General features: G+C 35.1%; 4 protein-coding genes across 7 annotated transcripts; 2 read left to right on the top strand and 2 right to left on the bottom strand.

The window, feature by feature from the left end:
- Positions 1-4731: 4731 nt before the first annotated feature.
- On the bottom strand, positions 4732-48884 carry mapk1 (mitogen-activated protein kinase 1). 2 transcript variants are annotated; one of them, XM_059338159.1, is made up of 9 exons: positions 48490-48884; positions 20155-20337; positions 18488-18677; positions 16829-16945; positions 15804-15918; positions 13962-14093; positions 12104-12213; positions 11124-11252; positions 4732-8508 (listed from the first exon to the last, which is right to left on the bottom strand). In XM_059338159.1, the coding sequence occupies exons 1-8, from the start codon at positions 48630-48632 to the stop codon at positions 11136-11138; spliced, it is 1107 nt and encodes a 368-aa protein (XP_059194142.1). In that variant the 5' UTR covers positions 48633-48884; the 3' UTR covers positions 4732-8508; positions 11124-11135. The 2 variants fall into 2 exon arrangements, with proteins under 2 accessions (XP_059194142.1, XP_059194143.1); XM_059338160.1 differs by lacking the exon at positions 4732-8508 and adding an exon at positions 9321-9587.
- Positions 48885-55945: 7061 nt separating this feature from the next.
- LOC131975457 (inner centromere protein-like) lies at positions 55946-61703 on the top strand. Its single transcript, XM_059338158.1, has 4 exons — positions 55946-56019; positions 58280-58680; positions 59557-60069; positions 61425-61703. Exons 1-4 carry the CDS (start codon positions 55961-55963, stop codon positions 61637-61639), a joined length of 1188 nt encoding a protein of 395 aa, XP_059194141.1. The 5' UTR covers positions 55946-55960; the 3' UTR covers positions 61640-61703.
- A 3068-nt stretch (positions 61704-64771) lies between these two features.
- Positions 64772-78728, top strand: LOC131974358 (G-rich sequence factor 1-like). Its single transcript, XM_059336633.1, has 10 exons — positions 64772-65207; positions 67289-67433; positions 68655-68810; positions 70133-70267; positions 71434-71572; positions 74243-74343; positions 75987-76492; positions 78025-78157; positions 78255-78301; positions 78617-78728. The coding sequence occupies exons 1-9, from the start codon at positions 64986-64988 to the stop codon at positions 78293-78295; spliced, it is 1578 nt and encodes a 525-aa protein (XP_059192616.1). The 5' UTR covers positions 64772-64985; the 3' UTR covers positions 78296-78301; positions 78617-78728.
- A 5233-nt stretch (positions 78729-83961) lies between these two features.
- rufy3 (RUN and FYVE domain containing 3) lies at positions 83962-115962 on the bottom strand. 3 transcript variants are annotated; one of them, XM_059338153.1, is made up of 18 exons: positions 115252-115962; positions 104164-104337; positions 102801-102918; positions 101801-101902; positions 99103-99226; positions 96859-96923; positions 95922-95987; positions 94248-94317; positions 94063-94152; positions 93296-93379; positions 92193-92360; positions 90345-90442; positions 88257-88376; positions 86444-86573; positions 86268-86353; positions 86140-86170; positions 85448-85528; positions 83962-84443 (listed from the first exon to the last, which is right to left on the bottom strand). In XM_059338153.1, the coding sequence occupies exons 1-18, from the start codon at positions 115496-115498 to the stop codon at positions 84300-84302; spliced, it is 1998 nt and encodes a 665-aa protein (XP_059194136.1). In that variant the 5' UTR covers positions 115499-115962; the 3' UTR covers positions 83962-84299. The 3 variants fall into 3 exon arrangements, with proteins under 3 accessions (XP_059194136.1, XP_059194137.1, XP_059194139.1); XM_059338154.1 differs by lacking the exons at positions 83962-84443; positions 85448-85528; positions 86140-86170; ... (1 more) ...; positions 86444-86573; positions 88257-88376 and adding an exon at positions 88562-89204; XM_059338156.1 differs by lacking the exons at positions 83962-84443; positions 85448-85528; positions 86140-86170; ... (2 more) ...; positions 88257-88376; positions 115252-115962 and adding exons at positions 88562-89204; positions 108245-108844.
- Positions 115963-116296: the final 334 nt, after the last annotated feature.

The raw sequence follows: 116296 nt of genomic DNA, 5'->3' as shown, positions 1-116296 counted from the left end.
TTGTTGTATTAGTTTGTCAAATCGTCAGTGTTTCGTGTATTTTAGGCTCTAAAATGAGTGTGGGGTCTGAAAACACACGCTGTCATGACGTGATTTACGTAAATATTTAATTATTTAATTTTGTTCTCCGGCGATAAAGGCAGAAATCATGGACGCCATGCCAACTGCTGCCAAAAACAGTTTATAAAGTAAATAATTACCGTTTTTTAATGTTCTTACTTTCACTTTTCAGCTCCTATTTGTTACTAAGCTTTTACAGCCTCCAAAAAGTTAAACTGGTTTCAATTTAGCTTCTATTTTCAGATCAAAACAACTGAAATCACATGTATTATCTTTAAAAAACTCTTAAATTTGATCATTGTTCGGGTACCTGAAGGCAGCAGTAGCCTAGCTACACAGCCGGTTCTACAAATAGCGTCCAATCAGCGAAAAGAAGGATCGGAGTCTGACCAATCGGCTGCTAGGGAGGGCGGGGCTTCGTGGAAACAGCCAATCAGGCGGAGGCTAGACGCTGGACAGCGCGCTCCCGTGGCTGAGGGTTGTTTTTGGCTGTGCGCGCCACCGACACAAGACGCGTGCCAAAAAAGCCGATGCCCCGCAGTGCGCATGCGTGGCCGCATTGCAAGCACGTGGTTAAGAAGAGCAAGTAAACAAACCACCAAAAATCAATACAGCTGATCGATGTTTAATGCTGGTTTTACTAAAATCTTATTATATATATTTATGTTAGGGTTGAATTAATTATTTGTTTACAGTAAATTTTATAAAATAATTTTAGATTTTTTTTATTTTTACATTATTTGTATTTTGTCTCCTTGATATGCACTTTGATTGTATTTATTTTGTCTTTTAAATATAGTGTTTGTCTAGCAAACAGCGTTGAATTTATATAAATATTTGTAGATTTAGCAGGTTAATAAATGTGCATTTCTCTTCTTTTAAAAAGAAAATGTATTAGGTTCGTTATTATGTCAAATTAAAAAAAAATATATATATATAAAACTAATTTAATTTTTACCTTCACTGTAAAGAATTTACTGTAATTTTTACAGTAAATTATTGGCAGCAATTAACAAGTAATTTACTGTAATTATTATTTACAGTAGAAGTACTGTATTTTTATTTACAGTACTGTTTTTTATACTGTAAAATAAAAAAACAATTAAACATTGATTTCAGCTTCATTTACAGTACTTGTTTCTTAACTGTAAAATTAAAAAGAACAGATTTTTTTAAATTAATACATTGAATTAATACATTATCTGTTTTACAATTGATTTCCATACTGTGTTTTGTATGAAAAACTTTAAGTTAATTATTTAAACAGCATTTGTAGAGGAACGATTCTGATAAAAAATGATGATAAAAATACAGTAGTCTACTTTACTTTTTATACTGTCTACTATGTTTTTTCTACAATAATGCTTTAACTACTGTAATTTTGTCACAAGGACTGATTTTTATTCTAAATTATACAGCACTATACTGTAAAAATCAAACAGTGATGAACTGTGAATAATACAGTAAATAACTGTAGATTTCACAGGAATTATTTACAGTGTTTTTATGGCTCGTAGGCTGCAAAAAGTGAATGACATTAATTTATGAATCATACTGCTGAGTGGACAAAGGACACACTGCAGTAAATGTTATTAGCCAATACAACAGCGCCACCTGAAGGACACAGAGGCACAAAGTGTCTATAATACAGTGAGTGAGTCATTAAATCTGTGGAACAGGACATGCTGTCCTCTCCTTTTTTTATTTATTTTTTATATTTGCAACAATTTTTTCTTTATTTTTATTATCACATGTATTATATACGATTTTGTTTTGTTGTATTTTTGTTGTTTTGGGGAAGACAGATATTCTCCTGTGGTGTTTTTTTGTTGCTTTTTAAGTAAATATGTGCAATAATATTCCAAACTTTGAAAAAAAAAAATACAATTTATATGTGGATATACACATTCATTTTTAAATTGTTTTGTAAATTGCTTGTTTTGTTTGAACGGTGCTATACAAATAAAATTTATTGTTATTCTTCTTATTCTTGTAACAGCAAACACAACTTTTGGATTTGTAAACAAGTTTTCAATCAGTAATAATACAGTTTTAATCCCTTTTACCTGCAATAAACCTTTTTTATTGCAGTGTCAATAGTTTTGCTTTAGAATGTTGTGGGGTTTTTAACTCTCAAACCCATTGATTGATTGAATTAATAAAGATACAAAAGTTACTCTGTAAAAGAGGTATTTTAGTGAAGAATACATTTGGGAAATGATAAGTGGCAGAAAGAACAGCCACACTTCATGTTTTTTGGAGTAATACACCAGGTTTTTTTTTCAGATTTTCCCTCTTCTCTTATAATTAAAGCATAAGATAAACATACATAATTAAATTGTAGACTTCATTGCTCCAAGAAACAATTATTTTGGGTAACAATTTATATTAGGGAACACATATTCAGCATTAATTAGTTGCTTCTTAGCATGCAAATAAGTAACATATTGGCTCTTAATTAGTCGTTTCCATGGTTTCGTTCCCTGCTATGTAGAAACTTATAAAGTCCATACAAAGTAAAGCATATTAACTCATATACAACAACTTCCTAACTTACTATTAATAAGCATTAATTCTGAGGTTATTGAGGAAAACTCTTAGTTAATGTCTTACTGGTTGTATAATAAGGACATACAGAATAAGGCATTAATAACTACTTAATAATGACTCATTAAGAGCCAATATGTTACTAATTTGCATGCTAATAAGCAACTAATTAATGTTAAATATGTGTTCCCTAATAGAAAGTGTTACCATATTTGGATAGAAACTGTCTGTTGCCAGTTGAAATCTTACAAAGAGACTTCACAGAGCTGTTAATGACGGTACAGTGTTTTTAATATTTTTAATGAACGTCTATTTAAATGTCATGGCAGAGTTGCAAAAAACCAAACATTAAAAAAAACCACAACAGGTTTTTCAAAGTGGCAGTCAGTCTTTAATAATAGCAAAGAAATGCTTCGTTCAAGTCAAATCCTTCACACGACAGCAAAATAAAACCGACCGATCAATTCAAACAATGTCTATGGCAGGTCAAACAGGAACCTTTAAAATACAACCAAGGATCTTAATTTTTTTTTTTCTCTTTCAGAAATGTTAACTACACAATTAAAGGTTTATACTGATCAAAACATACAGAGTGAAGTAGTTCCACTGGAGACAACTCAAACGAGATTAGTGTCTGATAGAAACAGAACATTCATTTTACAATAAAAATATCTGCACAAAACACCCCCCCCCCCCCAAAAAAAGAAAAAAGAAAAAAAAGGGCAAAAAATATAAATGTTTGCTTTTCATCTTTTTCAATACAGTCACAAATCACACAGCTGTGGCAACAAATCTCTTTAAAATTTACAGAACTGAAAGATAAGGATACCCCCCCCCCCTCAGACTTGATTGTGTTCATTTTTAAGAGCGTATACTGCGATTACAAACGGATTCCCGACTGAACAAAAGCTGCACATCAAATCTTGGATATCAAGACTATCAAAAAAGGCACAAACAGACAGGTTGCACAAAGAACTCAGCAGAAGCTTTTTTTTTTTATACAACTAATCCCAGTAAGGTTTCCAGTGCCCTTAATGTTCTGACTAACCCCCCCCCCCCCCCAAAAACAAAAAGACTATCTACAGGCAAGTCGAGTCCCGGCAGGCACCTCGGAGTACAAGTCCCCCCCTCCCAACTAGTGTAGAAGCAAGTGCATTAATAATCGAGTGACAGGCGGCTGTGAGTGTGTGTGTGTGTGTGAGGAGCACGAGTCCTTACGTCACCTTTAACGTCTGCGCAGGGGAAATTTATTTCAGAGTGCAAAAAACGACATTTCTGCAAGGGAGTTTTGGTCATTTTTCAAATTTTTCAGATTAGTTAATTGTCAAATGGAACCAAAAAAACCCCAATAACTTTTAGGAAAGAGGGAACTCTGATCAAAAATCAGAGTTTTGAAAAAAAAAAATACATTTTGTATGATAGTTGCTGGTAACTGGTCTGTTATTTTCTAGAAAGTTTCCTGGAAAGAACTGGGTAAATTTTCATTAATTGGAAGGAAAATAGAGATTTTTAAGTCGAGTTAAATGTGTTAAGATTAAAAGTGGTTGTTGATTTCTCAGAGGGATTTTCTGCACCATTTAAACTCAAGTTTATACCTAAATGTATTATTTAATTATTGGAAACTTTATCCATTACTTATTTATTTTACCAAAATTGCACTTTCATGTTCATCTGCACTGCTGTTCGCGGTCTAAAATACTCTCTTATTTTAGCAATTAATGAGAATTAATTCATTGAAAGTGCACAACAGCCAAAAATTCTGATAAATGATTAATTTTATAACTCATTTATTAAAAAGATAAAACACTTAACATTTACTGGTTACAGTGTACTGTTATCTTTGTTTTTTCATGTAACTGTTAACTTGAGGATCTCCAGGTTTTGGACTATTTGTGCGATTAAAAAAAAGTTCATCTGGGAATTTGTGACGGGCATTTTCATCATTGTCTGACTTTTCTTTTAGACTAAATTGACAGATTAAACAATGACGACAACAACTGTTTATTGGAGTTCTCTTGAATCTGTAATTTTATTAAAAGTTTGGATAATTTGATTCAACTTCTGATTTAAACATGTTTTCTTAACTGATGAAGATGAAAGGATTGTTGGTTTAATGGCCAGTCAACAACAAAGAAAGGCTCCATGGTATTAAGTGAGACCATATATTTATTCTTGTACTGTACCACACTAAAGTTAAATAATCGCAGGTAATTGCTGATTATGTTTATTAATTTTGATAACTGAAATTTGCCTTCAGTCAGAGTTCTTTCCAGAAAACTTTCCCAGAAATATACATTTACATGCCTGTTAAATAAAGCATTGTTTTCTAGCTTTTTCTTGCTTTGCAGATTAATCTGAATTAGTTTTACGTCTGAATAACGTGAGATTTTGCAGTTAAACTTCCCGCCTGGCTGCAGTGATGACATCACTGGTGGGTGTGGTCAGAGTTGCAGCACAATGACCGATTATGGCTTGAGTGTGTTTCTGCAGAGCGTTAACCTCTCGTACACCGCGTCCTAAAAGGAGGCATCTTAAACATCTCTGAACCTCATTTGTATGTAAACAAACCATCAGCTGATCAGCCTGGAGACAGAACCACTGAAGAGATGGGTGATTAGCCTACAAATTGTACTTTTTTAAGAGAAAATAAAAGCTTTTATATTGTGATTTTTACTAGAAATGACACAGAAAGTACATTATTCAGGTCTCTGGTGTTCCCCCTCAGACAGTTGACACCTTATTTATGTTATTGTCGTGAAATAAAGAGGAATCTTAGAGACAACTCTTAATTTCCGCTTTCTAAATTAGCATTTAGCATCCATTTAGGACATTTCAAAAGTGCAATCAAGCTGATTTTGATGCTGACGCTGGCTCCGTTAGGACTCGGTGTTTGACTCTACTCAGTTTCAGTCTGACGTTATTTATCCAGAACAAAAGAAATAAACAAAGTGTGTTTCTTTGGCTCGGCCTGCTGTGATTTAACTCGACCAGAGCAGCTCTTCCCCTGAAGAAAAACGTTTGTCTTTGTGACATGAACGCAGATGTAGAATAGGAAAAGTTTGTTCACTAATCTTCCGTCAGAAACCTAAAAAAAATAAATCAGGAGCTCGCCCAATACTTCTGTCACAGGCCACATATGTCGTCGTCGTCGTTTAGAAAAGAATGAAAAGTCACCTGAAGCAGCGCAATCGTTCTGTCGTACTTTATATTTAAATCTCTAATTCCTTACTTTAAGTGCCAGCAGAGAAAGATTCTTGAAGAATCCTTTTCAGGTAGATTTTTTTGACTTCTTTAAGATGCTTTAGTGTCGTAAATAATACTTCTTTGTTTCATTCGTTAGGTCGCTCACACGTCACCAAAATGAGCTTTTCTTTTTGTCGTTTTGAAGCTGCAGAACTGCCAGCGAACAACCATGAAAGTGAATATATTTGAGGCCCGACTTGTAAACAAACGCTGCAGTGCTACTCGAGTGAAATGAGGCGGAGGGTTGATGACGCCTCGCTGCTTCTAGGCTTGTTGGTTTTGTTTCCCCCGCCTAAAAGTTTCCACATATATATATAATCGTTAACCCTCTATGGTACACATTATGATCCCAGTTGGTAAGAAAATGTTTTGGGTGTTTTTTTGTCTTAAAATAGACCAAGTAAACATAATCAAGAGATATTTTCAAAAAATATTATTTATTTAGTCGTTTTTAGGGTTCGTTGCCATACGACAACACTATACGATAGTAGAAAGTAATGAAAACAAGAGTTTTGTTTAAAATTGTATTAACATTTATTTTAAAACTCATGTTATAGTCTGAACAATCCCCAGTAGCCTGAATGCATGCATGAGATGCATCTCATCTGAAAGTAAAAACAATTTAAAAATACAATTTTCATTATTTAATTCAAATTTTTGTGCCATATCATGAGTAATTGGTTGACTATTGGTATAATTAGAATCCCACCTCTCTTTTAATTCATTGCATCATAGCTGGGGATGTATTGTCTTTATGTAGAAGGCTTAAAATGGGTTTGTTGCCATATGGCAACGTCATACCATAGAGGGTTAAAGTCTTAATTCCTTTCGCTTGAAATAAAATCTTCAAATTCAACAGTCTTTAATCAGCAGTCACTGACAAGAACTGAAAACGTGGTCTTGACTTCTGCTGCTTTTTTTTTTTCTTCTTTTTAAAGTTGCACTGACAACTTATCGGCGTGAAAATGTGCAATTTAAAGCATTTTTTTTTTCAATTTTATTTTACAACGGACGAAATGGAAAAACCTGATTTGTTAAGTTTGAGTTGTTTCAACTGCCTGGATCCCATTTCTCAGTTTGAGGGAACAACAATGTGTTGCCGTTTCTGTGTAATTAATATAAATACAGATATATGGTTATTCTCCTATTTTGCAACCACAACAAGACGTCTCAGCATGCAAGATGGGAGTTTGGCTAAAAAATGAAATAAAATAAAAAAATGAGGAGACTGACATAAGAAAAAAAAAAAAAAAAAAAACAGACAAAGAAAATGCTGAAGCAAAAGAAAGAAAGAGGACAAAAAGCACCATGTGATTGGGAAGTGTGATATACCACAAAAGGTAGAAGAGAAAGAGCCGGGGCGCTCTCTCTGCAGATCTGCCCGGCTGGTGTGGCACTTAACATCGTCGTCTTTGTATACAGAGCTTATAACAGTCATGCAAAGGGCACAGTATTATTCTAACAAGGCGAGAGAGAGATTAACAGACACTGAAGAAGAAGAAGAAGAAGAAGAAAACACAAACACAAACAAAAAGAAAAAGGAGGCACGACAACGTTTCCTCCAGACGAAAACAAGTTCTGTGTGATGAACTGATTTCTTGTCCTGACGCAGTAAATTTTACCCCCCGATGTGAAAAATATCATACTGTACATACAGACTTGTATGAAATAAACAGACTTTTCCTTTAGGTTTCTCACGGCTAAGGCAGAAATTGATGGTGAAATCCCTCCATGCACAACCCTTTTTACATTTTACTGAAGCCGATGAGAAAAATGAGACATTTTTTAGGTTGAAATAAAAAGGAAAAAAAAAAAAAAAAGGTTATAAACTCATTTGATTCACCTTCAATCATCACTCTTTCCATTAACATATCTTAAGACTCTTTGGGCTATATATATATATATATATATATTTATATGTATATATTTGCATTCGGGCCGTCTGTGTGTGTGTGTGTGTTAAGGATTAAAATAGGTCTTTGTTAAAATATAGATCCTCATCAACACCAAGTGATGGCTTTAGGCCCGCAAAGTCTGTGGCTGATTATGTGATTTCATTGCATAAATCAGTTGATTTAATTCAGGTTTTTCTTCCTTCGATAAGAGAAAAAAGATCAAGGTATCCCTAGTAACAGTGCGACAAAGGTTAGAAAATTCAAAAGACCCTTTTTTTTCATGATGGATGATTCTTATAAGTAATCTACCGTTGTTTGTTTGTTTGTTTGCAGGCAGAGTTATAACCACGACAGACGTCTGCACCAGAAAACACAACAGCTAGTCTATCACGGTCATTCAGCTGGACAGAAAAGGTCTTGAGTAGGAATAGCCAGAGCCAAAAACGCCTTTGAGACACACAAAAAAATTGTTTATCTTGGCTTAAAACACAAAATCACCCCCCCAAACTGTAAGCTGTGATGTTGAAGAGAGAGAGAGAGAGAGAGAGAAAGAAAGAGACAAGAGAATGATTGATTGATTGATTGATTGATTGATTCCTGACGCCATTCCTGAGCAAAGTGGACTTGACGAGTGAGACCCAAGGAATCCAGGTGATGTGGAGAACAGGAGAGGAAAATAAAAACCCAAAAAAACCAAAATCACAGCAACAGTGTGGAGGCGAGGAGGAGCAGTGGCAACGCAGGAGCCAGTCCACACAATCATCTGGAGGGAGAAGAGACAGGACCGTGTGATGAGCTGCAGCTTTTATCTCTTTGGTTCAAGTCAGAATTAGCTGCACAGAGTGGAAATCAATGTGTGTGATGGTGATTTGACTCCAAGCTAATTGTTCAAATAGTCAGTTGCAGATTTAAACCATTTAACTCTATGAAGTTTTGGGCTATTTAGTCCATTTTTTAATCCTTTCCATCGTGCCTGTATACAACACTTGTTTAAACAACATGTTTAAATGCCATGTTGGTATATTTTTTTCACCTAGATGACCTGATAATAATTGATTTTTTATTCTGACTTACTGGATCAACATTTTGAACCAAAAAGAAACAAAGAAAAACCAACATAAATGTGATCTTGTAATTGTGTGTGATACAGCCAACTCTGGTTTTTATTCTAGTGGGACTCTATTTTATTTGTGTCTTGTGTGTTTAGCTTAACAATTTTGGTCATTTTGTGTCTTTTGTTGTGTCTTTTTTAGTTATTTTGTGTCTTTGTAAGTCATTTTGTGTCTTTTTTTAGTATTTTGTGTCTTTTTTTGTGTCTTTTTTTAGCATTTTGTGTCTTTTTTTAAGTCATTTTGTTTCTTTTTTTAAGTCATTTTGTTTCTTTCTGTGTCTTTTTTTGGTAATTTTGGGTCTTTTATTTTTTTTAGTAATTTTGTGTCTTTTCTGCTTTGTTTTTACGACTCCAGAGGGTTAAAGTGAGCAAATAATTGTCAGATCATATGTGAAGAAAAAACAGATACCAAATATGGGTAAAGTAAACATTTTCTATGTGGTACATGAAAATCAAAAGTTTTCAAAAACGCCCAAAAATAGGCTCAGACTCCAGAGGGTTAATGGGGGGAGAAATGCATTATGACAGCACTAGGATTACATCAATTACTCCAGCTGCAAACTGTAAAAGATTAGGTTAAAGATGCATTAAGAGCAGTAACAGATAGTGAGAGAGGAGAGTTGAGATGTGATGTCAGTGCAGAGAGCAGCTTTGTGCTTTCTGCTGCTCTAATTTAGGAGTTTGTCACACTCCTGTTCCTGCTCACTGGACTCATGTTACGCAGCGAAATGCTGCAGAGAGGAAACACACTAATTACATACGCTGACACAAAGCGGGTAATGGGCTATAATATGTTGCACTGATAGTTATTATCAGGACAAGAGGGCTGTCAGGGAGCAGCTGGTGGTTCACAGAGATCACTTCTCTCTTATTTCTCTTTTATATTCCACCTTTTTCAGTAGTACATTTTGTTTAATTGATTGTTAAATGTCTTTATTCTCACATTAAAAAGGATGAAAAGTTCACATTCAACATTAACAATGTGTTGTGCACACCAAGGTTATACCAGTTTTGGATTTTTCATTAGTTTTAGTTTTAATTTCGTTGTGATTTTTATTTTTTTCCAAATTCAGTTAGTTTTAATTAGTTTTTAGAGTTAGTTTGCTAGTTTTAGTTTAGTTTTTATTTTTTGAAAATGCTTAGTTTTACAAAGGAATTCAACCTGAAATAAAATCTTACCTTCTTGGGCAATTCTCCTTATCATGGATGTTATTTACATTATTACAACAGATCATTATATCCATTTTCCTTTCATACTTTATGAAGAAAAATAGTTGTGTTATTACATCAAGTTTACACACATGTAGTGATACAAAAAGTGATTCACTAAATTAACAATTTGAGTACATGTGTAACTATGTTTGTCTTATTTTTAAGGTTCTTTAAGGTACTTTAAAAGAGTTGTTAGAACCACCAGATTACATTGGAAAATCACATATTTTAACATCCGAGACTAATTAGAGAGTGGAAAAACACCAATTTAACAAAAAAAAGATAGTTAATATACTGTGTCTTTTTGTCAGATTTTAAATTGGTGACAACATATAAACACCTTCTAATGAACAACATGGGTCAAAAATGTCCGTGTGCATTAGAAGTGTAGTGATTAAAAAAAGGGGTTTTATTCAAAAAGTAAGAAATTAAAACAAAAAATTAGGATGTATGATGATCAAAAACAAGTTATTTGAGGAAAACCTGGAATACTGAATGATGAAATTAATTTATTGCAAAGATATAGAATATAAAAACTTAGTCGGGTCACTTTAGACCATGTTGTGCATCAAAGGGTTAAAAACACAGGACTGTTCTGAGTTTTGCTTTGGCTGCAAACAGAAAGCAATGAAGCTGAATTATAGTTGATGTGGTGGTGAAGTTCCCGTTTAGATGGATGGTTTTTATCCTCGTGAAGAACCTCTTCTTCAAACTCTCAAACTCTCAAAATTGAAATCTATATTAAAGTGTTCTGTGAGAGGACTTTGTTCAGCTCTTAAGTGTCGAGTTGTTAAATTTAACACAAATGAATCAGTACTTTTTGGAGCTGTAAAGCCATTCACTCCCACTTTTAGAGTTTGAAGTAGTTTTCCTGATGGACTCTCAACTCGACTGCGTTTTAAAAGCAGAGGCGGAGACGAGGATCACCCTCGAAAAAGTTGCTTGTTTCAAGACTTATGAGGTAATATTGATGTGTGCCTGAACTTCTCATTGCTCTCATGAGTTTTAGTTGGTGTTCAGGGTATAAACCAGGCTGCAGGTTAGTGTGGACTCACCTGTGTGTGATGTTAGGACCTAAAGGCCGTCTGGAAACGTGCAGTTTCTTCAAAGATGAGCTCCTTCAGTGTCTCTTTGGGTAGGTCATCCAGCTCCATGTCGAACTTGAATGGAGCCTCTGCAACAGGCTGCACAGAGAAGAAATTTGGATTTTATGATTTTTTTTAATGATTTTGTGTGTAAACATGCATAGTTTATTTTGTGTGGGCAGTGCATTATATTTATTTTTATTTTATTCAATTTTTTTTCTATTTTATCCTATTGTATTTTATCGTTTAATTGGCCCACGGGCCAATTGTGGCCCTCGTGACGATATTTTGTGGCCCTCACCTTGATATGAAAGTTTAATGTGGGTTTTATATGAATGGCACTTTACTGTGTTGTGTGTGGAAGGTCCCTTTAATTACTTTTTAAATTACTAATTTTGTGTCTTTTTTTAAATAATTGTATGTGTTTTTTAATAATTTTGTGTCTTTTTTGGTAATTATATGTCTTTTTTTGGTCATTTTGTTTCTTTTTTAAATAATTTTGTGTCTTTTTTGGTAATTCGGTGCATTTTTTGGTCATTTTGTGTCTTCTTTTGCAATTTGTGCCTTTTTGGACATTTTGTGTCTTTTTTTTAAGTAATTTTGTGTTTTTTCAGTCATTTTGTGTCTTTTTTTTGGTAATTCTGTGTCTTTTTTTGGTCATTTTGAAACTGCCTCCAGGTAAGTCATTTGAGTTTGACACCCCTGATCTATTGTGTTTATCTTTTTGTGCAGCACTATGAAAACCCTGTGTTTGCTATAAACGTGCTAAATAAATTGAAAAAAGGGGATTGGAATGGAAATGTTGGTGTAAATGTACAGAGGAGACTTCAGGTTTTAATCCTACTGAGCAACTGATTGAAGAATAGAGGAACATAACAGATGCACATACTTATCCAGATAGGCAGAGATAGCACAAACTGAAATCTAACATCCCAAGATGAGCGTCTCACCTCATCTGTGGGGTCGTAATACTGCTCCAGGTAAGGGTGCGCCAGGGCCTCCTCCACCTCGATCCTCTTGTGAGGGTTAAAGGTCAACATCTTGTCCAACAGGTCGAGAGCTGCAGCACAGAAAAGGACGACATGATTCAACAGGATTCTGATCAACAATGAGCGTCCCTGACCACTAGAGGGCACCATCACACCCTACAAACTGATTCATTTAAAACTATGAGAAACACTTTTATTTCTACTTTTACACATTTTATTAGGCATTCCTGAGCTGTCTGGGAGTGATTTGTTGATCTGCTGCAGTTAATCAAGACAGTTTTGTTCCCTGAAATCACAATGGAAGCATGCAAACAAATCTTAAAACAGAAAATAATCGGTTCTCTTCTGATGTCCAGCAACCGTTAAAAGTTAAAACCTCTTAATCCAGACAGCCCCCACAGGTAGAGGCTACGCATGAGGTACTTATAAAAGAAAATTCCATATTAAATAATCAATTAAACTCACTCACACACAGAGCTGCAATGGAAACAATGCGCTGCAAACTGTGTCTTTCGGTTTAATTCAAGGAATTCGTTTTTAAGGATTCTAGAAAAGGAAAATCAATGTCCAAAAAAACCCAAACAAATACGTGAATAGTTAAATATTCGGGTCTTTTCATGTCGTTTTTTTGATTGAAGGATTGTGCAGCAGGCTGTTTTTGATTGTCAAAAGCTCTTAATCTTTCATCAGTATATGAAAAAAAACACCCTAAAAAATTCTAACAAAAGGTTTCTCAGCTGTTTCTTGTAGTATTAGATGTCCTTAATAACATACTAAAAGTTTACCAAAATCTGAACTCTAGAAAGGTTTTTCATTTTCAAGATGACAGGAAGCACCAACACTAGACAAAGACATATGAGAAAGGAGAAATGTGTAATTAGTGAAGGGAAACTGTAAAGTGTCTGTGGTGAAGGTGCTCATACAGGAAGTCTCACTGGAACTGATCACATCTTTGAGGTTGTAAATGTAATAAATAATATGAGTGAAGCTAATAAAGTTCAATTAAATTTATGCATGTTATTCATTTTTGCAAAATATATGTACCGTATATGACCTTTATTAATGAGTTGGAAATTATGTAAATAGATGGTCAAAATGAACACATCTATTAGATCGAATAATCATCTAGTGATATTCTCAATAGCTTTAAATGATTCTTTGACCCAGAAAATGTAGATTTTGACACCAACATTGACCTTCTGAGTGGCTTGGAAGATATAATGGTTCTCATAGATTTTATATGGCTGCCATCTCCGATCCACCATCTTGATGAAGTGGCTCCCATCAAAAATTGAAACTTCTGGTGATGGAGAGCATGTGGAAAAAATGTGGCGATTTTGTCCGGCGTGTCCCCTTTATTTAGCTCCGCCTCCTGACTAAAAGGAGTAATGGTCATTTTAAAGACCAGGAGGTTTTGAAAATGGGGCTTTTCTTGGAGTCAAAAATGGGTAAACTTTTAGTATATTTGTAAGTACATCTGATACTACTGTAAACCACTGAGAAACCTTTTGTTCAGTAGTATCTTACCTCGCAAATGAGGAACACCATTTTGGACAGATTACCACAGATTTTACCACACATCCCACCCCAGAAATGACCACTTTAGTTTCTCTTCACTGCTGTGGCGGTGGGTAAGTGTCTTGTCCCTTTGCCACCTTTACCTTTTGTGTGCCTTATAAAATGATATTCTGTTCATGAATTATCTCAGGAAATTGTTTGATGGTGGCAACTCTCCATTCTCTGCAGTACAACCTCTCAAAGATGAACAATAATCAAAGAAATTCAGCGGTAAACACAAAGAGTTTGTGCTGGTTCTCACCTTTGGGATCAGCGTTGGGGAAGAGGCGGTTCCACGGCACTTTGCAGCGCAGAGGCAGCGACAAAAGATAGTTCCTGGCCTTAATGTTGATGATGCAGTTGAGATCCTCCTGAGAGGGAGAACCCAGGATCCCTGCAGGACAAAGAGGAGATTATAGAGAATAATTACACAAGTGCACCACTCTAAATTTAACACACAGTCTACTTTTTTTCCCAGTAAGTTTTTTAAGTAAGTAACAGTCTGAGGGCACAACAAAGTGACAGATGGGAGAAGCAATATGTGGTCTAGCAGCAACACACAAGAAGTACAACTTTATAAATGAATATTAACAGCTACAGCCTCTGTGGACTGGCACCAGGAAGCTGTTGCTACTGACGGAAAGTGTGAAAGTTTATTTCAAGTCCAAAGTTGTCAAATCCTTTCTGCATTTTGTAACAAAAGGACATTTGTCTCAACTTAAAAGGGAAAAATTAGTTACTGACATTTGCTACAACCACCATGATATATTTATTGTAAATATACATATAATCAAGATAAATATATGCACAATATGCAGTATATGGGTCAGTGACAAATAAGGGTTGGCAAGATGTCAAATGGTGTAACCACAAATTAAACATAAATATATATATTTATATAAACTTTTTCCACCTACAGTGTATTTAAGCGGACTTATACGTTTAATTACTTCATTTTAAAAAACATATTTCTGAGTATTCCTACATTTCGTCAATATTGAGCATAACATATTCTTAAAACAACCATTTTTTTCTAAAGTTCAGACAAAATATGTAAAATGTGTTATATACCATAATGTTGCAATGTAAACATGGATTGTATTTTTTTTTCTCATTTAAGTTCACATTTATTTTCCTGTAAATAATCAGATCTTTATGAAAAAAAAGACTGGTTACACCAACTGACACTGCGTTAGATCACGTCACTGACCCATATACTCTTCATTTTACATATGAAATTTGTTGTGTTTAACCACATAAGAGGTAAATATCTTAACCGCTTCCACTGCAGCAAACATGGTTCTAATGTTAGTGATTCAGAATATAATAATTCTAATAAAATATTGTGTCTGCTGTTTATAAAGGGTTTGTGCAGCTTTTTAAGAGTACATTTTTTCAAGCAATTTCAAGGCAACTAAACCAAAGATTTCCATACTCAGAGCTCTTTATCATCACAATTAAATTGTTACTATAAATGGATCTTTGAATTTAAATGCATGTTTTGTCTGTTGCGAGACGTCAGTAGGCAACAAACAAATGTGCCAAGGAGATAGTTTCATTTTATATATATATATATATATATATATATACACAAGATTTTTGGTTTACATGAATGACTGTGTCCATGAAACACCAGAATATGTTAAAAGTCAAGCATTTCTTAAGGATTATATTCCAATTTAAGCATATTCCTAAACTTAAAAAACTTTAACATTACTACCTTAAGACCTTGTGGGAACCATGTTTATACAATAATTGGTTTCAAAGTGTACTGAAATCGACCTCCAGCTTTTCCAAATCTTTCCTACAAAAACATATTCACTTGAGAACACAAGTTTATGCAAATAATAGCAAGTTTTATAATTCGACCGTTTAAGTGTCTTTAAACTTTTTTAAGATTCATGTTATCCTGCTAAGAAATGTGTCCCCCCTGCTGCTCCTCCTCCACTTTTTCAGAGAGGAAGAGGTCAAATAAGCACAGAATTTTCTTTTTTAATTTGCCATAAACAAAGAAAAAGACATTGGGCAGTTGTTGATTGGTTAAATGACAATATTACAAGACCACATTGATCCTAAAAACATTGTAAATAAAAAGAATAATTACCCAAAATGTGGTTAAGCTGATCCAAGTAGTGCTTCCCGGGAAAGATTGGCCTGTTGGACAACATCTCAGCCAGGATGCAGCCCACTGACCAGATGTCTATGGACTTGGTATAGCCCTGAGATTTAAAGAGAACAAACAGACAGTCATGACTACAGCACATTTAAAATCAAGATAATATCACCTGGTGGACTATTTCATGCACAGTATTAACCCTGTGGAGTCTCCAAAAGCTCCAAATAATCCAGACTTGTTGACTCCATCCAGACTAGAAAACAAAGCAGCGTGGAGCCCTACTGTAAATTTACCTCTAAAGTTCTGGCTGTAAACTCCATGAGGCCAGTTTCAGTTTGATGATGATATACCAAGTAAAACTGGAGACAAGCTCAAATAGATTTAGCATAAAATGATAGAACTGGATGGAACCCTCTTATATGTTAGATTTGACACCTTTGTTCACATTTGCAACATTTACATTATTTATTGAGCATGATAGTGTTTTGAAAGTAAAAAAAAGATGCAAAATCACATTTTATGTTGGACTAAAGGACTAAAAAAGACACAAAATGACCAAAAGACACAAAATGACAAAAAAAAAAGACACAAAATGACCAAAAAGAAAGACACAAAATGACTAATAAAAGATACAAAATGGCTAAAATAGACACAAAATGACCAAAAAACACAAAAAAGACACAAAATGACTTACAAAAATGGACAAAATAGCCCCAGACTCCATAGAGTTAACACAGCATAAATGTGTATTGTAATAAGTCTGGAGGATTAAAGGCCAATTCTCCAACCTCTGCATGTTTCACAAGCTAAATTAAAGGTTTGAAAAAACAACACAGATCATTTAAGGTAAAAAATAAATAAATAAAAATTAAAACTGCATGACTGAGGTTTTAACCACAAACAGAGAACACATTTCCACATGTCCTAGCAAAACAAACAAAGAAATGAAAGAAACCCTGCTAACAAATTTCGCTAATCCATTGAATAATTTACCTGTCAGCGTGGACACTCACCTTGGAGTTGAGCATGATCTCAGGTGCTCGGTACCAACGAGTGGCTACATACTCTGTTAGGAAACCGGTGTGATCGTGGTCGGGGTCGGCCACGCGGGCCAAACCAAAATCACAGATCTGCAGAAAGACAATGAAAGACATGCAAGATCTAAATAAACTGGATGTCATTTTACTGAAGGGTTAAAACATCAACAGGTTGGATAACATGTTCTGAGCCTTTAGAGCAATCGTTTGCATGGCTGCTTTGTACTCTTCAGGGGGACATATTGTCTTTATCGAGGTATCAGTGCTCAGTGTTTCTCTGCCAGCATTTTAGACTCTAAAATTAGAACCTAAAAATAATAAAACGTAGGCCCAAAAAGCAGATTCTGTTATGTTTGGCATGTAAATCATCCACCAATATTAAATAAGAAACAAAAGATTAAGAAGGATTATCAGTGACTGAACATAAGCCTCTAAATCACCCCAATGTAATTTCTACTAACACCAGCCCCCTTCAGACTGCTGTTTAAAGCTGTGATATTCACGCCTCTCACTTGAGTCTGACAGTAATCGAATCATGTTCAGCCAAAAGCAGAACAACTTTGCTTAAGTCTGTAGAATCTCTACGGCGACGACGGCAGGTCTTCAACCATTATTGTTTTGAATGCACTCGCTGCTGCCGTCGCTTATTCTACATCTACTGCTGCTGCTCTGTTACACGCCACGACAGTCTCCTCCCACTTCGTTCCATAATGCTGGACTGCAATTTGAATGGACATCAATATTACGCCATTGCAGAATCAGAATGAATATGGGTGTTTCCATTACAGTCCCAATACCCGGAATGAGGCGGGTCTCACTCACCGAAACGCCCCTAATTTGAATATGAGCCATTCTTTGTTCTTTGTTGCTATATTTAGCGACTTTTCAGACCCCCTTAGCGACAATTTTTTTTTTTTTTTTTTTTAAAAAGAGACTGGCGACAAATCCAGCAACTTTTTCTGGTATTACAGGAGACTCGTTCTCTTAACGAGCCGTGGGGGCCGGCAGCTCGTTAAGAGGACTAAGAACGAGTCAAAGCGGCACAGTCCTCCTGCAGCAGTCTTTCCCAGCTGCAGTCACAGAGCCGGAGGGGATGTTAACCCCTTAGTGTCCAGTCTGCTAACAGGCCAACAGTTAGCTCTGTATCAGTTCAGTGTGTATGTGCTGCTGCTGCAGGAGGTGATCTCTGTACAAGCACCGGACACTCTGTGCACAGTTAGCGATGCCGGTTAATTCATGATCACGATTTATGTTTAGCGGAGATGCTGTGCATAATTAGCCATGCTGCTTTGTTCATAAACAGCTGCTGCTGTTGTGCACAGTTAGCGACGGCGGCCACAGTTGCATCTCTCGTGTTTAATCCGTCGCATATGTGATCACGGTCGAAACTGTTGCTAAGCGATTAAGCTACGATCAAAAACCATACGTCACCTCCAGAGTCTCTTAATCCCTCTGGGGCCTTTATTTGTAATGGAGACACACTGAGTGAGCGGACATTAGAGAGGGCGTGGCCTGAGACTCTCCCAGCGGTCACTCTTCCCCCTAAAGGAAATCCGGCTAATGTCTTTAGGTGAAATGACGCCAGGCTTTTAATGGAACTTTTGCAGGAAATGCAATATGAAAAGGGGCTTCTACCTTGAGATCACAGGTGGTGTTGAGCAGAAGGTTGGAGGGCTTCAGGTCGCGGTGCAGGACGTTGGCAGAGTGGATGTACTTGAGCCCTCGAAGGATCTGGTAGAGGAAGTAGCAGATGTGGTCGTTGCTCAGGTGTTGAGTCTTCAGGAGCTTGTACAGGTCTGTCTCCATGAGATCCTGGACAATATATCTGCACAGGGTCCAGGTTAAAGAACTTCTACTTTTATATCGTGACGACACAATCTGTGTAAAGGCAGTTTAATATATCAAATAAATAACTTCTTGCCGTTTATATAAGTGAGTGTTTTATTCCCACCTGGACCACATTAAATCCGTCAGACCTCTAGGTAGCACATAAAGGCTGGGAAATCAACTGAAAAAGCAGCCGAAACAGACATTATGACTCTCTAACCGGACTCATTTCAAGCAGATCAATATGTTTGTATAGCAGCCTGTATGAAGGAATGAATTTATCAAAGTCCTAATCCATGATTTTCTGTTTCTTTTTTACTGCCAAGCCAAAGTCTCCAAACTACATTTAGGGTTTTACTGCCACACTCAAATTGGATTTTGAGAGCATTGCAAAGAAAATGAAAAACATTGCATCACTTAGCTCAGACAGTTATCCTCATTTTGTTGTTCCTGCAGGTCGACACCATGAAAAACAGTCAAACTGCTGACTTGATTTGGGCAACCACACAAAAAGGTGTCACTGTGGTTAAATGAGCTGCTGATCTTGTAGCTAAAATGCACTGAGCCGTATCAATATGACGATATATACCCTGCAACAGTGGAAAGTTTCCATCTGGAGAACTTTTTCTTGATTCTTGCAAACCCAGCTGCATGGCAAAGTAACGTGGTTTTGGCACACATGGAGCTGGAGAGTGAGGTCGTAAAATACACAGCAGGAAAAGGCTTAACCTTAAAACCTACAACACTTGAGATTATTGTTCTCAGGAACCTTAAAACTTGTGTTGAGTGATATGAAGCAGTTGTTTTTGTTTGTATGGAAGTTCCAAATAAAATTAATATTATGGTATACTTCTTTTAAACAATTTTAATGTGATATATACCATTGCTGTGATATAAATTTATATGCATCATTATAGTATATTTTGGTCATATTGCCCAACCCTAATAACTAGGAGACAATAAGCTAATTATTGTGGAGGATATATGTTTTATGAAGGCTTTAATGTTTTTATTTGGGTGAATCCTCATCTGATCCGGCACAGCCGTTTCTTTTAAGTGAGACAAAGTGTAGAAATACACACACTGTGTTATGAAACTAACTATTCACTCCACCAGTTTGTTGCTGTTGCTGCTGAGCTACAGTGAAGAGCATCTCTGCCAAATATATGGTGACAGGTGGCTATTATGTAATAAATACAACTGAAAAGCTCTACAAATGCTGTAGTGTAAGACTGACTCCAACAGTAACACAAAGAAATCATTTTAAATGTTTGAAGTATATTAGAATAAAAGCACAAACATATTTGAAAAAATACAAATATTTTAACAGCAAGCAACAACAGCAACTTCAAATGTAAGGAAATGATCAATAATGACATAAAGAATCAAACTGAAGCCCATCAATTAAACTGCAGTCACATTAAATACATTAGAACTGAGATCTAAAATCATGAGAAGTGTCAGTAAAAAGATACACGTCCTTCATCTGGTCGATGGTCGGTGTGCGGATGATGTCGTTGATGCCGATGATGTTCTCATGTTTGAAGCGCAGAAGGATTTTGATCTCTCTCAGGGTGCGTTGGCAGTACGTCTGGTGCTCAAAAGGGCTGATCTTCTTAATGGCCACACGGATCTTGTTGTCCCGGTCATAGGCAGAGCTGCATTAATGCAAAACAAACACCAACAATTAGACACCATGTTTGGGCACAAAAAGTTAAACAAGACACAGTCAGTAGAGCATCATAAAAACACACCCATTTCCCCATTTAATCTTGCATCTCCAACTTTTAACTGGAAATGCGTGCGAGTTGCAACTGGCAATATTGTGGTTAGCAAAAATTAACCCATACTCTCACACAGACACACACACACAGACACAGACACACACAGACACAGACAGAGACACAGACACAGATACACAGACACAGACACACATACACAGCTGGTAGACTGTGAGCTGAAACTACGGAGCATGCTGCAGAAAAATGTTGCAGAAGCAGAATTGAGCATTTTAGTCCCAAAGTAGAGATGGGCTAGTCTGGCTATGTAAACATCAGTCGTTGTCTTGCTCGATGCTTCCTCGAATTTCTGTCACTCTACATATGTCATCTGGTATAACTGATACGATTGGCTAAGAGCTACGTACAGACATTCGTAGCGCCCAATAAACGGCTCTGGGCGATTGTAAACCACGCCTCCAAAACGGAAAAATGAATAGGTGGTCTCCAGACTATATCTCATTTGTGATATAGTCTGGCGTTAGCCAGGCTACCAAATCAAATCAAATCAAATCAAAATGACTTTATATATATATATATATATATATATATATATATATATATATTGTATGATAAGTGGATATTGTTAAAATCATGACAAGCCTACTACGTCCAGTTGTATTTTGCAGTATGCAAGCGAGGATGCTTTTCAGGCTATTCTGACCCACAATCCTTTGTGCAGCATGAAATAGCATATACATAATCAAGAGGGTGAGGGTTAAAGGCATTATATATATGCATACTTCATACACCAGTACATAGTTTGTAAGAACAGCTGAAGTACATACGAAAAGTGAAAAGAAAAAATATGCTATTGAGTTCCAACATCCTGTTCTTTACATTTTCTACAGACTCTGTGCAGCTGAAGCCCATCTTACTCATACTCACAATCCTTGCTATAGGAAAAGCAATGGCACTGGTATCGCTTTAATGTGTGCCAATAATACCGCTTTCCATACGGTTGGGATACCACATGGAGCTGTGCCTTAAGAAATGCTTTAAGCGTGCAGCAGTAACAGCCCAAGTCAGTAAAAAAAAAAAAGATACAGCAAAACTTACTAAGCAACATTACTTGGAGGTTTGCTGATTTGTACAAACTGCAGTAAACACCATTATAGAAGATTTTGGTTATATTGCCTAACACTAATAAACAGGAGACAAAAAGCTAATTATTGTGGAGGATATATACTGTCTCATGAAGGCTTTATTGTTTTTATTTGGGTGAATGCTCATCTGATCCGGCACAGCCGTTTCTTTTAGGTAAGACAAAGTGTAGAAGTACACACACTGTTATGAAACAGACATTAACTATTCACTCCACCAGTTTGCTATTGTTGCTGCTTGGTTACAGTGAAGAGACGATTATAGAAGTTTTTGGTCATATTGCCTAACCCGTATGGAAAGTGGTATTAGGCCCAAGTCCATAAAAAAAAAAGAGATACAGCAAAAGTTACTAAGCTGGATTACTTGTTGGAGGTTTGCTGATTCGTTGAAACTGCAGTAAACTCCTGTAGCTCTTTTTAAATGCTCCACTGACATAAAGAAACAGAAAAATAAAATCATATCTTGCTGTGCAGGCCAAGTTTTAATTAACAGCAGCCGTCAGAAGCCAACGTCGGTGACAAATGCTGCTTCCTTCCTGTGGTTTGCAAGTGGAAAGCCTTTAAGAAGAAGTAGTAAAAAGGAGGAAATGTTTGCTTTAGCGATATCTTAATACAGCAAGTACACCTCTGATACAGTGTGGAGCAGAAAACAATGAGGCTGCTGCAGTATCTGTTAGATAAAAGTAAGAACAGGAATGTAGGAGTGGAACAGAACTCCCCACCACAGAACATTTTACTCCACACAAGAGCTACTTAAAGTACTGATGCCTGGAAATTCAGCATGATGACACACATCTGAGTCGAGATAAAAGACCATCCCGGCTTTGTGAAGCTACCAAGCGGGTTCATAACACAACATCATGACACAGAGGATGCAGGGAAATTGCATTTTGATCAGGCCATGCTGCTGCTTGACACACCACAGTGTGTGCACCTAAAACTGTGCAACACCAGGCCGGAGGGAAGGAGGCAAAAGCTCACCACACTCTGGGTTCCCACGCCTTTTATGACTCTACCATCACACAACAGAGTGTGATGCAACACAAACTTTTAGATAAGACGATAATATGTGTCATACTTTGGACTGGAGCTTCAATAGCAATGTCTGTTTAAATGCAGCGGACACATGTAATGCTTTAAAGAGGTAAAAATAATTACAAATAACCAACAACTGTATATTGTTTTAAAGTTGTTAATTCAAATAAAAAATATACTTCACAGAGCTATAATCTGAATTCAGCACGAAATAACATCCAGTAGTGTTTTACTGGTCAATTAATCAATTAATCAAGTAAAAACTATGTAGAAAATGCAGTATTTATCTATAATCTTTAGCCTAAGAATTTAAATGAAATACTACTACAAATATCTGATTTGTCAGATTATGTCAATGTATTAAATTCTCAATACAAAAATAAAAGCATATAGTAGTCTGTTAGATTTATAGATATACATAAAGAATTGGGATAAGAGTTGGAGACAGCCAGTCAATAAAACCTTCTTATATTAACGGCTAGAATTTTATATCCTGAATAATGAATAATAATATACATTTCCCATTATCCGCTCCATATATATCATGCATCCCTACTTAATAGCATTTACATTTCACCAATATCACTCTCAATAATGCATGAGACAATTCATCTCATAGAGTGGGAATAAATGTAAGCAGGCAGCTCAGCTCAATTTTGCAATACGGCATTTAAAATTCACTAAAAACAAATTATGATATATCCAGGAAATGACAAAGCATGTTTGCATGCAAGCCAGATCCAGATAAGGGGGCAATAAGTTAATGCACACAGCTTAGAAGGTATGCGCTTTTGACATCACGCATACGTCACAACAGAGATGATTTATGAGAGTCAAAGGAAAGGTTTTTGTCATCATGCCAACATCAAACAAATCCTATATGTTGAGACTAAAAGAATATCTAGAACAAAAGGAGTCTACAGCAGTTAAATGCAGACAAAACTCAAACAGCAAACAGGAAAGAGGAGAAAACACATTGATGTAAATAAAACGATCCTTTTGCCTGCAGGCCTTGTTCATCATTTATGATTTAGGTTGCACCAACAAGTTAAAGCACGCTCAATTATGCCTTCTGTGTTTTGGGAGCATTTGATTTTTGTTTACTTTGCTTCCTTTTAATTTTTTTTCTGTTGTACTTCTGCGCTGAAACAGCTTTCTTGCAGCTGGTAGGTTCAGGTAGAGGTAGGGGTAGAGGTGTGTGTGTGTGTGTGTGTGTGTGTGTGTGCTTGTACTTCCCATATAGTGAGGACCAGAACACGTTTTTAACCAACATAGTGAGGGCATTTTTGCAAAGTGAGGACATTTCGGCCGGTCCTTACTTCTTTAAAGGCTTTTTTGAGATTTCAGACTTTGTTTTAAGGGTTCAGGTTACAATTAGGTTTATGTTTTAAAAACTATTATTAATTAACTAACTGAAACTGTAACGTGTCATTACAAAACTAACTAAAATGATAGTGAAAATGTCCTTCGTTTTTGTCTTTGTCATCTTTTTCATACATACTGAAGATGGATCAGACAAAGGAAATAAAGGCAAAATTTACTGTGACCTCTTTTAATCTCCCTACCAACAAATACCCCATTACAAAAAACTAAAAATAACATTAAACTAATAAAAACTGAAACTAAAACTAATGAAAAATTCAAAACTATCATAACCTTGGGAACTCACCTAGGGAATTCACTATTCCAATGAGGGCCCTCACAAAGATAGAAGTACAAGAATGAATGTATGTATATGTGTGTGTGTGTGTGTGTGTGTGTGTGTGTGTGTGTGTGTGTGTGTGTGTGTGTGTGTGTGTGTGTGTGTGTGTGTGTTTGGAGTTTGACAGTGATTATGAAGTTTTTGTAGAACAAAACCCTGTTGTCCAAACTAATGATTCCAAGCAAAAAGTGATGTAAAACTCAACAAAAGGAGTTAGTGTGTGAGTGGCTACACCCTGTAGAATAATTGTTCAATTCCAGTATCAAACCTCGGCCGTGCCTGTGGTGAGACACCTCCTCCACACCATTCCAGGTACAGACATGTCCACTGTTGTTGAATTTCTAGCTCTTTTCATTCGCTTAATTAGCTGTTTTAACTTCCCCCACACACACTCAGCCTGAGATATTTTGAATTCCCACACTGGGGTCTAAACCTGCGTCTTGTATGCCAACTTTAACTCTCAAAAGTATTATTCGAAATTGTTTGAAATAGAGCCAGATATTATCGGCTGATATTGGCCTATCAAAGGCATATCAGTTTTATTGTTTAATTTGTTTTGTTGTTTTATTTGGATCCCCTTTAGTTGCAGCACAACTGCAGCTAATCTTCCTGGGGTCCGACATATAATATACAGTACATAACACTTAAATTAAAACAACCTTAAAGAGTTAACAATGGGAATAGTGAAGCAAAAAGACAAAAATAAAATCAAGAATATAAAAGATAGCAAAGCTTAAAAAATCAGGATCTTTTATACATTCTAAATCGTTCTATTTTAGAATTTAATTCTACATCTTTATGTTTAATATCCATTTACTTAAGATAGATTTCCTACAGAGTTTAATACTTTACAGCTATATTCATTACGTAGTAGTTAATATACCTTACTAACATATTATTCTATATTTTTAATAGTAAATTAATAGTAATAATTTCCATATATATCCATTCAAGAGATGTTATTTCATCTTTACATTTAATATCCATTACTTAAAGCTAAATGTTCTATATAATTTAATACTATATAGCTGTATCGGTGTATACACTATCCAATATTTGTTGTTATCAAACCTTTTTTTACACAGTATCTAATGCAGAAAATGTTGCTTGGCGTGATTAGAAATGGTGTTCGCCATTACTTTTTTATTATTTTTTTCAAATAGTCAGTAATTGACTGAAACTTAACAGTAATGATGAAGTAGCTATTTATTTTATTCCTATTTATTCTTTATTTTTTTGTTATCATTTATAGAATTGGCTCACAATGTAATGCATTGTATACTGTACTGTATAACAATGTTAAACATTATTTAATTGTTTTTATGTCTTAGAGAGTATTTCTCTGGGTACATTTGCAGAGTGGTGAAAATCTGTGCACTATAAAAAAATAAAAAAAAGTCCATTGGCATCAGTCTCAAAAATCCCATATGGGTTGGGTTTTCGTTACTGGGAATAAAAAGATTAATTCTGAAAACAGTTGATGGATTAATTGAGAATAAAACTATTTGTTAGTTGGAGCTCTAGTTTAATTATGTACCAAGGTGAACAAAAATAAATCTCTGGTTCTCATAAATCATAAATCTCATATTGGTCAGGCTTTAGTCCTAAAATACTGGGAATAAAAAGTTGTCTGAATGTTGCATTCAAGTACCGTGACCAATCAACGCAACAGGATTTTAGTGTATTGGCAGAAATTCAGGCCACGTAATTTGAAGTCTGTCACAAAGAATGGCAATTTATATAATAGTCTGGTGTTGGTTACGAGAACTGGCTAGACATCTTCGCAGGAACTGACACACCAAAATCAAGTCCAAACTCATCACCTACTGCCAAGAAATGAAAATTACTGCTTCCAGCTTCCAAGATTTCCTGGGTTTCTAAGTCAAACTGTTACAAGCTTCGGCCAATTTGGAAAAACCGAGGTACAAACCAAAATTGCCCCATACAGCTGCAGCTTTGGGATAGCGAACGGAGAAAGCCATAAGTTCTTGAGCTTCATCATTTACATCAACAGCCAAGAGTGATTTTTATTTCTGCACATTACAAACAACAGAGATGACTGAAAAACACCCACATAGTACGACAAAATAAGAAAATGAGTTGCTATAGTGATGGGGGTGTAGGGACTGAAATGTAAACACAAGTGTGCCAGCCTTCTGCGAGGGAAATATGAGTGACCTTCCTTTCCACTTGTGTGAGAGGAATGTGTGTGTGTGTGTGTGTGTGTGTGTGTGTGTGTGTGTGTGGGAGGAAATAGCTCTCCATGTAACTGTTCTCCACCAGCAGATACTCTTGTGTTCAGAGAAGCAGGGAGCTTACAAGACGTATTCATCACAGCTTAAATACGAACCAGGACAGCGCCAGTTTGGCACAGATTTATCGTCAGATTGTTTTTAGAATAGTCAGTGGTATGCAGTGGCCCCGACCAATTTTTGACACACAATATTTTCTCACGCGTGATGTAAACTCACATGCAGAATGTCCTCACAGTACCATGTCCTCTCATAATGCATGACATCTAAATGAATTTAAAAAAATCCTGGATAATTTGGGAAGGTTAAAGATAAAATTTGTGTCTAATTAGACTTGAATATACAGGTTTGTGCAACAGTTGCATAAATGTTGATATTTAATTGCTGTAATTTAGTAACTAGCACCATGGAATGAATTCCCAATGGTGGCAGGTGGCACCGTTTAGGGGAGCCTCTGCCACCAGTATGAATGTGTATGTGACTAGAAAAGCGCTATATAAGTGCAGGTCCATTTACCATTTACCATGTTTATCACTTTTACCCTGTGAACCCCAATAGGCAGGTTTGATTCACATGTTTTGCCAAATTATACCATTTATCATAGCCGGAAACTGTAAAAACATATACATTGTCGGCTTTCCAACGGTACTTGAACGAATCATGTGTGACGAACGCTTCGGTCAGGAAAAGTAACCAAATCAAAGCCTAAAATAGTAATATTTCACCAATGTCTCATTTAAAATTTAGCCAAAAATAAAGCTTTTGTATTAACCTGGTGAAAGTGTTATAATGTGGGTCTACATTTATGTGAAAAACATTAATTTCTGCACTCTCAAAGCAACTGGGAGGCCATGCATGACTCGGCTGAGTCACGTAACAAAAATTCAGAGCATTAGACATATAAAAATTACAAAAATAAATCTCTGGTTCCTACTCCTTAAATGCAAAAGTTTGCTCCTTTTTCTGTTTTATATCACAGATAATAAAAACTAACTTTGGGCTTTATATGTGTTGGTAGACTTTAATTCTGTGTCTGGGGGAAATTGTGTCTTCGTTGCACTATTTAAAAATATTTTACAGATTAAACAAATAATCTTGAATCACAAACAATTGACAGGTTAAAAGATAATTTACTCGCTAGATGGGGCCCTATTTATAACGTACTTAACTTTAACAAAGGATGGTGTTGCCTCCTGTCTTATATAAATGAGTATTCCACTTTCTGATGTGCTGCAAAATCATAACACTTAAGTTAAGTGTCTGCATGTTAGAAGTGTCTGTGTTCAGTGAGAGAAGGAAGATCAGTCTTTGTTCACACTACATTTCACCATGTTTACTGAGGCCAGCCCATCAGATCCTTGTCAGTTTGTCCAGGCGTGTAACAGAAGAAACTTTTGAGGAAGTACAAAGTACACTAAGTAGAGTGTGTAGTATTAACATGTTGCCTCCGTGTACTCCGAGTCCTGACCTGCTGAGCCTTATCACTGAATGCTTCACTTTCATTTCTGAGAACAGCACAATCAGGGACGTCACTTCATGTACGGTCTTGATTATTACAGATATGATTTAGTCTGATTGGAGGACACCAAGCCTGATTCACTGTTCACAGCAAAGCTCTTGGGACATTTTGTGGCTTGATCCAAATAGAAACTGCACCTTTTTTTGGATCGTCAACTAATTTTTCAAGCCATTTTTAAGCAAAAAATTCTCCATAATTCACTGGTTTCAGCTTTACAAAGTGAATATTTTTCTTAGTTCTCTCTGACAGAAACAGATATTAACAGAAAAATATTTGCCAACTATTTTAATAATCGAGTAAATTCAACTTTTTTGTAATATAATGGCAGAAAATCTGATGATTTCAGCCTCTAAAATAAGGAGATAAAAGCCTCTTTTTCTCAGTTGTACATAATATTAAGCTGAATATCTTTTGAATAATCAGTAAATTAACAAAATTAAAATAATCATTTGTTGCAGCCCTAGTATGGGTTAACTTGAGATTTTGGAACTTGTGATGTACATTTTATTGACCAAACAATTCATCAATTAATTGAGTAAGTAATCTGAAGATTAAGTGATAATGAAAACTATTATTAGTTGCAGCCCAAGCTGTCAGCTACAGTGCCTGATGCAGCAAAAGCAACACTTCTGCTTTCTTCTCACCCCCAACTTTGGATAAATACAGCTAAAATAACTTTCTCTCACATCTTTGTTTATGCATACAGGTTTGTCATGAAATGACATTGCGTCTTTGTCTCAATAAAAGATGCTCTGGTGGCAATAAAGCTGCAGGCTTCTCTATGCAGCAGTGAAAAGAATCTGCTCTGAGCTGCCTTTCCTGTTTCCTCTGCTTCTGTATTGTTTTCTGAGCATGCTCAGTGCCCAGGAAGGCGCACAGAGAGAGGTGGGGAGGAGGTTAAGAGAGAGAGAGAGGAGGGGGTGGGGGGGCTCTGTTTCCAAGGAGATGGGAATACAAGGCTTTACACTGCAGCCGCTGTGTTATGCAATAGGGCTGTTACCATGACAGTGTTCAAGGGGCTGGGTTGAAGGAAGAAGGGGAAAAAGCTCTCACACTTAAGGGTGACGCGTACTGAGATATACCAACGTCTGTCCATGCACGAACTACACAGATGCTGCAGAGTCCAGCGATTTTGCAAAAGGTTTTCAAGGCAGCGTGAGCTGAAGCAGCAGGTTGCACAGTCGAGCTTCAAACAAAAACACTCGCAGGCTGACGGTGCATTAAGACCTGGTGCTGCAGGATTACAGGGTCCTTGCATTATGTTATTTACAGTACATTAACACATATAGTGTGAAATAAGTCAGTGGGTTATCCATCATAACAGGGATTATTTAATGTGTTACAATGATGTCAACAGTGTTCAGTATCATCCTCTCAGATCTTTATTAGGGCCAGACCAATGTGGGATTTTTACCAATAATATTAATACCATTTTAGACGGGAAATTCAGCAATTATCCATATGGCAGCCGGTATATAGTGAGTTTTTCAGCTGGAATGGAATTAGACCTTTTCTATGCAGATTGTGCATCTATTTTGCATTGTGCATGCCATTACTTTCAATAAATATCTTTCTTAAAGCACATTTAAGACTTTTATACATTGCATGTGATTATGACACCATGCTTAAATTACATCTTCACATCTGCTTGAATGAAACGAGACCATGCAGTAATTCGCTCTCTGCTCTGCTATTGTGAACAGCTTGTCTCAGCTGCAGGCTCTGAAGTGTGCAATTCACTTATAAATGTAAATGAATACCTGTATCTACGTTTTGGCTGACAAAGTTTGTATGTACGATGGCTCAGAGTTGAAAAAACACACTTTAGGCTTTTGATGGATGCAAAAAAACCAATGTGAGGTTGTATTATTCTTTTTTTTTTTTTTTAAACATGCAACAATTTCTGAAGAAAAATATGAAATCAGTGTTCAAGGGCTTTAGTTTAACAATATAAGACATTTTAAAATATCACCATATACTCTGAAAAGCTGTTATGGCTGTTTTTAACTGTACATTTCATACACCAATTATCTATCTATTAGTAAAAAAAATCAATCAGCAGATTCAACAATAATTTAGCCATATTTTCTATTCAAAAAATATGAAAACTCAAGGAAGCTGCTACCAAAATCTTCCAAGTTACACGTGTACTCCTTTGATTTGTGTACCTGTATTCTCAATTTTAAAGTCCACATTAGATTACATTTTTACACAGAGATCAATTAAGTTTAAAGCATTTCTAAGAACTGTTATGCATAATTTTCTGTCTGAGAGGTTTCAGTTGTAAAGCCTCAGGCTTCAGTGACTCGCGCCTACAAGAGTTCACACAATATGGTGCTCTTAGCTGCGTGTAGAAAAAATAACTTTTTTTTTTTATAATCATGGAGGTCTTTAGCCAAGTAAAATCAAAAGGACACACACAAATCAATTATGCTTTGCACATTTTAGGGATTTATCCGTGAACTATTTCTGAACTATTATAGATTCAGCTGCATCTTCCTTTTTGCTTATCAAAATATACTTCCCGTTTCTGTGTCTAACCACAATAACCCATTTTAAGCAAAGTGACTGTGAGGTGTTTACAAGAGCTTGCATTGATGTATGATAAAATGAGCTCTCTATGATAAACTAGAACTGTGATGGACTAGAAACCTAGAATGTTTCCCTGCCTTTGTATGCTTTGACAAGCTCCACCATCATCCTGTTGCATACAATGGAAAAAAGTAAAATATTGAAGCACCTACAGGTACAAATTTACATATAAATTAGGGCTGGGCGATATGCCTCTAAAAGAATATCACAATATTTCAGGCTATTTTTGCGATAACGATATTCTAGACGATATTAGGAAATACTTAAAAAGATATAGAAAATATGATTTTTTTTAGTCTGTATAAATAAATAAAAATCTAAAATGTAGTTTGAAGTGCAAATCTCAACAGTTGGCAAATACAAAAAAATTACTCTAGACTCTTAATAATAATAATATAATTTTATATTTATAATAAAAATAACCATTTAGGGGTTCCGGGGGCATATTTTAATGACATTTTGTAAATGAGAATAAAGGTTCTTGTATGTTTTATATAAGGCATCTTATTTTGACAGTCTTCTTGTAAATTCTGTGGTGGATTCTCTTATTTTGAAAGCTTGACTGACTGGTGACAGACACTCAACCTTACGCCACTACATCAAGAAGTAGAAATGTTGCCAATATCATGATATGCATTTTTTTTAACCATAAAAAAAATATACCGATATTATCGTGAACGATACAATATGGCACACCCCTAATATAAATGTTGTTTTTATGGTGAAACTGGAACGTAAAGAGCTACCGGTAAGGCACATTGCTTGGGGTCTGTTTTATGTTTTCATTTTCTGCCTTAACAAGAAAAATACACCAGTGCAAAAATCCTGGAATACACTGTACATTACTTTTCTACAGCATGCAACAGGCAAATGTTATAAGTGACCATCAGAATATCTCATTGTCGCAACACGTGTCTTTAATTCCTTCTCAGACTGTGAGGAAACTTTAGAGGAAGTGACTATGAGGAAGCCTCTTTTCCCTCCTTGCACTCTGCACACAGTACCCTCGCCACTGATGTTAATCTATAAAGATCTTTACTGTGGTGTGTAGTATATTGTCACAGCCTTTACATTAAAGTCTCCTGCAGCGTTTTATAGCTAAGGTGGGCCACCTTGCCTAAAAACAAACACCACCTCTGCCAACATCGTAAAACATTTTATATGCTTTTGTGAAATAAAACATTAACCGTAAGCAATAAAGAGCAAAGGGGTTATTTCACACCGCATATAACATAATTCTCTGAGGACTTTTGAGTGATGTTTTCACATTTTGTTTTTCTTGTGAACGCGTGTGATACATATATTTCTGCCAATGGTTTCACACTATTCCACTTAGCTACAGATGACAATAACATGCCAAGAAACAAAACAAAAACTTTACAAGTATTGTAAAAAAAAAAAAAAAATGCATTTGCATGCTGCCCACCAAACTTTTAAACTTTACCTGACAGCACAAGCATTGATGACAGAGCTGCCATGAAAACAGTAGCTTCAAGCAAGTAATCATTTGTAACTTGACAGATGCTTGTTAGAGGCGATCAGTCAGCCATTAAAAGTAAAAGTACACTGTAAAAAGTGTTTGTAGAAATTACAGTAAAATGCTGTCGAATTGCATGAGAAATACGGCCTAAAATAAAAAATTACATATCACCATAATAGACACTTTTAATTACTGTAAATCACAGAATAGAACAAAACTTTTGAAAAACACACAGTTTTACTGTAAAAATATTTTTAAAAATCATGTAAAATGAATGGAGAAATACCATATTGTCTCAAGGACACAATTACCTTTAAATAAAGGGACTACTCAGTCTAAATTACAGTTTTTGCTGATATTTACATTTAAATTTACAGTAGAAAACCCACTCACTGTAATTTTTACGGTGAAATTCTGGCAACCACAGCTGCCGGTATTTTACCGTAAATTTAACAGATTATTTTTTACAGTGTACTTGAATTGGACAGCAGAAAATTAAGATATAATGCATGCATTTCATGTCTTGTTTTCACAGATGCATGAAATGTTTCCTGAGGGACGTAAACATTCGGACCTCTGTTTGAGCTGCAAAGTCGTAGATTCAACCACCAGTCCAGTCTCCACATTCAAACTGTCTCTGATGGAGTAACTTTGCATACATCAAAATTCTGCCACTTAAATGAAGCACCCTCTTGTATCCCTCAATGAGGAAAACCAATTAATACGAGAGCTAATAGACCAGCATTAAAGTAGGATTGTGCAAATAGCAATTTCCAATCTTTCTTCATAATGGATTTGATGTTGACCACTGCCTGTATGCAACACAACCGTGTCAAAGCGACCCAATTTTCAAGTTTAGTTACACCATATACAGCTAAAACACTTGATCAACAAAATAACCAGCTACAGTTGTGACAATCAATTAATCGTTTGTCATTTTTTTCATGCATATATGACTGCTACCAGCTTCTACATTTTTGCTGCTTGTATTAGTCTCATGTCTCACTGCTGATTGGACAAAACAAGACAGTTTAAGATGTCACGTTGGGTTTCAGGAAACTTTAAAAACGCAATTTATAGACCAGTCTACTAAGAAAAAAAAGGTGTCAAGATTATTTGGTGAATCACATTTTGCAGACCTACTCAAGTTGTTTAAAAAATGCAAATATTCACTAGTCCAAGCTTCAAAAATGTGAAGATTTCCTACTTTTCTGAGGGTTAAATTTAAGCATTTTTTGTGTTGCACCACAGTCAAGGTGCACCCAAGTGATGTGAATTTAATTCTTGCTTTGTGCAAGTACAGCTGCACGACTTCACTCTAAAGATGAGTCTGCTGTGCTTTGCTTATGTGTCATGTGCTGATTTCAATGCAACTTCAATATCTGTAAGCAAACTTTGATGTAAAAAATGAGGTCAAGAGATACCATCAACATGTCTGACCACTTCTGCAAATTTTAATCCGCAGAAAATAACAGTCATTGTTTTTCCCCTCTCATGTCACAGTCATATCTCTAACAGTAACATAAGCAAAGCAAGACTGTGCTCATTTGAATTAAAAGGATTACTGAGAAATATGTTGATGCAACAGCAGTGCAGTGATAAAATGCAGCTGTCAGTTCCTCATGGTGAACACCGATATCAGCTTCAGTGCGACAAGCTGCAGAATGCATTGAATGTTTTACGTGTTTGTTGAACCAAGCCGTCATGCTCGTCTTGGCAGGCGTAATCACCCAAATTACATCTCCTTCTGAATTGCACAACAGGATCTCAGAGTGTCAAGGCTCTCATTCTCTCTCGCTCTCTCCCATTGGCTGTGGAGTGGTGGTACTGATGTCAGAGGCAGAGGGGTTGCCATAGAGACGGGCGCCACGGTGGCATTTCAAGAGGACGGCTCATGGCAGAATGAAGCAGAGCATCAGCAACGGTTGAGAACCAGGCGGGTCAAGGCGTTGAGATCAAGACTAGGAGGAGTCACCGACAGACGTTTCATTTATAGATGATAAATGTGTTAACGGTTCAAAACCGTCATGAGCATCAACATCTACCTAAGTGTCTTTAGGTTTAGCAACAACACCAGTCTGCACGAAATGTAATGAAATTAAGCAGTTTTTATTCATGCATTTTATTTATGTAACCCTTGTTAACCACTTTATCCAAAACAAAAGCCCAAACACATCTGCAGAACATCTTACATCTGAGAATATTCAAATTAGGACTAAACTAGGGTCGATCTGCACCGATTTCCTTTATTTTGCGGGATCAGCGATCGGCCGATTCTTTTTTTACGTCAAAATGATTTTGGGGCGTTCCCGGTGGCACACCTGGTAGAGCGCGTACCACAGAGGCCCAGTCCTCGTAAGCGGGCGGCCCGGGTTCGAATCCGGTTCAGAGCCCTTTCCCGCATGTCTTCCCCTGTCTCCCCCTTTCACTCTCAATATCTCTACAAAATGCCCAAAAAATATCTTTAAAAAAAACCCCCAAAAAACCAAAACTGATTTCATCTAGCGATCTAATCTACCTCCGCAAAGGTCTGAAAGTGCGTCTGCACGTACGCGTTCTTCTGCCTTCTGCCTACTTCAATATGACTGAGCGTGCACACAGTCGGATTAGCCTCTATTACGTGACAACAGTCACCCAGAGCACGCTCAACCAATCATGTCGTCAGTGTAAGTATTTATGGTTGCAGTTCTTTTGTTAGTTTGTCCTGTAAATTGTTGCTATTTCCTTTAAGTTCAATATGTTATTAACTACCTCAGACAATGTGATTTCCTTTATTTGTTAAAGAAAAATACTGCTGTGTTATTGTTTTTCAATAAGATAAGATTCAAACATTGAAGGTGGATGCTGTGAGTTATAAAAAAATCGGTATCGGCCAAAATCGGAATCGGCAGGTCAGGCTTTTTAAAAATCGGTGATCGGCCAGAAAATTGCAATCGGTGCACCCCTAGACTAAACTAATCAAAATAAAAAGAATTGACTGTTAAGATGCACTCATCTAATTTCTTCTTTCCCAAACATTAAATTAACAACCAAAAATAGGTAGATGCCGTTTCCTTCCAATTTGCCATGAACATGAACCAACTACCACCACTTAGACAATATTTTTTATTAACAGGAGCCATTTCTGCAGCATCCCCCCATGATCTAACAGTTCATATGGGCGTGCTAAAAAAGGCAGAGTACGCTAAGCTCCTGAATATCATCACAGAGGGTGATACAGTATCTTGTGATTGTGTAAGCCTGACGGTGTGCATGAACTGAGGCTTGTGTTAAGAGGCTCAGTGTACAGTCGATCTGCAGCCCTCAGCCGCTGGAAAGCTCTGACATGCAACAGCCTTACAGTCAATAAGAGGCTATTGAAAACAAAAATAGGCTGCTACTCTGAAAAAGACACAGACATGCCTCACAGTCGACCGCCCTCCTACCGTACAGTCACACCAACCACATTTCATAACACGGCATACATCCTGGAACAAACTCTAAACTTTGTAGAATAAAGTGCTGATCTACCAGACCTTTAACAACTTGTAGTAACTGAACTGTAATGTAATGTAACATTCAGACTAATTTTAATCCTCTCACCCCACATTTTCTAGTAATTATAACTTATTAGTCAGTTAATTGGTTAATTGATAATGATTAATTGTTCATTTTTCATGCAAAATGGCAGAAAATGCTGTTTTCCTACTTTTATCGGTTTTATATCAGTTTTAGATGAATATCTTTGTGTTATGGACTGGCAAAACAAGACATTCAAAGGATGTCCCTTTGGGAAATGAAAAACTGGGATGGAAATTGTTTAATATTTTTGTTTTCGAGGTTCGTTTCTGCAGGGCAACAATGCAGGAAACAGAACACAATAAATATTGTAGCTTCTACAAGTCTTACAGTGAGTTTATGGAACCATGTATATGTCATAAACAGTAAATCTTGACATCCCTGTCATGTCAGACATATGTTTTCAATAGCCATATAGAAGCCTATGACGCAGAAAGACAAAGCGGTGATTCTTGACATGCTGGGAACAGAGCTGAACAATCTGCACTACAGCGTCTGTATCTTAGAAGCAGCGGTATCTGACAAGGAACAGGTTGTTGTGAGTGTGTATGTGCTTCAGCTCCTTATCAGTCTCCTCTGGCCGGTCAGTGTGTTGATATTGGTGTGTCAATGCAGCACATGCAGCGACAGGATGCTCGTAGTCACACGGCCATGCAAAGTCTGTGTCTCTTTATATGTACATTTACATTTTATCAGTGGCGGGCGGTGCATTTCACACTTAGGCCTTCAGTGATGTCCAACTTAGTCAATAAATACCTTTCATTATGCAGCATTTATAACACCAGGACTGGAGAGTAGTTAGAAACACACTGAAGCACTACTAGGCATTGCATCACCTCAGTTGTGTACAAAATGGGCTATTATCCGGCGCATCAGCAATTAAAACATATCTGGTATGCTACTGTCAAAACTTAAAAATAAAAGGCTCTTTAAAATTATCTTTCCAAAAAGTTTTATTAAATGATTCCACAAAGAATATGCAAGCTTTAACAAGATTGTACAATACTTGCAAAATCGCAGTTTAATATCAGAAAGACACTAACAAGACGGCCATACTTTGGCAACAGCGACACAATAAACAAGTCTCTTTGTGAAAAAACTTTTCATGTCAAAACGTGACGTATCACGACTTTCTGTCACCTGTTGCTTTGAGTACAACCACACAGCTGCGCCAATGCGCCAGATTATTTACATACCGTTAACAGTCCCGGGTGTGACTCTGTTGATCTGCACAGCACTGACGTGCTCAAACTAGTAAGTATCCATATTATTATATATATATATTATATCCAATCACAGGACGCGTAAATGTCACATTCAACGTGAGGCCAGAGGGCTAGGCTTACTGACACAACTCGTGATCTGATTGGCTATCGCAACTATCTATCAACTGTATTTGCCCGTTCACTCACAGTGCACAGACGCCCGCATTGTTGATTCTGAAGGCCCGGGCAGATTTCATACAGCCTGGCAACATAAGATAGCTGAATTCTGATTGGATAAAAACTCTAACCTAAAAACAACAGCACTGGAAGGAGCATAATATGACATGAAGAGAATATGAATACTTTTAGATATTTAGGGAAAGAAAATTAAAAAATTAAATTCACTTTTATCATAATTATGATCATGATTTCTGGTTATGTTAGGCCAGCAGAGAAGGCCTTGCTGGCCCTGACGGCTCACCACTGCATTTTATGGATGCATTTATTTGCCGTATATTCCTGACTAACATCTTTGCCGTTGATGACTTTTATTACTTAATGCGAGAGGCAAAAACCTGCCGTTTGGCAGCTAACATTAACCCTGAAACTCTGTGCATCTCGCTCATCAGCTATATTTTGGAGGATAATATCGTATATCGTGGTTTTTCTTAAAGCAATATCATCAGTAGGGCAATTTCATTATCGCCTAACCCAGTTCTGTAAACCTTGGGTGCTCTTCTGATTTGGTGTTTGCCGTTTCCTTTTGTTCAAACTTTGGTACAAGCAGTCTCCTATATGGAAGATGGATCAACAAATCAGCTTGTTTGATCGACAGGGTTGCATGCAATTTTGTTGATCTTTGAAAGGTGTGCATGTCTGCAAGTATCAGCAACCTAGTAATACCATAATCTCTCTCTAGATAGGATCTAGCACATTTTTGCAGAAGCACGATTACTTTTGGACTAAACAGCTTTATTTTTAGATCATTCGTTAAACCTTCAAACCTTCTCATTATGCATGTGATTTTTTTCTAATTCTGTTAAAACCTCGGTGTATGAAATGTGTTTACGCGTAAAATGTACATAATAAAATAAAAATGTGAACATAAAACGACTCAAATGCAGCCCATGGGGAGCCATTTGCACAAACAGCGGTGCACTGCTACCACAAAAAGCCTGAAAAAGAACAACTTCCTGATTCAAAAATACTTCAGATGCAAACCAGAGGGATGTCTCTACATGCTGCACCACTTTCTTTGGCTGCTGCACATCAAAGCAGCATGACCAACTGACTCAAAACTACAGGTCTCAAAGACAAACGCAGCAAGACAGCAAGTGCAAGGAGGCTGAGGCTGACACATCACCCACTCCAACGGCAAAAATATAGAAACAACATCAAAGCAAAGAACTGGGCTTTTACATGAACATGAGAGCAGAATACTGGACTTTCTATATAGATTTTGCTGCTGGTATGAAGGTGGAGATACAGTCATCTAAGAGCAGCAAGATGAAAATAGTCAGTACAAAGACAGGATGGAACTGCACTAAAAAATAACCTTAGAGAATTTGAATTTCTCCTTGAAACCCTCAGTACACAAATCACAATGCTGTCTCAACACACTTGCAAGTAGGAAAGATATGTAAAAGAAATAAAATGTCACATTTAATGGACAAAAAAAAATGTTCGGGAGTAAAAGAAGAATACAGTCCCTGTAACCTTAGAGAAGCCTGATGGATCCGTCTGTACCTGTTGCTCTTACTTATGATAATAATAGGAGGTATCAACATTTTAGTGTCATCTTCATACTCATAAATCATTGTGTTTATGAGTAAGTAATAAAGCATCATTTCCTTGGAAGACAAGATTTATGATTTAAAGCATGCCAAGTTTTTTTTTGTGTGCCCTAAATGCCCTATTCCAATTTCACCCATTATTGTTTATTTATTATCATACTGTTCTATTTTACTTATCTGTTCTTGTATGTAATCTGCTGATCTGGCTTACTTGAATTGCCCCTCTGGGACAAATAAAGTGTCTCTGATTCTGATTCAAATCATCACTTATCTTGTGTTTTGCTGCAGACAGAATCACCCAACCATTATTTGGTCAACAGTTGCATGAGAAGATGTCTGATCTTGAAGCAAACTGTCACAGCAAAAGATCTAATTATTATATATATGGGTGGTTGACGTGAACTCAAATTCAAAGTGAAAAAAATAATAATTCAAAAATATATGTCAAATGATATATAATTATATTCCCTTATATGTGAATAATTCAAAACTGAATGTGTCCATTTCTAATTCTTTACATATTATTCACTTTTTGGTGTGGTAGTCCTAAAATGTGTCCACCGGTGCAACACAATAAAGAATGTCATTATTTAATTCAGAGAATGTTGGACAGATAAGATTGATAAGCCAAAGGCATATTAGTTTGTCCCAATTATATTTCCACATCAAACATACCCCCAAAAAATTCAGAATTATGTTATTTATATACTATAAGATGTACACATAGAGACTTCACCCAAATGCCTGGGTTACGTTCATTATAATTGGTATAAAACCCAAGGAATCTTCATTTCATCCTTATAGCTGCATAGTGATGATAACATTTTTGTACTATCCCACACTTTTTACATACATTTTTCATTAAAATACCTTTTCCACTCACAATTCAATTTGTTGCACCACAGGACATTCCGTTGCACCATTGGACAACAGAGTACTAGTATGCCCATGTCGTGTACAAAGTCAAATTAATTATCAAACATTGTCAAATTTACTTTCTGCGTCTCTCTCTCAGGAAGTTCTCTTTCCTCTCAGGATCTTCATTCAGCCTCTCCCTAAACTTCCTAGACCTTTCTTTGGTGGTCATTTCAGCCTCTCACTTTCAACATGGAAATCAAACTAGCTTTAACAAAACAGGGAAGGAGATGTTATGTTTGACTAGGATGTCCCCTAGGGGTAAAATATATAATAGGAAGAGGATGGGACCTAGTATAGAGCCCTGAGGGACCCCACAGGTGAGGGGGGCAACAGAGGAGAAGAAATCCCCAAGCAGGACAGAGAAGCTCCCGTCAGCCAGGTAGGACGGGCCATCCAAATGCGGCCGTCCATTAACCTCCATTCATTTTTTAGACTAGGATTATATCTCTTTTGCATATTAAAACTAATTTTTCAATAAAACTTGTAATACAAAAAATGTTTGTTTACATGTTTGCTTTCACTATGTTAATTTTCATTATGATAGGAGTAAAGGAAAAAAATAAGTGAAACTGACTTCATGTTGTACTATAGGACAGTGCGTTTCACCAGTGGACATTTTCGAAATCAATGCTAGTTTGCGGACTAGCTATATGAGAGACATTCTTCATCCTGAGTAACAGTGTTAAGGTTTACATTATTTTCAATTATCAATCAATGTAAATTGATAAAAATATTCAGATCAATACTTAAACTGCGTTGTACCAAAGGACTACCTTAAGACGACCAGTTCCAACACTGCACGGAAATAGTAATATTATGAAAATATTTGAGACAGAACTGATCTTGTGTGCAGTCCACCTGCTCCAGAGATGTCTTCTGTCCTTCCTGATTCTGGAAGGACCCCTCTCAGTAATGGGGTGGTCACATTAATGCCTGTTTTATATCTACATAATGCCGTTGCTCCAGGAGGACACCAGTTTTGCGGACAAAATGTAATGTGTCATAATAACTCTACATAGGGACCTTAACACTTATATCCTCTAGATTCATTAAGTAAACACTCGTATGACATGCATTCAAGTATTTTAATGTATTTAGATTAATTTTTCATTAAATTACAGTTGTTTTAAGATAAGTAATGCTACCTAGTACAGTTGCACCGGTGGACAAATGTCATGTTCAAAACAGAATATTTGCATAGTTGAAGAACGATACTCATTGTTTGCAGATGAATTAGATGTAGAAGAATGAACTGCATATTAAAACATTCATTTTAATGAAATATTATCAAATTTGAGTAATATTTGTCACTGGGAACACAAAAATTGAGCGTCACGTCAACCACCCATATATATTCAAGGATAAAAAGTTTTCTGGTTTGTGGAATTACTTGCAATAACCAGAAGAAGAAAACACTGATTCCCAGCGTGGGTTAACAGAAAATGGCAGCGCTTACAGAAACTGAAACTTTTAAACTTTCATTAAAATACAGTTCAAGGAATAAAACGTCACAGTTGAGACCCACGCAGTTTGTATAGACAAACCACAGCTATGAGAACCCTACCAGTTAATACTTGTTTAATAACTGCATTAATTGTTGGCTAAGAGGACGACATGCCCGGATTTAACAAAAAAAAACAAGTCTTTGTTTCCTTTGTGTGAGCAGATTTTTGGGTAGGGCATGTCAGGAGAATATCTTCGCCTGATTTTCATTATTTTTTTATGCAAACTTTCCTTATTTGTCCACTAAAATCAACCTTTACAAGTGGTCAGTTTGCATTTCTCTTTCAAGGATGGTTTGGGTCCAAGTAAGCGTTCCAAAACTTACCCTATGACCAAAATAAGAGGCAATCGGGAGGTAAATTAACTCCTTGTGATCAAAACCATATAGCTCAGGGATGGGCAACTGGAGGCCCGGGGGCAACTACATGCATTTGAGCATGAAATCTTAAAAGTGCAGTGTAAAAATGCACAAAATTACTTCTTGCAATTAATGTTGGTCTGCTGTTCTTGCACTGAAAAAAGAAATCACAGTAAGTGGTTATTTTTTATTTGCTTCAAACCTTTTGTATTCCTATTTATACTGTTATACATGCATTTGAGCATGAAATATGTTAAGTTACTGCACTGTAAACATTTTTAAAATTGCAGTTTCATCATATCTGGTTAAATGCACGCTCCTATATGTGGCCCTGTGATAGTGAACATGAAAAATTGTGGCCCTCTGCAGCATTTAAGTTGCCCATCCATGATATAGCTCATCAGTTCAACTATACTTTTAATGTTTATTTATAGTTTATGTGTCCAATATTTATCCACTTTAATCTTGTTTTAGCATTCGTCTTTTTATCAGGGGGCACTGCACATAAATCAACATCAATGTAAATATGGCGGGTTTAGCAAAACAAGAACACAAGCATCTCCTCATCTCCATTTGTGAAAGAAAAATGAAAAATGTCTTCATATCTAGTACAAAAAAAGCATGATTAGACCAAGCATCAAGTCAGCTGTCTTAATGAGAGACAAATTATCTGATTTAGCTGGAGATTATTTTGTTTATTTATTTATAAGAATAATAGCAAATAAATGTGTGCTGAAACTGACAAAATCCCTAAAGCTACTAGAATAACAGGGATATGAAGCAAAAACAAAGCAGCAAATCCTCATATTTAAGAATCTCCAAAAATACATAAACTTATTTACCGTTATTGTCACTGTCACTGTAGATATTTCAACACTTATTCTGTACAATTTAACATCTTTCCAGCCAGAGTCTAAAATTAACTTTTTCCTCCATCTTGCAATGGACGGTTAACTGAAAAAAATTCCCTGGCCTATATATATTTTTAACTGGCTGTAAAACTACATAACATGTATTAAAAAACGACCATAAACAAAGAGCAGGTCCTATTTGTCGAGCAAACACGGCTTATTGTACTCCTGTTGCTTGTAAAAAAAGGAAAATTTCTTCTAAACTCCTTATCTTTAAAGTGCCACTTCTCAGTAAATTTCCTCTTACACATACTTTTATTATGCTCTTCATTTCTCCTTTTTTTTTTAAGGTTAATCTACCGTACTCTGGCAATATGCCACTGCATAGTTTTACGCTCTATTTACAGTTAAAGCTAAATTCTCCTCTGTGGCACAGGTTATCAATCCGGGTATTTAGCTAGATAAGATGAGTAATCGTAGCAACATTGGACAGTAAGGGTTAATCAAAGAGTTGCGGTACAATTACTGAGGGTTACATGTTGCATGCTGCCATCAGTATGCAGAGTTGATGCAAAGCAAAACTACTCCTGTAGTGAAAAAAGGTAGTAGTGAAGAAGGCTTATTTTGGACGCTGCTCCAACACTGCAGGGCTTCAATCATGAACTGTGTTTTATCTGCTCGCCTTGAGATTCAGTGTGTGTACGAGTGCTTTGTTGATCATACGAGTAACAACCGTGGCTGTGCTTTTGGTGGGTTTTTTCCATTTTGCAGACAGAAAGATGCTAAACAACCTGCTGTGCCTCGACACTGTAGGCAGGCTATGTGTCAAATCAGTGTTTTCAGAAAGCCCAGCTCCCCTCACCACAGAGGAGGAAAAATAAGTACACGCTGCTGTTGTTTGACACAAGGACAATATATTATGTAATACAGAACAGTGTGCACATTTAAGGTCAACTACAGTACTAGGGCTGAAGAAAAAACAAGATTTTGGTGGGTTTTTTTTAAAGAGGAGGTCGACTCAATACAATCTGAGATGCAGTTAAAATGAAATTAACTCATCTTTGGGTTAATTATCAAAGAAAATACAACAAATTTACATGATTAAGATAATAGTCACGAAAGAGAATGTGGTAAAATCTGTATACCATATTTAAACCGTGCATAATTTCAGTTTTAATGACCTACTATATCTCTGATAGCATATTATTTAGGTAGGAAATGCTGCTTTCAGAGTAGATGTTGCTAATAAATGCCTTAATATAAAGTGTTTAATCAGCATTTTAGCCATATTATGCCAATATCACCAACAAAAGCTAAGCATAGTGGAAAGCTGAAGAAGATAAGACGTAGTATGAGAGAAGTTCACATTTTGTACTGATTAGAACATGTTTATTTCAATGGTTCAGTAATAAAATTGGTTTTGAACTACTTTAGGAGTGAGTTTAAGCAGTGTACAGCTACAAGGAGTAAGAACACAAGGACAATTTTATGTTGATAAACTGAGGAAAAAGTAACATGTAGGGCTAAAAGTCTAAATTCAGTATCAATTATGACTGAAAACCTTTATATTCAGCAGTGAAATATTAAAAGGGACAGTTTGGGAGACAGAAACCACCACAAAGTTAAACATAGTGTACAGCTACCATAAGTGAAAACATATGGGCATAATATGATAATACAGTGAAGATGAAGGACTGTCAGATTAGATAAGTATAAATCCTGCATCTATTTCAAGTATTTAAAAAGGGACAGAGTGACCACAACAAAATCAATTTAAAAGAAAAAGTAAAGCTACCATGGGTGAGAATATCTTATGTTGATATAGTTTAGAAAAAAGTAGTGGAATCACACTAGTGTAAATTCTGCACTGATTACAACTGCAAACATAGAAAAATTAGTATAACATGGGCTAATATGGATTACAGAAACCACAAGAAAATAAAAAAATATATAATACAATACATTTAATGAGGATAGTGTGAAGTAAAAATGAAGTGAAGTAAAACTAGAAGGACTTATTTGGGAGATATAGACCACTACATAGGGCTGGGCAATATGGCCCTAAAAGAATATCACGATATTTCAGGCTATTTTTGCGATGACGATATTCTTGACGATATTAGGAAATACTTAAAAAGATATAGAAAATATGATTTTTTTTTGTCCGTATCAATAAATAAAAATCTAACATGTAGTTTGAAGTGCAAATCTCAACAGTTGCCAAATAAAAAAAAATTTACTCTTGACTCTTGAGTATCAGCAATAATAATAATTTAGGGGTTCCGGGGGCATATTTTAATGGATTTTGTAAAGGAGAATAAAGGTTCTTGTATGTTTTATTTAAGGCATCTTATTTTGACAGTCTTCTTGTAAATTATGTGGTGGATTCTCTTAACACACTGTGCTCTTATTTTGAAAGCTGCATGTGTTAAGCGAGAGGGAGTAATAGTAGCGTTTGATGATTAAAACAACTTTTACCACTACATCAAGAAGTAGGAACATTGGCAATATCATGATATGCATTTTTTTTAACCATAAAAAAAATATACCGATATTATCGTGAACGATACGATATGGCACACCCCTACCACTACAGTCAACTAAAATCACTGTAAATTCATCACAATTGATGATGAGTGGAAGGATATTTGGACACATGCTGAATCAATTTCAGTCTGCAATCGTACCAAAGCGATATAGTTAAAGATTATACACAGAATGCACAGATCCCCCAACCGCAGGCATCAAATCAAACCAAATAGCCTCTACTGTCATTATATAAGCAAATTTACAACAAAATTGAAAGTGCCACTGCATAAGGTGCATTGTTATGACAATCATAACACAAAACAACAAGAGTAAAACATTCAAAAAATACCGAGCTAAACAAGGACAAAAACAAGAACAAGGACATGTGATGTAATAAATAATTATAAAAATAAATAAATGGCAACTGAAAATGCTATAATTTATAAATGAGGTAGATTGTATGTTTTGCACATATCAATTGTATTGCACATGTCTGTTTTATTTGTCAATTCAATCCTACTCTCTCACCCATGTGCCTTAAATGCAAGATAGAAATTGGTACTCTAACTCATTGTCTTTGGTCACGTTCGAAACTGCAAATGTACTGGTTTAATGTATTATCTGAAATAAAGAAGATATTGGGCTTAGAACTGGAGATGAACCCTGTGTCTCTCATACTGGGCCTCCCAAACCGACACATCCAAACATAACAAGTTGTATTGTATTCTTACTTATGCAGCAAAGAAAAATATTTTATTGCAGTGGATTAATGAAAAAGTACCAACTGTTAAAGGCTGGCAATAGTTATGTTTGATCTAGTGCCATTAGAGTACTTTACATGTATATTGCAATCAAAAACAGACCAATTCTATAAAGTGTGGGAACCCTATTTGATGTCTGTAATATCATGCTGCAGGGATTTTCTTGACTGCTCATACCACACATTATTACTGTAACCCCAAGTATTATTTATACGGATCTGAGCTGATGTTCTTATTTTTTGTTTGTTTACTTGTTTGTTTTGCTTTTTTTCTGTGAACCATATTATGTAACCATCCTTTACTTGTGAAAGTGAAAAATTAATAGAAATATTGTTTTTAAAAACCACTGTTAATTCAATCACCGTTACAGTAACATTTTGACAAAACACACTTTTTGTTTATTTTTTTATGCTACTATGTTGCGTTTAAGCGCAGAGAAATCCAATACAACCTGTTTAAAGCGATGGCATGTGTGTAGACACATTACATTACTTTTACCTCAATAATATTATTTGACTTCCAGATGAGCTATGTTGACTTTTAGTCGGGTATTATTAAAAGACACCAAAAGTCAGCCAGTTTAGTTGTGATTTAATCTTTTTTTTCCCTGTCTGTCTTACTTGAACTATCATTGCTTTGGTAATATTTGTTATTCTTCTCTCATATAATATATTTCTTTCAGAAAAAGATGGGCCCATTTTGTTTCATAGGCTATTTTTATTTGATTGTCACTTTATGGAGCTTTGATTTTTTTTTTTTTTTTAAAAAGGTCCTCCTGTTGTTATACAGTATTTATGTTCACATAAATAAACAAACGGTTTTAATAAAACTACTTGTGACATGTTATATTTGGCTTTGACTTTGACTGAACATTTGCTCTCACTTTGTGATAAAAAAATATCGGGATATATATCGTATATTGATGTTCAACCTAAATATATCGGGATATGACTTTTGGTCCATATCGCCCAGCCCTAATAAAAAACTAAAAAAATACTATAAGGGCTTATTTGGGACATAGACACCACTACAGTCAACTAAAATCACTGTAAATCCAAAGTGGAGACTTGCACACACCCTGTTTGGTGCCTGTTACAGTAACATTTTGACAAAACACACTTTTTGTTTATTTTTTTACGCTGCTATGTTGCGTTTAAGTGCAGAGAAATCCAATACAAGTTTAAAGCGATGGCATTTGTGTAGACACATTACATTACTTTTACTTGTACCTCAATAATATAATTGGACTTCCAGATGAGCTATGTTGACTTTTAGTCGGGTATTATTAAAAGACACCAAAAGTCAGCCAGTTTAGTCATGATTTAATGTTTTTTTCTCCTGTCTGTCTTACTTGAACTATCATCGCTTTGGTAATGTTTGTTATTCTTCTCTCATATAATATATTTCTTTCAGAAAAAGATGGGCCCATTTTGTTTCATAGCCTATTTTTATTTGATTGTCACTTTATGGAGCTTTGATTTTTTTTTTTTTTTTAAACAGTACAGTATTTATGTTCACATAAATAAACAAACGGTTTTAATAAAACTACTTGTGATATGTTATATTTGGTTTGACTTTGACTGAACATTTGCTCTCACTTTGTGATAAAAAAAAATATCGGGATATTTATCGTATATCGATATTCAGCCTAAATATATCGGGATATGACTTTTGGTCCATATCGCCCAGCCCTAATACAAACCTACAACACCTACTAAACCTACAGTAACATTTTGACAAAACACACTTTTTGTTTATTTTTTTTACGCTGCTATGTTGCGTTTAAGTGCAGAGAAATCCAATACAAGTTTAAAGCGATGGCATTTGTGTAGACACATTACATTACTTTTACTTGTACCTAAATAATATTATTGGACTTCCAGATGAGCTATGTTGACTTTTAGTCGGGTATTATTAAAAAGACACCAAAAGTCAGCCAGTTTAGTCGTGATTTAATCTTTTTTTTTCCCTGTCTGTCTTACTTGAACTATCATTGCTTTGGTAATATTTGTTATTCTTCTCTCATATAAATATATTTATTTCAGAAAAAGATGGGCCCATTTTGTTTCATAGGCTATTTTTATTTGATTGTCACTTTATGGAGTTTGATTTTTTTTTTTTTTAAACAGTACAGTATTTATGTTCACATAAATAAACAAACGGTTTTAATAAAACTACTTGTGACATGTTATATTTGGCTTTGACTGAACATTTGCTCTCACTTTGTGATAAAAATATCGGGATATATATCGTATATCGATATTCAGCCTAAATATATCGGGATATGACTTTTGGTCCATATCGCCCAGACCTAATACAAACCTACAAATACTAGAAGGGCTTATTTGGGACATAGACACCACTACAGTCAACTAAAATCACTGTAAATCCAAAGTGGAGACTTGCACACACCCTACATTTTGACAAAACACACTTTTTGTTTATTTTTTTTACGCTGCAACTATGTTGCGTTTAAGCGCAGAGAAATCCAATACAAGTTTAAAGCGATGGCATTTGTGTAGACACATTACATTACTTTTACTTGTACCTAAATAATATTATTGGACTTCCACATGAGCTATGTTGACTTTTTAGTCTGGTATTATTAAAAGACACCAAAAGTCAGCCAGTTTAGTCGTGATTTAATCTTTTTTTTTCCCTGTCTGTCTTACTTGAACTATCATCGCTTTGGTAATATTTGTTATTCTTCTCTCATATAAATATATTGATTTCAGATCAGATCAGATCAGATATATTGATTTTCACGTTGCGTTCGCGAACATTAAGTCGGGATAAAAAAAAAAACACTCTTTATATTATGTCTCAAAAAAAACAACTAAAAAGCTAAGACAGCGACTGTTCGGGCCACTCACCACACCATCCCGTAGGCTCCCTCCCCGATGTAGGAGAGGTTGCTGTACCGAGGCCCGACGTCGAAGGCCTGCCCGCGGACCAGCTCCGTGCCCGACCCGGAGCCGGGGCTGGGGCCGCAGCCAGCAGGGGCAGCTGTCGCCATTATGAGCTCGGCCTTTTTTTCCCTTCTTCTTACAAGGCTATGAGATAAAAATTAAAAAAAAACAGCCACTAAGAAAGTAGAAAACAAATGTCTAAGTGGTTGTATATCCGTGGTCAGTGTGGCTGCAACAGTTATGAGGCGTTCACGTCGTCCGGAGTGTTTTTCTGCTTCTTCCCGTTAACGTTGCGTTCAGGGCGTTCGGAGCGGCCTCACCACTGCTGAGCTGTCGAGCGAGCAGCGGAGACTTGATGCTGCAGGAAATAACGGAGGCGGTCATGTGATCCGCGCTTTGCTTTTTTTCTTTCCCTTTTTTTTCTGTGGAAGACCAATGTTGCCTTCAGGTACTGCTTTAACTCTTTTTTTTTTTTTTATTATTATCTTTTCATTTTTACAACATACAAAAGAGGTCATAATAAAAAAAATAAAAAATAAGAAAAATATTAATAATAATAATAATAATAATAAAATACATAAATGAATAAATAAATACAATAAGAGTAAATAAGAGTAAATAAATAAAATACAAGACAGGCAAGTGCGCTTTTTTTCTTTCCCTTTTTTCTGTGGAAGACCAATGTTGCCTTCAGGTACTGCTTTAACTCTTTTTTTTTATTATCTTTTCATTTTTACAACATACAAACGAACATCAAACAAACCAGACAGGATGGAGGTCATAATAAAAATAATAAAAAATAAGAAAAATATAAATAATAATAATAATAATAAAATACATAAATTAATAAATAAATACAATAAGAGTAAATAAATAAAATACAAAATCTGAAAATAAATTAACTAAAAACAAGACAGGCAAGTGCGCTTTTTTTCTTTCCCTTTTTTTCTGTGGAAGACCAATGTTGCCTTCAGGTACTGCTTTAACTCTTTTTTTTTATTATCTTTTCATTTTTACAACATACAACCGAACATCAAACAAACCAGACAGGATGGAGGTCATAATAAAAAAAATAAAAAAAATTTGAAAAATGTTAATAATAGTAATAAAATACATAAATGAATAAATAAATATAATAAGAGTAAATAAGTAAAATACAAAATCTGAAAATAAATTAACTAAAAACAAGACAGGCAAGTGCGCTTTTTTTCTTTCCCTTTTTTTCTGTGGAAGACCAATGTTGCCTTCAGGTACTGCTTTAACTCTTTTTTTTTTTTTTTTTTAAATTAAAAGTTTTTATTATCTTTTCATTTTTACAACATACAAACGAACATCAAACAAACCAGACAGGATGGAGGTCATAATAAAAAAAATAAAAAATAAGAAAAATATTAATAATAATAATAATAAAATACATAAATGAATAAATAAATACAATAAGAGTAAATAAATAAAATACAAAATCTGAAAATAAATTAACTAAAAACAAGACAGGCAAGTGCGCTTTTGTTCTTTCCCTTTTTTTCTGTGGAAGACCAATGTTGCCTTCAGGTACTGCTTTAACTCTTTTTTTTTTATTATCTTTTCATTTTTACAACATACAAACGAACATCAAACAAACCAGACAGGATGGAGGTCATAATAAAAAAAATAAAAAAAATAAGAAAAATGTTAATAATAATAATAATAATAACAAAATACATAAATGAATAAATAAATACAATAAGAGTAAATAAATAAAATACAAAATCTGAAAATAAATTAACTAAAAACAAGACAGGCAAGTGCGCTTTTTTTCTTTCCCTTTTTTTCTGTGGAAGACCAATGTTGCCTTCAGGTACTGCTTTAACTCTTTTTTTTTTTTTATTATCTTTTCATTTTTACAACATACAAACGAACATCAAACAAACCAGACAGGATGGAGGTCATAATAAAAAAAATAAAAAAAATTAGAAAAATGTTAATAATAATAATAATAATAAAATACATAAATGAATAAATAAATATAATAAGAGTAAATAAGTAAAATACAAAATCTGAAAATAAATTAACTAAAAACAAGACAGGCAAGTGCGCTTTTTTTCTTTCCCTTTTTTTCTGTGGAAGACCAATGTTGCCTTCAGGTACTGCTTTAACTCTTTTTTTTTTTTTTTAATTCAAAGTTTTTATTATCTTTTCATTTTTACAACATACAAACGAACATCAAACAAACCAGATATTTTATTATTATTATTATTATTATTAATATTTTTCTTATTTTTTATTTTTTTTATTTTTTTTTATTTTTTTTATTATGACCTCCATCCTGGAGGTCATAATAAAAAAAATAAAAAATAAGAAAAATATTAATAATAATAATAATAAAATACATAAATGAATAAATAAATAAATAAATACAATAATAGTAAATAAATAAAATACAAAATCTGAAAATAAATTAACTAAAAACAAGACAGGCAAGTGCGCTTTTTTTCTTTCCCTTTTTTTCTGTGGAAGACCAATGTTGCCTTCAGGTACTGCTTTAACCCTACAAAGCCAAGTGTATCATATTTGATACATAAGTTTTTGAGACCTCTACATCATCAATGTGATATTTTCTTTTCCTGAAAAACCTGATGAATACATGAATTGATGATTAAAAAAACTGAGCAACAAATTTCACAAAAATACCAGATGTAACAAAAATTATTTGCTGGTTCCACTGGTGGATCTGTCATTGCTGCGTGAAAACTTCATATCAGCAGATGTACGATGTTGTTTTATATGGAAAAACATATTTTGTATGTTTGAGGAAAATGTTAAAAGGAAAGTCAAAGTTTTATTCAAGAAAAGCAAATTGTGAGCAAAAAATTGCACAAAAAGACCTGATGTATCAAATATGATCCAAATTAAATTCATATATGAAAATTGATATTGAATTAAAAAAAATGTTAGCTGGTTCAACAAAAACTCCAGTTTTGAAAATTTAGAATTTTCTGGCAATTATTTCACGGTTAAGGCTTTATAGGGTTAACTCTTTTTTTTTTTTAATTCAAAGTTTTTATTATCTTTTCATTTTTACAACATACAAACGAACATCAAACAAACCAGACAGGATGGAGGTCATAATAAAAAAAAATAAAAAAAAATAGTAAAATGTTAATAATAATAATAATAATAATAAAATACATAAATGAATAAATAAATACAATAAGAGTAAATAAATAAAATACAAAATCTGAAAATAAATTAACTAAAAACAAGACAGGCAAGTGCGCTTTTTTTCCTTCCCTTTTTTTCTGTGGAAGACCAATGTTGCCTTCAGGTACTGCTTTAACTCTTTTTTTTTTTTTAATTCAAAGTTTTTATTATCTTTTCATTTTTACAACATACAAACGAACATCAAACAAACCAGACAGGATGGAGGTCATAATAAAAAAAATAAGAAAAATGTTAATAATAATAATAATAATAAAATACATAAATGAATAAATAAATACAATAAGAGTAAATAAATAAAATACAAAATCTGAAAATAAATTAACTAAAAACAAGACAGGCAAGTGCGCTTTTTTTCTTTCCCTTTTTTTCTGTGGAAGACCAATGTTGCCTTCAGGTACTGCTTTAACTCTTTTTTTTTTTATTATCTTTTCATTTTTACAACATACAAACGAACATCAAACAAACCAGACAGGATGGAGGTCATAATAAAAAAATAAAAAAAAATAAGAAAAATATGAATAATAATAATAATAATAATAATAATAATAAAATACATAAATGAATAAATAAATACAATAAGAGTAAATAAATAAAATACAAAATCTGAAAATAAATTAACTAAAAACAAGACAGGCAAGTGCGCTTTTTTTCTTTCCCTTTTTTTCTGTGGAAGACCAATGTTGCCTTCAGGTACTGCTTTAACTCTTTTTTTTTTTTTAATTCAAAGTTTTTATTATCTTTTCATTTTTACAACATACAAACGAACATCAAACAAACCAGACAGGATGGAGGTCATAATAAAAAAAATAAAAAATAAGAAAAATATTAATAATAATAATAATAATAATAAAATACATAAATGAATAAATAAATACAATAAGAGTAAATAAATAAAATACAAAATCTGAAAATAAATTAACTAAAAACAAGACAGGCAAGTGCGCTTTTTTTCTTTCCCTTTTTTTCTGTGGAAGACCAATGTTGCCTTCAGGTACTGCTTTAACTCTTTTTTTTTTTTTTTTTTTTTTAATTCAAAGTTTTTATTATCTTTTCATTTTGACAACATACAAACGAACATCAAACAAACCAGACAGGATGAAGGTCATAATAAAAATAATACAAAATAATTTTTGCATCTATTTTTGGTCATTTTATGTCTTTTTTAGTTATTTTTACATCTATTTTGGGTCATTTTGTGTCATTATTAGTCATTTTTCAACTATATTTGGTCATTTTGTGTCATTATTAGTCATTTTTCAACTATATTTGGTCATTTTGTGTCATTTTTACATCTATTTTTGGTCATTTTATGTCTTTTTTAGTTATTTTTACATCTATTTTTGGTCATTTTGTGTCATTATTAGTCATCTTTCAACTATATTTGGTCATTTTGTGTCATTTTTGCATCTATTTTTGGTAATTTTGTGTCTTTTTTTGTCACTTTTGTATCTATTTTTGGTCGTTTTGTGTCTTTTTAGTCATGTTTACATCTACAGTCATGGAAAAATTCTTCTAGATATCAGCTCTTAAATTAAACTCTTATCAGCTATTTTTTGTTGTTATCATTATATTTATCCAAACAAATGTACCTTTAGTCATACAAGGCATTAAAATGAACAAGAAATAGAAGAAAAAAAGGGTCTAATAATGTTTTCCATGACTGTATATTTATATTTATATTGGTTTTCAGCTGGAAAAAACACTTGATGCTGCAGGAAATAACGGAGGCGGTCATGTGATCCGCTCTTTGCTTTTTTTCTTTCCCTTTTTTTCTGTGGAAGACCAATGTTGCCTTCAGGTACTGCTTTAACCCTATAAAGCCAAGTGTATCATATTTGATACATAAGTTTTTGAGACCTCTACATCATCAATGTGATGTTTTCTTTTCCTGAAAAACCTGATGAATACATGAATTGATGATTAAAAAAACTGAGCAACAAATTTCACAAAAATACCAGATGTAACAAAAATGATATGCTGGTTCCACTGGTGGATCTGTCATTGCTGCGTGAAAACTTCATATCAGCAGATGTATGATGTTGTTTTATATGGAAAAACATATTTTGTATGTTTGAGGAAAATGTTAAAAGGAAAGTCAAAGTTTTATTCAAGAAAAGCAAATTGTGAGCAAAAACTTGCACAAAAAGACCTGATGTATCAAATATGATCCAAATTAAATTCATATATGAAAATTGATATTGAATAAAAAAAAATGTTAGCTGGTTCAACAAAAACTCCAGTTTTGAAAATTTAGAATTTTCTGGCAATTATTTCACGGTTCAGGCTTTATAGGGTTAACTCTTTTTTTTTTTTTAATTCAAAGTTTTTATTATCTTTTCATTTTTACAACATACAAACGAACATCAAACAAACCAGACAGGATGGAGGTCATAATAAAAAAAATAAAAAAATAAAAAATATAAATAATAATAATAAAATACATAAAAGAATAAATAAATACAATAATAGTAAATAAATAAAATACAAAATCTGAAAATAAATTAATTAAAAACAAGACAGGCAAGTGCGCAGGTAAGGCAGGAAAATCAACAAATCTGCTTACCAAAATTATCCCATTTTTCTTTTATCATATCATTTTCACAATTTAATCTCCCCAACATCTTCTCACATGCCACAGTCTCCATCATCTGTGTTTTCCACAGACTCAGTGTGGGAGCTTGGGGTTCCTTCCAACACCTCAGAATAGTGCTGCTTTAACTCTTAACTCTGTGGAGTTTTGGGCTATTTTGTCCATCCTGCCTGTATACACCACTTAAACATGTCTAAACCTCTCCAGTCCAGGAGATTTTGGTTCAAATTTGTCAACTTCCTCTGCATTAATTCCTGTCTCTGTTTAGCATCTTTCAGTCTGTCCTTTTATCACATGCATGGCTCCTTTTTCTCCACACAAACTTGGTCATTAATCAGTCAGATTTTTTTTGATTTTTTTTTACATTTTTTATTTTTATTTTGTGAGAGCATTATCATACAGTGCTTACTTTCAGACAATATACAATAGTATTTCTGCCACTCACAAGGTTTTTTGTTTACAAAACAAGAAACAAGATACAGAAAGCGTATTATTATTACATTTGAGAACTTTGAACAAACTGGGAAAGGTAGACATATGTAAAAGAGCAAATAGAAAAAATAAAAATAAATTATCCACCATGGAGTTTCGAAATGAAATATAAGTAATACAAACTAAACATTAGACCATGGGTCTCAAACCTGCGGCCTGCGGGCCAATTGCGGCCCTCATAATGATATTATGTGGCCCCCACCTTGATATGAAAGTTTAATGTGAGTTTTATAGGTATGGTACTTTACCGTGTTGTGTGGGGAAGGTCCCTTTAACTACTTTTTTGGTAATTTTGTGTCTTTTTTTGTGGTAATTTTGTGTCTTTTTTTTAATAATTTTGTCTCTTTTTAAAAAAATTATTGTGTGTTTTTTAAATAATTTTGTGTCTTTTTTCGAAATATTTTGTATAGGCCTATATATATATTGTAATTCTGTGTTTTTTTGGTCATTTTGTTTCTTCTTTAAGTAATTTAGTCTTTTTTGGTCATTTTGTGTCTTTTTTTGGGTCATTTTGTGTCTTTTTAAAATGATTTTGTGTCTTTTTTGGTAATTCTGTGTATTTTTTTGGTCATTTTGTGTCTTTTTAAAGTCATTTAGTGTTTTTTCAGTCTTTTTTTGATTATTTTGTGTCTTTCTTAAGTAATTTAGTTTTTTTCTGTCATTTTGTGTCTTTTTTTGGTTATTTGGATACTGTCTCCAGCAGCCCCCAGGTAATTTGAGTTTGAGACCCCTGCATTAGACCCAATAAAACATAGTACAGTGTTACAGTACAAAACAGCATTACAGGGTCATCCTTACAGTACTTCTGTCTGTTCCAGATTAACATATTCAACCCACTTGGACCACAGTTTAACACATTTATCTTTCTGAAGGCGAAGGGAGAAAGATTTTTCATTTTATTTTAAGTAACAAAGCATAAAGCTGCAAGGAATTTTGCATAATATCTACAGACATTTTTTTACAGTGCAATACACAAATTGCATATAATTTATAGTGAAATATTACAGTATGCAAACAGTGGCCACTACAGCCATTCATAACAATCTGTAATTGGTAACAGCAGTTGAATAAATGCACTTAGTTACATTCCATCATTGCTTGTATTTATATATTTAAAAAACAACAACAACAGAGCAGGTCGTCAAGGAAAACATGTTTTTATCTCCAGGGACAAATGATTCCTTTTCCTTTCCACACAAACCCTTGGAGAGGTAAGCCACACTTTACAGCATAAATACATACTTTTTTATTTGACTTTTAATGTTCAGTAGAACTGTATTGTGTTGTGGAAAGAGTCCATTTACTTTTCATACATTTTACTTTCATGTAAATCAATTTTTTCATAAGTTACATGTTTTTATTAAGAACAGTGAAGTGCTGTTATCAAGGGAGGAAATGAAAAAACTGAATTTTTGTTAACTTTCTTTTAACTGACTTGTTGTTTAGGATGCATGTGCACAAAATGGATTGTAGGTGTAGCGTTTCTTTGATAGATAGATAGATAGATAGATAGATAGATAGATAGATAGATAGATAGATAGAGAGATAGAGAGATAGATAGATAGATAGATAGATAGATAGATAGATAGAGAGATAGAGAGATATATAGATAGATAGATAGATAGATAGATAGATAGATAGATAGATAGATAGATAGATAGATAGATAGATAGATAGATATACTTTATTTATCCCAAGCTGGGAAATTACAGTGTAGCAGCAGCATTACACACAGAGACAATAACAACACAATTAAGTAAAAAAGAACAACCTAGGCATACTTCAAGCAATAAAATATAAAAATACAATAAAATACAATAAAATATAAAGTGTCTAAAGAAGGAGTAGAATATAATTCCAGTGCAGAATAAATATGAATATACAGTATAAAAATGTTGGTGCAATGAACAGTGTGCATAAAAACACATAAAGTGCATAGACAGTATGTAATGAACCAGGTTATTATTTGTTATTGTACAGTGTGATGGCATGTGGCAGGAAAGATTTTTGCACAAACTCGAGGAAACTTTATATCGAGTCAAAGGTTTGCAGTCGATGCACTTGTGACCTTCTTATCTTACCTTATCATCTTATCTTAAAGAGTAACTAAACCCCTTCACTTCTGACTTAAGTGACTCTGCCCTGGAAATTCCCAAAATGTGAGGTGTTGGTTAACATTGGTGACAAATGCTGCTGCCACAAATGTCACCTGCCTCCAGAACAGTTTTTTAAAAATTGCAATAATCAGGCTTCAACCAGTAGAAAGCAGCCGCTATGCATATTTAAAACAAAGTATGCAGAATTCAAATACTTTGCACTAAAATGTCAAGATTGTTAACAGTTACTTGACTCAATCAACAACTCAAACAAAAATAGCTCATAAGAGTTTAATGAACATACTTGGATTTCAGCATCTCAAAAGTTAATCAAGCAGCATTATGACTTTATGATTTATTTGCCAAGAACAGAAACACTCTTTCTGTATATTTTAATGTGAGAATTAACTCTGAAAGTCACGTTTTCTAGTGACATTCAGATGTTAATCACACATTATTAAAGTTAAACAATGAGGAGAAACCTCTATGCAATTATTAAGTTTGGTTAATTGTTTGATAAACTGATTCTGTAGCATCAGGTTTCAGATTTATGTTGAAAGTCTCCACAATTTTGCAAACAGTCATGGAAAAAATGATTAGACCACCCTTTTTCTTCAATTTCTTGTTCATTTTAATGCCTGGTGCAACTAAAGGTGCATTCATTTGGAAAAATATAATGATAACAACAAAACTAGCTGATAAGAGTTTAATATAAGAGCTGATATCTAGACATTTAACATGGTTTAATTGATCATAACCAAAATCATTATCAATAAAACCATGGGAAATATCTAGATATCAGCTCTTAAATTAAACTCTTATTACCATTATATTTGTCCAAAAAATGTACCTTTAGTTGTACCAGGCATTTAAATGAACAAGAACCTGAAGAAAACAAGGATGGTTAAATACTTTTGCATTTTTGCATCTATTTTTGGTGATTTTGTGTATTTTTTGTCATTTTTACATCTATTTTTTGTCATTTTGTCTTTTTTGTTATTTTTGCATCTATTTTTGCATCTTTTTTTGGTCATTTTGTGTCATTATTAGTCATTTTTCAACTATATTTGGTCATTTTGTGTCATTTTTAGATCTATTTTTGGTAATTTTGTGTCTTTTTTGTCATTTTTGTATCTATTTTTGGTCGTTTTGTGTCTTTTTAGTCATGTTTACATCTACAGTCATGGAAACATTCTTCTAGATATCAGCTCTTAAATTAAACTCTTATCAGCTATTTTTTGTTCTTATCATTATATTTGTCCAAACAAAAGTACCTTTAGTCATACCAGGCATTAAAATGAACAAGAAATAGAAGAAAACAAGGGTCTAATAATGTTTTCCATGACTGTATATTTATATTTATATTGGTTTTCAGCTGGAAAAAACACTTTGCAGGACCTCAGTCTGGAGCAGACATGTACTCTTCTCCAAAGAAGCCACCTTGGGGTGATGGGCCGTCTTTTTGTGGAGACAGTGAGCCACCTAACACATCAGAGAAGATTAAAGAAGAAGAGAGATGTTGTCCACCTGCAGAATCCAAAGACGAGGACAGACAAAGACAGAGTAAGAGAGTGAAGACCAGAACTGCCAAGGAAATTGTCCAGTTCTGGCTCGGGATAAAACCGGAGTCTTCACCAGATACGGACCCTTCTTCAAAGAAGTTTAAACCTCCGAGAGCGTCTTCCAACCCTTCTGTTACCCACAATGCACCTAGAAAGAGGACAGGAAGGGACAGATTAGAAACCATCGAATGGAAGGACAGAAGGAACTGTCGAGGTAGAAAGGACACTGTAATAAATTATTCTGTAGTCATTTCATTTTACTTAACCCTATAAAGCCTGAACCGTGGAATAATTGCCAGAAAATTCAAAATTTTCAAAACTGGAGTGTTTGTTGAACCGGCTAACCTTTTTTTTAATTCAATATCAATTTTCATATATGAATTTAATTTGGATCATATTTGATACGTCAGGTCTTTTTGTGCAATTTGTTGCTCACAATTTGCTTTTCTTGAACTAACATAATCATATAAAACCTAATATTTTTAACCAAATAAAACTTTGACTTTCCTTTTAACATTTTCCTCAAACATACAAAATCTTTTTTTCCATATAAAACAACATCATACATCTGCTGATATGAAGTTTTCACGCAGCAATGACAGATCCACCAGTGGAACCAGCAAATCATTTTTGTTACATTTTGCTCAGTTTTTTTAATTGTCAATTCATGTATTCATCAGGTTTTTCAGGAAAAAAATATCACACTGATGATGTAGAGGTCTCAAAAACTTATGTATCAAATATGATACACTTGGCTTTATACGGTTAATATATTTGATAAAATGTATTAAATATAAATGCGTCCTTGATTTTGAGGCAGTTGTTTAAGTAACTTTAATATAAAAATGTTTGAGATAGAATCTGCTCATTTTGATCACATTAAATATAATCTTTATGTGTGTGTAATTCTAAATCAAGAGAATTTTGAATGAATCCAACACAATAGAATTAGTCCGTTTTTAATTGGCAGGCACTTCCTGTTAAGTTGTTATTAACTCAACTTGTAACTTAGTTAGATTTAATAAATAATATTGCATGCAATCTGTTGCCTCAATTTTATTGAGTAGCTATTGTTTATCTTTTTTTACAGTGGAGGATAAAGTAAGTCTGGAACAGGTGAAGAGAGAAAGAGAGAAAAGGGAGGACGAAAAGAGACAGAGGAGGGAGCAGGAAGAGAGAGAGAGGAAGGAGAAGGAGAGAGAAAGACAAGTAAGGAGAGAAAGGGAGAAAAGGGAGGATGAAAGGAGACAGAGGAGGGAGCAGGAAGAGAGAGAAAGAAAGGAGAAGGAGGAGAGAATAAGACGAGAGAAGAAGATGAGAGAAGGAGAGAGAGAGAGACAGGAGAGGGAGAAAGTGGAGGAAGAAAGACAGAGGAGGATGGAGGAGAGAGGAAGACAGAAGAGGGAAAGGGAGGAGAGAGAGATAGAGGAGAAGGAGAGGAAAGAAAGCGATAAACGAGAGAGTAGAAGGAGAGAGAAGAGGGAGAGGAGGAGAAGTGCTGCTGTTCTCTCCAGGATCCACCTCGGCTGGCTGCAGGGCCTGAAGGCTGCTCTCAGCCAGGACATCGAGCTCAACATCCTGCAGGAGAACTTCCTCCGACGAAGTGAGAACATAAAAGTTACATTATTTCACTTAAAATGACATTAAAGCATCCAATCAGATCCTTTCCTTAACCCATAAGAACCCATGCACTGCAAAAAAGCAACATGGTCTCACAGGAATCCGTGAAATAGCCACGGAATCACTCAAATTTTTGTGTCATTTTGTGTCTTTTTGCCATTTTGTGCCTTTTTAGGTAATTTTGTGTATTTTTTTAGTCATTTGGTGTCTTTTTTTATAATTATTTTGTGTCTTATTGTGTTTTTTTGGTAATTTTGTGTCTTTTTTAGTTATTTTGTGTCTTTTTGAGTAATTTTGTGTCTTTTTGTGGGGTTGTTTTGGTCATTCTGTCTTGTCATTTTGTGTCTTTTTTGGTCATTTTGTGTCTTTTTTAGTCATTTTGTATCTTTGTTTAGTAATTGTGTGTCTATGACCTCACGGAGAGCGAGGAGACCTGTTATAGGAACCTGGTCTCACAGGAATCCGTGGAATAGCCACGGAATCACTCAAATTTCCGTGAAACTGACACGGATTTGGCTACAATGCAAGTTAATGACAGTCATATCCCGTGGCTATTCCAACATACAAAGTGATTATGTACATTCACTGAGTGAATATTTAGAAAATAAAACATATATTTATCACTAGAAATGTGATCAAAATCCATTTTTATGCAGAAACTAAGTCAAAATATTGATTTTTTTTCACCCAAAATGAGAGAACTGTCCGCCATGTTTTTTGTTCTGACTGCCGGAACCGTGAAAGTCACGTGACTTGGAACAAACCAAGGAAAAAATATCCATGGAATAGCCACGGGATATGACTGTCATTAACTTGCATTGTAGCGAAATCTGTGTCAGTTTCACGGAAATTTGAGTGATTCCGTGGCTATTCCACGGATTCCTGTGAGACCAGGTTCAAAAAAGGTGTGTCTAAAAACAAGTTAAAACACTAAATATGAGGGAAATCTTGTTTTATTTTTTCCAAAACAAGATAAATTAAAGCTGCAAGCAGTGATGAACTGGCCCGAGCAGAGTGACCTGACAATTATTTGTTTCTTACCAAGATAAAAAAAACTTTAGATTTAGAAGTGTTAGATCATTTATCTTCTTTTAAGAGTTAATTTCTAATTTTAAGCGTTCAACATGCCTATTTCTAGATTTAATAATCTTAATTTAAGAAATCTTGTCAAGGTAAATTATCTGTCCATGCAGCAAGATCATTTCCCTCAGATTTAGTGTTTTTATCTTGTTTTTAGACACACCTTTTTTTGCAGTGTGGTGACTGTTACCTGTTGGGATTTGTGCAGGTTTACAGTCAGACTCGAGACTTGAACCTTTCACATGATGTCTGTTTCAGGTGAGCCCAGTAAGAGGGCAGAGATACGGAGGCTGCGTAACAGAAGGAGGGAGCAATTCGAGCTAAGACGAGAAGTAGAAGAGAAGGTGAAGAAGGAGAAGAAGAAGCAAAAATGGAGAGAGAGGAAGGAAAAAAAGATGATGAAGAAGAGGGACAGAGCTCAGAATGGCCACAGAACCAAACAAGGTCCATCAGACATGTCCAGAGAAACCTAACCTCTGGTGTGACACACTGAAAATAAAAAACTGTTAAATATCTTCAACATTTGTCGCACTCAAACTTGATCCATGTTATGAAGTTTGACACCTGACAGACCAGACATCTTATGGTTGAGCTGCAGTACAGACGGGCCAGATTATCTAAAGTGTTCCGAAGATAAAACTTAAGAAAATCCTTACGAAAAAAATAGGATGTTCCTAAGAATGTTCTTGAATGCTATTCACCTTTTTTTTTTCTTAGGAATTGTCGTATGATTTAGGAACTTCTTAGTTTTCTCACTTAGGACGTTCTTAGATTTTTAACTTAAGATCACTAGATCATTAATTAAGTAGTATCAAATACAACAACTGCCTCTGTGGTTTACTTAGAGTACATTGTAGTGTAATCTAGGAATAGAGTCACATTTCACACACACTGAAAGGACATTTACATTATATGTCAACTGCCAAAATAAGATTTATGTGATAGATTCACACAAAAAACTACTCCGACCAACTTCAATGAACAAAACGTGGTAACACATTGTCTAGGGATAAACTATATATTAAAGACATCAAATAAATGTCATACAAATTAGTTCAAGTAAATACAAATCAAGACTTTCTTTTCACTGTAGCTGTTTTAAGACGGCTGAGGGCTTCTCTTAAAGTTGTCAAGAAATTTGAGAAGAAATCTATGAACTTTGTTTTCAAGAATCTCATTTGTTCTTCAAATCACACCAAGATTTCTGACAGAAGGCCAGATGTTGGAGGCGGGAAGGTCTAGAGCAGGGATGGGCAACTTAAATGCTGCAGGGGGCCACAATTTTTCTTTGACGCTACCACAGGGCCACATATAGGAGCGTGCACTTAACCAGATATGATGAAACTGCAATTTTAAATATGTTTACAGTGCAGTAACTTAACATATTTCATGCTCAAATGCATGTACACTGCAAAAAAGGTGTGTCTAAAAACAAGATAAAAACACTAAATCTGAGGGAAATGATCTTGCTGCATGGACAGATAATTTACCTTGACAAGAGTTCTTAAATTAAAATTATAAAATCTAGAAATAAGCATGTTGAACGCTTAAAATAAGACATTAACTCTTAAAACATGATAAATTATGTAACACTTCTAAATCTAAGTTTGTTTTATCTTAACAACCAAATAATGTGCAGTGTATAACAGTATAAATAGGAATACAAAAGGTATACTGTTCTTTTCAGTGCAAGAACAGCAGACCAACATTAATTGCAAGAAGTCATTTTGTGCATTTTTACACTGCACTTTTAAGATTTCATGCTCAAATGCATGTAGTTGTACTGAGGGCCACTTAAAGTGAGGGTGCGGGCCGTATGTGGCCCCCGGGCCTCCAGTTGCCCATCCCTGGACTAGGGCATCGATGGAGAAGGCCGGAGAGGTTTTGAAAATATTCCATTTTTTCCTCGGTTCCCCCACAGATGTAGATTAGAATTTATTTTATCTCAAGTTAATTACAGAATATGAAACTAATTAAACTGCTGCTGCAGCTAAAACTTATAACTTATAAACTGAGAGTGTTTTCTGTCTCTGAGGCAGTTTTGTGTGTAATAACAGACAGATCAGCAGCATCTTAATTAGTTTTTCCTGATAAACATCTTTCTGCTGCAACTGCCTGAAAACCTGAAGCATCTGTGTGACTGGATGAGCTGCAGGAATGAAAATCATTTAATTCAAGATGTCATGAGGCTTTTTTTTTATTGCATCCTCCTGACCTCTAGGCGGCAGTGTATGAAAACATTAACAAGACGGAACAAGAGCAGAGAGAGAGAGGAAATAGTTGAGGGAGAAGACTGTTGTCAAGTTGACAGAAGTTAGTGGCAACACAACTTCCCATAAAGTTTACATTAGCATAAGAAAATGCACAAGTAATGGCTAATTGATTAATTGGGGATAAAATGTGTCTTAGTAATAAAGATGAAGCGGTTTTCTTTGAAACTGTGCATCAAATATGTTAAGCAAAAAAAAATATTGGACAGATTTAGAGTTTATATTGCACTTTCTGTACACTAGAGGAAGAAACAGTCGGTTATTTGTTTTATCACTGAATATTTTGGGTGGAAGTTCAACATCAAATAAGAAAAAAATCATCATCATACATTTTTAAATTTCAGGCTAAAGACATTTTTTTGTGGAAATATTAGAATTTATGATAAAATATTTAATGAAAATCACAAGCTCAGTAGTGTAAACCATAGGTTTTCTCCAATGTGCAATATTTGTAAAATGCAAAGTACTCTCAGGAAAACAAACAACACAATAATATATATTAATGATAATTAATAGCAGAAATGTATGTATTATGTAGTATGGCATAGAATGTATGTATACACTGTAAATAATCGCTGTGAAATCTACAATTATTTACAGTATTATTCACAGTTCATCACTGTGTTTGATTTTTACAGTATTTTGCTGTATAATTTACAATAAGTAGTTAAAACATTACTGTGGAAAAAAACACAGTAGAAAGTGTAGTACTGTGAAAAGTAAAGTAGACTACTACTCAGTCCTATACAAATGCTGTTTAAATAATTAACTTAAACATTTTCATACAAAACACAGTATGGAAATCCATTGTAAAACAGTAAATGTATTAATAATATTTTCTTTAGTGTATCAAATTAACAGCATTGTTTACTGTGCCGTATTGCCATATACAGCACCATTAAAAATCACAATGTTTAACTGTTTTTTTATTCTTACAGTAAACAAATCAGTACTGTAAACACAACTAAAAAAAATCAGTGTTTAATTTTTTTAAGTTTACAGTAAAGAAACCAGCACTGTAAATAAAAAAAACATTAGTTCTACTGTAAATAATAATTATAGTAAGTTACTTGTTCATTGCTGCCAATAAGTTACTGTAAAAATCACAGTAAATTATTTACAGTATATGTCTTATTTTTTATATTCCCATTTTTATTCTGTTCTTATATCTATGTGTCTTTATCTTGAGCTGCTGTGAAAACTACATTTCCCCACTACGGGATAAATAAAGCCATATCGATCTTATCTTATCTTAATAAAAAAAAAACGTATTTCGACTTCTTTCCTACTTTTATTGTGAAAGGTTAACCGGAAGCGGGCGGTGTTTAGCTGTTAGCTTGTTAGCTCCGGTTCAAACTTTTCAGCGTTGCCCTTGACTGACCCACGTGAGTTAGTCTAGCTTCCTGTAGCCTCATGGTGCAAGTCAGTAGCTTAAATAACTAGCTACATTAAGAGAGAAACTGACTTAAAACCGCCGATAAATCTACATTTTCAGCCTAAAAGCTGCTTTGATACCCGGCTAGGCTAGGCTAGGCTAGGCTAAGCTAACATGTCCCGTCACAGCAGGTCTGTGTTGTTTCTATTGCAGCGGTGTGTCGCAGTTAGACAGGTAACGTTACCGACAGGTATCACAACAAGATACAGCAGCAGCAGCAGCTTGTTGTCGGGCAGCTGTGGCTTCATCCAGCAGCGGACATGGACATCCACAAGCCGGGCAGTGAGTCAGCTCCAGGCCGCTGTGAGGAGCAGCCAGGTCGGCTTCTGTACCAAGGTAAGACCCCCAGAGGGGTCCCACGCGACCTGGGACCTATGCCTGGGACACCTTGAAAATGAATGAACAAGGAAAACGGGTAAAAAAGGGTAAAACTGAGAAAAACTGCTTTAAAGTTTTTTAATATTTTTTAACTGGCCAACCAATTGTTTACATGTAGGTAAGTGATATGGCGCTTATTTCTACATGTATTGATGATGTAATTTTTATGCTAAAAAATCATGATGATTTATTTGACCTTTGACCCCCAAAACTTAGCTACTGCACTCTGGTTTTGCTGTAAAAGGTTCTAATAGTAATCCAAAACCAGAGTGCAGTAATCATAATGTTGTTGTCATCTTTTAGCTTTTATATTTTGTTTTCAGTGAATAAACATTTTCAAATAGATTTTGTTATAAGTGTATTTATATTTATATTTATAAGTGTTTAACAACTCGATTCAAAGATTTGTTAATTTTAGACATAATATCACAAAGTAATGTTATATTTTAGTCTTAATATAATTTATCTCACTTTTTTATTTAATCACTATCTAGACAATAATTTGCCTTTCAAATAAGCTTATAATTTCTATTATATTTATGTTTAAATTAGTATATGTATCCAAAGCAGACCGTGGTAAGTGTAATTACTGCTTTGTTTTGAGTTGGATTTTGTGGTTTTTATATTATTATTTCTCTGAAATAAAGCAAAATTGAAATCTAAAACTTTGTTACAAGATAAAACAGACATCAAGGAGTTCATTTTTAGTTATAACTCAATTTTCACCAAAAATGTAGTTACTGCAGTTAGACTTTGTAGGGCAGCCCTGCCTTGTGAGCATTTTTTATTTCCACTGTTGTTAGCATGAATGAATGTGATTTAACATTACAGCTATCAATCAGTCAATCTGACTTTATTCAATTAAATCATCATGATTTTTGAGGCAAGGCAAGGCAATTTTATTTATATAGCACAATTCGGACACAGGGACATTAAAAGTGCTTTACAGGGGCAAGATTAACCCTATAAAGCCTGAACCATTAAATAATTGCCAGAAAATTCTTTTTTTTTTTTTTAAACTGGAGTGTTTATTGAACCTGCTGACAGATAATTAAAAAAAAATCTAAAAACAATAGGCGTATATGATTTTAATTTGTATCATATTTGATACATCAGTTCTTTTTGTGCAATTTGTTGCTCACAGTTTGTTTTTCTTGAACTAACAAAAACATATAAAACCCAACATTTTTAACCTTTTAAGACTTTACTTTCTTTTAACATTTTCCTCAAACATGCAAAATATTTTTTTCCATATAACACAACATCATACATCTGCTGATATGAAGTTTTCACGCAGCAATGACTGATCCACCAGTGGAATCTGCATATCATTTTTGCTATATCTTGTATTTTTGTGCAATTTGGTGCTCAGTTTTTTTTTCTTCAACACATGTATACATCAGGTTTTTCAGGAAAAAAATATCACACTGATGATGTTTAGGTCTCAAAAACGTGTGTATCAAATATGATACACTTGGCTTTACAGGGTTAAAATACATAAAACACATTAGAAGACATTTAAAAGCGAATTTAAAAAAAAAGTGAATGAATAAAACATTTAAGAGCGAATGAATAGAAATTACAGGTTAAAATGGAAACAGAAAAGTCTTCAGACTTGATTTAAAAGAGCTGAGAGTTGCAGCAGACCTCAAGTTCTCTGGGAGTTTGTTCCAGAGATTTGGTGCATAAAAACTAAACGCTGCTTCTCCTTCTTGAACATAAAATGACATCGAACAAATAGCAATAGCAAACAAATGTTTAATTATTGCACAAGCCTCCATATGGCACATATTTTTGGTGCTGCATCTTCTTACTGTAAGTGTGTGCTCATGACATTTCAGTTATTCAGTGATCATTAAGGTAAACACGTCCATGTAAACTGAGGACTGGATGATAAAATACCTGGAAAACCCTTAAATAACAACACTTGTTCTTCCTGTTTAAATGGCTCCGTGGCCCGTTTAACAACAAAACTTCAATTTGTTGATTATTTCTAAACTGGTGGCTGGAAAATCCTAATTTTCCATCTTGTCTTTCAGACAGGAGAACATGATGACAGTGAATACCCTCCTCTGTCGGATTACCCGTCTAATCCAGTGCCGGAGATGAAGGAGGTGCACGTCGTCCATGTTAGAGGGCTCCCTTGGACCTGCACGGCGCAGGACCTCCTGCAGTTCTTCTCAGGTGAGAGTTTGGATTTGGGAAAAGTCAGAAAGTGAGCGTTACACCTCTGGTCATATTTGCTTCTCCTACATACAGGTACATCTCAAAAAATTTGAATATAGTGAAAAAGTTCAATATTTTTTGTCAATTGTTTCAGAAAGTGAAACTCGTACATTATATAGATTCAGTACACATAGAGTGAATTATTTCAAGCCTGTTTTTTTTTTGTAATTTTGATGATTCTGGCTTAGAGATAATGAAAACACAAAACTCTGTGTCTCAGAAATTTAGAATATTACATGAGATCAATAAAAAAAAAAAGATATTTTAAACACAAATGTCAGGCTTCTGAAAAGTATCTTCATTTCTCTCCATCAATACTTGGTTGGGCTCCTTTTGAATCATGAATTACTACATTAATACTTGGTGTCATGGAGGAGATCAGCCTACAGCACCATGTTGCTTTTATAGCAGCCTTCAGCTCATCTGGTGTCTCTCACCTTCCTCTTGACAACAGCCCATAGACTCCTATGGGGTTGAGGTCAGCCCAGTTTGCTGGCCAGTCCAGCCCAGTAACACCATGGTCATTGAAGCAGCTTTCAAAACATACACATTTTTATAAACAGCTGGAAAAGTGTAAATATAAATTGATTCCTATAGATGTAGATGTGTATAATGCCTTTGGGAGTCTAAATAATCTTGCTTTAGTTCATTGAAAGTGCTTAAATTTCCTCCTGGACTGAACCACTGGCTGGACATTGTAGAAGAAATTCGATCAATGGAACAAATGACCCACAGTCTTCGAATCCAAACAGAGCTATATGTTGTGAGATGGACAAAATGGCATCTCTATGTGACAAAGTAGTGTTTACCTGCCTTGTGTTTTTGTATGTTTCTGTATGTGTTTTTATTGACTGGAAAAAATAAAGTTAAAAAAAAAAAAATGTCACAAAAAATAATTTCCAAACTAATGCCAGGATATAAAATGAGAAAGCTGTGAAAAGGAAGTATAAATGAGAATAATCAGGGGATTTTTGAAGAGCAACTTCTCTCGAAACGTTATCTGTGATCTTATAATATTAAACTGAACATTTCCTGTCAAAAAAAAAAAAAAGAAAGTGCTTCAATTTTACTCTTAAACGCTGTACAAACCCTGGTTTGATGTGTTGATTGTGCAAATTAAAAAACAACAACATCTAAACAACTGTCAGTACACAACAAATGATAAGAGATTGTCTCCAGATTGTAGGATCCGTGACGGCGAGTCGGGGATCCACCTCACTGCGAAACGTAACGGGAGGCCGACGGGACAGGCCTTCATCGAGATGGAGCACGAGGAGGACGTGAGCAAAGCTCTGGAAAAGCACCTGCACTACCTCGGTCCCCGATACGTAGAAGGTTCGTCTGTTTGTGTTCTAGTTACAGACGCTGACTGGACATTTTGACAATCTCTATCTCAATGAAAACAGGCTCTCTGTGTTCCCACCAGGCTCCTCTTTAATACGAGCCTGCTATGATGATAACGAGCAGTTTAAGGCAAAAACACGTCGTTTCTCTCATCTAGTGCTAATGTTCCTCATCCACCGAGCGGTTTGAGAATAAAAACTAAACTCTCTTTAGATGTGAACAGGTGGGACACTAGAGTTTCCCAGGAGTCTTTTCAACATCTCTCTCTCCTCCTCCTCCTCCTCCTCCACCTCCTCCTCTTCCTCTCTCTTTCTCCTCCTCTTATCTCTTTCTCCTCCTCCTATCTCTTTCTCCTCCTCCTATCTCTTCCTCCTCCTCCTCCTCTTCCTCCTATCTCTTCCTCCTCCTCCTCCTATCTCTTTCTCCTCCTCCTATCTCTTCCTCCTCTTTCTCCTCCTCCTCCTCTTCCTCTCTATCTCTTTCTCCTCTTCCTCTCCTCCTCCTGCTCTTCCTCCTCCTCCTATCTCCTCCTCTTCCTCTCCTCCTCCTCCAATTCCTCCTCTTCCTCTCTCTTTCTCCTCCTCTTATCTCTTTCTCCTCCTCCTATCTCTTCCTCCTCCTCCTCCTCCTCTTCCTCCTATCTCTTCCTCCTCATCTCCTCCTCCTCCTATCTCTTTCTCCTCCTCCTATCTCTTCCTCCTCCTCCTCTTTCTCCTCCTCCTCGTCCTCTCCTCCTAGCTCTTTCTCCTCTTCCTCTCCTCCTCCTGCTCTTCCTCCTCCTCCTATCTCTTCCTCCTCTTCCTCTCCTCCTCCTCCTCCTCCCCTTCCTCTTCCTCTCCTCCTCCTGCTCTTCCTCCTCCTCCTCCTATCTCTTCCTCCTCTTCCTCTCCTCCTCCTCCTATCTCTTCCTCTCCTCCTCCTCCTCCTATCTCTTCCTCCACCTCCTCCTCTTCCTCCTATCTCTTCCTCCGCTCCTCATCCTCCTGCTCTCTCTCCTGCTCCTCATCCTCCTGCTCTCCTCCTCTTCCTCCTCCTCCTATCTCTTCCTCCTCCTCCTCTCTCTCCTGCTCCTCCTCCTCTTCCTCCTCCTTTCCTCTCCTGCTCTCCTCCTCCTCCTCTCTCTCCTTTCCTGCTCCTCCTCCTCTTCCTCCTCCTCTCCTCCTCCTCTCCTCCTCCTTCTAAATTGAGCTGCTGTGACCTGTATGATAATCACAGCCTGATGAAACTTGACAACCACAGACTAGAGACCAGGAGCGTTGAGAGGAGGTGCAGCTCCCCCAGGGTTACTGACACTAGGAGTGTTTGTGTTTCAGTGAGTGAAGTGACGGACAGCAGGGCTGAAGCGCTCATGAAGGAGGTGGTTCAGCCTTCGTCTGAAGACGGAGTGGTGCGCCTCCTGGGCCTCCCCTTCTCCAGCACCGAGGACGACATCGTCCAGTTTTTTGCAGGTAAACATCTCACACCTGCACATTTCTTGTCCTGTCGTGCTGTAACGGCTCGCACAAGTGGCACTCCAAACATTATTTTAAATTAAAAAATAGGCATGACAAAGTTCTGACAACCAAACACCTCTAATCTAAGATGTTTAAAAAATATATATTTTTTTTTCTCCAATGTGCAATATCTGTAATTTCAGGAGAACAAAAACAAATATAAATAAATATATATAACATATTAATCTATATGTATATATGTACGTATATTTATGTATATTTATTTATATATGTATATATATTTATATATGTATATTTATGTATATTTATTTATATATGTATATTTATTTATATATGTATATATATTTATATATGTATATTTATGTATATTTATTTATATATGTATATTTATTTATATATGTATATATATTTATATATGTTTATTTATGTATATTTATTTATATATATGTATATATATTTATATATGTATATATATGTGTATATATATGTATATGTATATATGTATATGTATATATATATTTATATGTATATGTATATATATTTATATGTATATATGTATATATATTTATATGTATATATGTATACATGTATGTATATATGTATACATGTATGTATATATGTATATGTATATATATTTATATGTATATGTATATATATTTATATGTATATATGTGTATATATATGTGTGTATATATATGTATTTATATATATGTGTATATATATGTATGTATTTATATATATTTATATGTATATATGTATATATATATTTATATGTATTTATATATATGTATATATAATATATATATATATATTATATATCTATGTGTCTGTATCTTGAGCTGCTGTGACGACTACATTTCTCCACTGTGGGATAAATAAAATCTTATTTTATCTTGTCTTTCTACTACAACACACACAAAAAAGTAAAATGTTGTGTTACATGAATGGAGAAGTTACCTGATTGCCCCAAAATACATTTAACTGCATTAGATAAATCACCTGAGAGGAGGATGAGTTTATAAGAAATCATTAACAAAAAGAGAAAGAAGATACATTTTTATATATAAATACATTATGTTAGGAGATAGAGTAATGAGCACAGGATAAAAAGTTTATTTTCATTTTTGTGACAGAAGTAAACTTCACAATGTCTTTTTCAGGTTTGGATATCATGGAGAACGGGATCACCATCGTGTTAGACGGCAAAGGGAGAAACTCCGGAGAGGCCTTTGTGCAGTTTTCCTCTCAGCAAGTAGCTGACGAAGCTCAGCTGAGAGACAGACAGTTCATGGACACAAGGTAGGACGCTGCACAAGTACGTTAAAGGAACACAAGTTACTAGTGGTATTTCAGTCAACAGATTTCTTTGCTCGTTTTGAAGATTTTCATGGACAGACGCGCAAAGACACACACGGACAGATACAGACACAGAGAGACAGAGAGACACAGACGGAAAGACACACACAGACACAAGAAAGAAAAGGAACATTTAGAAATGAAATAATGATATACATTTATGTCCTATTTAATTATAATTTGTTTAATTAAATAATTAGGGCCTCGGGGCAATCGCACCGAGCACTGGTCCCATACAGCAATAGCTGTAGGGATTTTTTCTTCTTCCTCTTCCGGACGCAATTTCGTCCCGCTACTAGTCCTACAACTTGAAGAGTTGCAGGACAAATGATATATCAAAACGTGCGGTTTGATCGGGATCGGTGTGCTATTACTTTTCTCTACAGAATACGAATTTTTCGCGACAAAAACTGCCCAAAATTTTGCATTGAAATGAATGGGACGGCCGACAAAAATGAGCGAAAAAGAACAATAATTTGAGATTTTTAAACGTCTACTTCTCTGGCATAATTTCACCTAGAGACTCCATTTAAACTTTAAACAGTAGACACAAGTCTTGTGTATTGGTGTATTAATCGATAGGTCATATAGTTTTTTATCAATCCCTGTTCAATGACCATGATCATTTTTGGAGAAATTCTGAGATTATAATGGGTGTGTATTGCACGGAATGTTAGTGTCACAGTGTGTGATGTCATCGCCAGAGTGTAGAGGGAGAGAAAAAATTGTCAAAAAATACATTTGAAAACTGCGCTCCAGGCCGCAAATTCCACTCTACAGAGATAATTTATACATGGAAACGTAGAAAAATTTGTCTTTTCCCTCACAATCCTCTGGTAAAGCTGTCAGAGTTATAGTTTGGGCGTACGACGCATAGATGCGCCACCAACACGCACCAACAGCCTCATTGGCTCCCATATTAAAAACGCAGGAAGATTTCGGAATAAGGGAAATGTAAGTGATTTTTAGATCGCTCTAACAAAGCAATTTTTTCATTTTTCTAAAAAAAACCATATGTAGACGTTCAGGAAGAACTCAGGACGCTCAAAGTAAAGTCGGATCAATGATAGGTATTATGGTTTTGCCAAAAATGCTTTCTGTTCGAGGCCAGAAATTCCAGTCTGTCCACCTCTGCTGTCACTAAGCCGGAACAGGTGTCAGTTAATTCTGTTGATTGCTTTGATCTGATTGCCTTTAATCTTTGATGTGATTACAGTTACAGATACACACACACACACACACACACACACACACACACACACACACACACACGTACGTGCGCGTAAGCACGCACACTTTCAGAATTTCCCCAGAGGAAATTTTCTATATTATATTATATATGTATATATATATATATATATATATATATATATAATATAATATTATATTATATTTATATATTTCTATGTTATATTTATCAGCTTAATCAACTTTCATATAGTTAATTTTACATTAATCATCCAATATTTATGACTTATTTATGTATACATTTATTTATACATTTTAACTGGCTCTCCTTACTGTTCTCTTTATTAAGAAACATCTAAATATATGACATCACTATATTTTCATTTAGGACTGAGCTTACTAGCATTATTGTGATGTTCCTTTCCCCCGCTCATCTATTGGTTGGTGATTGTGTTACGTCACTGAGACTTGAGACATGTTTGATATGATCCAAACCCAAGACTAGGAAAAGACTGATATGAAACAGAGCAGATTACTACCTTAAACTGAACCATGGAGATGACGGGAGCACCGCGACTCGAGTAAAACTCCTAGATTTACTAAATACTTTCAGTTTCTAGTCTGGGACTGGGGAAATCTTTTGGTGTAAGCCCAGCATTAGTCGCATTTTCTTGAACGTAACATTTCAAAATGACACTTCAAAATTCAGTTTGACTTTAACCCTCCTGTCGTCCTTCCGGGTCAAATTGACCCAATCTGTTTTGACTATTCCTTCTTTCCTCCCTCCTCCTGCCTTCCTCTCTTCTTTCCTCCTTCCTTCCTTCTTTCCTTCCTCCTCTATCCTCCTTCCTTCTTTCCTTCCTCCTCTATCCTTTCTTTCTTTCTTTCTTTCTTTCTTTCCTTCCTTTCCTCCTTCTTCCCTTCTTTTCTTTCCTCCTTCAGCTATCTCCTTTACTTTCTCTCTTCTTTCCTTCCTCCTGATTTCCTCTCCTTTCCTCCTTCCTTCCTTCCTTCTTTCATCCCTCCCGCCTCCATTCCTTCCTCTATCCTCCTTCCTTCTTCCCTTCCCTCGCCCCCCTTTCCTTCCCCTCTTTCTTTCTTTCTTTCTTTCTTTCTTTCTTTCCTTCTTTCTTTCTTTCCTTCCTCCTTCCTTTCTGCCCTCTTTCCTTCCTGCCTCCCTCCTTTTCTCCCTCCTTCCTTCTTTATTTTTTCCTTCCTTTCTTCTCCTCCTCCCCTTTCTTTCCTCCATCCTCTTTCCTTTCTCTCTCCTTTCCATTCTTTCTCCTTTTCCTCCTCTCTTCTTTCCTTCCTCCATCCTTCTTTCTTTCCTTCCTTCTTCCTACAACAGGAGGGTTAATGGAAACACGGCTACTGATTTGTTTCTTTACTACCTTCTCCTTCATCCGCTGCTGTTTGTGTTTGCAGGTACATCAAGGTGATTCCCAGCAGGAGAGACCAGATTTATACTAGTTGGAAAACGAGGTCGAGTGTCATGAACCCTCAGCTAGAGAGCAGCAACAGACCTGGTGAGGTGATTTAATGGAAAACAGCATGAAACCTAGACAAACTCAAACGAAAATACCACAAAACCAGAAAATAAAAGCAAACACATGTAGCTTTCAAAATAAGAGCACATGGATGTGTTAACAGAGCAGGGGTGTGCCATATCGTATCGTTCACGATAATATCGGTATATTTTTTTATGGTTAAAAAAAATGCATATCATGATATTGGCAACATTCCTACTTCTTGATGTAGTGGCGTAAGGCTAACAAGTAAAGTTGTTTTAATCACAAAAAGCTACTTACACTCGCTAAACACATGCAGCTTTCAAAATAAGAGCACGGTGTGTTAACAGAATCCACCACAGAACTTACAAGAAGACTGTCAAAATAAGATGCCTTAAATAAAACACACAAGAACCTTTATTCTCCTTTACAAAATTCATTAAAATTTGCCCCCGAAACCCCTAAATGGTTATTTTTTATATTTGCTCATACTCAAGAGTCAAGAGTCAAGAGTAAATGTTTTTGTATTTGGCAACTGTTGAGATTTGCACTTCACACTACATTTTAGATTTTTATTTATTTATACAGACTAAATGTAATTTTCTATATCTTTTTAAGTATTTCCTAATATCGTCAAGAATATCGCAAAAATAGCCTGAAATATCATGATATTCTTTCAGGGCCATATCGCCCACCCCTATAACAGAGTCCACCATAGAATTTACAAGAAGTCTGTCAAAATATGATGCCTTAAATAAAACAGAATCCTTATTCATCTTTACAATAATTCTCTAAAATATGCAATGATTAAGATGGAATAGTGGCATTATAATGTGCGAGAGGCACCAAATTTGGGCTTTCATGAAAATAAATTCTCCAGTGGGAAACCCCCGGACCCTCCTAGCCAGCTATTTTTCTAATTTAAGTTATAATCTGTAGCTTAGACACTGTTGTTTATTTGTTCTGGGGTTTTTAAAGCGACTTTGGTGCATCAGCAGCAGCTCATTTACACTTCCTCCCTATTTTTCTCTTTATTTTTGATTAATAAATTAATTAATAATATTTTTGTTTTTTCTGTTAACATTACACAAGCAGTGATAAATGTAACTATTATTTTTTTAATTATCAATTAATCTGGTGGTTATTCGTTTATTATTTCTCAATTATTGTTGAAACAAGTGAAAAAATGTCTTATTTTGATGTTTATCTTATGATGTTTATCTTTATGTTTGATGTCTATTCAGTTTAATGTGATATAAAAAACAGAGAAAAGCAGGAAATGTCCATATTTGAGAGGTTGAAAACAGCTTTTTTTTTAAAAATTTGTATGAAAAATTACTTTAATGATTGAACAATTATCAAAATAAATTAGTTGCTGATTATTTTTTTGCAGCTCTAGATCAGTCAGTCTTCTTTCTTGGGAACAAAATCCTGGTGGAAATGAGCTTAAACTGATCAATTTATTTTACAAATATGAGTCATTTTTTTTGAATGATTTGTAGAAACAGATTGGATGATTTAAATACAAATTCAGCCTTAATGATGCATGAATGAGGTGAGGAGACGGTGCTAAAGTGAGGAGATACTTCAAACAGAATTGCATTTTTTTTTTCTGTTCGTGCACAATTTTAATTTTAATTTGTCCTGTTGAAAATGTGTAGTTTCAGCTCCACCAAGGACCCCTCCATCATGGTCTGCTCCATCATGGTCTGCTCCACCAGGGCCCCCTTCTTCAAGACCCCCTCCATCATGGTCTGCTCCACCAGGGCCCCATTCATCATGGTCTGCTCCACCAGGACCCCCTTCTCCAGGACCCCATTCATCATGGTCTGCTCCACCAGGACCCCCTTCTCCAGGACCCCCTCCATCATGGTCTGCTCCACCAGGACCCCCTTCATCATGGTGTGCTCCACCAGGACCCCCTTCTCCAGGACCCCCTCCATCATGGTCTGCTCCACCAGGACCCCTTTCTTCGTGGTCTGCTCCACCAGGACCCCCTTCTCCAGGACCCCCTCCATCATGGTCTGCTCCACCAGGGCCCCCTTCTTCAGGACCCCCTCCACCAGGGCCCCCTCCATCAGAGGCCCCTCTGAGCTCGGCCTTGCACCATCACCACGTCCACATGAGAGGACTTCCTTTCAATACGTCTCCACGAGACATTGTGAAGGTAAAAAAAAAAAATCAGAAATCAAAGTAATGTTATTTAGGGTTGTCACGATACTAAAATTTTCAACTCAATACCGATACTCTAAGAAATACTACTAAGAAATGAAAACAAAAAATGAGGATGTATGATGATCAAAAACAAGTTGATTGAGGAAAACCTGGAATACTGAATGATGAAATTAATTTATCGCAGATATAGAAGATATTTAGCCTGGGTATACCCAGACTGCCTTGCGCGCTCAAATTTAATTTCGAACTGCGAAAGGGTCTGGAATCCAGGAAGGATTCCTAGCCCTGTTTTAGGGATCCAATCACAGAGCGGGGAGGGACGGCAAGACGATGACGCGTACTACTCGGCACTTGGAAGCTTGTAGTTTTCCGGATCCAACATGGCTGCTGCAGACGCGAAACTCTCTTTAGCTGCAGATGGTGTTTTAAATAGTTTAGAGCGAAAGGCGAAAGGTCTCTCGGCGGCTCCTCTGAGATCACCGGCGTTATGGTAGCGGGGCTATTAGCGTCGCTAGCGGCTATTAGCGCCGTTAGCGGCTAATAGCTAATAGCCGCTAATAGCTAATAGCCGCTAACGGCTAATAGCCCCGCTAGCTTACCTGTGCTGCGCATCAACACATGGCTCATTAGAATATTCAAATGAGCCATGTGTTGGTGCGCATGTCTGAAGGACAGGGAGTGGGTCGGGTTAGTTGTGTTTACTGGAACTTTGAGAGGTTGAAAACAGCTTTTTTTTTTTTATTTGTATGAAAAATTACTTTAATGATTGAACAATTATCAAAATAAATTAGTTGCTGATTATTTTTTTGCAGCTCTAGTTCAATCAGTCTTCTTTCTTGGGAACAAAATCCTGGTGGGAATGAGTTTAAACTGATCAATTTATTTTACAAATATGAGTCATTTTTTGTGAAAGATTTGTAGAAACAGATTGGATGATTTAAATACAAATTCAGCCTTAATGATGCATGAATGAGGTGAGGAGACGGTGCTAAAGTGAGGAGATATTTCAAACAGAATTGCATTTTTTTTTCTGTTTGTGCACAATTTTGCATCGCCGAATCGATTATTGTTGACACCACTAGAAGATATAGAAAGTAGGGTTGTCACAATACTAAAATTCCGATACTAACTCGATACCGATACTACGAAAATATGGTATCGATACTCGATACCATTTTCAATACCACAAGGATAAAAACAAAGAAGAAAATTTAACAGAACCACAGGTTAAATATTTATAATAAAAAACAGAAACTGCAACCATGATAACAAGCTTCAGGTCTGAGGTAGTGCAAAAAATAAATAAATACAATAAACAATAACAATTAGAACCATATTTTGAGGTTGTATGCTGTGCACTGGGGGGATCGATACTTTTGAAAATGAGTATCGTATCCGGATACAACGTTTTAGTATCGATACTTTTTTGAGTATCGATACTTTGACAACCCTACTGTTAACAGGATGATTTGTGGTCACTTTGCATGTGGTTTTATATTCCATGTGTTTGTTTTCCTCCTGCAGTTCTTCTCTCCTCTGGTTTTGACTAAAATCGTGTTTGATTGCCGTGACGGGAAGCTGTGCGGAGAGGCCGGCGTTTACTTCGAGAGCCACCAGGACGCCCTGAGCGCCATGTCCAAAAACAGAATGCTCATCGGTGAGCTTGACATCAGGACCAGCAGATGTAGACAGATTTTTGAATAAACAGTTGAGTTTTTACTAAACATTTGAACTTTCTTTGTTTTGTTTTTTAGAAGGACGATACATCGAGTTATTCCTGAACTCTCCTGAATGAAAGGAGGTGAGAAACACTGAATTTTTGCTTCTAGACATTAAAAAACACTCTATATTTAAATGTCTAATTCACATTTCCTAGGAAGTTGCAAAGAAACTAGAATTGTACATTTCTTAGCATTTCTTAGTGGCTGTGCTGGTTTCACACCAGTTGTTATTAAAACCAACCAGTTTGGAATTTTCAGCTTTTTCTGTAACAAAGAATAAACACGTCGCGGTCACAGTGCTGCTTTTCTTGTTGTAAAATGATATTTTGATAGATTTAATGTGAATTTACAGGTTTTACCTTCTGGAATAAACTTTGTTTTCTTTTCTCCTGCAGGTGAATTTCAACAGATGCCAAACACACAAATATATATAACAGGACTATTTAATTTATCTCCCAGCCTGAACTGGACATCAAATAATAAACAATTCTGGTGTCAAATGAAAAACTGCTTCCACTGTCTCTTTATCCAACAAGAGGTTTGAGGTCAACATAGACAAGTTACAATAAATAGTTGTATAGTTATAATAAAAGGTAAATTCTCATTACCTTTTAATGCTTTTGGTTATTATCAATAAAACCATGTTAAATGTCTAGATATGAGCTCTTTAATTAAACTCTTATCAGCTATTTTTGTTGTTATTATTATATTTGTCCAAACAAATGTCCCTTTAGTTGTACCAGGCATTAAAATAAACAAGAAATTGAAGAAAACAAGGGTGGTCTGATCATTTTTTCCTGTTTGCAAAATTGTGGACACTTTCACCATAAATCTGGAACCTGATGCTACAGAATCACTTTATCAAACAATTAAGGTTTCTCCTCATTGTTTAACTTAAATAATGTGTGATTAACATCTGAATGTTACAAGAAAACGTGACTTTCTTTTTATTTAATTGTGTTGTCATTGTCTCTGTGTGTAATGCTGCTGCTACGCTGTAATTTCCCATCTTGGGATAAATAAAGTATATCTATCTATCTATCTATATTTCAGAGTGAAGTCTCACATTAAAATATACAGAGAGTGTTTCTGTTCTTGGCAAATAAATCATAAAGTCATAATGCTGCTTGATTCACTTTTGAGATGCTCAAAGTTCTGAAAGTATGTTCAGGCAATGTTTTACTAGTTAAACTTTGTGAGCAAAATGCTTTTTTTTTTTAGCAGAAATCTCCAAAATATCAAACTTTTCTGAAGCCAATTCACAACATGAGTTTTTTATGGTGTTATCGAGGTCTTGGTGTCTTAATATAGGACTTTATTAGGGATTTTTGACATTTTTTATCAATTTTATGTGGTCAAAAATGGTAAAATCTAGCACCAAATCTGTGTCACAAATGGTATCAACCTATAAATTGCTTAAGAGATTTAACTGAGCATAGAAATGACCATTGAATACTTTGATCACAATGTTTTAACCCTAACCTCTATAAAACTTCTATAATTTGGAAAGGCGCCTGACCAAAACAGTGTTTATTACAGGTTCATAACTTTATTTAAATCAGCATCCTGCACACTTAAAATGATCTAAGACACTTTCTGAAAGGGGCTTTTAGTTTTTGTTAGAAAAGGATCTAAGGATTACAGGTACATTTAAAAAAAAAAAAAAATAGAATATTGTGAAAAAGTTCAGTATTGTCAATCATTTCAGAAAGTGAAACTCGTATATTATATACATTTATTAGCATTAATTAAGTATTTCAAGCCTGTTTTTCTTGTAATTTTGATATGAAATCTATCTAATCTAATCTGGTTTTATGACTTAATAAACTTATTGGGGCTGAGATGGATCAGACAAAGGAAATAAAGGAAACATTTATTGTGACTTTTTTTAATCTGGCACCCAACAAATACCCCATTACAAAAAAAACTAAAAATAACACTAAAACTAATAAAAAATAAACTAAAACTAAGCATTTTCCAAAAAATAAAAACTAATCAAAACTAGCAAACTCACTCTAAAAACTCATTAAAACCAATTGAATTTGAAAACAAAAAATCACAACGAAATTAAAACTAAAACTAATGAAAAATCCAAAACTATTATAACCTTGGAACCTGTATATGAAAGTTTGGTAACACTTTACTTGAAGGTATCGTCATAATAGTGACATGATACTGTCATAACTGTGACATGACACAGTTATGACTGCTGTCATTAAGTGTCATTGGGTTTTTGTCATGACAAGTTGACATTCCTTGGGTTGTCTTGATTATGACAACTTGACTTTAATCAAAGTGACATTACCAGTGGAATGTTCGAATATCTTCATTCTTCATTCATAATGGTGTCATGACAGTCAATTTATACTTCATGATATGTTAATGACAAATCAAAATGTTACCACTTTACTTGAGGTCAGAGAATATTTTCATTACAGCGTCATAATGGTGTCATGACAGTCAGTTTTGGGTATCTTGTCGGTATTCTGTCAAACATCTAGAATTGGTCTGTAACCTTGCACATCTAATTATAATAATCATTATGCCAACTTGCCATAAACACAAACATATTTTGTTTATGTCAAGTTGCCATGACAAAGACATTTTGTGGTAATGTCACTTTGATTAAAGTCAAGTTGTCATAATCAAGACAACCCAAGGAATGTCAACTTGTCATGACAAAAACCGAATGACACTTAATGACAGCAGTCATAAACGTTTATCACATTGACATAATGTTTATGACACGTTTATGACTGACATGTCACAGTTATGACAGTATCATGTCACTATTATGACGATACCTTCAAGTAAAGTGTTACCGAAAGGGTAATTAATAAGATGTTTATGGTGCACAAAAAGTGAAATACATTTAAAAAAAAAATAAATCAAAGATGACACACAGGTAAAATTGAATAAAAGTTTATTGATCTAAGAAGCATTTCCATGTCACGTGTTAATTAGCTTCAACAAGAACGACTAAGCAGGTTTAACTGAGCTCCTAATAATTCTTCATATAAACCAACAGAACATAAAAACAGCCGTTCTAAAGATGCTGCACTTCAAACCAGCCAGGCTCAGAGCCATGCATGGAAACGTGCCACAACAAGCTCAGATGCCCAGAAAAAGAGAATCCAGAGAAAAAAAAGAGCAAAATCCAAACATCTGAATGTTGGATTTTAAGTTTTAACTGCTGCTGTCTGAGATAAACACCACTTTAATGCGATAAAATATTCATTATCAACAGGAGATGATTTTAAGCCTTTTTGTTAATGCCACTAGAACAGAACACAACAGCAACAGGAAGTCATATTTAACCAGAATATTAAAGGAATAGTCTGACATTTTTTAGAAATATGCTTATTTGCAGAGTTGATATCAAAATGATGTCTGTAAGGTAAATATGAAGCCAGCAGCCTGTTAGCTTAGCATAAAGACAATTCAAAGCAAGGTTATAATAGTTTTTAGTAGATTTTTCATTAGTTTTAGTTTTAGTTTCGTTGTGATTTTTTGTTTTCAAATTCAGTTAGTTTTAGTTAGTTTTTAGAGTGAGTTTGCTAGTTTTAATTCGTTTTTATTTTTTGGAAATTGCTTAGTTTTAGTTTAGTTTTTATTAGTTTTAGTGTTATTTTTAGTTTTTTTGTAATGGGGTATTTGTTGGGTGCCAGATTCAATAAGGTTACAATAAATGTTTCCTTTATTTCCTTTGTCTGATCCATCTCAGCCCCAATAAGTTTATTAAGTCATAAAAATAGATAGATTAAATAGATTTCATATCAACCAAAAAGGTTTACGTATGAAAAAAGTTGACAAAGACAAAAACTAAGGACATTTTCACTATAATTGAAGTTAGTTTTAGTTAGTTTTGTAACCACAAAATACTGTTTCAGTTAGTTATCGTTTTTGTAAAAAAAGACTTTTTATTTCTGTTAACAAAAATGTTTTTTCAATTCTAGTTTTTGTTATTTCATTAGTTTTCATTAACTATAATAACCTTGATTCAAAGGTATGTAAATCTGACTACCAGCACAACAATAGCTTATTTTTACACTGTTTGTTATACGATATGTTAATTTGTGAGTAGATAGATTGTGTTACATTTATACTGAGCCAGGCTAGCTGTTTCCCCCTGTTTCCAGTCTTTGTGCTAAGCTAAGCTAAGCTAAGCTAACCAGCTGCTGGACAGACATGAAATCGATCAAGAATAAGCCCAAAAACAGCAAAAACCAACTCTCCTCTACAGTCTAAACACTCAGCTGAATGATATGTCCATCAAATATTGACTTCATGATAAGAGACTAGAGGGTTTTGGTTATATAACAGTGTTTTAACTTAAATATTTGTCTTCTTCTGGTCTTAAAGAGATAGTTCTGATTATTTTAAGTGGGCTTGTATGCAGAACTTATCCATAGTCAGACACCAAGACCTTGACAACACCATAAAAAACTTGTGTTGTGAATTGGCTTCAGAAAAGTTTGATATTTTGGAGATTTCTAATAGAAATGCATTTTGCTCACAAAGTTTAACTAGTAAAACATTTCATGAACAAACTTGGATTTCAGCATCTCAAATCTAATGTGAGACTTAACTCTGAAAGTCATGTTTTCTAGTAACATTCAGATGTTAATCACACATTATTTAAGTTAAACAATGAGGAGAAACCTTTATGCAATTATTAAGTTTTGTTAATTGTTTGATAAAGTGATTCTGTAGCATCAGGTTTCAGATTTATGGTGAAAGTCTCCACAATTTTGCAAACAGTCATGGAAAAAATGATTAGACCACCCTTGTTTTCTTCAATTTCTTGTTTATTTTAATGCCTGGTACAAATTAATGTACATTTGTTTGGACAAATATAATGATAACAACAAAAATAGCTGATAAGAGTTTAATTAAAGAGCTGATATCTAGACATTTAACATGTTTTTTTTGATAATAACCAAAATAATTCTCAAGAAAACCATGTTAAATGTCTAGATATCAGCTCTAAAATGAAACTCTTATCAGCTATTTTTGTACCTTTATGTTGTACCAGGCATTAAAATGAACAATAAAGCAAGGAGAAAACAAGGTCTAATATTTTTTTTCCATAACTGTATAAACTAAAACCGGCTGTCTGATGACAAAGTAAAACAAAGAATACAAACCAATTATTCTGTGCACTTAAATTATATTTTTGTTTTTTCTAAAATACATTTAGCTGCTGCCTTTGTCCTGCTTCTTCAAGCTTCAAAACTTCATCTACTGTAGGAAATCAACTAATTATGAATAAGTTTTTAATACGATCCCACTTCCAAATATCTGAAATAACCCTTTAAATTCTGCTTTACACTTTGACTATTATCTTAGCTCATTAATGTATATTTATGATCATTTTTGACAATTTTCGAGCGTATAAAAAGCTTCTGACAGCACATAAGAGTCTTTTCCCAAAATTCTAACACACGTTTTATATCATAGTATAATATGTATTTGGTCAAAGTGTTTTGGGATATTTAATTTGTCAGTATCAGGCTGAATCAGATGCCACTAGGAGTGTAAAAATGAATGCTTCATTTCATATTTATCTATACAATTAGTGCTATAATGAAGCACAGATGTGGCTAAAACAAAAAATGTCCAGTTTTTCCTTTTGCATCTGCTAAAAAAATATGTCAGTTGACATTTTAGTCATAATCCACTCAGTGGAAGGTCAGTTTTTAAATGCATGAGATGATTCACGTTGTGTTTTATATGAGGAATCTCCACCCAGGTGCCATTTTTTTTTTTTTTACAGCTGTTTGAGTTGCAGGTTTCCACTGAAGAAACACCACAGCAGCTCAACACTTTCAGCCCGAAAGGAAGAATTACAGCGACAATAAAAACCTGCAATCACAATCAAATGGCACATGTTTGGACACTTCTTATTTAAAGTCACTAAAAAATATATATCGCAAGTTCAGAACCCGCAGGACTCTTTAAGTCAAATCTTTCACAACGTCTCGAGTCACAAAGTCGAAAAAAGTGCATTTTTGCAGTGCCAGTTGTACAAATAAATGCCTCTTGGTTTCCATGCGTGTGGTCGGAGAGTTCCTCGTCTCATGTTGGCGTTGAAGCGTATTGCTGCAGCAGCAGAGAGTAGCAGGCGCTGCACACCGTCTCCGGCAGGATGGAGGAAGGTAACGGCAGCTCTTTGGACACGCAGCTCTCACAGAAAACACCGCTGCAGTTCTTACACTGTTTCTGGAGACACAAAGACAGATTATTAACACAGTGTGACACGACAGCAGGGGTCTCAAACTCTAATTACCTGGAGGCCGCTGGAGGCAGTATCAAAATGACCAAGAAAAGACACAAAATGACAGAAAAAAGACACAAAATGTCAGGAAAAAAACTAAATTAGACACAAAATGACCAAAAAATACACCGAATTATTGAAAAAAGACACAAAATGACCCAAAAAAGATAAAAAATGACAGAACAAACCCCCAAATTACTTAAAAAAGAAAAAATGACCAAATAAGACGCAGAATTTCCCAAAAAGACACAAAATTGTTTAAAAAAGACACAAAATGACCGAAAAAAACTAAATTACTTTAAAAAATAAACAAAATGACCAAAAAAGACACAAAATAATTAAAAAAAGACACAACATTATATAAAAATGACACAAAAAAAGACACATTATATAAAAATGACACAAAATTATTTAAAAAAGACACAAAATGACCAAAAAAACCCACACAGAATTACCAAAAAAGACACAAAATTATTTTAAAAAAAGACACAAAATGACCAAAAAAAGACACAAAATTATTTTAAAAAAAGACACAAAATGACCAAAAAAAGACACAAAATTATTTAAAAATGACCAAAAAATACACAGAATTACCAAAAAAGACACACAGGTATTAAAAAAAAGACACAAAATGACCCAAAAAATAGTTATAGTTATTGTTATAACTATAACTATTTTTTGGGTCATTTTGTGTCTTTTTTTTAATAGATACAAGATACAAATCACCACATACCTTGTTAACTACACCTGTATAAAACTCCAGACCTCTAGGCCTCACCTTACAGGAGTCCCTAACCTCTCAAAAATATATAACGTATATTCAAAATGTGTTACTATAACTTAAACTTGGATTTGAGGAGGTTGGAGTAAAGACCGGGCCACAATGAGCTTTTTATAAACGTTGTCTTCTGGTTTTTAGAGAGTTCAGAATAATGTTCCGTCCTCGTACCTTTGTCTTCAGCAGGGAGTCGTCCTGTTCACACATGGAGCAGATGGAGGGCTGACTGATCTCCACAAAGGACTCGTCCTGCTGCAAATCAAACAATAATCACACATTTATTACAGACATTAACGATAGCAGTACTACAGTTATAAGTGATAAGTGTTTCAGGTGGTGCTTTAGTTCTTGTTTACATGTGTATAGTACAACTTTTATCACATTAACCCTTTATCAGGCAAAGAACTATATTTGGTAATTTCAGCCAAATTTCTAAAATGAGTAATAAATAAAATAATATTTCGAGAAAAAAGTTGCAAATTTACTAGATTAAAGTGGCAAATCTACAAGAAAAAAAAGTTGCAGATTTAAGAGATTTAAAGTGGCAAATCTGCACGAAAAAAAGTCGCAGATTTGCGAGAAAAAAGTGGAAAAAAATCAACTTTTTTCTCGCAGATTTACCACTTTAATCTCATAAACTTTTCTCTTTTTTTACACATTCTGTCAGTATGTAATATCCTCCAATATTCTCTTGGGTTGAAATTTGGAATTTGCAAGTATTTCAATGAGTGCCCTATTGAGGGTTAATGATAATGATAAGCATGAAATTAGTTTATGTTGAGTTCATACTTTTTTAAACTGCACCATAAATAGATTTATTTTAAGATAATTCAACATTTTATTTAGTGCGTCTTCGGCCTCACCTGTTCATCCTCATGCTGTGACCTCGAGGACCTTAAGAAAAGGAGAAAAAGAGGATAAATAAATAAATAAATCACTTTCCTCAAGTAATTATATTTATCTTAAAAGCTGGAGTTCTTTAAGTTCTTACACGCTGGAGCTCAGGCTGGTTTTGTCCTCGGCTCCAGGGAGAATCTGCTCTTTCTCCCTTTTCACTGGCGGAGATTCTGGGAGACGCTGCGGGTTAAATACGTATTATCTAAGTAATCTGATGTAACAAGGTTAAAGAAATCTTTAGTTCTGCAGTATTATGAGCTGAGGTTTAACCTTTGGTATGTTCTCTGGGAGCCTCCTCTCCCTGCGAGGAGTAGACTGACTGGACTGAGCAGACGCAGCGTCCCCATGATGCTCGCTCTTCCTCTCTCGCTCTTTCCTCAGCTCCAGCTCCAGATACGACCTGGAACAACACAAACACGATGCAGAGAACTTTACACTATTAGCACTGACAGTGATGATGCTTCATCTGATGAAAAATATATATACAATTTCAGGTGATCCCTTTTCTAAGTCTGAGCTAAATTATTGTGTCTTGTGTTTATGCTTTAGGAACAGATAGAAAAAATATGTTTTTGCCACAAGTTTCTTTTTTTTTTCTCACCAAATGTGAGACAGGTAGGGAAAAAAGTTTATCCTGGATGATTTTCAAGTTTTTTTTCTCCATCAGTGAAAACAGGTGAAAAAGTTCTGGCAGGTGAAGTTTTTGAGTTTCTGACGTTGTATATAATGTTTGTATAAAGGGCTGTTTCCAATACCGCTCAATACCCAGAATGAGGCGGGTCTCACTCACCGAAACGCCTCTAATTTGAATACGAGCCGTCTGGAGCGGACTTTTGTCGAGACTTTTTTCGTCCCTGTAGAAGAGCAGGGTCTTTTTCTCCCCTGAAAACAGTCTGGTTACTGATTGGATAGATCGCTAAGCAGGATGTGACGTAGAACTCGACGTCACGACAACACGCGCCATTTGTAAAAGCCAGCAAAGCAGTGTTGCCAACTTAGCAACTTCGTTGCTATAATTAGCATCTTTTCAGCTCTTCTTAACAGCTGTGGGGGCCGGCGGCTCGTTAAGAAGAGTAAGAACGAGTCAACGAGGCACAGTCCTCCTGCAGCAGTCTCTCCCAGCTGCAGTCACAGAGCCGGAGGGGATGTTAACTCCTTAGAGTCCAGTCTGCAAATTGCTAACAGGCTAACAGTTAGCTCTACAGTGTGTATGTGCTGCTGCTGCAGGAGGTGTTCACTTAGCGATCTCTGTTTGTTTACAACAAGCACCGGACCAAACGTCACCTCCAGAGTCTCTAAATCCCTCTGGAGCCTTTTTGTAATGGAGACACGCAGAGTGAGTGGACATTAGAGAGGGCGTGGCCTGAGACTTTCCCAGTGGACATTCTTCCCCCTAAAGGAAACACGGTTATTGTTCCCTTGAGGGAACATCGCAATTTTCCATAATGGTACGTTGTTGCCTCAGGGCAACATTTGCATTTTAACAAGCTCCCATTATTTAATTAGAAAATAAATTGCATGAAACTATCAAAAATGGTTTACTCACCTAAAAGAATGAATATATTTTTTGCAGATGGAAAAGACCCCAAAAAACATGTAAAATTACCAAAAAACACGCTAAATTACACCAGAAAAGACCAAAAAAGTCACAAAATGACCACAAAAAACATATGAAAAAAATGCAACATTCCCCAAAAAAGTCAAAAAATGACTCCAAAAACATGTGAAATTACCAAAAAAGATGCTAAATTACCCCAAAAAAGACCAAAGGAGTCATAAAATTACCAAAAAATAAATTCATCGGTAGGAATATGTTTTTTCCAGATGGAAAAGGGCCAGGAAATTACGTTTTGAGAGCTTTTTTGTGGCGCAAAATGGCAAAGCTGTTTTCTTTGGAAAAGTCTGCAAAATAGGGTTTCAATATGGCCTCCTGGAGGTCATGTGACACATCAAAGCATTGTTATTGGTTCCCTATATTCTTCCCTCTTTTATAAAGTATCGCATCACTCAGAAACATGCATTGTAGAAATTTGACAGGGCAAAAAATGTGTCAACAGTGAACCATAGAGGGTTGAGACATTACCTGTGCCTCCTGAGCTGCTCCATCTCCACCTGCAGACTCTCGATTTTGTCTCCAAACTCCTGTTTGAAGAGCCGGTTGGCCTCTAGAGCCAGATCCTTCTCTCTCTCAGCCTGTTTGTATCTGGTCAGGGGAGGGGGGGGGGGGTGTCACATCAACGTATGGTAAAATGAAAAAACTCAACGGAAACAAAACATGGTTCAAACTTAAATAAATAAATTAAAAAAACACAAAGAAAAATGGAGATTTATGGGGCGTGAAAGCTGACGAGGACAACAGGGAAACCTCAAAGAAGATGAAGCAGGCTGTGTTTGTTTATTGTTTATTAGCCTAATGATCACTACAGTTTACACCAATGTTATGTTCACATACAATTCAAAATTAATGAATTAATTTTGCCCTTTTTCTCCCGGCTTTATCTGGCTCCTGTCCTGGCGTTCTAATGTGGATCACCGAGTGACAACATCTCAGCCCCCTTAAACATCAGCCCTGTTCCATTCTCTGGTGGTGCTTTTATTCTTTGGAATAACATGACAGGAAGTCCACCAACACATCAACTCTGGTTCACAGTGGACTCTCAGACACCAGGCCAGCTACTCGCCTCACCTTTGCCACAAAGCAGTAATGCGGTAGTTTAAAGAAACGGACTAAAAGTATAAACGTGATCCGCCAGAGGACACGAGGAGGATTAAGGGTCCAGTCAGTCCTCACTACTCGAAGCTGAAGCTGGAGAGCCACTGCAGGAGGTTGTGGGAAAATGGTTTTTATTTTCAACAACAAAGGAGCATCGTACAGAAAAGATAACATCCTAGTTTGGTTATTTCTATATTAGGCAGGGTTGTTATGTTGGTTTTCAGGTATGAAAGCGGGGGGAGCTGCTACTGCTGCAGCTGCAGCAGCTTCCCGGCTGCTGAGTTCAGGTTTCTGGCCTGTTTCACCGCATGCTTCTCACTGAGCACCATACAAACAAATAATGAGAATGGAAAATAATGAAAGTGGAGGGAGGAAAAACATAAAAATGAGCATAATGAGTGATTATGCATAACGCAGAAAAAGAAAACTCTTTTGCAATATTTATTCAAAATACGAGAGCCCGACCAATAAGAGACAGATACTGATTTTAGAGGAGAAAAGGAGGAATTTATGAGCTATTTTTATGTGGATTAGTTTCAAATTTTGCACCAGGATTAGTATGCAAATGTACTCAGAAGGCTAAATAAGTTATTAAAGAATATTTGATATTATTAATATTATATTCTAGAATTGAAAACTCAGAAAATAAGAATAAAAATGAAATAAATAAACAGTGGATGTTCCATATAAGTCCACTGCTGAGCATTTAAATAAATAATAAAATTAAAATATAATTAATAGCTTAATAAACAGTGTATGTTCTGTATCATTTTATAGCTGACCATTTTCAATAAAGAATAAAATAAAATAAATAGCTAAATTAACAGTGTATGTTCAGTATCAGTTAATTGCTAATTTAGATAAATAATAATATAAAAATAAAATAAATAGCTTAATAAAAAGTGTATATTCAGTATCAGGCAATTGCTGATCATTCAAATAAATAATAAAATAAAAATAAAACAATTAGCTAAATAAACAGTTTATGTTAAGTATCAGTTAATTGCCGATTATTTAAATAAGTAATAAAATAAAATTTAAAATAAATAGCTGAATAAACAGTGTGTTTTCAGTATCAGTTAATTGCTGACCATTTAAATAATTAATAAAATAAAAATAAAATAAACAGCTAAGTAAACAGTGTGTTTTCAGTATCAGTCGATTGCCGATTTAAATAAATGAGAATATAAAAATAAAATAAATAGCTTAATAGAAAGTGTATGTTTAGTATCAGTCTTATAGAAAAAAATAGATAGAATAAAATAAATTAAAATATGTAACAGCATGCATCAATTCCTGCATTATAAGTTCTGTTAACAAAAAAAGCTTTTTATGTCGGTGCATGTAAAACAACATTAATATTAAGGTAGATATGATATCTGATTGGTCTGCTATAGGCCGGTATCAGTCTCTAATATTGGTCGGGCTCCACAGAATAGCGATCAGTGCTGTTCTCACCTGGTCTCCATCTGTTTTACCGTCCCCGTCATCTGGTTGATCTTCTCCTCCAGGCGAGCGATCGCTTCACTCTTCTGTTTAGAGCCGGCGTCTGCAGTCTGAGGAGGAGAGCAAACAATCTTATCTATACATATCTATACATCTTATCTCACTGACAGAAGCTTCAACGTCTCTATTGGGGACTTTGTGTCAGATTCTTCTCCTTTGTCCTATGGCGTCCCCCAGGGCTCAATACTGGGGCCCCTGCTATTCTCCTTATACCTACTGCCCCTGGGTCAGATCATAAAAATACATAATATCGCATACCATTTATACGCAGATGACATCCAGCTCCACTTCTCTTGTAAACCTAGTGATGCTTTTAAGTTGTCTAGGCTTCTCGACTGTCTAAGGGCTATTAGGAACTGGTTGGCAGAACATTTCCTACAGCTGAATGACAATAAAACTGAGGTTTTCTCTTTCTTCTGCTGTCCACTCTAACCTCCATAACTTACGGGTGTTTTTTGATCAGTCTACATTGTTTGACAAACATATAAACACTTTAGCAACATGATGTTTGACAAACAGCAGCTTTTACACACTATTACAGGTACATCTCAAAAAATTAGAATATCATGAAAAAGTTCAATACTTTTTGTCAAATCACATTTTTTATCAATTTTATGTGGTCAAAAATGGTAAAATCTAGCACCAAATCTGTGTCACAAATGGTATCAACCCATAAATCACTTAAGAGATTTACCTGAGCATAGAAATGACCATTGAATACTTTGATCACAATGTTTTAACCCTAACCTCTATAAAACTTCTATAATTTGAAAAGGCACCTGACCAAAACAATGTTTATTACAGGTTTATAACTTTACTTTCAATCAGCATCCTGCACACTGAAACATGTCCTAAGACACTTTCTGAAAAGGGCTTTTAGGTTTTGTTAGAGAAGGATCTGAGGATTACAGGTACATCTAAAAAAAATTAGAATATCATGAAAAAGTTCAATATTTTTTGTCAATCATTTCAGAAAGTGAAACTTGTATATTATATACATTTATTAGCATTGAGTGAAGTATTTCAAGCCTGTTTTTCTTGTAATTTTGATGATTCTGGCTTATAGAACTGAGTTTTGTATTTTCATTATCTCTTTTATGTTTTTTTGGGGTCATTTTGTGACTTTTTTTGGTCTTTTTTGGTAATTTTACAGTTTTTTGGGGTCTGATAGTAAACCTTCATTTGTGATAGTTTCATACACTTAGACTGTTCAACACATTAATTTCAATGGGTCGTTGGTTCAATGGTTCAATGTTTCCTACAGGCAACATTCAGACAAGAAACCGGTTAAAAAAGTTCCTTTTATAATGTTTTTAGATTTAAAATGTTATGTATTGTACCCTGTTGTAGCTACTGAATCTTTTACACCTGTTAATTAAATAAATTATGTTACAATTAATTTTAAAAACATTCTTTTTCACTAGTGCACCGTTATGGTACAATGTTACCTACGGGCAACAAACCCCAAAAAACAAAACAAAACAAAAAATATTAAATGTAAATAAATATTAAATGTCTTCATATTATTTCTATTTAGTCTATTTTAAGAAAAAAAAAACACTCCAAACATTTTTCCCTAACTGGCATCATAATGCTTACCGTAGAGGCTTAACCAGACCAGAGTTGGTGATGGTTGGTAATATGAACAAAGACGACTTTGGTCAGTTTGATTTTGTTTCTGTCCAGTTTGTTTTTGTGTTTTTGTTTCTGTGAAAGACTATTTCTGTTTTCTGTGAGCTGATCATGTTTATTTATGAGAGGATAAAGCTGAGAGAGCTGGTGTGCAGCGAGCAGCCTGACCTGTGACTTGTGGCTCAGCTGCTGGTTGATGATGCGCATGTCCTCCAGCTGCTGCCGGAGCTCCACCAGAGCGTCCTGCTTCTCACACACGTCCTTCTCCAGCATCTTCATGGACAGCTCCATCTCCTGCTTCATCCCGATCTGCACCTCCAGCTCCTTCTCCACATCCTGCACAGAGAGCAGCACGTACACACTTCACTACCGGAGGAGCGCTGACGTTAATGAAATAATGATATTTACTATCATTATACTGCAGTACAATGAGATTTTGCAAAGGCTTCTTCCAGTGAAGTTACAAAAATGTAACAGCAGTAATAGTAGCATAATGTTACAAAACCTCATGAAAATAAATAAATAAATAAATAAATAAGTGTACACAGGACCTGAAGTTTACTTTTTTGGCCACCAGCCACTGTGGCAGGTGGATTTTATGCCCTGCTTAGCCTGCTGCCCCCGCGACCCGGCCTCGGATAAGCGGAGGAAAATGGATGGATGGACAGTGGTTTTTTACCAGCCAAAATTTTTTTGTGCCTAAAATAAAGATGAACGACTCAGAAAATGCATAAGAATGGTTCTTGAACTTGCGAACCTTACCATCCCTTTCCACTTTGTATTAAAACGTCTTTTTCTTTATTTTTCTTTGAATCGTCCAGCGGCCTCTTCACGCCAGCAAGATGCCGCCACATTTGTTTTTATTTATTTATTGTTGAAAATCCAAGAAAACTTCAACAGCTGGTTCACTTCAACTGGTCAACAACACACAACACTTGCTCAGTGTTGTGTTGTCTTATTGGCTACACGCCAACGTGGCAGGTTGATTGACAGTTTCACAAAATTTACCAGCATTTGGCGTGTGGGCGTGTGCCAATTTCATGCCCTGAGTGTACACAATTACAATGATGTGATAGAATGTTTTATTCATGAATAGATCTTATTTTATACTCGTCTGTAGTAGCAGTTTAAATAAAAGGGACAGGCACAAACAACCAGTAACTGTCCCAATACTTTTTCCAGAGTTTATAACTTTATTAGTTAAGAACACAGCATCTTTATCTAAATGTAAACACAAGAGTAGAAAACCAATAAAGGCTGAATCAACGCACCAATCGGAGCAGAGTTTCCTCTTTGAGCTGCTTGCGTGTTTCCCCCAGCACCTGTCCGTCTGCTGCCGAGTCGCTTCTTGATGCCTGAAAAAACAGTCAGACGTTGAGCTCAGAGATATGAAGGACCACTAGAGAATCTGTTCAGTTAACACTGGAGATGGAGGACACAGAAACAGGCTTTATTGTGTGGTTGTTTCTTATACACCAGGGTGCTAAATAGGGCCAATATTTGTGTTTTTTATCGGCCAATACGTGCGTTTTGTTAATAAATGTTTCTTTTTTTGTTTAAATTGAGACTTGTGTAACATTGGTTATCATTGTGTCATTTTTATCATGTAAATGGAGGGAGAAAAGGCAATATTGTCTTCAAGAATCGGCCCAAAAAAATCGGCAGCACATATCGGGGATCGGTTAAGACTGATAAACAACAAAATAATAATAATAATAATAACAAAATAATCAGTTAAAAAAACAAAACATGTATCGGTCAACCTCTAGTGCTAAACTGTTGCCATTTTACCAGCCAAATGCTAATAGACTTGCTTCACTCACAAGTGGCTGATAAGACTTTAACATTTACAAACCACTTGGCTGGTGGACAAAAAAGTTGCTCCTAGTGCAGGTCCTGTTATGGACTATTCATTTCTACAAAAAATGCTATATTGTGTTATATATGTCATTATAATAACAACAAGAGTTGCCAAAAACAATATTCATATGCCTAAAACAACACCAATTACTGAGAGTGAAAGTGCTGATGTGCTCACCTTCCTGGACTCCAGCTGATAGGAGCTCTCCTCCTTTACTCTCTCCACGTCTTCTTGTAAAGTGATGATCCTGTTATTTGCCACTGCAAGCTGCCGAGACAAACACAACACAGTAAAAACAGAGGAAAGCTGCAGCTCCTCCTGCAGAGGAGAGAAGGAGAATGTTGGTGAAGTTCAGCTCTCACCTCTTCTGTTAGCTTTGTGTTGGACTTCTCCAGAGCGTCCACCTTCGCCTGCAGGTTATTTACTGATGCACTACAAACACAACAAAGGGACACATTAGTCAGGAGCTTAAAACAAGAAGAAGAAGAAGAAGCTGAAGAAGAGGATGAAGAAGAAGAAGAAGAAGAAGAAGAAGAAGCTGAAGAAGAAGAAGAAGAAGAAGAAGACGAAGCTGAAGAGGAGGAAGAAGAAGAAGAAGAAGAAGCTGAAGAAGAAGACGGAGAAGCTGAAGAAGAAGAGGACGAAGAAGCTGAAGAAGAAGAAGATGAAGATGAAACTGAAGAAGAAGAAGAAGAAGAAGAAGAAGCTGAAGAAGAAGAAGATGAAGAAGAAGAAGCTGAAGAAGAAGAAGATGAAGAAGCTGAAGAAGAAGAAGAAGATGAAGATGAAGCTGAAGAAGAAGAAGATGAAGAAGAAGACAAAGAAGCTGAAGAAGAAGAAGAAGACAAAGAAGCTGAAGAAGAAGAAGAAGACGAAGAAGCTGAAGAAGAAGAAGCTGAAGAAGAAGAAGAAGAAGAAGAAGAAGCTGAAGAAGAAGAAGAAGAAGATGAAGATGAAGAAGAAGCTGAAGAAGAAGAAGATGAAGATGAAGCTGAAGAAGAAGAAAAAGAAGAAGAAGAAAAAGAAGAAGAAGATGATGAAGAAGAAGAAGCTGAAGAAGATGAAGCTGAAGAAGAAGAAGATGATGAAGAAGAAGAAGAAGAAAAAGAAGAAGAAGAAGCTGAAGAAGAAGAAGAAGAAGAAAATGAAGAAGCTGAAGAAGCTGAAGAAGAAGACGGAGAAGCTGAAGAACAAGAAGCTGACGAAGAAGAAGAGGACGAAGAAGCTGAAGAAGAAGAAGAAGAAGAAGAAGAAGCTGAAGAAGAAGAAGAAGAAGAAGCTGAAGAAGAAGAAGAAGCTGAAGAAGAAGAAGAAGAAGAAGAAGAAGCTGAAGAAGAAGAAGAAGAAGAAGCTGAAGAAGAAGAAGAAGAAGAAGAAGCTGAAGAAGATGGAGCTGAAGAAGAAGAAGATGATGAAGAAGAAGAAGAAGAAGAAGAAGAAGAAGAAGAAGAAGAAGAAGAAGAAGAAGAAGAAGAAGAAGAAGAAGAAGAAGAAGAAGAAGAAGAAGAAGAAGAAGAAGAAGAAGAAGAAGAAGAAAATGAAGAAGCTGAAGAAGAAGCTGAAGAAGCTGAAGAAGAAGACGGAGAAGCTGAAGAAGAAGAAGCTGAAGAAGAAGAAGAGGACGAAGAAGAAGAAGAAGAAGAAGAAGAAGAAGCTGAAGAAGAAGAAGAAGAAGCTGAAGAAGAAGAAGAAGAAGAAGAAGCTGAAGAAGAAGAAGAAGAAGCTGAAGAAGAAGAAGAAGCTGAAGAAGAAGAAGAAGAAGAAGAAGAAGAAGCTGAAGAAGAAGAAGAAGAAGAAGAAGAAGCTGAAGAAGAAGAAGAAGCTGAAGAAGAAGAAGCTGAAGAAGAAGAAGAAGCTGAAGAAGAAGAAGCAGAAGAAGAAGAAGAAGAAGAAGAAGAAGAAGAAGAAGAAGCTGAAGAAGAAGAAGCTGAAGAAGAAGAAGAAGCTGAAGAAGAAGAAGCTGAAGAAGAAGAAGAAGAAGAAGAAGAAGAAGCTGAAGAAGAAGAAGAAGAAGAGTGACGGTTACCGTGACGAACCTTAAATGTCTGTTCAGCTCCTCCACATAATTCTTCTGATCGAGGATGGCTGTGATCTGACCGTCACTGAGAGAGAGAGAAGAAGAAATCAACAAATAAATAACAGGAAACAACATGTAGTCTTTATAAAACAAATATAACTTGGTTTGATTTAATACATATTCATTTCAAAAAGAAACTGATTAGCAGCCAGCGGAAGAATGTCCAATATTTTCAGAATACAAAAATAATGATCATAATAATAACAATAATAATAATAATAATAATGATAGCAATAATAACAATACTAGTAATATAATAATAATAACAATAATAATAGTAATAATAATCATAGTAGTAATAATAATAATAATGGTAATAACAATAACAATAAAAAATAGTAATAATAACAATAATAATAGTAATAATAATAATAACAGTAATACGAATAATAATAATAATAATAATAATAATAATAATAATAAGAATAGTATTATAATAATAATAATAATAGTAGTAATAATAACAGCAATAATAATAATAGTAATAATAGTAATAATAACTTTTAAAAACAGCAGTTTACAAAGTGCTTGGACAGAGAGAGTTAATCACAATGAGAATGATTCCATAAGGCTAAAACTATTCTTACATTAAAAGAAAAAAAAATAAGAGAGAGAGCAGGAACAATCACAAGACATTCTCACAGACACAGACAATAAAAGGTCAAAGGATTAAAAAAGTAAAAAGGAGTGGTGAGATAGAAAGCATTACATAAAAACAAGTCTATAAAAGTGGGTTTTAAGAGGTGATTTAGAAGAAGTTAGTGACTCTGTGTGCCTTATCTCCTCTAGGTGTCAAGTTTTTTTTAGCCTCTTATTGAGCCAGGTGGCATTTTCCAAGCAAAAAACCTCCATAAATAGAAGGTAAGTGAGGTTAAAGATGAGACAGCAGCACTCACCCCTCTGCACTCTTACTGCTGTGTCCTCCGTCTTTGAGGTACATTGAAAAATCAATCACCCCGACCTGCAGAAGTCAATCAGGAAGAAACAGATAATCAATGACAGCGCAGCTCTAATGTCACATTTAATGCAATGCAGAGATGTAAAAATAACAGAAGGATCCTTCCTCATCAAGAGAGAAAATTAAGATCAGAAGGGCGTTTTAATGTCCTGCAACAAGGCATCGAGGCAACAATCGATCTCTGTTTACATCTGACCACATTAGGCTTTCTGTATTTGTTTTTACTATATTATATAGATCAGGGGTCTCAAACTCGCGGCCCTTGTGACGATGGCTTTTTTGAGTCTTTTTTTGGTCATTTTGTGTCTTTTTTGTGTCTTTTTTGGGTAATTTTGTGTCTTTTTTTGACTCAATACTTGGTTGGGGCTGTTTGACTTGAACTACTGGGAATGGACTTTTTCATCATATTCTAATGTATTTTCTCCAATGTGCAATATCTGTAAAATGCAAAATACTTTCAGGAAAACAAACAAACACAAATATATATATATCCATAATAAATGCCAAAAAGCAGAAATGTATGTATATTGGTCAATGACGTCATCTAACCCAGTGTCAGCTAGTGTACCCAGTCATTTTTCCCCATAAAATCTGATTATATACAGGAAAATAAATGTAAACTAAAATGAGAAAAAAAAATACTATCCACATTTACATTGCAACACTGTGGTATATAACACATTTTACATAATTTGTCAAAACTTTAGAAAAAAAAAGTAGAAATGATAAAAAAAAGAAATTAATTTGATGTTTTTAAAATGAGGTAATTATATGTATAAGTCCACTTAAATACAATGTAGGTGGATGAAGTATTTAATATTTATAATTTTTTGTGTTTACACCATTTGACATCTTGCCGATCCTTATTTGTCACTGACCCATATGTCTTATTGTTTATATTATTATTCTGTCTTCTATATCTATGTGTCTGTATCTTGAGCTGCTGTGATGACTAAATTTCCCCACTGCAGGATAAATAAAGTCATATCTTATCTCTTATCTTATCATATCTTAAAATCATTCACACTCAAACACTGGAGAATAAAAGTCTGTTTTTATCCTGACTAATCTACTGACTAATCTACTGACTAATCTACTGATTAATCCTGGTGTACGGGGGGTTTCAGACGTCCAAACGTGACGATATAAAAGCTGTAATTGACTCGTATTAACCAAAGGTTTATAACAGAGAGGTTTCACTCTGTTTTGCTTGGAGTAAGACTTGTTTAGTGAGCTGATTATAAACTGGCTACCTGCCAATCCTCCCGTCACTCTGCTTTCATTACAGAGTTGTAAACTAATAGAGAGTAAACAGAGACTCCTGAGTGGTGCTGAAAAGCCTGTTGATGGGATTACAAGAGGAACAGTGAGGAGAGTTAAAACAGCTCTTTGCTTGTGTTAAATCTGCACTATAGGGAATTATGGAATTTACTTTTCCATAACAGCCCCTTATCATGGTTTCACCACATGATGATGTTGATGTATAGATAGATTTATAAATGTATCAAGTCATGGAAAACAAATATTAGACCACCCTTGTTTTATTCAATTTCTTGTTCATTTTAATACCTGTTATAACTAAAGGTACATTTGTTTGGACAAATATAATGATAACAACAAAAATAGCTGATGAGAGTTTAATTTAAGAGCTGATATCTAGACATTTAACATGATTTTATTGATAATAACCACAATAATTATCAAGAAAACCATGGAAAATGTCCAGATATCAGCTCTTAAATTACATTATATATATTATATTTGTCCAAACAAATGTACCTTTAGTTACACCAGGTATTAAAATGAACAAGAAATTGAAGAAAACAAGGTAGATAATTTTTTCCATGAGTATGGATGGATGGATGGATGGATGGATGGATGGATGGATGGATGGATGGATGGATGGATGGATGGATGGATGGATGGATGGATGGATGGATGGATGGATGGATGGATGGATGGATGGATGGATGGATGGATAGATAGATAGATAGATAGATAGATAGATAGATAGATAGATCGATCTGTTTGTCGGTTGGTTCTTGCATGAGGCTCTTTGTGTTGGAATCCTGAAGTAGGATTATTTTTCACTTCCTTCCTGCAAACACTCGTCAGAAATGTGTTTTCCTGCAGCTCTGACTGGTGACAGAAGAAGAAGAAGTGGAAGTGAAAGCAGAACTACCTGAGAGTCCAGGTCCTCTCCCTTCATACACAGATTGGCATCGATGACATTTAGTCCGACGAGCAGCCCGGCGATGACGGCGCCCTCCTCCTCCATCATCAACGCGTTCGCCTCGTAGAATTCACTTCAGACAAAAGAGTTGAAAAAACACTGTTACTGAGCAGAAAACTGCATTTTTCAATGTGCACAAAAGCAAAACAAAAAAACACAATTTTAAAAATTATTCTATTGCATTCTATTGAATGTGAACGATGGTATAACAATAGATTTTCTTTATTGCTTCTGTTTTAATTTATTTTGTCATTTTTTCATATTTCCAATTAGTTTTTTTGAATAGTGTTAATATTTTTTTCTGTTATATTTTATGCCTCTTTTTATATTTACTATTACATTTTTTTAAACTGTGATTTTATTAGATTTTATACATCTTTTCATATTCAGTAGTAACTGTCTTTCTTTAATAGATTTTTATTGCATTTAATATTGTATTATTATATTTTATTTGTTATGATATTTTATACGTATTTTTATACATATTTCTTTCGCCCTTTTTTTGTTTTACTGTTTTCCTTTATTGCTTCTGTTTTAACTTATTTAATCATATTTTTATATTTCCAATCAGTTTTTTTGAATAGTGTTAATATATTTTTATGTCTCTTTTTATATTTACTACTTTTTAAACTGTTATTTTATTAGATTTTACACATCTTTTCATCTTCAGTAATAACTGTTTTTCTTTAATAGATTCACTTCAGAGAAAAGAGTTTAAAAAAACACTGTCACTGACCTGAAAACTGCATTTTTAAATGTGCACAAAAAATGATTTTGACAAGGGTCTAATTGAAGACGTTATTCTATTGCATTATGGGAAATGTAGGATACAGAGTTTTAAGAGGCTGAGTATAATAATGACTATAATAATAATAAATAACTAAGTAATAATGGGGACTAAAAGTCAGAATCTCTGCCTCTTCTTCCTCAGTCGTGACCATAAATATGGACACTTTATGTTATTATTAAGGTCTCAGGTCCATAGATTGGAAGCCCAGGAGTGAACACGCAGCGGAGAGAAAATACTTTTTATTTAGGTCACAGATAAAGTTATGTAGCGCTGCACTCAGACTGACACAGCTCTCTGTAATAATCCACATTTCATCTTCTACAGAAGTTGGACTCACACGCAACCGAAACCAAACTGTCTCCGATCTGTCTGTGGAGAAAACACATCTACTATCTGCCTTATTAGAATCATTCAAATATAACATCATAAACTGCATTTTTACTTTGTTGAGTTTCTCTTTAACCCTATAAAGCCTGAACCATGAAATAATTGCCAGAAAATTATATTTTTTAAAAACTTGAGTATTTATTGAACCTGCTGACAAAAAAAATATCAATTTGCATATATGAATTCTATCATATTTTATACAAATCAGGTCTTCCTGTGCAATTTGTTGCTCACAGTTTGTTTTTCTTGAACTAACAAAAACATAAAACCTAACATTTTTATCCTATCAAGACTTTCCTTTTAACATTTTCCTCAAATATGCAAAAAAAAAACATAATTTATCTGCTGATATGAAGTTTTCACCCAGCAATGAAACTGTCTATCATTTTTGCTACATCTGGTATTTTTGTGCAATTTGTTTCTCAGTTGTTTTTTTTTAAATCTCCAACACATGTATACAAAATATATCACACTGATGATGTAGAGGTCTCAACAACTTGTGTATCAAATGTGATACACTTGGCTTTATAGGGTTAATTAAAAAAAAAAACCTTCATGAGGTGAATGACATCAAAAGAACCTAGAGGTCAGAGAGCTCAGACGTCCCTAAGGCCAGGCTCTATCTCACCGTGTGAATAAAAGTGAAATATAATTAGTGAATCTGCCTGATTTAGATCTCTTCGAATATCTAATGTGTGCTTCCTCAGCCGGTGTTGCTTCCTTCCACCAAGTTTTATGAAAATGGGGCCGGTAGTTTTTCTGTTAAACTACTCGGAAACAACAAACTGATCTGAAAACATAACTTCTTTGGCTGAGATAATAAAACTACAGATTATGGCTGGGTGATATATCGATATAAAGATATATCTTATATAGATATTTTTTTTTAAATGTGATATGGAATTAGACCATATCGCATATATCGATATAGTTAATTTTTTTCTTTTTTTATATATAAATGCTGCCCTTACTAGGGTCATATTTAGTTATTTTGTAATGTTCGTTATTCTTTTCTCATACAAATATATTTGTTTCGGAAAAAGATTGGCCTATTTAATTTCATAGGATATTTTTATTTAAGATGTTTTTTATTTAAATGTGCATTTTATGGAGCTTTGATTTGAGATTTAAAAAAAAGTAGTCCTGTTGTTCTACAGTATTTATGTTCACTTAAATAAACGGTTTCAATAAAACTACTTGTGACATGTCATATTTGACTTTGACTGAACACTTATTTCACTTTGTGATAAAAATATCTGGATATATATCTTATATTGATATTCAGCCTAAATATATCGGGATATGACTTTTGGTCCATATCGCCCAGCCCTACTTTGGATCACATCAGATTTTAACCTCACTTCTACACCATTATTCTATGAACCAGTGAGTCTCAACACAGTGTGACACACATAGACACACACACACACACACACACACACACACACACACACACACACACACCCCTACCTGAGCAGGTCCTTTCTGTTGATGATGGTCTTCATGTAGTCAGAGAGTTTCTTCTGCATCAAGGCGAGCCGTAACCAGGCGCGTCCTCTGCCCAGAGGAGTCCTGTCATCACACACAGCTCAGTTACACACAAACAGAGTCAAACTAACAAAAGAACGCAAAACCTGTAGCACAGCACGGCATGAGGCCAGGTATCCATAAAATAAACACAAAACACCAAAACAAACCAGTCAGTCTGTTAGGATGATTCAGACAGAAAATGTTTTTAACGTCCATCTCACAGAACAGACACGCTTCCATTTTTTAAGAAAAGTGTTATGCCCGTTCAAACTTCACAAGAGCTCAAAGTCCAGTTCACACAGATTAAAATAAACTAGTTCATATTTATAGTTCCCCATTTCAATTTTGTATAAAGTCCTAAAATGTTTTTTTGATGCTTCCACTCCATGTGTTGTTGATGTGGCTGCAGACATTCAAACTGGAACAATTTTTAAAAATGTAAGATTGAGTGACTGTGTTAACTGGTAACTTTAAGTTGAAAGCATCCGTGGTTGCTCATCAATGGTTAGCATTGATAATAAACACAACAGAGTATGTGTTTCAATGAAGTGTTTGAATTAAGTAAAAATGACGACAAAATAAACAAAAACAAAACCCAGGTGGTAAAAACTAATTATGACAAAGACGTATAAAAGAAAATTAGATAAAAAAGGATCCATCAAAAACAAAAACTAACCAAAATAACCAATCAAAACAAAACAAAAACAAGACATATGGGATACCGCATAAAGTCAAACTGAAAAAGAAAAAATTCAAGCAGCCACAAGCATTCAGCTGAGTCACAAGTTCAGAAAGTGGAACTCATACATTATATGGATTCATTACAGGTAGAGTGAAATATTTGAAGCCTGTTTTTCTTGTAATGTTGATGACATCCCCCCTCCTCCCCAAAAAGCTGTAAACCTAAAGGGGAAACTCTGGAACCCATAGAGAGACTGACTTGAGGCCGGGCAGGTCTTTGACACTAGCGGTGATCTCTCCGGCCTCAGGCGTTAACTTCTCCACCAGCTCCAACGCTCCCCAGAACGACTTGTTCTGGCCCAGGAACGTCTTCTTGGCTGGAGGTGGAGACACACAGCAGATAGGGTGAGAATTTGGGTCACTACGTCATCATAATCAGCACATTTGTCATTTTAATCATGTTTATATCTCTTTGGTTGCTCTGAATGTGAAGGATGGTGTAATAATAGATTTTCTTTATTGGTAATGTTTTCATTTATTTTATCATATTTTTATATTTCCAATCAGTTTTTTGAATAGTGTTAATACATTTTTTCTGTTATAATTTATGTCTTATTTTATATTTTTATATTTTCTTAAAACTGTTATTTTATTAGATTTTATACATCTTTTCATATTGCATCTAAAATTGTATTATTATATTTTATTTGTATGATATTTTATACATATTTCTCTCTCTCTTTCTCTCTTTTTTTTTACTGTTTTCGTTTATTGCTTTTGTTTCAACTTATTTTGTCATATTTTTATATTTCCAATCTGTTTTTTTGAATAGTGTTAATACATTTTTATGTCTCTTTTTATATTTACTATTACATTTTTTAAACTGTTATTTTATTAGATTTTATACATCTTTTCATATTCAGTAGTAACTGTCTTTATTATTGCATTTAATATTATTATTATATTTTATTTTTTTGATATTTTATACATATTTTTATACATATTTCTTTCTCTCTCTCTCTCTCTCTCTCTTTTTTTTTTTTTTTTACTGTTTTTCTTTAATTTAATATTTTATAGCTTTTTATATTGTTATTTTTCCCTGTTTGAACCAAGGTTATAATAGTTTTGGATTTTTCAGTAGTTTTTAATTCATTTTTAGAGTGAGTTTGGCTTTAATTATTTTTTGGAAAATGCTTAGTTTTAGTTTAGTTTGTATTAGTTTTAGTTTTTTTGTAATGGGGTATTTGTTGGGTGCCAGATTAAAAAAAGTCACAATAAATGTTTCCTTTATTTCCTTTGTCTGATCCATCTCAGCCCCAATAAGTTTATTAAGTCATAAAACCAGATAGATGAAATAGATTTCATATCAACCAAAAAGGTTTACGTATGAAAAAAGTTGACAAAGACGAAAACTAAGGACATTTTCACTATAATTTTAGTTAATTTTGCAACCACAAAATACAGTTTCAGTTAGTTAACGTTTTTTGAAAAAACCCTTGATTTTATTTTGATTTCAGTTAACGAAAATGTTTTTTCAATTCTAGTTTTTGTCTTTTCGATAGTTTCCGTTAACTTTAATACTATAATACAGACTTTACAGACGAGGTCAGTGCCGTACTCACTCTTCAGCCCGTGTTTCAGACAGTGCTCCATCACCACGAAGAACTGCTGCAGCGGTGCGTAGTCGGAGTCGAGCGTGCGTCCGAGGTTGAGAGCAGACTCGATCAGGCCTTTGATGCTCAGTTTGGCCATGTTCATCAAGTTAAGCCTCTCGATTGCAATGGGATCCTTAGGATCTAAAAAAAGAAGAGAAAAAAAACAACACAGGAGGTCTTTAGACTTCCTGAAGTAATGACACGGACTATAATCTGACAGCAGGAATGACTCAGGAGCTAAACTTATTATTATCCCCCGCATCAGCAGAATAAACACTTAGATGCTTCTGTATTTTCAATGTTTTCCAGGAAGTAAAAGTAAAATAGTTGTGATGCAGAAATTGGAAAGAAGATGACAGAAAATAAGGAGCTTTAGTTGGAAAATTGTATCTGTAAGCATGAAAATTAAACATGATTTTAGGACCTAAAATAGTGGCTAACTTAAAGAGCAAGGGTTCTTCTAGTAAAACCATTTTTATTTTTTATTTTTTACTGTGAACTAGTGATTACAGAATAAGTGAAGACAAGAAAAGGAAGACCTAGGGCTGGGCGATATGGACTAAAGTCATAACCCAATATATTTAGGCTGAATATCGATCGATTTTTATCACAAAGTGAGAGAAAATGTTCAGTTAAAGTCAAATATAACATGTCACAAGTAGTTTTATTGAAACTGTTTAAGTGAACATAAATACTGTATAACAACAGGAGTACCTTTTTCTCTTAAATAAAAATAGCCTATGAAATAAAATAGGCCAATCTTTTTCTGAAATAAATATATTTATATTAGAAAAGAATAACAAACATTACAAAAGAACTAAATATGACAAACCCTAGTAAGGGCAGCATTTATATAGAAAGAAAGAAAAAAAAAAGAACTATATCGATATATGCGATATGGTCTAATTCCATATCACATTTAAAAATATATCGATATATCTTTTATATCGATATATTGCCCAGCCCTAGGAAGACATATGGAGCCAAATAATTCCAAAGAAAAACAAAAACAGAGGGGGTAAAAACTTCTGACAGAGGTATATTAGTGACAATGAAATAAAACGGAACCAAACACCAACAAAAACAAAACAATCAAATAAAAAAATAATAATAATACACCTGGACACATTTTAACCTCACTCCCACATCATTATTCTATGGACCAGTAAAAATAAAAAACAAGACACAACATAAAGTCAGACTGAAAAAGAAAAAGTCCAACTAGTAAAAGCTAAAAACCTCAGCACTTAATTCTTTACATGTCCATCTATACGTCTGACTTGAATCCATTATTGATGGAAGAGGACGACTCGACCCTGAGAGGCTTTTAGTAGCACCGTTATGTTATCTTCCAGTATTTGTTTACATTATTAATACACTCATACATTTGGTTTGGTCTGGAGCATGAACTTTAGTTATAGGGCACAAAAGACTTGACTTTTGTCACAAAATGACTGCAAGAAAAGGTAATTAATACACAAATTTAGGATGTTATTGCTAAAATTAACTCCATAATAGCTCTATTATAAGAGAAAAGCTTTCCTTAAGGCAAATAATTGCAATAAACAACAAATACACAATTATTAAATGCTGGGTTGAAACAGGACACTTAGTGAATGAGGAATATTCTCTTTTCTCTTTTCTTTACAGACAAAATAAAACATGTCAGGTCTTTGTTAGCAAATGAGCAAGAACCAACATGTGCAGAAAGGAAATTTCAAAATAAAAGATACATGTTGTCTAAATTTGACTTGAAAAACTTCCAGTTTAAGTCTGGTTAAACTTCTTTTTATTCTGGACTTGATCCAGACTGGAAATAAAACCAATGGTGATAATAACTAAGCTATATTTTGAGGAAATATTACAATGAGATGAAAATAAATATCAATATTATCTGAAAGGAAATGACCGTTGAAGTTCTATAAAATAAAAGTTCCTGATAATAAACAGTCATGGTGGTGAGACATTTTGTTCCACAGTAGCAAAATTATTATTATTTTGTTATTTTCTGTCAAAGCATCATACTCTAATACAGTAATATATAGTATAAATAAAAATGCTGAATATAATCATGATGAGTATTTGAGTTGACTACATCAAAATTCATTAGTAGAACTCCAACAGGATTCTTTGTTTAAAATATCCAAATATAGATTAAGTTTACTTCTTCAAAATAAATTAATATGTGACTCATATATTACATGGTTTAAATATTTGTAATAATAAGTGTACAATAAGTGTAAAATCAGTCAGTACAACACATTTTTTTAAGTAAATCATAAGCAAATTTGCAGTTTATCCTTCAAATGTTTTCAATTATATTTACTCAGTTTGTTTAGTGATTTCTACTCAGATTTTCCATATGGTTAACATAATATTTCAGTTACAATTACTCAATTTATGTGGTAATTGAGCCAATAAGTCAATTCATTCAGACATACTTGAAAATATGACTTAAATTTACTCATTACTCATGTTTTGTTGAACCGATTTGAGAGCTTTCAAATCAACTCAATATTTTTAAGTGTAAAAATGTTGCATTGATTGAATTAAGTAATATGCAGTATTACTCTTTTGAGTGTGTCATTACAGTAGAACTGCAGTGCTGAATGTGTCTGAACTAGGGTTGTCAAAAGATACTCAAAAAAGGATCGATACAAAAACGTTGTATCTGGATACTCATTTCCAAAAAGTATCGATTGTTATTGTTTATTGTATTTATTTATTTTTTGCACTACCTCAGACCTGAAGCTTGTTATCATAGTTGCAGTTTCTTTTTGCACAACTGTTTTTTATAAATATTTAACCTGTGGTTCTGTTAATTTTTACATGTTGCATTTTTCTTGTTAATAAAAATATTTCTGTTAAATTTTGGGGTCTTTGTTTTTATCCTTGTGGTATCGAAAATGGTAGCGAGTGTCAAATATTTTCCTGGGTCTCGGTATCGAGTTGAAAATTTTAGTATGGTGACAACGACAATAGTCAGAACTGCTTCAGTTTATCATGAGGAAAACCTTAAAGTGGCTAATCTTCCGGCTCTGTGATGAGAGAAGGCGTGGCAAGAGAAGAGGAAGAGGACAGCCTCTCTGTGCAGCACATATTCTGTTTTTTCCATCAAATTTGAAACCATAAAACTGCATTTCATACTGCAGCATGAATCTGTTCAAAACAAAATGCCTGCTCACTGGAAAAATGTAAATATCTGGCTCCAGTTGCAGAAAATAAACCAACAACGTGCCCTGAAAACCTGATTCGGCTGCGTGTTATATTCTGTAAAATGAAGAAAAACAGACAGACAAAATAATCTGTCATTTTTTATTTTTTTTATTTTTAAATCAAAGTGCCATAAAGTGCACATTTAAATAAAAAATATCTTAAATAAAAATAGCCTCTGAAATAAAATATCTTTTTCTGAAATAAAAATATTTATATTAGAAAAGAATAACAAACATTACAAAAGAACTAAATATGACAAACCCTAGGAAAGGCAGCATTTATATAGAAAGAAAGAAAAAAAAAAGAACTATATCGATATATGCGATATGGTCTAATTCCATATCACATTTAAAATAATCGATATATCTTTTAAATCGATATATCGCCCAGCCTTAGGAAGACATATGGAGCCAAATAATTCCAAAGAAAAACAAAAAAAAGGGGGTAAAAACTTCTGACAAAGGTATATAATGACAATGAAATAAAACAGATCCAAACACAAACAAAAACAAAACAATCTAATAAAAAAACACATATTCATTGCTTTGATTTACTGCAGGAAAAAAAACAACAACAAGCGGCACTTCCTGGTTGTTTTTGTCGCCCTGTCGGCCCTGTCTTATTTACAAGCGGCGTCATCCTGCCGAGTGACTCTCAGACGGCGAAGCGTCTCCATCGTGACACAGCTCAAACAGGACACATTATCACGCTTCACCTCATCAAACATGTTGCGTCTCGGTGTGTGTGTGTCACCACGCCCAAGAGATCACACACACACACACACTGGCCACAGAGCTCCTCGGGACGATGAGCTAATCTTTTGCCACATTACCTTCATGGGCCGGCTCTGGGTCTGGCGTGAGGGAGATGTCGTTGAGCTCTCGGAGGCAGAGCCACTCGCCGTCGACTGACACGCGAAAGTTGCAGAGATAGATGGTCTCCCGGGCGGCCTGGGTGATCTTGTCGGTGGTGGGAGTGGGGGTTTCGCTCTGAGGCGTCAGATCAGACATGATGACTCAGCTGATGCAAAACCAACACCGCCGAAGGGGGGAAAAAGGTCGCTTTTGTTCCGGGAAGCGGTGAAGGGCCCCCCGAAAAAATCAAAAATAGCAAGTCAGAGAGAAGAGGGGACGAGAGGATGAAAAGAGTCCAAATAAAAGAGGATAAAGGCCCACGGAGGCGCTCAGCAGGTGTCTGAAAGGGTGCTGCTCCTCCTCCTCTTTATGCCTGCATCCTCCTCCCTTCCTGGTTACAACTGAGTGAAATAAGCTGCTGTCTTGAGAGAGGCTCTCTCCTCCTCCACCTCCTCCTCCTCCTCCTCTGCAACCTCTTGTTATCCCTTTTGTGCAGACTGGGGGGGATTTAAAATGCAAGAGAGCACCGTGCTGAAAATCACAGCCCTCCTCCGGTCGGCTCAGCACCGGCTCTCTGTGATTGGGCTGGCCGCGCTCCGCAGTGAATGCTCTGGGTGGGTGTCGACCAAGATGGCTGACAGGAGTGCTGGGTACAGCAACACATTGTCACGTGAGCAGATGGTGCATGCGTAAAAAAAAAAAAAAAAGGAGGGGAGGGGAGGAGGGGAGGGGGTCCCCAGAGGATCCAGCCAATGCTAATGATGCAGCAGAGGACTCATCTGTCTCTCAAGCATCAACAGTGTCCCCTGACCCGACACACAGGCCTGTTGTTTGACAATGCAATCATTGAGCTGGCTGCAGCAGGGGAGCAAAAAACAGCATCAGCAGAGAGCAGCGAGGGTAATAAGGTCAGAGATCCCGGATGCAAAGGATCATTTTTAATTTCCACTCGTGATGCACGTCTTAGGAAGTCAGAAAAGAAAGACAAACACCTGTTTTTTCAGTTTAAAGCAAGGGTCTCAAACTCTAATTACCAGGGGGCTGCTGGGGGCAGTGTCAAAATGACCAAAAAAAAGACACAAAATGACCCAAAAATAAATAAATTACTTAAAAAAGACACAAAATGACAAAAAAAGACACAAAATGATTTATATGTAAAAAAGACACAAAGTGACAGAAAAAGACAGAAAATTATGTATAAAAAAGACACAAAATTAATTTTAAAAAGACTCAAAATAACAGAAAAAAAGACACAAAATGACTGAAAAAAACATTAGATTACTTAATAAAAGACACAAAATGACCAAAACAGACACAAAATGACCCCAAAAATACACAAAATGAAATACCAAAAGACACAAAATGACCCAAAAAATACACAAAATAATCAAAAAAAGACACAAAATTACCAAAAAAATACATGAAATTATTTTAAAAAGACACAAATTACATTACATAACTTTTCCACTTCTTCCGGTAACAACAACATGGCAGATAATAAACGCAGCTGCCTTTCTTTTTCATCATAGAAACAAGTGAAAAAAAGCTCCAACTTGCGCAATAAAGGGACCTTCCATACACAACACGGTAAAGTGCCATTCATATAAAACTCACATTAAACTTTCATATCAAGGTGAGGGCCACAAAATACCGTCACGAGGGCCGCAATTGGCCCGCGGGCCACGAGTTTGAAACCCATGGTTTAAAGCATGCTGACTAAATTAAAAGCCTCACTTGATATTGATAAGAAGAGATTTAGGCTCTCAGAGAAAAACGGAGCAATTTATCCACATTAGAGCATTTGTAATTGAATCAACAGAGCATTCAACAGTCAGATTAACTGACAAGATGAAGTCACTTTAGCCCTAAAACCAGGAAAAGTAAATAGAGTATTTAAGCCCAGTCATGTTCAGTCAGTCTGTATAAAAGGTCTTAACACATAATCATCTTAAGAGATAATAAAAGGATTTCTCTGACTAACTGATTAGCCGATTTAAGGAAAGAATTACTGCAATTATTGTTCCGTCACAGATTAATACAAAGGATTTATTGTAATTCAAAGCTTATAAATGATCAGTGCGATCATGTTCCAAAACACTGATTATTAAGAGTTTAACAACATAAACATACACCAGAGAATTACAGTATTATGTTCTGTGATACTGTATTTATCCTCAACAACACTGTCAACTTTTACTTAATAGTTTACACGCAAAGACAGACTGCAGAAAAAGTAATAGTTACAAATGCAGATCCAAATGTTCTGACGTATTTTTTTGTTCTTGATGTATTTTTATCGTTGTGTGTCCTTTTTACTAGGAGCTTTTCCCCCTAAAATCAGATCAAGAAGTCCCATTATATCTCCTTTATTACAGGATCCCAATAAATTGAATCATAACTGTATCATGACACTTATTTCCACTAGATTCTTCCTAATAAACACCCTACTGATCATATCGCTGTAACTTCTCAGGCTCAAGCTGGAAACCTTTGTTACATGTTACTCTCTCCTCATGTTTACTGTAAGAGCTCAAGATCAATAAATCAATATATCAGCCAACAGTAACTGATTGGCAGACTCGTTGTTGTTTTTGTCGGCCAATGATTAACGAGAAAATGCAAATATGTTTAACCCTTAATAGGACACTCATTGAAATACTTGCAAATTCCAAATTTCAACCCTAGAGAATATTGGAGGATATTACATACAGCCAGAATGTGTAAAAAACAACAACATACGGACCCAGGGGAGGGGGGTAATATTTTGAGAAAAAAGTTTACTAGATTAAAGTGGCAAATCTACAAAAAAACAAAATTCGCAGATTTATGAGATTTAAAGTGGTGAATCTACGAGAAAAAAAGTTGCTTTTTTCCACTTTTTTCTCTTGAATCTGCAAATTTTTTTTCTTGTAGATTTTAACTTTAATCAATTTTACACTTTAATCAAGTAAATTTGCAACTTTTTTCTTGAAATATTACCCCTGTGACGTAGTCTGATCTTTGCTGATTAGCTGGAAGAAATCCATGTGGTTCTACGACCAAACAGAGAGACATGGGGACTCTGTTTGACATCCACTGAAGTTACCAAATATAGTTCTTCGCCCGATTAAGGGTTAATGTAAAAAAGTGTCACTAAAACACCTGTAAAACATCTGTCAGAGTTGTAATATTGGCCAATAAGGCATCAGATTTTTAAACTCCCCAATACTGAGTATTGACCACAAAATTTCAGAATCAGGTTAGATTATTTTCTCAAATAATAAAAAGTAAATAAAAAATGACGAGTGCTCACCCCATATTCCCAGAGCCCAAGGTGACATATTCAAATTGCACGTTTTGCTTGAGCATCAGCTCCAAACTCTCTGTCTAATATGTATGATATTCAATTTATAATTACATGAAACAGAGAAAAGCAGCAAATCTGCAGATCTGAGGAGCCGGCACCAATGAATGTTGAGCCTTTTCACTTGATACATACATTTTTTGATGACAAACTAAATGTTTAATTTGCTTACAATTACAATACCAAACTTACTCCCTGAAAAATAGCTGAAGAGTCGGAAATCTGAGTATCTGATACTAGTATACTTACAATATAGTATATAGGGCTGCAACTAACGATTATTTTCATTATCGATTTATTTAAACCATTAATAGATTAGTTGCTTGGTCAATAAAATGTATAAAAATATCAATCAGTGATTCCCAAACCACAAGATGACGTCCTCAAATCTCTTGTTTTGTCCACAAACCAAAGAGATATTCAGTTTATTGTCATAAAGGAACAAAGAAACCAGAAATATTCACATTGAAGAAGCTGAAATCAGAGAATTTGGACTTATTGTCTTTAAAAAAAACTGCGCAAACCAATTATTGGATTATCAAAATAGTTGACGATTAATTTAACAATCGATTATTTTTCGATTAATCGAATAATTGTTGCAGCTCTACTTGTGACGTGTCATATTTGGCTTTGACTGAACATTTGCTCTCACTGTCAATAAAAAAATATCGGGATATATATTGTATATCGATATTATGGCTTAATATATCGGGATATGACTTTTTGCCCAGCCCTAATATATGGCACAGAGATGTGGCACTAATGCTGTTGTATGTGTATGATAATACAATTCAACTGCAATTTAAAGTAAGCCAAAATTAAACTAAGCTATGCTAAGTCTTTATTCATTACCTGCTCAATTAAAGCAGCAAATAGCTGTCATCATAACTGCAAATGGTTGGTTATTTGATGTAAACATAACATTTATCACAATAAACAGACAGCTAGCCACAGTATGACCAATCCACCATTAAATTCACACCCTAGCAAAAATGACAAGCATTGCAAAGCCATTAAAGTCTGTCAAAACAGCACATGACACACAGACACTAACAGAGGAATGCAGCTCACAAGACAAGTGAAGTGAAGTTTACACTTCTTGTTGACATGAGATTGATAAACCCCCAAAGATTATTGACTAAATGTGTTTGACTGTTCATTCACAAATAAATCAGAGTATGAAAATGTAGTTTATGTTATGCATTACCTAAACTAGGGATGGGCAACTTAAATGCTGCAGGGGGCCACAATTTTTCATGTTCACTACCACAGGGCCACATATAGGAGCGTCACTTAACCAGATATGATGAAACTGCAATTTTAAATATGTTTACAGTGCAGTAAGTTAACATATTTCATGCTCAAATGCATGTATGAAAGTATAAATAGGAATAAAAAAGGTTTGAAGCAAATAAAAAATAACCACTTACTGTGATTTCTTTTTTTTTTCAGTGCAAGAACAGCAGCCCAACATTAATTGCAACAAGGAGTAATTTTTACACTGCAGTAACTTAACATATTTCATGCTCAAATGCATGTACACTGCAAAAGAGGTGTGTCTAAAAACAAGATAAAAACACTAAATCTGAGGGAAATGATCTTGCTGCATGGACAGATAATTTCACTTGACCAGATTTCTTAAATTAAGATTATTAAATCTAGAAATAAGCATGTTGAACGCTGTTGAAATAAGAAATGTTGAAATAAGAAATTAACTCTTAAAACAAGATAAATTATGTAACACTTCTAAATCTAAGTTTGTTTTATCTTAAGAACCAAATCATTTGTAGCGTATAACAGTATAAATAGGAAAACAAAAGGTTTGAAGCAAATAAAAAATAACTACTTAGTGTGATTTCTTTTTTTTTTTCAGTGCAAGAACAGCAGACCAACATTAATTGCAAGAAGTAGTTTTGTGCATTTTTACACTGCACTTTTAAGATTTCATGCTCAAATGCATGTAGTTGTACTGAGGGCCACTTCAAGTGAGGGTGCGGGCCGTATGTGGCCCCCGGGCCTCCAGTTGCCCATCCCTGATGTAAACTAAGTGAGCTGTTGGCAGTTTTCTTGGATCATAAGGAAGTTGTCCACAAACCAAAGAGATCTTCAGTTTATTGTCATAAATGCACAAAGAAACCAGAAATATTCACATTGAAGAAGCTGAAATCAGGGAAATTTGGACTTATTGTCTCTAAAAAAACTGCTCAAACTAATTATCCGATTATCAAAATAGTTGACGATTAATTCAATAATAGATTATTTTTCGATTAATCTAATAATTGTTGCAACTCTAATAGTATATTTGTTATCCTACTGTGTGGTTACTTATGATATATGGGGGCCAGTGGCGGTTCTAGACCAGTTCTCCTGTGGGGGCCAAGCAGGGGCCAGTGTTTAATCAGAGGGGCACATAAAAAAAATGGCAAAGATGATATTTAAGCAATCAAAAACCTTTTTTTTTTTTGCTTATTTAAAAATCTCATTTAAGTATATTTGGAAGATACAAATACATTGATTGAAACAATGAGACTCACCAACAATAACAGTTATTTTTGACATTTCTCATTTTTGTGACTAAGTACTTTTTATTTCATTTTGAAAGTGCAATACAGTGAGAATGATCTGTTTTATTTTTTATTTACACAAGCTTTTATTGCACAATTAAACTATTATACAATGGACACATTCCGGGTTCCTTATGTGTACATTGAGATATTGTTTGAACAAAAAATTGGTAAGAATTGTTCCGTCGTTCATTGTTATAAATTGATCGTTTTATTATTAATTTGACACAGGGGCCACAGCAGGGGCCAAGGGCTTCTACACAGGGGCAGTGGCCCCTGTAGGCCCCTGTGTAGAACCGCCACTGATGGGGGCCTATATGGGTATGTGGGGGGTATTGGGTACTAGGGGGCCACTTAAAGTGAGGATGCGGGCCGTTTGTGGCCCCCGGGCCTCCAGTTGCCCATCCCTGATGTAAACTGAGTGAGCTGTTGGCAGTTTTCTTGGATCATAAGCAGTGGCGGTCCTACACAGGGGCCTCCAGGGGCCACTGCCCCTGTGAAGAAGCCTTTGGCCCCTGCTGTGGCCCCTGTATCAAATTGTTCAAACAATATCTCATTGTACACAAAAGGAACCCAGAATGTGAACATTGTAGAATAGTTTAACTCTATGGAGTCTTATTGGGCTATTTTGTCCATTTTTGAATCCTTTTCATGTCTTTCCATGTCTTTGTAAGTCATTTTGTGGCTTTTTTTGGTCATTTGTGGCTTTTTTTTTTTGGTAATTTTGTGTCTGTTGTTGTGTCTTTTTTAGTTATTTTGTGCCTTTTTTTGTCATTTTGTGTCTTTTTTGTCATTGGTGTCATTTATGTGTTTTTTTCTGTGTCCGTTTTAGTTATTTTGTGTCTTTTTTGGTCATTTTTATGTCTTTTTCAAGACATTCAAAGATTTTGAATGCTTAAATATCATCTTTGCCATTTTTTAACGTGCTAATGTGCCCCTCTGATTAAACACTGGCCCCTCCTTGGCCCCCACAGTATAATTGGTCTAAAACCGCCACTGATCATAAGGAAGTTGTTGTTGTTTTTTGGACAGTTAAAAGTCGTTGGAGAGGACTTTTTCAAAGTTAATTAGCACTTACTTCTGCGCTTGGAGTCGATCCTTTCGATCCTGAAGTCGTACTTGGGGATCGGGCTGGGGGACAGAGAGCCAGCCTTCCCGAGCCGCAGGTTCGAGTCCAGAGCCTCCCTGAAGTAGATCACCGAGGTGGGAGAGAGAGTCTCATCTGGGCTGTCACCGTGTCCGTTCTCATCCGAGGAATCAATCTGCCTCCCAGAACTTTGTGAAACCTCTGGAGAAGACTGCAGAGGCAGATCCCGCTCCGCCATCCTCCCTCCCGGTTAGAGTCCCTTCATGTGACCGGGCGGAGTGAGCTGTCAGTCGGCTGTCACAGAGCTAGCTGCCGTTAGCTTCCGCGGCTAGCTGCTTATTAGCCAAAGCAAAGCGGTGGATTTGCCCGGTCAGTTTACTACAAAATCCTCTCCAGTAATCACTCCGCCTGTCGTCCTGTCCTCCGCAGCCTTCTCCTGACCCGGAAACAGCTTTGCGTTGGCATTTTTTGGTCAAATCTGCGGTTAATTTCGCGAGAGTTTGCGCGCTGTGTCAGCGCTCCAGCAATCCGCTCACATGACCAGAGAGTGTACACATGAAGGGAGATGCGTCACTGCCTGTAGATCCATGACTGAGCACATACATGCTCCCATGATTCATTGCGACACGCGCCGGCGCGCTTGTGCCTCTCCCGTTTCTAAGAGTCTCTGGGCAACCAAAACCATTATTTCTGTGTAAACAGGACCATTTAACCCATAAGAACCCAGACCCAGTTATCCTTAATATATATATATATATATATATATATATATATATATATATATATATATATATATATCTTTATATATATATATAAAGGGTGTGTTCTATAAGTGGACCACATAGAACACATTTCTGATGTTTAAAAAAAAAAAATACTACCCCCTAAATGTCAAAGATTTGTGATGTGACATATATACGTTACAATGGGCGTTTATGGTATTTATGTTTATGATATTTCTTATTTTAAAATAGATAAAAAATAGACAAATTTTCTGCTTACAGACACACAAATTTCCCTTTTTCTTTTGCATCTC

The sequence above is a fragment of the Centropristis striata genome, chromosome 7, assembly GCF_030273125.1.
Source record: "Centropristis striata isolate RG_2023a ecotype Rhode Island chromosome 7, C.striata_1.0, whole genome shotgun sequence".
In the NCBI taxonomy this organism is placed as follows: Eukaryota; Metazoa; Chordata; class Actinopteri; order Perciformes; family Serranidae; genus Centropristis; species Centropristis striata.
Note: the sequence above shows the minus strand (reverse complement) of the source record. Positions and strands in the feature narration are given on the sequence as shown.

Excerpts from the sequence above, each read along its gene's own strand:
- rufy3 (XM_059338153.1), bottom strand. The coding sequence starts at position 115,498 with ATGGCGGAGCGGGATCTGCCTCTGCAGTCTTCTCCAGAGGTTTCACAA. Across the intron at positions 86,574-88,256 it reads GAGCAGCTCAGGAGGCACAG|GTCGTATCTGGAGCTGGAGC; the intron begins GTAATGTCTCAA and ends GTGTTGTTCCAG. Across the intron at positions 86,354-86,443 it reads TCCCAGAGAACATACCAAAG|CGTCTCCCAGAATCTCCGCC; the intron begins GTTAAACCTCAG and ends TTTAACCCGCAG.
- LOC131974358 (XM_059336633.1), top strand. The coding sequence starts at position 64,986 with ATGTCCCGTCACAGCAGGTCTGTGTTGTTTCTATTGCAGCGGTGTGTC. Across the intron at positions 70,268-71,433 it reads CATCGTCCAGTTTTTTGCAG|GTTTGGATATCATGGAGAAC; the intron begins GTAAACATCTCA and ends TGTCTTTTTCAG. Across the intron at positions 71,573-74,242 it reads AGACAGTTCATGGACACAAG|GTACATCAAGGTGATTCCCA; the intron begins GTAGGACGCTGC and ends TTGTGTTTGCAG.
- LOC131975457 (XM_059338158.1), top strand. The coding sequence starts at position 55,961 with ATGTTTTTATCTCCAGGGACAAATGATTCCTTTTCCTTTCCACACAAA. Across the intron at positions 56,020-58,279 it reads CCACACAAACCCTTGGAGAG|CTGGAAAAAACACTTTGCAG; the intron begins GTAAGCCACACT and ends ATTGGTTTTCAG. Across the intron at positions 60,070-61,424 it reads GGAGAACTTCCTCCGACGAA|GTGAGCCCAGTAAGAGGGCA; the intron begins GTGAGAACATAA and ends TGTCTGTTTCAG.
- mapk1 (XM_059338159.1), bottom strand. The coding sequence starts at position 48,632 with ATGGCGACAGCTGCCCCTGCTGGCTGCGGCCCCAGCCCCGGCTCCGGG. Across the intron at positions 20,338-48,489 it reads GGAGCCTACGGGATGGTGTG|CTCTGCCTATGACCGGGACA; the intron begins GTGAGTGGCCCG and ends GCATTAATGCAG. Across the intron at positions 11,253-12,103 it reads ATTACGACCCCACAGATGAG|CCTGTTGCAGAGGCTCCATT; the intron begins GTGAGACGCTCA and ends TTCTCTGTGCAG.